A 144,179-nucleotide genomic window follows, 5' to 3' on the forward strand; every position below is an offset into this window, starting at 1 on the left:
GAACCCAACGGATGTTCGAACATGAAAACAAGAAGCGCAATGATTCACTTTAATTCTCCTAGTCGCCAATAGTTCCGAATCAACTGTTTAGAGTCCAATAAAGAACTTCAAAGTTAACCTATATAATTACGCGATATTTTTTCATCGGTTTCCAGACAGGAACTAACCATTCCTTTGCATTTGCATTTCGTATTATTCCAAGACAATTATTTTTCGTAAAGTCGTTATCTAGAAGCAAAATAGTGGTGCGATGTTATATCAATATATATTTAACATATAATAATATGTGTTTGTTAATATAGATATATGAGTAAAATAAGCCAAAATTAATTGATATTTTATATATCATTTAAAATTGACTGAAACTTATAATAATTTCGATTTGACAATAACTTGATGATGTTTCAATACGATTCTTTCCCGTTGCAATAAATATTCGTTAAATTTACAAACCGATATGCACAGTTTTTTTGTTGCAAATTGCATATGATGTTATCTAAATTGTCCATTGCAAATCTACAATTCACCATCACGCATAAAAACTGGAGTTTGTAAGTATATGAAACTATTCAAACGTTTATCGGTCTCAAGTATTCGTTTAATATCATACCTACGCACATCGCCACTGAGCTTTGTTTTGCAAACCTTTTACACCTTCCAGTAACACCAACCTTTCAATGCTTTTGAATCTTTGTTTGCAACACTTTCCTCGATATCATTATTTCATATTTCATGTTAAAATGAATACCTCAGCATGCATTTAAAGAACTTACTAAATTATGGGAATGTGACAAATAATCACGTAATACTCCACAAATCATAATCAGCAGCTGCACGAATTGATGTAAATTAGTCTGAATGGTCCTACAACACAGTACATGGAATTGTAGAAAAAATAACAATATAAGCAGACCCTCCTCCCAACAAATAAATGAATTTAAATGGAAAACAAACCCGCTTCACATATGTGTTTAACCTTAAATGTTGTAGGATAGATAAAGAAATCGTTATCAACATGAATATTCTAAATAGGAGAAAACGTTTTGTCTTTGCCGTACCTGTTTTTATACGAAATCAAACAAGTATATTTTTATTCTTATTCCTCTCTCACGATCATATTATTTTAACAATGTTCAGATTTTTGAGGAACAAATTTTTGATAACACCTTAAGCAAATAAGGTCAAAATATGTAACATGTCTATTGTACATGTTCTATCGTTTGATAAATTCATGTCGGCATATGTTATAAACAATTAGGTTGTGAATGATAAATGATTGCAGCTACAATCTTGAACATTAAGATATAAGAGATGCAGTAGAATAGATATAGTCATGCGTACATACCAAACATACAAAACATGCAATGGTGTTCGTGAAAGTCTAATACATTTGTAAGGTGCCTTTAAAAATACACAATAAAAATATAGATTGTGTAAATTGTCTAGATAAACGTTATATATATTAATTTATGATAATATAAATAGGTTACTTTTTCAAATTATACTCCCGTGTGTTGCTTTATTCCTTTACCAGAAATAAAAATAAAAACAAAACAATTAATGTTTTTCAGTCACGCATGCGTCCACGGAAAATTAGGCGTAAGCTCCTACACAACTGTCCTTTCTGCCCTCTCTCCGTATCATATAACATTTAAATGGTATCTTTGTTACAGAGGCTAGTCACGTACGTGTTTAGCCGATAACTCACTTACTGTTTATTCGCTCTCATTATGATACATCGTTTATTATATTCCAGCCTCGTATGTATAAATTTTATGACATTATCTGATTATCATGAATATATTTAAGAATTGAGAATACTGTTTAAATACGTCTGTACTTTTGATATGTTACTTACTTTACCAACCTTTATAATATGCACTAGCGAATTTCATGATCATTTTCTGCTTCTCTGCCATAAAAAGGAAGAGGTAACTGATCTGTTGTTTCCTTTGTATGGCTTTTTGATATTGAGAAATCAAGAAAGCGTTACCCTATAAGCTTTTGTTATGACATTTTGTTATAAATGTATTAAAATGTAGCATTGCATGCCGAACTTTTCACTGTTCATCTTAATAATAAATTCAACAAATAGAACAAGTTATTACCAGATACATAAGGGATCGAGTATTCCCTATTTAAAGCTTCTTTATATGAGCTTTTACGAGTAATTAATAGACGTTTTGTACAAAAACATGTTTTGTGGAGTGCAATTGAGGTATGAGTACAACTTTGTTTTGTTAGAAAATGCCGAGGTTTTCATGAGTTTATTAGCATTTCAGCAAAACATTGTAAAATTTATAAAAAAAAGTTTTTTTGGCTTTGATATTAATAAATGTTGTTCTTGAATATTTATCAGTGACAGATCTCCTCTAAATGGTATTCACATTGTTCTGCATGTGAACTCAACGCACAAAATGTAATTCAAAATGGCTATCGATTCTCTGCTATAGAGGCCATCTTTATTACAAAAAGCTCTTTAACTGAGCAAGACTCATTTTTGTTGATAAAGTCTCGGTTATGAATAATAACATCTTATTTCACTTTCACCATGTTCTAGAATAGATTCTGCAAACTATGATTGAACAATATTTATTTTTCTATGACTTAAATTTTGGTGCCGATGTTGCAATAGGAAATCCGTTTCGGGCGGTCATTGAAAAACTGTGATATAGCTGATGCTTTCAGAAACATGGACTTCAAAGCATACTTGGTTGTTGAAGATGCATTAATAACATTTCGTGATAATGCCAATCACCAAATAACGCAACAACAACGCATGAACATTGTGGCCCTAAAAGACGATATTTGATTAAGTGTTCCAACTTTTTGTATCTTTTGTTATTTTAACCCACCTAATAACTTGCCACACTTAATTTCGGCATACACAAAACGTGCATTTTATAAAAAATGAGCGAGTACTTATCTGTCATTTTCACTGAAGATTATTGATTCTATGCCCCGCGTTCTTATCTGCATCATTAGCATATATAAAGAGTCAGTGGATCAACGTGAACTTGGCCCATAATAGGACTCCCCTTACACGTAAATCATCACTACAGTCTATTGTTATCATTGTTTCAATGTATGTAAAAACTGTTAAAAAAGAAAATTAATCGAATTGTGCATATTTAGTATTCATGACAAGCAAAAGCTGCAATTACACTATACAGACTAATGTAACTGTCCTTTGTTCATAAGAAACTACAACTCGCATTGCAATAAAAAGCTTTCAAATGCTGCCTTGTTGTCGAAGCAATTGCAAGATAAGAAAGAAAATCCATATATATATATAATGACAATTTGTGATTCGAAGTTCGACGTCAACCTGCTAGTTTTATTTGATCTTCTGCTAAATAGTTGCTCAGGGTTGGTACCATTGCTATTCCACAATGACAAGCACACTAATGTTATTCCAATAACTTTGTTGTATGAACACACACAACTTTACCAAGACAATATTCGACTATAGACCTAATTTATTCCTGATACACAATATCATTAGCCAGCGAGGTGTAATACCAGATCTCTACAACGTTATCAAAAATATGACCTGTTAGAATAGCTTACGTTTAACAAAGACACCTCGTCTCGTCCACCAAAATCAACCAGGGAAAGAAAACTCAATAGACGTGCCAACAACTATCACAAACAATTATAGCTTATCAACAACGATACTTAACCCGTTAAAAATGGTTCAATTCTTTGTACACAAATCTGCTACATGGGCCCAATCCCCTATCGAATCCTCCGTCCAAGTATACAACGCCACAAAACTGTTGTACTATTACTGATGGAACCACTTTCCAAGGCTTGAACTGTTATGTAGACATTGTGAAACACTATCAGACAATGTTAATATTTACTCAATTGACGTTTGTTCCACTTCCAGAAAAAAAGCTATACCCAAATACTCTAGTTACAACGCATGGTTTTGTAATGCATCTATTATGAAAATATAAAGTAGTAACATTGGGCAAGAACACCATATATATATCAACATTACATTTTGATTGCATTCATTAATTTTTGTACATAGCATCTCATTATTTCTTTTCTTTGACGTACACATTGTACAATTCGGATTGCGCACAGTTTAAAGATAAAATATATATAAATGACAACCAAGCCCAATGGAGAAGGAGTAACCAGCTTTAAATGTTACCAATACGAATTTGTACTGTTTATTTAAACAATGATGTTAAACTAAAAGCTATAATTGGCATTCGAATATTATATTCCCCCGCCAAATCGAAGGTTTCGCGATGAGGATATTGTGTTGGCGTTGTCCGTCCGTCCTTTATTCCGTCCGTTCGTCCGTCCGCCCTTCCCTCCGTCCGTCCGGTACCATATCTTGGTAGGTATAAATCAGAAAATGTCCAAACTCGGTTAAAATGTTCCCCTCGATCAAATCTCGACCACTTGTAAAAGTGGTTCATATAGGTCAAAAACTGGGTCACTAGGTCAAATCTTAAAAAATCTTTGGAACACACTACACGCATTATACATTGTCAAATATTCATGAACTTAACCAGAATATTTTCCTTGATGAACTCTTGGTCGTTAATTACCTGGGTCACATATGATCAAAAATTATGTCACTAGGTCAAATCTTAGAAAAATCTTGTCCGGAACCATATCATGATAATGATTAGTCAAGTTATGTTCAAAATTGGTCATGATGTAGGCCTTGATAAAATATAAACCACTTAAAAATGTGGGTCACATGGGGTCCAAAACTAGGTCGAATCTTAGAAAAATCTTTGGAACATACTGGATCCTCTAGTAGAGGCATCATACATTGTCAAATATTCATACAACTTTATCAACTTGTTTTCCTTGATGAAATCTTGGACATATTGAAAACTGGGTCGCATATGATCGAAAATTTGGTCACTAGGTCAAATCATATAAGTGTTTAATAATAATAATAATTATAATAGTAATTATGATAATAATAATAAAATTAATATTAAAGATGATAATAACAACAATAATAATGAAAATGATAATAATAATAATAAGATGACTACGGGCGCGAAATCTTGAGTCTCTCTCACCACGATCACCACCGGATAGACGAATAAATCGTCTAGCTATCGTCTAGCAGACAGAGCTTAGAATGTAAAAGATTGTCCGAAGACGCGCCTGGTTAACAGAAGTAATTTATCGAAAGCCACTAAAGAAGTAAAATGTGCGTCCGATTGTTACAGACTAAATCAGCTCATTTTCGGCGAACTGACTAGTGATATCCAAGCTGTTTTCGCCGGCATTGCTATCAATTACACTATCGTACTTGACTCGGAACCGGACGTGCTGGCAATGATAGTAAATCTACATGCAGAAGTTTCATACATTTCATAATGATTTATAGCTGTGCAAAATTTACTAACAAACTTGTCGACAAACTACCGACTTATGAATGCTACAATTAAAATCATATTAGCCAGACTGTCGTAGAATACGGCCGACTCTGATTTAAAGAAGTTACAGAACGAAACATATAAATAAGGAGTATTGATAGCCACCATAAACCTAATAGATCGTCAAAAGGGAGACGGAAATTCGATCAATTCCAAAGAAAGTGGAACAGAAAGAAACTACGCGGAAGTAGTTAAATACACACAATGAAACAACTACAGTGATAGGTCAGTTACTAAGCATGACAGTAAAACGAAGGAGGTCAGGAAACACGGAATAACTCAGAAACATGACTGTTTTGAAATTGACAATAAACAATTGTGCATAAAATTGTCTTTCACATATTATTCAATATCGCAGTATAATGATATGATGAGCGCAATGTCAAAATCAATACGTATACCCAGGACGGGCTTCGAGCGGTGGCTGCCTGCACGGTGTTAAAACGCCGAATTAGGCTGTTATCCCTGTCTCTTTCTCCACCAAACACTGCTAGACCTGCCCACACTTTTTCTTGTCCAACCTGGTAGGTATAAAAAAATAGGCAAGTTAAGTATATTAGTACTTGCTAAGTATATGGCAAGTATATAATTTCAATTATTTAGAAAGTCATGGCAATTATTTCAGGCATTTTGATGATTTCAAACACGAATAATTACCTTGCGAACAAGTCCCTGAAATACCAGGTCCAAAGAATGTCAACACCGTTCTCCAGCTCGGTGATTTTGGTTTCAGGTACCTGTTGCCTTTTTGCTTTGTTCCTGTACTGTGTCTTTTGTGAGTTAGTACGATTTCGCGGGACCAATTCACAATACTTACTTCCACTGCCCGTTCCATGAACCTGCAGTCCTTTCTCTGCTTCTGTCCCTCTTTGCATGGTTTGATCGTCCTTGTTTGGGTATTCAGGGTCTAAAGGGGGTGTCAGTCCGTGTCACATTGTGTGTCACACCGCAGATTGGCTCTTCCTCGTGGCATTCTTCTTCATCCTCGAAAATTGCCAGAGAAAGAGGCATTGCTTGTTTTAACTTGAATCACTTGCAACTCTCATCTACTAGTATCCATAGCAGTAGTGGCATCAGCCCTCCTCACACGTTTTTTTCCTCTTGGTAGCATGATGGTATCTGTTTGATATCTGAAAGAACACCTGAAGCTGCTATGGCGTTAAATACCGGTTAAACATTAAACCCACACGCCAGCAACACGATAAGTTGCCGTTAGTCACAGGTTAGTCACATGCTCAACACGCTCGCCCTACATTGACTAATCGTTCCAATGACACCTCTTCACATGCATATGATTTTCATGGGTGTCTAACTAGGTCGCGGGTTCACGCTCCTCATGCCTTAGTCACACGCTAGTCACACCTTAGTCAGACGCCAGATGTGTCAAAATTACCCTATAACGCTCATATATTGATATATTAAACTTTTCTAGAACTCTTATTGAACGCTGATCTGAACGGTGTGGTGTGACGCCCCAAAAAAATCATTTTTTTTTCCACCATTTTCATATCTTAAGGATAATAAAGAACAGGGAAACGTTTTATTATCTACGTGACCAAGTCTTTATTCAAGACAATTTGACATCTCTTCGAGGGAAACTCAGTTTCGAAACTTGATAGCTGAGCAGGGGCAGGAACTTTTGACAAACCTTATGTCAGGATGAAGTGTGCTTGTTTTGTTTGAGAGCAATTCCTGGGGCAAAGTAATAAGCTACGTCGAGCATGTAAAGGCAATTAACATGGATGACCCAAATCAATTAACCCTCTTCCCCGCATAGACGCCCCTATAGTAGTATAGAATTGTCCATTCAGAAGGGCTGTGATTTCTAAATCCACTGACACGTGCTACACCTCTTACATTTTTAATTTCTGAATATATTTACTGATCAGTCATTTCCTATCAGATTGTTAAACACGTTAACGTCCCTTAGCTACAATATACCAATTTACTTTCGATAGGGGCAGTTACTTTTATGACTGAAATCATTCAAATTTTAGCAGTCGCCTCCCTTTCACCTTAAAAAAAATATCGTTCAGTTTTAAATAATAGTGTGATTTAACAGCGCAAAACATGCATGATATTAACACAATTTAGTAATTATTTCTTTACAAAATACTGTGCGTTCATATCTTGACAGGTTTTGATACATGATAAGCAATGGTCGGACTACAACATCATAACTGCAATTTTATTGTAAGGAAACTTGTGTTACACAATTATTGAGTCTTGATTGTAACAAAGGTCGAAATATACGTAGATATATGAACTTATTTATTAATTGTTACACAACCATAAGGTTTCTTTATATTTCAGATATGTGTTACACTTGTAAACATATGGTCGTAATTATGATATCAACAATTCCGACTACATTGTCGAGAAAATGTGTGCGGTAAATAACTGTTCAGTACAAAGTATATACAGACAATACTTGTGTATACATGCAAGACAGAAATGACGTGAAACAGAGTGTTGACATACATTTATTTTGCTCAAAACCTGCAATCGCGCTGTTCAAATAAACATGATCTATAATGTTGAAAAATTATGATGTCACAGCTGCCGACTAGAAAATATATTACTTTGTCATAACTATTATTTTCGAGTCACCGATAACATTGTTTGCCACATCATTGGATACGCGGCAACAACTGTATTGCGGACCTCATTGTGTGCGATATATCTTGCTTAGCTCTGAGTTTGTGCCCAAAGTACTTGAAATGGACGAACCAATGCTAACTATGATGTTGTTTGATGTTATTGAACCACTCTGCAACTGCCTTTTTGTCATGTGTGAACTGATTTACACACTGGAGACTACATATAAAAGTATGATGATGATATCGAAATAAGTGTATGCATATCTCCTATATCAAATATTTAAATACTTCACATATACTATTGCCGATTCGATTAGGTTTCATTTTCTTATTCTTTCATTTTCATATTGTTTTTCCTTGTGTTTAGTTTATCTCATCTACTTCCATGGGAATCAAAATCGTGTATTTAGGTGATTCGATTTTGAAATAACGTTAAGGGTTAGGGCTAGCTAGGGTGAGTGTAAGACTTTAACAATGCTATAACATGTTTCATATAACTCGGGTTTAGTTTGTATATTACTTAGTAGCATATTTCTCCTGATATTTATGTTGTTTTTCTGGAATAAATAAAATTTTGAACTTAAAATCATAATTCTGTGTTTTCTAAGGTGGTATATATATAAAAGCCTCATCAGCGCATGCATCAAAACGAGGAAAAATTACGCAAAAAATATCTTGCAATTTTTTTATGCAATGCAATAACGAGTTTGCAAATTTACTAAATACTGGAAAAATCAGTTTGCTATGTGCAGTATTAATGTCATGATACAGGCAATCATCGGTGATATTTATTAAGACGGTTTAACTTTCTTGGGAAGTTTGCGCACATGTAAGATTTTCCTCAAAAAGATTTTCATTGCATCGTGTACTTAAGACATTTGATTATGATACAGAGTAAGAACGTCTTATACACCGATATACAGCAAGACTAACACATTAAATAGTTTTTTTATCCTACCCATCACTACTATCGGCTTAACACATTTATATAAACAGAGGCATTTTGTCAAATGGAGGCCTTTGCAGAGTCGACATGACGTAAATGTTTCATTTGTTTTCAGTGATATCGGATTGAAATTGTTTAACCATGATTATAATCATATGCAATAAGTAGGTAAAAGATATTCACATAATTCCTAGTACGAATGTGGCAGCGATAACATAAGATACTATTATGAAAGCTATTTAACACATTTTTCTCAAAACTATTAATTAACTTAAATGAAATATGAAATTTGTTTATATAGCTTATTTGACAACAGTTAACTTATCATATTACGAATGGAAAGATTCGAAACCCATGTTGAACACTCGTTGCCAAATCCCGTTCCGTGTCCTTTTCATATAATAGCGTGTTAATGTAAAATTTTACGCTTCTAAAACATCCTAAGACGACTGTCAATTTGGCTTAATAAACAAAGAACAGATCGTTAAATACGGAATATGTATATAAACAATATTGATTTAAGGAAATCATATACACTACATTAAAGCAATGTTTACTTCGAAAGCACAAATACAAAAGAATTTCTATAAAAGTTAGTTGATATTGCAGAACCATTTAAAAACTAAGTATACACTTGCTTACCTGAAAGACTATACATTGAGCACAATATTAATCTATTAAAAAGGGTGCGTATATTTCACTTTTAGTTCTATGATCATTGTAAGTATTTAAATTTAAAATCAAAGTTTTGGCAACTAGTCAGTGAATCGAAAATCGGTTAGAAAAGGGGTTCAAATGCATTACAATTTGTCTTAAGAGTCGGCCACAGTGCTAAAGTGTGTGAGGAAGGGCAAAAAAACACATTTTAAAAGGTCATGTTTTATTCAGTATTAAAGAAACAATACTTTCTTTGTGACATGATTTTGGTGTAGTATGGAGTTCATTTTCTGGTTATAAAAATGCATATATATTCCTTTCTTAAATTGCTGCAATCACAACACAGCCTCACGACATTGTTGATTAGACGTCCGATATTTTTGACACATAAACATATTTCGTATTAAGACATTTCAGGGAAAACGTAAATGCTTTTTGAGCGGTGTTGCAATGGAAATGATCCAAAATGACTAGCACAGGGTCTGGTTGGTGGGTTTTACTTGGAATGACCCCTCTTGAGGTGTAACATTGCAACCAAACCGGGATGAAGCGCATAGAGCATGTTCAGATTTTTTTTAATTGCAGTTGTCCTCTCGTGTTCATTACATCGCGGTATTATGGTCGATACATAATCCAGCCATCTAACGGATAGACCTTAAAGTCACTGCTCCACCCAAACCCAAATGACGCCAACTTTCCTTTGAAACCAAAAGTATAAAATCATTGTAAGGGCGATAAATTTTAAGAAATCTTTTAAATGCTAAATGCATTACATTACATAAGATGTTTAACCGTAAACAAATGTCTGCCTTAAAGGAAAATGTAGCGTGAATTGGAAAACCATATTTTTAGGCATGAAATATAAATGAAATTGTCCTGTTACCAAATACTTCATTAACTGGAATTCATATAGAAATCTTAACCAACATTCATTTCTTTCAAATTTCAGCTTTGTGGTTTTGCTTAAAATGTAGCGTGAATCGGAAAACCCCTTATGGGGCATGTTCTAAATATGAAATCGTCCTTTTACCAAATTTCAGCGTATTCTAATACACAAAATATTCCAGTTTTCAATTCATCTATGCTGGAAAATGTCCCCTATAATTTAAAGTCATATGGTGCTGCATTGCTAAAGGGAAAAACGGACATTTATAAAAATTATATATATATATATATATATAATTTTACTTACAATTCCTTTTCCAAATACGACTAGAGCATTGTTTAAATAAATATTTTATGACACGTCTGTTAACACCATAGTTCCTCTAAATTAATATTTACATATTCAGCCAACCATAACCACAAAGCCATGTACTTTTCGTTAGATCTTTATTATATTAAACATAAAAAACAATATAACTAAATTTAAAAGTTGACAAGACAAATAGCATACCTTTCCTCGTAGTTTCCGGTAAAATCAGCCATCAATCAATGCTACCAAAGGGACAGTAAGCATGAGTGTTTCATTGTGCAAAGCTCAAGTTTGCTCAATCGAAAGAATATGTTTCTACAAAAGATTTTAAATACATCTCATTGAATGAACTAGAAGATGAATTATGACAGTGGCAATACCATTATACTAAACGCCCCTTTCAGAAGTTATTGAAGCGTTACGTTTTCCTCTAAAACTATCGTCGTGCAAGTGAAAAAGATGCCCAAATAAGGTTATATACACTTTACTGTTTTGTCAACGAACAAATACAGTAATATATTATTTCGTATCCGTGTCCGTCATATGCATATACATTGACAATGAGAGAGAGTTAGGGAGGGAAGGAGGGAGGGAGGGAGGAGGGGAGGGAGGGAGGGAATTAGGGAGGGAGGGAGGGAGGGAGGGACGGAGGGAGGGAGGGAGGGAGAGAGAGAGAGAGAGAGAGAGAGGGAGGGAGGGAGGGAGGGAGGGAGGTAGGGAGGGAGGGAGGGAGGGAGGGACGGACGGAGGGAGGGAGGTAGGGAGAGAGAGAGAGAGAGAGAGAGAGAGAGAGAGAGAGGGAGGGAGGGAGGGAGGGAGAGAGAGAGAGAGAGAGACATAGACAACGAGAGAATTTCATAATTTGTATATCAAAAGCTACATTTAAAAAATAGAAGATACGTTCGCTCTTTACAATACAGTTCAAAGAGTACAGAATAACGACCTAAACCGCCTTTTATTGAAAAACGTTTAAAATAATTTATTTCATCTCATATAGCCATCGCTTAAAGCACTAATTTCTACTATCGTTTCACAAATCCGAACAAGAAGGTTCTTCTCAGACACTGTTTTTATCACTTTAAATTGTCACTGGATTTAACTATAATTTGTTGGATAAATTAAACATTCGGAATTTGAAATATGAAGCTTAACTGATATTCACCCCAACTGTCTGCTCCCTAACTATGCTGGAAACCAAACATTGCAAAGATAATTTACTATTGCAAGAAATGATGTTAAAATAATTGCGGCTTTATTTCCCCTGCATTGCATGGGAATCCGATGATCACCTTTAAAAAGCAAATCATAGAGGGATTTTTTTTTCCAAGAAGCTATATTTGATTCTCTCTGATGAGTTTACTAATACTTGGAGTAGTTTCGAAAACACTCGAAGTGAAGTTCATCCATTATCACTCAGCACGCTTAGTTATGTCACAAGGCTTGTGTTATATAACTTGTATCATACAGTGAAGTATTCAATCGCGAAGACATGCTAAAAATAAACTATTTATAATATATACTATTATATATTGTTGAATGTTCCCCTGGACCGTTAACCCAAAATAGTTTATGTACATAGTTGATAGTTTAAAATGAAAAAAATGTTAGTTAAAAATCCTTTTTCAACATATTAACTTACCAAAGGAACATTTTCCAAATCGATATCATTTTCATTTGAAACTCCCAACACAATTTGATTATCTGGCATGTATGTCCGGTCCGAATTGGAAAATCCGACCCTCGAGCACGTTGCGTAGCCGGTAACTCTCGCAACGAAAGTATCCTCGGGTCGGAAATTTCCATCCGGACCGGACACACATGCCAGATAATTTAATCTTGATTATTCACTCAGCTTTTCTAACAAAACACAAAGTACATATTCCAGAAGTGTTTTTTTTTCTTTCTCTTCAGCACTAAACATATTTAAGTCACTCTTTTCTGCGGTATTTTGTTATTAAAATAATGATGACCTAAAAGTTATTAATTTTTGCTCACGATTCATTGTTTGACTCAACTTTAAAAAAATATACATGTTTATAAATATTCAAATATAACAAATATATGTATGTTAATTAATTTGAAATATTTGCTTGAGGCAAAAAAAAATCATAACGTCCTAGCGCAACAATGTACATAACTGCAACATACTGAGGTGAAAATCAGCTATTTTAGGGCACTCGTATTGATCATATCTGTGTACGATATAAATAAGGTGTTGATTATAAACAACGTGGCCGAGATAAATATTTTTAAGTATGCGAGCGTAAAATAGTGTTCACAATCAATAACTCTATTACAAGATCGCCGCTCTCCTTGGCTTTCCTCTAGAGTATCTCAAAGACAGAGGACACCGACTGGGAACGGGTAGGTTGCCGTTCTTAGTCGGGGTCGGAGTAAGCCAATTCCTAAACATCAATCATTATGTGAAAAACTACAAAACAAGCTCAGTACCCAAAGATTTAAACATAAATTTATGACACAGTGTAAAAGTTAAAGACATTGAACACAAAAAAATAAATATCACAAACAAGAAATAAGAAACATGGAACAACAGAACAAAACTCAACAGCACACAAACAGCACAGTGCATAAATAGTATATATCAACCCTCTCCTCCGTCGCTGCCCGCCCGGTGCATTCATGTTTCACTAAGTTTGGGCAATGATCGCCCTCAACAAGAAATACACGGAAAAACTCAGGTTAACACATGTTTTGACATGTTAGTCGAAAATACAATATCGTAGTATAATAATATGATTAGGGCAATATCCAAATCAATACGTATACTCAGGACGAGCTTCGAGCGCAGGCTGCCAGCACGTTGTTTGAACGCGTAATTTGGCTTGTATCCCTATCTCCTTCTCCATCAATTACTGCTAGCCCTCCCAACTCTTTTTTGTGCAACCGGTTAGGTAAAAAGCATGAGGCATGTATGCATGTTAAGTATATGAGTATATGCTAAGTATATGGTAAGTATATCATTATAATTATTAAGAAAGTCATGGCAAATATTACAGGCTTAATGATAATTTTCATTCACGAATAATTACATTGTAAACACAATTTATACGAAAAGCAACAGAAACAAGCTCAGTAGCAAAAAAGTTTGAACATAAACCCGATTTAATGGCACTGGGTAAACGCCAAATACATAGAACATACAATCACAATCAAGAAAAATGGAAGAACAGCACAAAACTCCATAAGCAGCACAGTGCATACATAATATATATAAAAAACTGGGTATGTTTATCAAGGATTGTTAGGTACCGCCTTGGACCGGTTAGTAAATGTAACTTTACTGGGGTTTTAAACCAATTTAAGTGCACACACCTCACTCTTATCCCAACAATCCTAAATAAAGATAAAACGCAAAAGGTAAATAGTATCAAAGTATGCATTAACTTGAGGAAACATAACAATAAAACAAAAATTAATAAACTTATAGGTTAACCCCAAGCACTTCTATGATTAGAGATCCCAACTCCATGAAATAATTATACCAGGTCCAAAAAATGTCAACACCGTTCTCCAGCTCGGTGGCCTTAGTTTCAGGTATCTGTTGCCTCTTCGCTTTGTTCCGGTACTCTTTCTTTTTTGAGTTTACGCGAGAACAATTCACAATACTTTTTTACACCGCCCGTTCCAGGAACCTGCAGTCCTTACTCTGCTTCTTGCCCTCTTTGCATGGTTGTTCGTCCTTATTGGGGTATTCAGGGTTTGAAAGTATGTAACATTGTTGGTCACACCGCAGATTGGCTCTTTTTGTGGTATTCCTCTTCGTCCTAGAAAATTGCCAGAGGAAGAGGCCCTGCATTATTTTTACAAGAATCACTTTCAGCACCTCTACTACTACTATAACTAGCAGTAGTAGCAATAGGCCCACCGACACTCTTTTCCTCTTGGTGCCATGATATTATCTGTTTAATATCTAGAAGAACTACTAAAACCGCTATGACTTTACCAACTTTATATGCCAACACGATAATCTGCCGTTAGTCGCATGCCCAACACGCACGTCTTACGTTGACTTATCGCTCGTCGCGCTCGAGTGACACATTTTCACATGCATATAACCTTCATCAGTATCTTACTTGGTCGCTGATTAACGCTCCTCGTGTCTTAGTCACACGCTAGTCATACATAAGTCAAACGCCAGAAGTGTTAACTTTGCCAAAACTCTTAAGAATTGAACGAATGAATTTCTTAGAACGCTCATTGAACGGTGTGGTGTGACGCCCCCATAAATTCAAAATGTATTCACTATTTTCCTATCTTAAGAGTAAATACAGAACAGGAAAAAGTTTCATTAACTACGTTACCAAGTCTTTTTTCAAGACAATTTTACATCCCTAAGTTTCAAAGCTTGATAGCTGAACAGGGGCAGGAACTAATGACAAATCTTATGTCATGATGCAGTGTGCTTGTTTTGTAGAGGAGCGAATCCCGGGGCAAAGTAATCAGCTGCGTCGTGGCATGGATGACCAAATTCTAATACCCCTCCCCCCCGCTAATGCGCCCCTATCGCCCGGATGCATTATTGACCAACGTGCTCATATGGTTTTGTTGTACATTTCTGCACCCATTTATGTAACTATACTACACTTCTACTAGGTTAATGTAACTATATCTCGAAACAGTAACCTAGTAGAAGTGTAGTATGGTCCATCCGGTGGTATCGGTAGGACTGTGATTTCTAAATCCACTCATCGATTATACTCATTATACATCTTTAATGCCTGAATATATTTAATGATCAGTCATTTCATATCAGATTGTATAAGACAACCAATGTTTTAACTGAAATTGTTCACGTCCCTTAACTAAAATATAACAAATCAATTTGAATAGGGACGGCTACTTTCAGGACTCAATTATTCAAATTTCAGAAGTCAATTCCCTTTAACCTCAATACAATATCAATTCGATAGCTCGTTGTAGCATTGAATTATAATGTTACTGAACTGCGCATAAAATGCAAGTTATTGACACCATTCAGCATTTGTAAATACGTGCTTATATAGCTGTAACTTGCATTTTGATAGTGGTCGTCGCTTAATTAGGTATCATAACATAGCAACAAACAGAATTGCCAAAGGATTGAAGAACGAACTATTTGATCATTGTGCTCCATGTATTTTTCATATATGATCTGTCAAGTAATTTTCCATTTCTTATATTTTATGTTACTATGTTCTAAACTTATTTTACACAATTTTAAATGAATGCTTGTTGAAATGAGTAGCATGATTGAAATTGTGCGAATGTTAATGACTAGCACAAATGATTAGAATATATACGTGCTAAGTTTAATCTTTACTTTGTAAGTGTTATATGGGAATTTAAATCATGTGTTTAGGTGTTAGGGTTAGGGCTAGCTAAGGTAAGGCTCAGACTTTAATAATGCTTTAACATGTTCAATATAACTCGGGCAACATGGCTTCAAAGTGTTCACACAAAGGAGATTCGGTTTAAAGTAGTCTACATCAACGATGGCCTTATTCACTTTGAAAGTCTAGTTTGTGTATTACTAAGTCGCATATTTTTTCTGAGATTCATATTGTTTTTCTGGAAATAAATGTCTCCGAATTTTTTAACAAAAATCATAACTCTCATTTCGTATGGTTGATTAGATTATGGTTCTAGCGCTCCATATTATTTGTCCTTTAATAAAGAAGTGATACAAGACAATATAACACACACAGGTGATAGAAGTTGTAACGATTATATAAAATATATTAAAAAAAATCCATTGAAAAGTAAAAAAACTTAAAAGCTTGATTTATTCACATAGTGAACAATTAATAATTATTTCAGACCAAATAAATTATAACAATGATAGTATTAAAAATTTATTTATACAGATTCAGCAACGTTTATGTCTGTTGAAAAAAATTACAGTTAAAATGGCCAAGATTTCACACCTTAATAAAAAGCTGTGGTTTAATGCAGAATGCTATAATGCATGATCCAATTTCAAGAAGTCTAGAAATAAATTTGTTCGTAATAAAACTTGCACAATTTTACGTTATGATTTTTTTTGCAGCGAAGACAAACTACAATAAGATAAAACGCATTAATACAAACAAATATAACATAGCGGAAAAAAGACGTTATAGCAAACCTAAGCAAATCAAAACCAAAAGAGTTCCGCCAAAAAGAAAAGAATCAGTAAAAAACGTCCCCAAACTGCTATAAATTTAGAGGTCGAAGAATTTTATGAAACTTTCAAAATCTTGTACAGTACCACTAATGATGATGATAATCCCAACCTCCTGATTAATATTATTGACGAATACCTGAGCAATGAAATAACATAAACAGAGTTAAAAGAAGCAGTCTCTCATCGAACAATAATAAAAGTAGCGGTCTTGCCAATATAATCGCAAAAATGTATATAGATATAGTCACCTACATAGCACCGTTTCTTTCAAAACGATATAACAATATCTTTATAACTGGAGAGTATCCGAAATCCTTTGGAGAAGGAATTATCGACCAGAAACTTTTAAGACCCCAACACTTATAGAGGAATTACACTTATTAACACCCTTTCGTATATTCTTACAATATTTGCTTAATAGACTTACAAACTTGACCAGTAGTAGTGAAAAACTCATAGAAAATCAATTTGGTTTTTAAAAAGGAAACTAGACGATCGATTGTATATAAATAATCTATACTCAATTATTGCCAAAGCTCTCGCTGAAAAGTGTTATGATACAATTACTAGATCACATCTATTCCATACACTTATAACTGAAAATATAAGCACCCGGTTTGCAAAAGCCATACAAGTAATATATAGCTCTGTCAAAACATTTGTACGATGTAAAACAAACCTGTTCCCATTCATTACGTCAAGCATCGGAGTGAAACAGGGGGACCCCAGTTCCAGTCAGATGGTTCTATTGATCATAATATAGACGGTATTTGTAGTGTAAATGATGTAAAATTATACTTACTTTTATTTGCTGACGACGCAGTCATTTTTGCCCAGACACCCATTGCCTTATAAATGATGCTTAATGATCTTCAATTATAAAAAAAACAAATGATAAATTCACCTTTAATTATACAAATTTAGAAACAACTGAAAACTCCAAATATCTAGGTATAACTTAATTTAAGAATGGCAACTGGAATATAACACAGAAAATTGTATCAGAACACTCCATGTATGTCTTACATAATTTGTTTATTGTTTTTAATGAATTAAACCTTAATATTAAAGATAATTGTAAACATTTTGACAGTCTTATTGGCTCCATTCTAAACTATGGTGCATACATTTTAGAATACCACCCGTCATTTAATTAATTCATTGAAATTTATGAGGAAAATTCTGAATGTCAGAAAGAGTACCGATTTATCTGCATTATATTTAAAAAAAATGGCAGACATTCAATGGTGGTAGAACGTAAAACATTATCAAATACTGGATAAGAATATTGAATTCTGATAATGACTCTCTTTCCAAGCATACTTTTACAATGTTAAAGAATGAAATCGATAATAATAATAACTATAACGGATTATATTGGGCTCCCCATGAAAAATATATATTGCGAATGTCTAATATTTCGTACACTCAAGATATACAAATCTAAATAAACAATAGTGGAATACAGATAATAATGAATCCAGCAGATTAAAACCATACTGTTCGTATAAAAATGAATTTAAGCAAGAATTTTACATAGATGCAATACAAACAAATACATTTAAAACAGCACTTACAAAAGTTTGAGCTTCCTCTTTTTATAGATTTATTGATTGAAACGAGTGGACATCATAATATACCGAGGGCAGCTATAATCTGTACTTATTGCAACATGATTGTCATTGGAAACGAATATTATTTTCTTCTAGTTTATCCATATACTAATAATATAAGGAAATAATACTTTAAACCTTTTTTGTGCCATTGGCCTACAAAACAAAAGTTTATAAATTTGATGTCATCAGATTCAAGAAGGGCTTTACGAAATATTGGTAAATTTACGTACTTTGCATTTAGATAACGATCACGAAATTAACATAATGTGATAACTAAAACGGTTAATAATTAAACAATATTAAAGGGAATCGTCGTAGCTCTCCAAGTACAGCAGCATAAGACGTTTGAAGAATGTGTTTACAATATTTAAGGTGGAGTTCATCCACCTCGTTCATGTCATATATGCCCCAAACCTCACAACCATACATAAGGATAGGAGCATGCATAGAGTCGAACAATAAGAGTTTAGTCTTAACGTCGAGTTTAACTCCACCAAAAAATTGATACGGTGATTATATGCTTTTAAACTAACATTTGTAACATCCACTATTCATGATATACCTTTTTCATTATTTTTTTTTAAATTTCGTTTCATATCCATGAAATATCCTTCGGTTTTTGGTAGATAACGGGATTCTTGATCATAAGCTCCTCACATATACTTTTAATAGGATAAAACAGTTACTGTAATTCATTGCAAGAATTTGTGACATAAGTGATGCCTTTTTATTTAAAATCATTTTTGTATTTTAAGGTAAAGGAGGGATCCTTGATTTGCTGGATATGGATAAGACCCACTCCCTGCAGGCATTGAGCAGAAACGAGCAGTATTGAAAAACAAAATCAAAATTTTTCAATGAACGCAAAACAGTGATTGAAAGCAAAGTTATCAAGTTGGTCGGTCCTGCAGGCCTGGGAAAAGTGCAAAACGTTTGTGACGCAAACCAAACTACTTAGAATCAAGTTTTCAAGATACTGTCTTGGAACTTTAAACATATGTTCGGGCTGAAGTGAAGATGTATTTGACATATTTATGATAAAGCTCAGTCAAATATTTGTAAGATGGGGGAAAGGATTCTTTAAAATCTTGTGATTCAAACATTTAATTATTTTCACGAAAAACTAATTATCAATACTTTAAAGGGACTGTGCGCATGGTGGTTTTGAACTCGGCATTAAACGGCATATACAATTGAACCTCAAAAATGCCCATAATTATCAATACGAGAAAGTTTATAACCGAAATGACATCATTTTACATGATCATACCAATATATAACGATCATCGTGTCACCTCTCGGATCGTGAGGTGACCAATATAGACGAAATGGCTAGTTCAAGGAGGTCTAGTGGGCTGATCGTCTTAGACGACTTTCCCCGTTTAAATATAGCGCGGATTTTGATTGTCGAGCACCTGTGAATCACGTGATCGTTGTACTCAAATCAACAATCAAGATGGCGTCGTCAACTCCAAATAACGAGGAAGTAAGTGTTTTACGTGATGTTTTGGTTTCCGGACAATTCGGCTACAAACGAATTCGGCATACATACCTTTTCGGCACTAAGTTAATTCGGCACCGCCAATTCGGCACCATCCGACTGGATACAAAGATAATTGGGCACCGTTTTATTTTATTTTTTTGTTCATGTATTTAAGCAATAAGGGTTGACATGTTTTTTTCAAAAACAAAAATTATTCCCCGAAATATTTTTAGAGCTACTTTATTTTTTTGTTTGTTTTCAATTCTTATATCTGTATTCATTGTCATAGACATACTTTACCGTATTGTAAATTTTAAGTCCTTGTACACATAGTTTAAAAGCATTTGAATTTTTGTTATACTGAATTCAAAAGGAATGAACGAGATAATAAACAATATATGTGACATAACAACAATGTTAATATTAAAACTTTATGCTGAAACTTTCATTGTTAAAAAACAATAGAAAAAAAACATATGAAAGTATTTTGCAAAAATAAAATAAAGATGCTATGGTATAATACCCAATTTAATGTGATTCTTTTAAAAATGAACTCGTAAAAGTTGATTTTAAACATAAATAAAAAGTTGAGTTAAATAATAACTTGAATTATGTGCCGAATTGACTATGCTTTATGGTGCCGAGTCAACTGGGTGCCGAATGTGTTGGTGCCAAATTGACTATGCCGAATTCGTTTGGTGCCGAATTGTCCAGTTACCGATGTTTTCTTCTGTGTCTTTATTGCATATGTGCTTTTTTCACAAATGCAGATAATAACAAAATGTTTCAATCCTTTCTTGTTGACATTTTGCTACCGTATGCATTTTGATGCTTTTTTAAAAAAATATAACGTTCTTGAAATGAAGGGGCCAAATCAAAACATTTAAAAAAAATGTACATGAAATTGGATAATTTTCAATACTGAATGCTGTAAATGTCAAACTACTCATTCCCTTTAGTTCATAAATGGTTTGCTGTAGATTTGCCCAAACTATAATTTCAGACAAGTAAAGAATGGACATCATCCATATTGATCAATATTACTAAGATTCTAAAGAACAGGAACTAGTTATTTCGTACCCTGACCATTTCGTACCCTCCGATGTTTGGTCATTTCCTAACCGACCTATAGTCATTTCCTTTTGTTTTAGCCCTGAAATACAATGCTTAAATGAACAAAGACGAATTGTGTTAACACATATATGAATCGTATATTTAAATAAATTATAATGTATCTGAGCTATTTGTTATAATTGTCACTTTGAAACAAGTGACATCACTTACAAGAAATACACAAAGAACTTAACATGTCATGATTATTTAAAACCTGTCAAATTAAAGTTGTTTAGCACCTCAATTAGCACCTCATTAAAGCATTTACTTATGAAATCAGAAGTGTTAAGGCTCGTACAAGATTCATATTTTTTATAACATATGTTTTCTAATAGAGTCTATATTTACTCCATTATTGTTCGTCATATGAAATAATAACATGAAATAGAAACAAAATATACACCACGTGTTATGAAATCGGGTGGTCAGTGTATACAAACACAATTCAATTTTTTATACTTTAATAACGATATACATCTATACATCTCATGATAGTAAACACAACTCTCCTCTGTACAAAAGCCTGCAGCAGTAATAAGAAAAAACATTAGACAGTAGGCGGATGAGTAATCATGGTAACATTTTATATGAATGGAATACCAAACATCTCCCTCCATAAATTGTTAACCTACGGTTCACATATTAGAGACTGCGCTGATAACGTTTGTGAAGTTATAATCTAAACATAAACGAAACTGTCAGTTAATACATTTCTTTTTAATCCAACACTGACAATTCTTTATCACTTACCAAAAAAGAATGAACCTGCAACTGCCTTTTTGTGTATATGAATGGCAGATTTATTTATGTTTATTTATAACAAATGATTAGATGATAAAAAAATCAACCACATGACATCAACCGTAACAAATATGATTATGGCTAAATTGCAAATAAGGGAAATAACTATTGTGATCGATATTCCGAATACTCGTATATTTTCGGTAATTTCCGTATGGTTCCGTACATGTTTCCGAACTTGCGCCCTCTCTCGTAAAAAAGAGTTTAGTTTGCAACCTGCCTTGTTGTATTTCACAAAGTGCGTGCTTCCATGTATTATTTATACATGTATAATCGATTAACATAGGTTTCCTATTTTTGTACACATTAAATGTAGACAGTTTACGATCATTATAATTAAACTGAACTGATTTCAGCATCAAACATATAACTTTAACGTAGACAAATTTGTAGATAGTCAAATAACGAACGATTCATGCAATTTAAGGCAAAATGTGCAAGTCATAATGCAAGATGTGCAAGCCAGAATGCACTGTGTGCATGTCATAATGCAAAATGTCAAAGTAAGATTCCAAGATGTACAAGTCAGAAAGCACGATGTAACGTAAGAAGGCAAGATGTATTTTTTGCATTAATACCCTTCCATACATTTCCCCCCAAATCGACAAAGAAGCTGATCAACTGTGCTGTGTGATGGCACCAGAACACTGCAACAGACCGATAAATTTGCTAGGTATTGTTTTCTTTAATCCTGACTATATCAAATACAAAGTCTATGCAGTCTTTTAATAATATCCATCATTTATGCCATGAGTAATATGTCTCATTTTGTATAACCAGTTTCATAATTCAGTTACTAATCATTCACTTATAGCAGTTCAATACTTCTGATAATCTGGAGATAAGTTGATTTTAACATATATTATTTAAATCTCTTCCTAAGGAAATAGGATTGATACCGGTGACCGATCAATTGGCCCTTTGCACAACAGAGCTTTCTGCAATGCAGCTTACCGGCAGTATGTCCTGTTGGTGTTTTGTTAGAGTGCAAAAATATGATATGTGGACGGAAGATGAATGTTGTGTAAATCTAATTAGAAATACTTCCCCAGCTCAACAGAAGAGAACACTGGATTCGTGCTAGCCAGACAAGGTCTCGGCTTGTAATTTTGTACTAACATAAGTATTGAGTGCTTAGAATTGTCAGCACTTTGTATTAGTATCATGGAATATTAAATATTTATACTGTTTTATACTAAAGTTTTGATTTATATCTTGTTCTTGTTTACGAAATAAATGCATGTTGCAATAAGAAATTTCTTGTAACACAAGCAATGTATTTCATTTATTGTGTTCATGAAGTAACCACTGTATACCATTTAACATTTTGTATATATTCAATCGTACCCCTTATATTTATGGTTTTTGGCCATAAGTCTGTTGACAACCTGATTCTGCAATGTGTTATTACCTTTGAAGTGTTTTTGCATAATTACCAATATATACCAATATAGGTGTAAACAGTAAAAATACTACATCCATCATAATGATTTTCAACTTAATAACAACTAAGGAGAGAAGTCTTAAAGTTGCTCTATGCTATATTTCTTCAATCGTTTTCCTGTATAAATTATTCTGATGCATAAACATAATATCTTTACTTAAAAAACAATTATTATTTTCATGTCTTCCTTTTTTATTAATACTTTTACACATTCGGTTGCTTTGCCTAAGGATTAAATTCAGTATAATCCTTAACTGTCAGATCACAGTGTCCCATTCATAAATTAAATTCTTAATCAGTAGAAAGGAGCCTGTGATCATCATGCTTATTTTGTTACTATTCACTTTTACCAAACATTGAGGCATTACAATAACAGATATATGTTTTGCTGTGTAGAGTTTTTATATTTGTTTCGTTTATTGAATATATCATCATGCGTGTTGATTATATATATATTTTTTCATAATCATGCCTTTTTGTAAAATGATGTGCTATGTTATGCTTTCTATTGTTCCAAAGTAAAGCTAAAACTCATATAAATAATGAAATGACTCTTGTTTATAGCACAATTTTTTTTTATTTTTTTTTATCACAAAACATAACGCCTGCATGACTTCTTTAATCTAAAATATCTGAAAAATATGTTTCACTATCAATGTTCTGATTTGTTGATAATTTGATCATCGATGCAATAAGGATAAGTGTTGTTGATATAAACTGATTTATACAGTAAAAGATGAACATGTAGCATTTTTTTCTGTTAGTTATATATGTTACCATTGAAGAATGACTCCTTTGTGTCACATATCCTAAATGAGTATTGCTTTACTTGAATAAACCTGTAATTATACTGAAATATGTAATGTAGTTTTTGGCAAGAGTCTTTAGTTTTTGGTGTTCATGTTGACATCAATGTTTAAATAAACATGTTTCAAGTTTCTGTGTCTGTATTGAATTAAAATAAGTATATTGGACATTGATAGCTCAACTGAACTAAATTGTCCTACTCGTTTAAGTTTTGACTTGATAAATTAACAAAAGACAATAAAGTCCATATACATCCAATATGATCCTTAATATTATATCACTGCCCTCCCTTATAATGGCTGATTTGTTTTTATTTACATGCAGCCACAATTCAATAAATCAAAATGAATGTTAATGATTTTGTTGACACTGCTCTTGTAATAAATGACAAACAAATCATTTAATTGTCACTGTGTCCTGGGCATTCCTAACATCAGGAACCGTTATTGGTGCACAATTCATGGTATATGGCATACCCAATAGCCTTAGTCAATGGATGTTAAATAAGAACTCTTCACCAGGTCAGGTCACTGTGACCTTTGACCTTAAAGACAATACATGGCAACTTTTAGCCTGCACAGGAATTTTTCAAAATCCTATAGCTTTACAATTCCATTGTAATTGATCGGACTCTTTGTGTGGCCAATGTAACTGCGACCTTGATCTTCAACATTGATAGGGGTCATTTTCTTTATAGGCCCAAACATTCGTAAGTCAAACCCCGTTGCTCTAACTCGTTTGGCTCGAATAACTCGTTGGCTCGAACTAGATGTGAAGAACCCATTTCTTTATACTGAAGGCAGATTCCCGCTTGGCTCAAATATTCTGTGGCTCGAGGTATTTTCACTGGTCCCTGGGAGTTCAAACCTAAGGTGTTTGACTGTTATGCTGATCAATATCACAAAATGCTTTCAAAAGTTGAAGTTATATGTTTGGAAAATAATCAGTTTATATAAACGTTTTAACATTTGGCCAAATGAGATGAAAGACCACAATGAATTTAATCATCCAACTATGTGCATGTCAAGGAATTAGAATACTCTACCTTTACTACATTGAGAGAAAATGATTAAAGTGCTTAGAGCGTGGAATGGCTTTCGGACTGCAACGTTTTGTGAGAAAAGTCATGTAATTGTAAAACATAATTATTAATACACAGTATATGCTCGCTCATAATTCCCTTCGCGAAATTATTTGGACTTTAATGTTGATTCTCAATGGGATTATGAAGTATAGGTCACTTCAAATGTGGAATACGCCATATAGTTACTTATAAGGAATGGACTAATTCTCAATATCATATAAAAACCTTATCTTGAGCTTTGGTTTTCTAAACAAGGCACTGCCACGGATATCGCATAAAACATTTTTTAGTAAAATCTACTTTACTCTACACTTCAAACGTGACTTAGACGTCTTTAATTTACTACCAGGGTATTTCAGCTAAACCGAATGCATCCCAACAAAACGCATTAGACATATTAATTAGGTTTATGTTTAAGGCTTCTTTCCACAACGCCAAATACCTCTGGAGCCAATGACCCACATACTACTTATTCATTTTATGTTTGATGTGCATGTATCTTTATAATGCCCTCAAGATATGTTACTCGTGGACTTAATGAACTTATCTATATCAGTTGTTTTCTAAACATGCATATGCATTATGCTACATGCTCGAGATATTGGACTGAAATTACTGAGACAAACAGAGAAATATTCACACACGTTCCGTTTCATTCAGCATACCATGACTATGGCACAAATTGTAGCAGGCAGGTTGATAGCCTGTCAACGCTTTACGCGATTTGATTTGAATGGTAAAAGTGTATAATATTCATTTAGTAATGATTTAAAGGTTGTTAGTTTATAAAAAGTTATCACTAATTACACAAATAAAATGGTTTTATGCGACACGCATTTTACAAACACAAGTAAAATCTAACAATCTCAATTAAAAGTGTAAAGTAATAGCCGATTTAGGCAATTTAAAACTTAGAAAATATACTTATGATAGAACATCAATCACCAAAAAACTGATTGTAGGATAAAATGAAGCATTACAATTTCATTTAAAACATTATGAATTGTTATTTCACGCCTAATAAGCATTTAATTGCATCATAATACGATCCATATTTTAATGACTTCTCAGAGTTTATTTCCGGAGGATAAACCTGTCAGAATGCAACAACCCACATTCTATTCTAAATTACAATGTACATGTAGATATTATCGGTCCTCCATCGAAACAAAATCTAAACACAGGTATATAATACATGCATTTATTTGATTCAGTACGCGTTCATTTTGAAAGTATTTGCGGATTATGCTTTTTATATTGCGTTATGTAGCGCGCCGATATCAAATAATTGCTTTTTCTATGCAATTTCAAATGCGTTATATTACACAAAACGCAGTTTATTCGAACTATATTAACCGCATAACATAGAGTGAAAACTCATTTCAGCGCTATTTATAGCAAGCTAATAAATATGCAAAACGCAGTCCGTAGCTATAAATGCATATTGCTTACTAGGTATTTTCTATGTTAATGTTAATGCTAATTAGGTCGGTGACAAGCGCAGTCCTAGCCGCGGTGGGGTTTATACGCCCGTGCGCGTATTAATTCGCCAAAAGTTAAAAATATTATGTCGGTCTGTTGATGCGATTCCCGCCTACAAATTGTTTAAATTTTCTTGAGTATCCCCATGCAAACACTGTATGCCAAATACTTTTGGTTCAGAGGGAGGGGTGCACGTCAAAAAGTTTGCCCCCCTAAGTGTCAAAAGAAAGATTATAAGTATCTTCCATGGCCGAGAGTGTAATATAGGTTCATTCCGACCCGAGCGTAGGGTGTTTTGCGGAAACGAGGTTTACCGAGTTTCCGCAAAACACACTGCGCGAGGGTCTGGATGAACCTATCTTATACGAGCGGCTATGGTAGATGCTTTTTCTCCCACCTCAGTTAAATAAAATCGGCTTAGTGAAAATAATTGCGTACGGATATGCGATAATTCGTGGTTGTCATGGATATTCGCGCAGTGATTCAGAGTATGTAAAATTCTGATCGGTCTTTAATAAGTTCTAAGAAGAGTGAAGCATTATTTCTTGAAAGGTGCGTGAAATCTGTTTTCTGGTGACATTTGAAGCGAGAAATTATTAACTAGCGTTCTAAATATTGCCACAAGACAAGATTTCCATGATGCGCTACAGACGACAGTCTTCAACAAGGGAGGTAATTACACTGTGGTGACCATTAAAAGAAGTTCCATCCGGGCATATTATCTTCGCCCGTGGGCAAGATAAGAATTTCTAGCATGGTTAAATGAATGGATCTACTTATCTGAGGTGGGAGAAATATATATATATATATATATATATATATATATATATATATATATATATATATATATATATATATATATATATATATATACCTTCATCCGTAAACTAAAATATGACAAAGACAAATGTGTGGTTTCGGTGCAGGAAATCGAACTCGGTCCGACTGCATGAATACCAGAAATTGTGTGTATTGTAGCTCGTTTATTCAATATTCATACAGGTCTTTGTGTATATAAAAGGAGAACAAACACCGTTCTGAAATTAACTATAAACAATTGTAAGGCAAACAATCAAAGGCAAACAGTCAAACAATAAAACAAAATCAATCCTCTTAGAAAGTATAAATATGATACATCATATACACATATATAAGTCTTAATCTCGACATTATAAAAATATTAAATAATACATATTTGTATGATACATTATATTAACACACAAATATACAAACATGCTTGCCCATTCGCTTGGCCACAACAATTAGATTCAGCATTACATAATTCAACATTACATAATTCAACATTACATATTTCAGCACTACATTATCAAAAACAGTCGTTTTCTTCAATTTAATCTCATAAGAACACACAAATATATTTTAAATGAAAATGGTATGGTTCCAACACAAAGTTTATGAAATAATAACAACACTTAAGAATATTTGGTATTCTATACACGTCTCTCCAGCATTTCTCTCAGCGACTCTGACACACCCATTCGAAGTGTTGCGTTAACCTGATAGAACAAATAACAGTGTTATAAACAATGAACCTTGAAAGATGCATTAAATATTATATAAGCCCTTTGGAATTTTTATAATAATGTGCCGAAAATGAAAGAAAAAGTACGAAATAAGAATGTGTCACGGTAAACGAATATTGCAAACGAAAGATGAAAGTCTAACGTATCATCCTACCTAACACCTAACATCTTTCCTAACCGTATCGACCTCGATTCCTCTGGATTTATCAACGACAAAATTATATATAAAGGAAATAACAATACTCGTCAAGGGCATAACTCTGATCGTATGCCTACTTACTAATTCCTGACAAGAAACGGTTGCATTACACTATCACTTGTCACTACGTTACACAAGTAACATTCTCTGCTCAGCCTTTAGAAGTAAAGTCGGGTGATAAATACTAACTGACTTCACGGCAGTTTGTTTATCTGATAAATGAAAAGGTTATAAATAGATTGCTGTTTAGATAATGATTACATATCATTTATTCAATTGAAATAACGGAGTTGCAGTGAATGTTATCGTGTATTAAACATTTCAATTATTAAATCCGTAAATTATTTCATAAGGAAACTCAGACCATAACCAAAATGGGAGCGTCTTCTTCAAAGCCATGGAGAAAATTGGTGAAGGACACTTTTGAAGAGGTAAACCTACTTCTAATCGATATCAAGTGTTTTTATTAACTAGTATAATGTTTAAATAGGGTGAATTTAGTTTAGTTTTTATCGAGGAAAGCTGTATTGGCCAGAGTCCGAAGGGCGAAGGCCAATACTGGTGAGCGATTAAATTACTCGGCAAAAGGAATCACTTTAATACTGTTTTAATAATTTTTGCGTATGCTACGACGATTTGTTTTACATATTATAATTCCGAACTATAAGTTATTACTGAAGCTTATCGTTGATTTTGCTTTTAAAGGCTAGACTGTTATGGTTTTTACATGTATCATTTATGGTGGCGTTGCACGGTTTTATAAATAAAGCCGTTTGAGCTGTAACATATGAGGAAGCATATCTTTTCGTAATTATTACGTAAATCGTTTTCAAAAAGGTCAAACTGTTTTTGCGAATGCCCTCATCTACCTTGTCCAAAAAGAAATTGTCATAAAAACCACAAACAGGTTAAATACAATTGTAATATCAAATTGTACAAAGCGGTTGAAGTATTTTGTTGGCTAGTCCTTTAAATTGGTTTTAAAAAATATACATATATATTTTTAAAACAGTCGGTAAAATGGAAAAAAAACTCGCTGTAATTTGAATTTACAGCATCTCATACAACGGCGAGCTTCGACAGTCAAAGAAAATTGTCCTGTTTTCGAACCCCACATTTTGCGGATTTAGAAGGCATTCAAAACGGCAGAAACTAGTTTTTGCCAACGTTGGTCGATAGTGGGCGATTATTTGCATATTATGTCGTCATATGTCGTCGGTATTTTGTAAAATACATGATTGTCAATTAATAATGTGGTATACTAGTTGTGTGTTTAATATTTTATCGTCATGTGACGTGCTGCGTTTTTCGTATAAAAAATGAAACTTAATCCCTATTGTACCTATTAAAAAAATCATGATATATAATTTGTTTTGTACACTAGGCTTTTGATTATGTACTTCATTTAGCAAAATATATATCATAAAACTAAATAATTTCATAAATATCTGTATGAAAAACTATAAATATCTGGATAACACCTGTACACTATATATATATGATCAACCTATACACTTAATTTTATATTAGACTTCATACTACAACAAACTGGTATTTGTTTTCGAAGACTTGACGTATGTGCTAACTAAGTAAGATGTCAATGTCGAATGAAACGCGAGTTTCGAGCGACAAACCTCACAATAATTCAGCCCAAAATGAAATATATACTCATAGCTTTACGAGAATATCATCCCATTAAGCACAATCAAATTTTATTACGCTTTTACTATTTTGGTTAAGAATGCTGTTGCGCCCCGTTTAAACTATTACTCGATTGATAAAGATTTTCTGCCACATGAATGCTTTTATGACCGTTGGCAATCGATTGCAACTTCTCGATAATAGTTGTTACAAATAATGTTCGCTAGATAAGAACGTCGCAAGAACTTTTATTTTGGGACAACAGTTAATCATGCAATACGATGGATATTAATTATTGGCTATAACACGGCATTTTCTTTCATGATTTTAAATGAAAATAACATGTGCTAAATCGAAGAACTATGTTTAATCAATTGTAATTGCGTTCCTTTAAAAAACTACTAAATACGTCAAGATTATGGTGCTCATTTGCCATTTTGACTGTTTCCTTGGTACAGTATACTAACAACAACTTTAAAAGCGTAATATTATTTGGTTGTTGGGATTCTTCATTGTCTAATTCTGCATTTGGTGAAATAAGTTGTATTTGATACTTTGTTTGTTTTTTGGTTTCCGTAGTATTTCATGTGTCTTATGCGTTTGGTTAAATACTAGTTTAAGGTAACAGTGATTTTCTTTTCTTTATTTTGCACACGTTAACTTATAATAATCTGTTGATATCCAGCTAAACAGAACACTGACGGTTATATGGTGAGTTTAGGGAAGATCGATTGGTTTCTGGTTCCAAACTCTTGAAAGTGTTCATTGTGTTATGCTAAGATCATATTTTACTATTGTAGGGTTTAAACTATTGTAACGGTCACTCGACACATACTTACTTCAGAATGATGTGTGTACCTGATTAACTGAAGAAACATGTTTAATAGTCAATTTACTAACTTGCTACGTATTACTAAATAAACCCCAACACGCGTCGTATCAACAAAGAAGCGTTGTCTTCTCCCCATCTTTGTAGAATCTGTCCTATTGTGGAAAAGAATGGGTCGATATTCACTTATGTCCTGAGCCTGAGTTTGAGAATAAAGCTCAGAATAGCGAAACATACATTTCGTTGTTAAAAAAAACTATTTTAGGACCAAATATTGTTTAATTTACTTTGTCTGTTAAAAATAATCAGGTCAACAATCCGATACACCTCATTTTGTTTAATAGATATTTTGAACACTTAAGAATTCAGATTTTCAAGCCTGAGTCTTAAACTCAGAATCAAGACATTGATGAATACGGCCCAAGTTACTTAATATCCATGTTTCATATAACCTTGTATCATAAACAATTTAGGCAAACTGATTTTAATCAAATGTTGATCCACATTTCTTTCGTTAACAGTATAAACGTTCTCAAATATTCATTCAGTTACTGGCGACAATTTGGTTCACACCTTGTTAAATTTAAAAATAGTAAGTGCATTAATTGTTATAATATGGAATACTTATACATTCATCTAAATGCATTGATGAATGTTTAAAAAAGGCTTGCACTCAAACACAGGGAGGTTATAAACCAATATAGATAACAATTCCTAGGCGATCCCGCATAGGAATGACAGTCTACTTTATAAGCGATAAAAGAGGGGCGTTCCACTTTGTCTTCGAATTGCACAAAAAACATTGTTCAAGGAATATAAGTTTAACGCCATAGTACTTACGATGTTATTTTCGAAGCAAGTGTATCAAAACAGCAGATCCGGAATCAATGAAATGTAAGTATTTAGGTGTAAGACCAGTAATTTCAGGAGCAAGGCTTCTACGAACCAACACCTCCCAAAACTAAACGAAGTCCTTGTTGTGTACACGCCAACGAAATGGTTTTCAGCATTATTGCTTATAAATTTGTGATGATTCGTTTACTATTTTCAGTGTGAAGAATACTACAAAAAGAAAATAAAAGAATTGAGTGTTCTAAAAAATGAATATAATGTCGTGATAATCGGACCAACAGGAGCTGGTAAATCATCATACATCAACTCGATGTTTACAATATTAGACGAAGATTATGCAAACGTTGCTCAGATAAGAGCCAATGGTATAAAGTGCACGCTCAAGGTATGATATAAGTTAATTATTCATCTTATACATTAGTTATACTTTTTAACAGTAGCCATATTAAAAAGGCCATTTTTTAATGCGCATTTAACGCTGTGGACATATTCAATTAATGTATTATTGATATTGAAACATCTCTGCAATGTATTTGTGATATTCTTGTTTTAAGTGTACTGCATATTCAACGGAGAAAACAGAGGGTCTCATGTGCAATGTTAAAATTATTGACACCATGGGCATCCAAACGGACGGGAAAGGTATACAAGAAGACAATTTGATTGCTGTCCTTGACGGCAAAATTAAAATAGGCAATGTAAGTTCTTTTTATTTGAATATATATAGTAATAAGTAATAAGTAATCAAACACACTTGCTATGAAAATGATAACACCTTTTGATGTTATTCTTAAATTTGTACACGTTACTTATTTAGTACTGTACAGTTCAGTTGATTCTCTAAGTCCCTACGGCTCTAGTTATATGATTTATTGAGCAAGGGAAACTATATATCAAGGGTTGATGTCAAGGGTTGTTGCAATTTATGAATCAACCGTTTTAGTGTTATTGTATCTGTTTATTTCTGGCCCCTAGTATTACTTCAAATCCTAGAATACATGATACAATTATTTAATCTAAATAACATTATATGAGGTATCTGGAGGCCGATATTTGAACAAATAAAACGTTTTACATATATAAATCACACACAAATTTAAAGCAAAACAATCACAGGTGCATGTCCACAACAGAATCTGACCGTTGTGGGTTTAACTCATGCTTTAAGGCTTGCACCACTATCACCCGTCTCTGTGCTGCTACTGATACTGCAAAGTTAATAATGGTGGAAAAGATAGAGGTTGTCACTCTATAAAACACGCAATACATTTTTCTTCAGAAATATGCCACCATTATGAATTATACTATTCCTTCATTAAACATCCAGATTTGTTCATCCGCCTCCTTCAACAATTAGTAACAAGTGTGTCTCGTCACGAATGGCGGGGAACTACTCGAGTCTGTCCAGGAGTAATTTGTTAAGTTAACTGTCTACGGAAAAAAATTATACCACTTTTGTCAAACCGAATTACAAGACAAACGTCATATCCATGTTTAAAAACAGAACTTTTTTCTTAATCATATTAACATCATCCATGTTTAACAAATATGTTCATATTATACACATATATCTTCTAATCCATTAATAACTTTCAACCCAAAGTTTCAAACTTTGATAAAAAAGAAAAGTTATTAAAGTTAACACATCGACTGCCCAAAGCAGAATTACAGTCACACCTAATTTCTCGTGCACGAACACTTCTATTATCCGCCACCTAGCGGATATTACGTCTGTAACAAATGCAATGTTTGAAACGGCAATCCCAAGTCATCATGATCTACAAGTATTAAATAATAATCAGCAATCTCGTTTTGAGATCGGGAAACCAACTCAATCCTGAGTAAAATGAGGCATTCCATACATACTTTGGAAATCTCATAAGTAATACCCTGTAGCTTGGGTTTCATAGAACCTTTGACGACTATTGAACTTACAGTCTGATTGTCAATTAATCATTTAACCGTTTGGTTTTTACGAATGTGCATAATTGAAAGTAGTACTCTATACACTGCCATGTAGAGGACTCGTTCGCAGACAACATACCATGCGAAATACTGTTACCGAGTTTATCTCGTAACATTCGTAGCCTATAGACCTATCACCTGAATAAACGATATTTGAACATTTGTGTGAATCAAACATATTTTTAATATTGACTAGATTCATGTTATCTTGCCAAAACTTCAACTGCTAAATGCCTTCAGTCGACAATTTACGACTCCCAGTAAAGAGCTTTAAGAACGTCTACACTAAAATTACGGGTCATGATTTGGAAAATGTGACCTACGATAACGGACATAGTTATTTTTTTGCCAACCTAACTGGCCATATTTCTGACTTGCACACTTTTATGTCGTTAGACAGCAAATAACATATTTATCGCTTCTTTTGTCTTACTTAAACGGCGATAAGGAATATACAAAAAACAAGCATTGAGTTAAATAAGACGCCTATAAACTATAATTCTTGAACTGGAACCCAAACACATTATGTAGTATTTAAATCAAACCCAAACCTCAACAAATCACCTTTAATTTGTTGTCCCATTCTCAATGTTTTATCAAAATTATAGGAACATCCAAATCCGTCATCCAGAAACATGGACACCAGTTTTTCTTCCCCCTCCATTTGCTTCCTAACGGGTGTGTTTTTTTAGAAAAATTTAAAATGCGATTGACAATCCAAACGGAAGAACTTAACACTTACATTAAAACTATGCACAATTTTTGTTAGTCCAAGAGAAACCCGGAAATTCTTGAGTGGTCTAAATATCTCTACAAAATTATACGCGTTAGCCAAATCAAATTTAATCATGTTATTACCTTTGCATATAAATCAGAGATCCACCTTGACATCGTCGTTCTGAACCGACTGCTTCCAAAGATGTTTATTGACAACTCTTAAATCAAGTAATATTCTCTTTTTACCTGAATTGTGTACAGGACCTGTCAGAGGATTAACAATTTAAGGTGCACTAACACACATTTCGAACAAATGTCTGTTTAAAAGATCCTGAATCGCATCAGTTATAAAATCAGTCTCCAAAATAGCAGATCTGATATTCTTATTGAATGATTGGAAAGGTGTCGAATAAAAAGGAATATATACCCCTTCTCTAATACATATAATATGAGAAATTAACAACCAATATCTCGCCAAATTGAACATGCTTTCTTAACTTCCCTAACAAAAATGTTTTTTTGACCTTGTTCATTAAAAAAAATATAGCTCAAAGTCATAATGATACTCATCTTTCAAAACAAAATAATTAGCGGAGCCGGAACACGCATTTTCGGATGGCTGACTTGTCTGCGGACATATCTATGGTGGATAGTGTGGTTCTAGCAGTGAAAGGACAGTTTCTGCGGAAATGACTTAATTCGCGAAAGGCAAAACAGGGTCCCTTGGTCCGGAAGACGAACCGGTAGCGAATCTTGATCACAATGAAGCTCCGTAGGGGTCTCAAGAAAGTCAGCTAACTAACTGGTGTCCGGATGGCCTGACGACGGAAGCAGATGCTCCCATGACTTTTTAGTAAAAGCAGGAACGTAGTCAGAACTACGGAAGCGGGAAGATGACATTTTCCTATTGAGAGCACGACACTCCGCCTTGTGAATGTTTGCCTCGTCATCCAATCACTGGCTACTGGATTATTTTTATCATGCCGGGCTCTTTCCAAGACCCTGGAAGAACAGTCAGCAAAGGAAATAAGTTTGATACGCTTATGCAATTTGTCAAGAAGTTCCTTGAGCTACTACTGACAATATTCTGGCTTGAACTACTCTGACGCCCAGAGTGACTGATTTCATAGTGAAGATATACAACACTTGTTCAAGCGCATTTTTGTCCGAACGGTTTTCGTCACTAGGCATAACAGGTACATGTACAATCGAAGGAAATGTTATTGAAGAAAAACTTTTATTGTCCTCTACATAGCGGATATTACGCTACATTTAAACGAAAGTTAAAATTCGACTAATAATTATACATTCAAATTTATAATAAACACAACTCAGCAAACACAACCAACAGACATATCATAAGAAGAGAAATGTTTGGGTTGGTAATTAAAACACAAACGTACATGTTTGTACTCAACCACCATCTTGAATGAATAAAATAAAAATAAAACACTTAATTTTCTAAAAAATGTTCTTGCAAGATATATTTAATATATTCGCATTTTTTTAGAAATAAATCATTAAAACTATTTCATTGAAAAGAACCAAATAATAGTTTTAAATTCCAAGATTTAAAATCGCTATATGATAACAAAAGGGCAATTAGAATACATTTTTCGTTAAAATAATCGAAACATAATGCTTAATACAAGACCGAATAACTTTAGTTTCGCAGTATGAAAGCCCGCAGTTCATTAGTTTATTAAAATGATATATAAACTTTACTTGTAGGTTGACGAGGAAGAGGAAGTTACTGAAGGAAATAATAAGTATCGACCTCATGCCGTCATTATTGTTGTAAGCGCTCTCAACATAGACAGCTTGTCACCTGACTCGGTATGGCTGACAGAATACGAACAGATATTCAACCGTATTCCAAATGGTAACAAACCGGTACTTCATAATTATATACAAGTAATAAAATGTTAACCTCAGGGTCTAGCGCACACGAACGACAAATATAAATGGCCTTGTTTAAAATCCAAAAGGTACACAAAGACTCGCACAGTCACAATACACGAACACATATTATATGCAGACAAAGCGTTAATGGAACACGCTCCTGTTATGGCATCAAAAAGTTAGTTTTGCCGGTAATGCATCTGAAAACAATTAAATAATAATAGTTTCACTCTTTGTGGGGTATAGTTATTTAAAAGTGTATACAAATGTAGTTGGGAGCGAATCTATGCCGAAACAGTCAAGAAAAAAGCTGACAAATATTTAAAACCTTATTGAATACATTCGTAGCGTGAATAGATCATTCGATCAATCATGACTTTTGTGAATTGCAAATCTTTCGCTTTTGAAAATAGTGGACAACAAAGTCAAAATTAGAGCAGATATATACATTTGTTAAACGGAATTAGTTGTCAAAATGTCAGCTTCAGTTTGTAATAACAAACGTTAATAAAGTTCATTTTTAACCCACAAAACAATAGAATACCAACACACCTGTTGTATTTGCTTGTAAAAACTACCACATTCAATGCATGGCTATTGTATTGTTTGTACAAAGTAATATGAATTAAGTTCTTCTCCAATGAATTGCGCATGTTTATGTTAAAAAATGATAGATACTGTTAAATAATACACTTTTAAAAATGTATGTTTACAGATGTGAAACCGCTGGTAGTCATCACGCATTGTGATCAACTCGGGGATGTGAATGGTGATTTGAAAAAAATCTACTTTTCGTCAAAATTAGTGAGTGTTATTGAAACGATAAAGGAAAAGATAGGCGTCACACAAGAAAACATCTTTCCAGTGGCCAACTACGTTGGCGAATCCGCCCGTCATATAACCACCATGCAAAGTGTGTATATATGGGAATCCATTTACAATGCTATGCGTGCCGCTAAAAATAAAGAAAAATCGATTCACCGAAAATAAAAACAAAAGCGAATTAAATTACAGTTGTAAATTATAAACTGACATCACCTTTAGCTGATTACAAATTAGATGCAATGTCATCTTGTCACAGTTATGAAATCAATGTACACCTTTTATCACTTCTATTTAATATTGAAACATTATATGTAAAACAATATCGTTAATTTGTAAACACAATTAAACTTTGACACAAAATACTGTTTTGTTTTTGGCATACATTTCTACAAATTTCGCTCAAATCACTTTTGGTACTCTGGAACTGGTATAGCAACATGTGTAATCTAGTTTTGTTGTCTATGTTTTAGTGAGTTTTATTTCACGGTATTCAGCAAGAACATATTACATATCAAGTCGGTGAACTTATTCTGTTGTACAAAATGTTTTTGATTTGAATCACGGAAGATTTAAGAAGCATGTAAATTAGTGGTCTGCTGCAGGGACAACCATGAGGTTCACGGGAGGGATGGGATGGCCTGCATACAATTTTTATTCTAGTCGAACTCATGATTTTCAATGCTCTGCAAGGCCTGATCAATGTTTGTTTTGTGTAAAAGAATAAAAATGTTCCTGAAAGTCTTGTTCGGGCAATCCTTTCACTAATTTCTCTTTCACTTATTCATGTCGTAAGGTAAACTTAATTTCACATTTTAGACAAGTGTGTACTTTGTACATAGAAAACATACCAAGAGGCTGCTAAAACAAAGCTTGTAAGTGCTCAGGAGCCTTGGTTACTTCACAACACCTAACGGCTGCCGGATATCGATCGCACTGCTAATCTGCACTCTTCGAAACCGCACCGCATTACTTTCCTGCTCTGTATTTTCTTAAGAAACCAATTTACTAACTACGAGCTCAACCCGCTCAACCCGCTCAACTTCCCCTGTCCCTAATCCTATTTGTCGCAGAATGGGTCAGGTATTCTAATATTGAATGTCATACAGCTGCTGATGTCAAAATGAGATTTTGCTTAGACTTAGGTCAGGCGGATCTCCGTCACCGACAATGTCATTACAAAAAGCGCCTCGTTTTCTATCTCCGCCATTCGAACTCTTTCTCGGTAACAATAATACCCTAAACGTTCCTTTACCTCACTCCCGAATATGAGCCCCGTCCCCCGCTAATAAGAGTAGAACCCTTCAGCAACCGGTCGTTCTTGGTAATTTATCTGGATCTACAACCGATGCAATACAATTGTTCTCGTCACCCCACTGTCTGCACTGATCTTTAATGGAGCATTGTTCACCTCGCAATTGGTGTATATACCAAAGTAGCAATTCGTCTCCCCTCTCTTTTGGCCTCCGCCTGCATGCTGGCATCGCCCACATTTATATGTTTCTGATTTTGAATTTTGATAAAATCGAAGCATATTAATTGGACCAAAAGAGACGGTCCCCGATTGTTTAAAGCCCTGCGTTATTGTTTCTCAATTAACACACCAATATTTTCCTGTTTCACCACTACTTTGTATATTAACTCGCGTAATGGCCTCATTCATAACATTGTGGCTGCTCCTCTGTAGTCGATTTGTAGTTAGATTTGCTCTCGTGCTACAGTCATCGTTCTTGAGAAGGTAATGTCTTCGTCGCTTTCATAGTCTGCCATGGTATACGTAGATGCATATCACGGGATACGTATAAAATAACAAATCCCACTTATTGTATAAATGTGTTGGCTTACCATTGTTTCACGCTTGAGGTGACCGACACAACTCTGATTAAAACCAGACAATCATGTAGTTTGTACCAATGCCAAACACGTATTGAAAACAGCTTGTAAGTTTGATGGTTTGGTTATTTAAGGCGAAACAACAATCGCACTGTGTACAATTTATCATACAGGAATAATATGTTTACAATCATAACATGTTTTAAGACTGCTAAACAATACGCCCTTTGCTGTGGCGCACGTTCCGTGTATATGCAAATGTTTTATATACACATATGTTATATATAATACAATATAATATATTAGTTTTATTAACCATTGACATCGCGTCGTCATGCAGTTTAACGCGATTTGTTTTTATTTTATTCTGTAATTGCAATCTAATTAAGCAATACACACACGTTACTCTAATTGCCCAATTCAGTTATTTGATATCTTCATTGCATGTATGTTTATGTGATAGGCCCAATTATATCAAATTTAAACGTTTGTTTAGATTCGAATAAATGTAATATTTAAACAAGGCCACCTTGGTTATATGCTTACTGCGTATTTATAATATCAATCGTTATTGTTTCGAGTTAAGCTCCATTATTAACTTTAAAACGCTTTATTGCTTATCGAACGTAACGTGATTCTGCTCTAAACCAATGCTTTACCAACACTAAATCCCAACAAAAAAGTGGCACAGCACAGCAAAAATAGCTTGGCGGAAAGTTACTGCCATATAATGATGGCAATGCCAATCAATGTTGGCATTGCTAACCAAAATGAAGGCAGTGGCAATAAATTAAATGGCAGTCATGTGAAGGCCACAAAAATAAAGCTTAAAGAAATAATGGCAGCCATCTTGAAAATTATACTACTGATTCAAAGAAAGGCCCTGAAAATAGATATTTGTTTTGATTGTAAACATAAACAATTCAAAAGGTAGAATCACGCATGATTGGCCTTAAACAACGGAATTTGCGTATAATAAAAGAATGGCTAATAGTGTGCTAGTTTAGGCAGAAAAATCAATTAATGCAAGAAAAATGGAAAAAAACCAGATCAGCGGTGACGAAAACAAATGCATTTTAACACAAACATTTCAAAGAAAATGATTGATCAACGTTTAAAATCTAACAGCATATTAAAGTTAAATTTGTTCATTACATATGTTTGTTTTAACCGACTGAAGTCGAATTGAATTGCACTTTTGACAAATACAAATCCAGAGTCAGTTTATATAAATTTCACACCTCCGATTGACAATATGCTTTCAATGGAAAAGGATAAGCATTGTAGTGAATAACTTAATGATGAAATTAATAATTACAATTTTCAGGTAGGTAAACATAGTGTAAAAACAAAAATAACTTGAAATAAGGTCTCTTCCGAAAACTATTTCATGGAATGTCAAAAGGTCCCGGCACAACACTGCCCCGCCCCTTTCAATTAAGGCGATGCTCATACATACTTTTTTATGATTACGCTATGACTTCCTCGCGTCTGGACTTTTCCTTTTTCCATTATTCTTTGGTAAAGATGATTTCGTTTCCATAACTGCCATAACATCACACAGGGTTTTCCTTTGCGGGCTTGTCTGCTTGCTTTGCGGATTCCGTCTTTTCATTGCAATTTTAGTGGAGGGGGTGTGGGGGGTATAAGCGAAATCGGGTTATAAAGATTATGTAGGGTACGTACATTATTACGTTTTTTTGAGCTCCTCATAAAGGCAATCAGTGGGTGCTCGGTCGGGTTTCGCTGATTTCTTAGATCAATAAAATGTTAAGCCTTGGATGGCGGTTTGAAAGGCCAGCCATGACATTCTAATCTCTGTCTGTACCACAGGTGACGGAACTCTGACTCTTGATTAGTGTCTATTTGCAAGAGAAGTTTCCCTTTAAAGCAACATTTAGATTTGTGCGGGATTTCTCGTCTCACCTTAACCAGTAAACATCAGTCAATGCATGTTGCCGGAAGAGTGTTAGCCATCAGCCTTTGCCACACTGAACGCAGAGATTGAACTTTAATTTTGCCTGAAACTGGAATGTCGGCCTGAAATGGATCACCGTGCCAAATACCCACTGAGTTTGACAACCAAGTTTGGAACATTCGTATCTGGCTGCAGTGGAGGTCTGAACGCAGTCAATGATAACACCGTCATCGGTTGTAGTCCTTTTGGGCTTATAATCTTTGGTAGTCCTTTTGAATATGTTTTATGCCATTAAACGGGGTTTATGTTTAAATGTTTTACTAAGCTTGCTTCTGCAGCTGTTCATATAAACATTGATACGACTGCATCCAACACTTGGATTAAACGGTCACCGTTGAAGTTGAATCACGGGTCATTTTGTTACTGTGGTCAGATCCTTGGTAGTAACGGAATGGATCCTCGAAACAACTTTCATTCGTCAAGTGGCGAAATAACTTATATATTAGGCATGGTCATGACCTTGTCAGTTACAAACCAAAGAATTGTTGACGCATTTAAGTCCCCGATTGGTCTATTCTTTATTCCATCGTGTATGTGCCCTATGTACCTTTTAGTATAACCCCATAAGGTTTCCCGGCCATTGCACATGAAGAAGCATCGCGTGCAAAAAGGCACGCTCACTATTGGGACATATTTTCAGAAAATTTACCGCAATCTGACAGATGCGCTCAGATTCCTCGCACCTCCGGCACCTGTATTAGACTCTTCCAAAAGTTTACATAATCGTCTTGATCTGTAAATTCAAAATATTGTATACGCATACATATGTTAGAGTCTTGCTTGATTTCCCTTACTAGTCTGACACTACTGAGCCTCTGCATTGTAAGCAACATCGTTGACAATAACGGTATATATGTACAATAAATAAACCGTAAAAGGATGAAATCAGACAAGCTTTCAGCACCCGCAGGCAATCTTCTTCGTTATACATATATTATTTTCCATGTTTTTATAAGACCTTTTAAAAAATTGGTTGATTATAGTTTCACCTGCGACGATGTTGTTCGATCAATAACTGTTTATCCAAATAGGTGGAGCGATATAGGGCCATCTTGACCCTCTTGTTTTGAAAAGGATGTTTTTACGTCGTAACCTGTGGAACGCCCTTCACGCAAATTCTATACATAAAAAAGGAGTTGTCGAAAATATCAATTGATACTTTCACTATTGTTATTTCACTGATAAAACTCCAAATTTCATCGAAAAACATGAAAGAAATGCATTTCTTTTATCACCCTGTGGGTTAAACTATATTGAGAGGGTTAAGAGAAGTCGTTTGTAAATAATAACGCCTTGATAAGGTTGAAGTAGTAATATAGACTCGACATTAAGAAAGTCCAGTGATATGGAAATTTCTTATTGACTTTTTTTCCAGTTTTAAATTCAAAATATACTTTGAGTGGTGTTGCATGGTTGTAATTACGATTAATCCAAGTATTGTTTCCATACTGGGGGTATAAATGTCAAAATGTTAAGAGAAGTCATTTCCAAAACATATTAGCCTTTAAAACGTTTAAAATTTAAACATGAACTTATTCATACAATTTTGTTCCCACCATATAGAAAAAATAAACCTGTTTTATTGACAGGCATGACAAAAACGTAACTGTGGATGCCCTTAATATGTAAGAATATTTGTATTTGACTGCAAAAGTCTAAAAAAAGTTATCTTTGCGTAGTATATACCTGAAGTTAGCAAGGTTGTGTCAAAGAAACGATGAAATGAATTTATTAACCATGACTGAAGAGTTAAATCAGTTCGAGGAATTATTTGTTCAATGATATATTTTTAAGAAAGCATTTACAAGGAAATAGGATTAACAGTATAAACTTTGTCATCTACTGATAATTTAATTAATTGGAAATTCGAAATTAGGCTGTACTTATCTGTTAAATTTCTTAATCGAATAAGGTTTCGAAGCATTATATGAATTAAATGTACAGCAAGTATTTGGACTTTATAATTAATTTTCTATCGAAGCCCTGTCGGTGTCCTTAGACATGACACCACACCGACGGAATGTCTTGGAGAGCGGCGAGTTGATGATTGTGTGATTCATTGTGATTTCTAATAAAAACAACATTTATATAATCAAATATATATATACACATCAGCGTATAAATGTTAAAAGCTCGCACAATCTTGTCAAGCGTCATTTTGCTCAAAATATACATAAGAAGATTAAGACAAATAAGCAATATTTAACGGGCTTGCGTCTAAACAGCGTAAAAGTATCTAATTGAATTTGCTTTTACTACCCCTACCATACTGTTACGACATAAACTACGAGTTGCACCAAGTTCATTAGATGTATTTGCTGATGCAAAGTTAAGAGGTATGAATTTAAGCTAATGTAGTAACTCGTATAGGTTACAAATAGTCAAAATATGCCTACGATAATTTAACCAGTTTATAATTTACGAAAGCTTCAGTACATATCATCCACCTAACATATTGTCGACCAATGTCGTATTTCTCGGCTATTCCCGGCATCAAAATCGTCCATTGAGTATTTGCGATTAAGTACTACACAGTATGGCACATGTTAGATCAAATTAAGCCTAGTGAACTACCGTGCAGATTGATGATGGGTTCACTTCACTTCGAGTGTTATCGGAACGATTACTACTCGGATTCAAGTGGGGGTTGGGCGGCGGGGTATGTGTGTGTGTGTGTGTGGGGGGGGGGGGTAAGTCAAGATCTTTTAGATGAGATCATTCAATTTTAAGTATTCATGAACTGCGTTTGTTGGACGAAGTTGAAGCAAGGGGCGACCGAAAAATAAAACTGAAAAAAATGTGAAGAAATTAAATAGACGAAAGCACAATAACTTCTACTTTTATCATTATTATCAACCACGAAAAACTGGTTGAGAATCGCATATTGTATAAAACTGTTTCATGTCGCCTAATAGACCTGATGTGATAACTAATCAGCGATCTTGAAACGTTCATGAAGCCCTAGCTTTTCAATTGACGAATGCCAATCGTTTGACTTTGATATGAATATTTGTATAAGTCACAACTACATATTGTTATCATGTCTAACATAAACCTAAGATACATATAGCAACAGAAGTTTCGAAATACTATTTACACCGTCTTCCATCTACTAAAGCAGTACACTGGTTGAATAAAAATGCTAAGAATGTATGTATGTATGTTCTCACAATATATACAACTAATGGTTTGCACATATATTACAAGATATTAATTTTCGCTGAGTAGAGATAGCACAATATAAATTTATTGTGAATATGATTTGTCATTTGCATCTCGTATACGATAGCAGGTGTAAACACTCATTCGACAGAATCACGTGTAGTTTCTCATCTAGGCTTTTATTATCAAAGTCTTCAAATACTAAGGTCAGTATTTAAAGATATACTAGTTTTTAATGTCTTGCATCTTGTACAATGGCAGTATGGCCATGTACTTATTCAATATTTTAGGGAAGCATTAATTTACTATCAAATCGCTATCCGTTGATGAACTGACCCACTACTCAATGTAAATAATTACAGTCCAGAATGTATTTGAAAGGCTTTATGATTATAGCTTTCAGTGTAAATTTCTTGCTAAAACCTGCTTAATAAAACTGAACTTTTGAAAAACTTTATTTAAGACTTATATTGAAATACAAAAAATGACTTAGCTTTTGCAAGTAAACGAACAACGTATTCTGCCGACTGAAACGGCAACTCATTTAGCATTTACTGAATCATCAAGATAAAACTGTATAAATAGTTGGAGGGGACCTTTCGTCGCAATAATTTATTTTTACGGCGATGATTTGGTTTTTGGAAGTGATTATCGGATCTCCATGATTAACGTAGACAAATCATATGCTTGTGTTTATCAATTCAAAAATAATAATTATGGCTTAAACTAATAAATGTTTTGTTAATTGTTTTACAAAATGTGTATTACAGAGACTTACTCGCTGATTTTATTTTGGCATTTATCTACTTTAATTTGTTCAATTGAATTGTTTCTAAATTCATTACGAAAAAAACATCAACTGCTTTAAATAAATTAATTTCTAATATAAGTATAACAATTATTTTGCAAAATATACCCACTTTAGTCTCTTTCTAAAATAATGCAACTTAACATTTGGTGATATTTAATTATAGAAATAATAATTTTGTGTTCGCACATCATTTTAGTTTTGTTTTTAGGTATGCAGAACTTTATTAGAACTAGTTTTCATTGTATTTTTCATCGGACTTTCACTCACAAGCATACGAGAAAGTTAAATTGTGTTTTTGCATCTAAATTTTGTGTTACTCATTATACAAAATATAGATTAAATTACATAAATAGAAATTATATTTATTTAGAACGCAATTTTTTTTTTGCACTAATGACATTTTCATTGTTAACTCATAGTCATCAGAAACAGTTTCTATGCAGTTGTTTAATCGTATGCAAAAACTGCTATTTTCACGAAACTTCTCAAATAAAACCTTAAATATCAGTGACTCTAATGTCTGTTTATATTGCTAAAATAATGTGATTTGTTTCTGTTTTTATTTGTAAATACCACGCATCTTCCATATTTCAAAATTACTTTCATGTACGTACACAGAAAATATGTTATGGTACTCTTATGACACAGAGTGAAATGCCTTATATAACCTTGAAATCAAACCATTCCGAACAACATACACACATTAACTTATGTGTACCACCATGTATTGATCACAAGTTAAAGGGAAGCTATCATGTTTCATCAATTTGATATGCTTGTATGGAATCATTACCGTGACACAACTTCACATTTATTTATGTTTCACGAAATATGTACTTTGGCCGCTGGCCTTTTATTACTAATTAAAAAAAAATGATTTGACTCGACCTAGAAGTGTCGCTGTGATATATTACCATACATTTTAGATATACCAATTTCTACGGAACAAGTATCAGATGTCAAGAATATGCAAAAAAAGTTTATTTTCACCTCATTAGTAAAGCAGAATATTTATTTTCCATGTCCTTGTAGATGTCGCAGTGACTTCAAACAATATTTTGGCTATTGTGTAATCCTATGGAAACATCCACATCGTTCTCCTTTACTTGAAACACATTCTGGTGTGATTATTTAATACGGTTTCTGAACTATTAAACGTGTAGTTTGAAGAGGATTGTTCGATTACTGAAGAAAGAACTTGCTATAAATTCTATTGCAAACAAATTGAAATTCGGAATGAGTTGAGCAACATTTACAACAATGTCTCAAGAGATAAGCCACAAGTGCTTTGTAATAACTTCTGATCTATAGACAACTTACTGATTTACTCAAAGACAAACATACAGACAGCCAAAATAATCGATACACAAATACAGACATACAAAAGCATGATCGAAATTCGCAGATATATATATCCACACTAATAGTGGTTTATAGTGTGGTTTATGGGCACTATGTCCTGTTGGTGGTTGATGAGACCCTCCATTTCTAAACATGCCACCATAACCAAATTAATAATCTTCCAATAGTTTTATTTGTTTATAATAAATATTAACTTTTTTTTGATGATATCACTTATCTGAAAAAAATTCTATATTTGGGATTGTGGGATACTGCACTGTGGGACATTTTATATAATGACCCACATACCAGGTCGTGTGTATCGTAAGTATCCCACAATTCTATAGGCATATATACCGTTAATAGATCATTTTAACACTCATGCAACATGAGAATATTAAGTCCAGACATTAAAATGACAAACACAGCCATTTTTGGTATGAAACAATGACAACAAAGAACTTACTAAAACCTATTTCCAAGGCAACAGTGTTGCGTTTAAGAACAAGAACTGTGACAGTAAGGAAATACCCCCATACGTCCACTGGATGTAAACTATTTCCATTTTTTATGGTGAAACCAGTCCACCAAACAGCTTTAACTCTGCTGACATTTTCTTAAGTAACCATAAGGACACCATTTTTTGCAACAAAAGCCAAACTCAACAAAGGTCGCACTCACACAAAAACTAAGCCCAGCATCAAGTTAAGTGCACAGTTTTGGCCTAAAAACGTTTTAATCAATAAAATTAATGGCTACTAAGACATGAAACCACCAACGTTCATCAATTGATCAGGACTAATAAACACACAAAAAACTTCTGTAGGTCGAACCCATTTCTTAATGTTTGAAAATTGGTATCTTATTGAATTGTATCCTAAACCTTTGAACAAGAAATCACCTTTTGGCCACTCCAACTCAGTTTTAGTGATCATAAACCCAACTCTTGTTCAGTTATAAATTTGTAACCATTGCTCAATTCAAGAACACCATTACCTTTGACCAGCAACCCCAAAACTTATTAGTGTCAGATCATAATCATAACCAATAGTCATACCAAGTTTGGTGATCACAGACAAAGCCTCTGTAGAATCACTTCACCCAAGACTGATTGTGAGCATTCTTTGAATTATGTTCACAGCAGTTCATTTTAGTCATACGTTACATGTACAACTAACTACATAATGGTGACAAACTTTGTAAGGCAGTTTCTTGTTTTTCTGTCTCAATTTCATATAGGAAACTTCAATATTAATCAAAATTTATATTGGATTTTTCAAAAAGTGTGCATTACAACTCCCAAGAGCTAATAGGTAATGCATTCATATGTCATAATTACTTGAAAATGTTTGATTATCCAGCAGCCGGAGACCTACATATATCCAACAGCTTCTCTGTTATATTTGGAAGCAAAATGTTACAGACAGACAGCTAAAGAAACCTCTGCACAATACCAGAATTCTTTAAAACAAAAATAACGCTTATTCTTTTTCCTAATTTTTGTTTGTCTTAATAAAATGTTGGACTTTGCTTTTTATTTGAGTATGCTCCTTTGCCCAAAACATGTAAACTTGTCTATCATTTTGTGAGCATTATTGTTTTACAGAATGGTAACTTTTTTAATGTTCCCTTAAAATTCACTATGAATGATAGCTTCTTCTTGCTTGGTCTCAGCTGTGTAATCAGCATCCTTGGCACTGTCACCGTCCTTATCTGGTGCTGTAGAGTTAAATCCATAAATTTTAACACTTATGAAAAAAGCTAATCTTCATGATGAGTACTAAATACTGTATTTAACAAACATTTAACTTTGGAAATGTCACAATGAATATTGGCATGCTTATAAAAACATTTTTCATCCTGATCAATTTTGATGTTTTCATTTTTATTTGTATTAAAACTATCCAAATACAATGATCATAAGTCCATCGCAAAAAAGTTACAATAGTTTGTAAACTTGTCCTTACTTCAACTGAAAAAGGACGTTTAATGACATTATTGCAAATTCCAAAAACAGCAACCTTAAAATACTTTTTTCGCTCAAAAAAAAAACCCCTGTTTATTTTTTCAACACAAACCCTTTCAATCAATACCAGAATAATATGGTGTCACCAAGCATCAAAAATTAACATATTTGTGGGTCTAAATCCTTTAACCCGGTTTCTTTTATAAAATTTAAATCAGTATTAATAAAAGATTTAAACAAGCTACTAAAGCCTGTATGATGAAAAGTTTTGAGAAATTTCTGCCTGTGCATTCCTCTGTTTCACTTCAAGTGACCGACAGCTTTCCAATCATAATCATAAAATGGAGGCGTAATTGACCTCAGACAATTACTTTGATCAAGTCACCTCAGAAACTCTAGCGGCCCAGACCAGGAACTTTCAGACTGGTAGTCTAGCTCACTACACACTGTAAAAACCAAGCCGGTCAAAGTAAATTCAACTTATGAAGTTTCAAGACTAAACTGCACAATTTTCAGATATCATTTTAGAACTCACATTTGTTTTTAAATTAGATTTTGTAAGGCTGAAAAGTATGAAAAAATATGATGTACCCTACCATCATAATCATCATCCTCATCATCATCCTCATCATCCTCATCATCCTCATCATCATCATCATCTCGAGTTAAGGACTATATAAAAAAACAATTGGCAGGGTATTTGCAGGGTATCAGGTTTGAAGAGTTATTTAAATTCAATTCACACAACCGGGTTGTCTCAGGGAGTAATTTTAATTCAATTCACAAAACAGGCTTGTCTTCTACAATAAAAGATATGGCTTAACTTCAGTTGAACTGGTATTTTTTACTCAATGTTTCAAATCTTGCAATTCTTTTTATACTTAGTGGTTTTTAGTACCTTTATTGCTAGATTGCCTTTATTGAAATATTTCATTGTTGATCACAAGACATTGAAACAAATTCCCTTCCCTGCCTGGACGCATGTCAGTTTGGTTAGTGGTCACCAAGGTTTACACCACAACACAAAAACCATACTCACGCAAAACATCGTGCCAACAACAGTGAGTTAGTGTAAGCTATTTTAGCTTTCTTCACAATCGTTGTTAAAAATATAACGTTTAAACTAAAATTATGGCTGACATCTGAATTGACAGCGATATATATTTGGCACATAAAATAGCAACTTACTTCTGAACACGAAAGGAAGGCTTCTCATGTTTGTGCAGCTGCTGACAGCCATCTGGAAATTCAATGCATAGGTTTTTAAAAAAAAAAAAACACACAAAAAGGTTTAAAAAACTTAAAAACTCATGTTTTGAGTTCTCTCATTTATTAAATATTTTAAAGAAATACATTTGCTTGATCTCAGATAGCAATTGTTTGATCTCAAAACTAATATTGGTATAGAATTATCTTTTAGTGTTATCATTCTTTCACTGCATGTTATCTCTGTACTGTTTACAATATCATTGTTTAGTTAATAAGTGAATATAATGTGAGCAAAAGTGAGTTAAATGACTTGATATATTTGTTCGCTCTATGCTCGCTCCTCATTTTCGCTAAATGCAAAACAAAATTTTTTATTATTATTTCGCCCGCTCGCCCCATTATTCTTTGGAATGAACAAGTTATCAATTTGGTGTGGCCTAATGGAAACATGTATATATTCATACACGAGGAAATGAAATAAGGAAAAGATTGAAACGTAGTGGGTCTCGAAATAGTCATGAGCTTCTCTCTGGAATGTTTATACGGAATGTTATCCCGAATAAACAGTCGAAAAATATCGCCAAGACCATGCTTAATCGTTTACCAGAATCTAGTGCGGCTTTGATCGGCTAAGAGTTACAAACAATGAACAATGCCAGAAAGTGCAAGTTTGATATGCGAATGTATTTGATAATAAGGATAACACAAAACCTTGAAAGATTGCGAAATCAAGGCAGAAAAGGCCGATATAAACTTACAAAAAGTCATGAAGCCTCTTCTGATGGTAGTACACTTCATCCAAACCTAGAGGACGCAACAAAACCGTCTGCTGGATTTCCGTTTTACCGGAGATGACCCCTTATGGTGGTGATACATAGCCACCAGAAAAGATGAAAGATTAGTAACATAATCATATCGAACCGAACAGCTGAACAGAATAGCCTTGAATTTTGACTGAACATATACAAAATGTATAATCATCTTTACATTATGAACTTAATATAAACAATACCCCCGTAACGCAATCGTTCCTCTAAGTGAATTCATTTGACGACTCGTGCTATTCTTTTCAGAACGTTTGCTTTCTAAATAGGATAGTAAACTATCAGAAGTATGACACTCATGTACGCCGGCTGTGAGAAATTTGTTCAAATTAAAACCCCGTCAACAAACAAAACAAAACAATATGTCACAATTGCGAGTAGCGACATGTTCTAGCGTACTCCTTTCACACCTTTAAGGGGGACTTAGCACGAAATGAAATGAAATGATAGTTATATATTTCCTCACCGAAAACGAAATCCTTGCATATGTTGGAGGCCGTAGTCCACATGTACGCATAAAGACTCATATGGGGATGAGGGGTAAACAGCATAGACAGAGAAAACCAAATAAATACCTTAATAGCGAAAGGCAACAAATATATTGTAAACGCTCGATAGTAACCTGAGCAACTCATCACCGGTATCCATTTACCATTCTTTTATAAAGGTACATTACAAGGAACGAGAGCACGGGGTTCGGATGGAGCAAATGACTGCTTTGATACGACAGGCAAAGCTAGTAAACGGACATAAAACCACGATGGAAATACTGGCGCTCAGGAAGGTCGCTAAGGAAAAGGCTGAACAAAACCAAAACAAAATGTCAAAGTTTTGCGAACAATGAATGCACCGTGACTGTTTGAACTGTGTTTGCCTTTATAACCATATTCACTTGCATGAACATTGTTTTTGGATACATATCTTAAAATTGAAATCTAACTCTCAAAAAAGATTTACCACGATTAATATAGTTGTTTTAATACACCAAAACAGATGAATAAATGTAAAAAAAAACAATGTTTTTTATTTAGGATACCGAGTTGATGCAGAAAACAATGTATTTTTATCTTATGAGACGATATTATATCGCAGTAAATATTTTTGCATTTATCAATCATCAATATATTTTGCGTTTTTAGCAATTAAAACACGGTTACAATCTTGTTATCAGTAATAATATTGCTTATTCATATTTTCAATGATTCCATTAATTTAAGGTTTTTCACTCAACATTTAGGTTTGTTATACGAATGTATGTATTAATTTTGAAAAAGAATATCACTTTAAGCTAAAAGATCCAAAGCTTGCCTTGAGGCAAACCTGTTTCATCTCATGTTTGTGAAAGTATTTTAAAGAAGTACTTAGAGGACAAAAGCAACACGAGAATGAACATAACATTTAAAATATAGACACTGTATTGTTCTTAAAAATGTGGAACCTCATTTTTAAAATGTATTTTCCGCTAAATTTGAAGCCGTGTTTTTGAAAAGAGTGCTTGCTTGGTCAGTTGCCCGCCATGCATAAAGCAGTTACGGCAATTATAGAGTACCACTGACAAAGTAAAATACCATAATATGTCAAAAACAGCAGTCGCAGCGTGACAGGAATACTATAAGGATAACGTGATAAGAATCGGGTTTATGTCACTCAAAGCGTGATATGGACGCTATACGAAACAGGGTAAATATAGTTATAGCCCAATGGCAAAGATAAACCAAGTACCCGTATGGAACTCCTTTTTAATGGTTATCATATGTTAATAACCTCTCTTGTTGAAGACTGTCGTCTGTAGCATCATGGAAACCTTGTCTTGTGGCAATATTTAGAATGATAATTCATTATTTTTTTGCTTCAAATGTCACCATAAAAACAGTTTTCACGAACCTTTCAATAAATAATTCTTCAATCTCATCAGAACTTTTTAAAGACTTATTTGACTATTAACATTATCTGAATCACTGCGCGCATATCCATGACGACCACGAATTATCGCATATACATACGCATTTATTTCAGCCCCAGCACCTGTTTGAATAAAACAACAGTGTTTTAGTACTGATATCGTTTAATAAGTAATGGTTTTCTCCATTTTCCAAAGAAATAAATCTGTCAATTTACCCCATTTTATAACTCGCCGAACATGTAGAAAATCCCGACAGGGTTGAATTAATAATGACTCGTGCTTTAAACGTTCAGACCGTTTATTTTGATTAACAATTTTCAATGATTCAATGAAATTCGAGCCTTTATTTGTCTGTAGTTATTTTATTTTTTTGAAGGTTTTATCTTTATTCATGTTTGTTCTGCTTTCAAAGAGTCTTTGGCTGTGGTATGATAACAGAGAGTGAAGAGGCTATATCAAGCCCAACACACACTTGAATAAGTGACTCACAACTTCACAAGTCAGTCATTTCACAAATATTATGATATCGTTATCATTGCTTAATAGAGTAATACCGTTTAAACATAATAATTATTTTAATGTTTAATTTTTGGCCTTTGATTTATTATATTTTTTAATAATTTATGCTGACCGGTGGGTTATAGATATTAAATATTTTATATTGTTGTTGTTTTCAAATTCAAGCCCGCTCTCATCCAAAAAATATGTCAGCATATACAGTGCTAGAACACACTTTTGACGACAGTAATTTATATTTTTTTCTGAAAAAAACCCCAACAACAACAACATTTTCCTGACATAAATTGATATGATTACTCATGTCCGCTTTCCCTATTATCACTTATTCTATTTCATCTGTTCGATGCCTCATTGACGGGTATGATATATCTTCTCTAACTCGACCAATGCGATAAAATATCTGCTTTCAGACATTAAGGCAATATCAAAAGCGTTTATCAAAAACAAGTATTTTAGGAGTTGTTATAATAGTAAAATGATGATAAACACTGCAGTTGTATACACAAATTATAAACATATTGCAAATGATGATTATCATAATCAGTTATCAGGCCCACTATATTTCGATGTTATTAAGTTTGTGTGAAAATAAAATTATATACCTTCTTGAGATGTATTATCGGTAAATGAATTAGGGGTGTTATCGCTCCCGCAAAAATAGCAATCAAGTGCAAAACATGGCGGTTTAATTATTAACAGCCGCGCCTTCATCTTAATATTGTAATATGGTTTGACTTTGTGTATTTCATTATACAGATTATCTGTGAATCAAAAGAAAATTGACGTCATTATATATGACATTGGCAGGGCAGTATGGCATGTCAAGTAATACATGTCAAAAGTGCCCAAAGTGCAAACCACGTGTCATTGCCTATAGTGTCCATGGTCCCCAGAGAAAGCGTTCCTCCATAGTGGTCTTTAAAAATGTTCGAAACAAATGAGGAGCAGACGAGGACCGAACAAGATGCAGTCAACACCTAGTTAAAGTGGGTAAACTTGCAGAAACATGTATATTTACATGATGAACGCAGTATAAACGTAATTGCAACTCTTCTCAATCTGCACAGAATTTGCAAATACTTAATGGGGACCTACCTCTGTCGCATGCATTAAGCGTATGCGCAAAGATAACGCAATGGGTAGTACACTTACGCACCATGCACGTAGCAAATGACCGGCGGGGACATAACATTCACGTGGCGATTTCAAAGTCTTTGATGTTCTCTAAGAAAACTGTATAATCTCGGAGAACTTACAGTTTTAGCAAATCGAAGGTCACAGTGGGAACTTTGTTAGGTGTAATGGGGTTAAAACTATTTAATTAATTTGCATGATTAACGTATGCAAAAAGATCCAACCCGACTAATTAGGTGAATTATGTGTCCATGTGCGGTCTCATGACAATACTGCTGACCTCAGACAAATAACTCAGCCAATATGAACTCTTTTTATTGATAACATTATATCAAAACACCATTCGTTATGGATGATTCATTTACCCCTTTATCACGGGATAATCAAACTCAATATGACTTGCGAACAGTATTGATAACTTTTATCAGCACACAGATAGAGTGTATACAGGCTCCTGGTACTAGTCAGATAATGATACAGATATTACAATATTATCAGATGGTATCTGTTATCTGACTGTTAGACAAATAGTTTGATAAAAATCAGAAGAGCACTGGTTAAACCAAATCAAAATTAATCAAGATAACGGTCAATTTTCGAAAATGGTTATTTTCCAAGACTCTTTTTTATAGATGCACTCCGATGTAGGGATTAGATAAGATGTCCTTTTGGGTGCTGGACTGTTTACATGTAAAGCACGCCACTTTGAAATAATATTCTTGCACGTTCACTTTACGCGTCAGTTTGGACGAAATAAAAGTAGAATAATATAAACCATACAACTTCGACATCAAAATAAGGTATCAGGCACCTCTTCACAATTTCAGACCACGTTTGATTAGAAATAACACCGAAATAAACGTATACAAATCTTATTATGAACATATTTTCACGAAATCCGTTCTATCGATCGCTTCCTTTATAAACTGACAGTGTAAAATTTGACCTTAACATTTTGATTGCAATTAGTAACACATATAAATTAATTATACGCATGTTTATTCGTTGAATCACATAAACATTTACATTACACACCATTTTATACCGTGTGCTTAATTAAAATTTAAACTAAAACATAATATATACGACGTTCAATCCCTATTCATCGCTCCTAACTAATATAAGTTGATGGAAACTATTTATTGGAGACATATATCAACGTATAAACATAATTCGAGATTTTCTTTAATAGTCGAGACTCAATATTTTGTGTATAAACACAAGTTTCCTTACAATCACGTCGCAATTGTGCTGTTTCGGTTCGACCATTGCTACTCATGTATCAGACCCTGTCAAAGTATGAAAGAACAGTGTTTTGTTAAGTAGGAAATGCTGAATTGTGTCAATAAAATCACAGTATATTTTATTAACATTACGAGATATCGGCTTGATATTTTATTGCGGTTAAAGGGAGGCGAATGACAAAATATGAATAAGTCATGCGAGTAGCCGCCCCCTATCAAATGTTAATCTATATGTAGTATATAAGGGAAGACAGCGCGTTAAACAATTCAATTAAAAAGTGAAAAAAGGGTTACCTAAACCATAAATATTTGACATACGAAAGTTTTGTATTGAGGGGCAGTGATTGTCATATACAACCTGGTATGAAATGGCTGATCAGAAAAATATAAAATAATGTACAAGGTGTAGCACGGGTGATTGGATTTAGAAATCACAGGCCTACCGATACTGCTGAATATAAAAAAACTGTTCAAAAACAAGGTTAATTGTTGTTGTTTTCGAATAGTTTACATTGATACGTGCATAAAATCACATCTAAACAGTATGAGTACGTTGGTCACTAATAAAGGAGTGTGGGTTATAGGGTCGTCTTAGCGGTGGAAGGGGGCACCGGAAGTGGGTAATCCTTGCCAATGGCCTAAACTTGCTAAATGCAGCTGATTTCTATGCCCCGGGAATCACTCGTCAAAAAACAAACAACCACACTGCATCCAGACATGAGGTTTAGTCAATATTTTATGCACGGCTCAGCTAGCAAGCCTCGAAACTGAGTTTCCCTTTTACGCGTCGAACGACAAGTCATCGTATGACGAACTTTTTGAACGTTTGACTAACAACAGACTATCATGTTGCTTGAGAGTGGGTTTTATATGCAAACGAGTATAAAACACAGTATAGACATAGCGGCTGCATCTTTTCTTCTAGATATTACAGTTCATATCATGCCGCCAAGAGAAAAAGAGGGTGTGATAGAGGCTAAGGCTTCGGAAACTATTGGTAGAAGAGCTGCAAGAGATTCAATAAGAAAGATGGCAAAACCTCTTTCTCTGGCAATGTCCTAGAACAAAAACTCCACGAGAAAGAGCCATCCGATGTGTGCCACACAATGGGGAATCCACTTAAGACCCTTAAAACCCACATGAGGATGTTTCGACCATGGCAAAGAGAGAGAAAAGAAGCAGAGTAAGGACTGCCGGATCCAGGACTGGGCGGTGGAAGTCTGGTGAACTTTTCCCTTGAAAACGAACTGCTGTGGAACACATAAAAGACTGAGTACTGGAACAAGGCGAAGAGGCAACGGAAATCCGAGCTAAAGGCCACAGAGTTTAAGGATGGGATGGACTTATATACTTACAATTTATTAACCTTATGCTTATATACCTAGCACGTTGGAAAAAAAGAAGAGCAGGGAGGACTATCAGCAATTGATGGAGAAAATGGATTAAATTTGCACCGTGCTTTCAACTATCGCTCTAAGCGCGACCAGAGGGTAAGTAATAATTAGGACACAGACCCAATCATATAATACTCTACGATATTGAGTATCAATAAGTCAACGTCAAATGTATGTCTAATTGTCAATTTCAAAACATGTTGTGTTTACTTGTGTAATTTCATGTCTTTTCAATGGAAGGCGATCATAGCTAAAACTCAGGGTAACCTAGATTAGGCCGAGCGGGGAGCGGCGGATGGAGGGTTGATGTTAACGGGGTTGCTGACCCCATCCATTTCTTAGAACGTCAACCCAACACAGCTATGTCGGTGTCCTCCGACGTGGAAACCCTACAGAGGAAGACCAAGCCGAGAGGCTAGATGATGATTGTGTGTTTGATTGTGAAGATTAGTTCAAAATTAATATCTCAACCCGCGCTGTTTATAATCAGGACTTTTTTTATTTATTTAATCATACACAGGTATGAACAATGCGAATGCCCTTAAATAACTGACAATTCTTTTATTTGACCTCTGTAATTTAGTTACGTACGTTGTTGCGCTAGGTCGTTATGACTTTTATCTGCATTGAGCAGATTGTATTACAAATTTGATATGCATTCATTTATTCTTTATGAATATGTATAAACATGTATATTTGTTTAAAATTTAGTCGAACAATGGATCGTGAGCAAAAATAATCAATTGAAATTCATTATTATTTGAACAACAAACTACAGCAATACAAAGTGACCGTGAATATGTTAAGTCCTCAAAAGAAAAAAAATATTCCGGAATATGTACTTTGTATCTTATTAGAAAAGCTTGCTGAATAATTGAGATAGCTATTTCCCATCAAGGAGCCTCATAATCAATTTGCTTTCAAAAGAACAACTTTGACGATTGACGGAAGAGACCTTACAATATTATGAATTTATTAAAATGTAGTTAATTTTTATTTCAATAAACATGTTAAACGTTCAGTTTTAAAGAGACCTTAGTGTATTTATTTTATCAACCCAGTTTCCGAAAATGATAACATTTGATTTATCTAAACCTTTTAACTTTAGATCACTGTTTAAATATTTGTCTCATCGGTTAGTAGGATATCACACGTTAATATTGCAATAGTTCATTTATTATCTGTCTAGTACAAGGAGCCTTTTAATACATTAGTTGGCTGCTGATAATATTTATCAGTGATATTTGCATGACATATGAATAGTTGATAGTTTAAAATGAAAATCTGTACAATTTAAAGTCTTTGTTCAACATATTAACTTACCAAGCGAATATTTTCAAAATGCCATTTACATTTAAAAACTCCCAACACTACCCAGTTAAAACTGATGAACAAACATCATCGCTGGACCAACAGTCAAGGTGTAAAATCATGAGTATTACTCAATCGCTCCCCTTCTTTTGCAAATAGTATTTTCTCCATCTGTATCTAACACATTCACAAACATAGATACGAATTTCGCATAACGCTGAATAACATTTTGTTTAAAACATTAAAGGTATTGCATTGCGGAATTCAACTCAACCATTATTTTTTTAGGTTCAACGTGTCTTAAATTAAATTGAAAAGAAAAAAAAATACTTGTCGCGGATAACAACAAATCAAGGTCCAGAGAAACAATCAAACATATATTCCTTACTACTTTTAAGGTTATCAAAGTAAACATTTCTTTCAAATCAAGAATTACGCGTATTATCGGGAACGCTTCTTCATTTTCTGGTAAAAAATCACCATGACCTCGGCTATCAACTTAATGACATAAAAATTAGTAGGGTGTTATTTACTGACCATGAACATAGAGGTAAATCAGTTTAAAGAATAATTTGTTCAATTATATATTTCAATAAAGTATTAACAAGGACATGGGAGTACCTGTACCCACCGATTTGTGGAGATATGACGTATACACTTAGTCATCTACTGAGAGTGTAATTATTTGGAATTCAAAATTTGCTGAAATTAACTGTTAAACTCATAACAGAAATGAGCAAACTTAGCTTTCGAAAGATAATATTGAATTAATGTACATCAAATTTTTGGGCTTTATGTCATAAACACACAATCAATGTAATTGAATATAAATATCAGCCAATAAATGTTTAAAGCTCAAATAAACTTATTAGGCCCCCTTTCGCTCATAATACTCCTCCGAACCTTCAGTCAAATACGCAAATTTCAACGGTCTTGCAACTAAACAGCGATGTACATACCAATATACTTATTTAAATTGCTTCTACTACCCCTACCATTCTGTAACAGCTTAAACTACGATTTGCACGAAAGTCATAACGCACATCCTTAGATGTATATGCAATGCCGAGTTTAGTGTTATGAACTAAAACCTAATGTCGTATCTCACATATGTTGGAAACTGTCGAAAAATGCCTACGATAATTTAAACAGTTTAGAATATACGAAAGCTTTCAGTACAATGTCATATCAACCGCCGTACATATTGTCGACCAATGTCGTTTCATCTCGCGTCACAATCATCCATTGAGTCTTTGAGATTGTCTGTACTACACAGTAGATAACATAATCATTGTGACTTAGTGTGCTGAGCGAAGATCGATCCACTTCAATTCGAGTGTTATCGAAACTACTCGAGTGTTGTACGATTACCACACGAGTTCAAGTATGGCGGTAATGTGAGGACCATTTAAATGAGATCAATCGTATTGAAGTATTCATGAACAATGTCTGTAGGACCAATTTAAAGGAAGGGACGAACTAGAAATAAAAAAATACTAACATTTGTGAAAAAATTGATTGATCTTACTTATATCATTATTGTCAACAATTGTAATCTGGTTGAGAATCGCATGTTGTAACACGAAGTATGGATGTGTCCTCAAGGATAGGATGCATTTACCATTCAGTGATTTTTAAATTGTCATGAAGCCCTAGTTTTTAAATGGACGAATGTAATAAATAGTTTTATTTTGATGTGATTATTTGTTGAAGCCACATCTACATTTGTTTATCATAAAGATCTAACCAAAATTTAAGACAGGAGTTTCAAAATACTTTTAATGCAGTCTAATTATTAAAGCAGTACATCATTTGAATAAATATTGTAAGACTGTACGTGTTTTCACACTATTTACTACTAATGGTATGCACATTTATTACAAGATATTGCACACCACAAAGTAGAGATTGAACAATATGACTTTTTTGTACATGAATTTAAATTTGTTTCTCGCATAAGATAACAGGTGTAAACACTTAGATTACCTATACACTCATCCGACAGAGTCGTATATAGCTTCTAATCTAGGCTTTTAATATCAATGTCCTCAAAATACTGAGGTCAACATATAAAGATATACTAGTTATTCATGTCTTTATCTTCTACAATTAAAATATGGCCATGGCCATGTACATTCATCTTCTAGAGGAACATTCATAAATATACTTATCCGTATGTGAGGTGTCCCATTACTAAATGTGAAAACTCATACTCTAGAAATCTATTTGAATTGCTTAATAGATATAGCTTTCAGAACACATTTCTTGCTAAAACTGCTTTATAAAATGAATCTTATTTCTTCTTAAAAACAATAAACTTCCTGTAACGGTATACTCACGTAGAATTTACAACATAATACATTTAAATCAATACAACTTTAATAGTTTGGATTTATATCAAGGAAAAGTCATGTAATTCATATTTAAGAAATGAAAATGATATTTATATTTCTATATTTTACCAAATTGTCTACGTCTTAGGACCGAGATAAATATTTTATTGTTAAGACTCTCTTTAGAATTTATCTGAACTGTTGTCGTACAACTGCTTTATTAAGAAGACAATATAATTTTGACTAATCAATATTCTTCCTCAATGACGTAGGCCTGGTATATTATCATTTTGTCATAATAGACATACATTATAGTAGAGCTATGTTGTACAGCAGATAAACTGGTAATCACGCCATAAACTGCCAACATTAATCCAAATTGAAACAATTGGACTTTTGAAAAACTTTGTTTAAGAATGGTATTGAACTACAACCACTGACTAAGCTTTTGCAAGTAACAGACAAAGTGATCTGCCGACTGAAACGGCAACACATTTAGCATTTACCGAATCATTAAGATTAATAATAACAAATGTTGAGGAAGGGACATTTTCCTCTATGATTTGCTTTTTAAAAGTGATCAACTGATCTCCATGCAATGCAGGGGAAATAAAGCCTCAATTATTTATGTTATTTATTGCAAGAGTTAAATATCTTAGAACGTTTGGTTACCAGCATAGTAAGGGAACAGACAACTAGATAGTCGTGGTGAATATCAGTTAGACTTCAAAATAAAAAAAAATTCCGAAAACTAAACTTACCCAACAAGTGGTAATAACATTCAGCTCCATAGGGTACATTTTTCAGCAAGGATGAATTGAAAACTTGTGTATCCTTCCAGGTATAGGAAAACGCTTTTATTTGAAATAAATGAATGCTGGTTAACATGCATTTATAAATGCCAATAAATTGCATAATATAGTTTGTGTTTTATTATCTACCAAAAGAAAGGTTTATCAGATTCACGCTACGTTAATTTCAAAACCACAAAACTAACGTTTTCTTTCCGTTTTCCTCTAAGGTAGACTTCTGTCTACGGTTAAAACTCTTATGTAAATTGCATTCCGTTTTTAATGATGCCTTGATGCTTGCGACAAATCTTTAAGTTCAATGCTTACTTTTGATTTGTATTAAGAAAAGTTTATGTTCACATAGTTTTAACAATCACAACCTAACTTTTAAATAACTTAAACTATCATCAATGATACAAAGGCCGATCATACATAAGTATAAAATATGTATTTTTCTATCATGATACCTAGACTGTGTGCTATCGGACTTCAAATAACAGAATTATAACAAACGAGGTTCAAAGTGACCTTAGTCTTACCCTGTGCCATTAAACGGTGTTTATGTTTAAATGTTTGGCTACTGAGCTTGTTTCTGTAGTTTTTCACATAAGTATTTATACACAAATTTAAATTAAACTTTTAATAATATATTTAGCAGTTTAGAATGAATTGCCAGAAATAACACCACACAACTTTGTTTGATTTCATTGTCTTACTCGACGTTTTATTGTTTCAAGTTAATGTAAGACAGCGTATTCTGAATGGGTTTATTCAATTTTGCTGGCTATGTAGAATCTGATTATTAACTCACATTGGAACAAATACTTATATATATCGTCATAAAAATGATTCAGTAATTAAGGTTTTAATGGGAAGTTGTGTTGATTGGGGTGGGGGTAAAAAAGATGTTTTAATGATGGCTGGATTACGTATTGACCCCAACACAATCCCCGTGCGGTTTAAAAAAGGAATTCATAAGTCGTAAGGGGGGCTATTACCCTCTGCATTTAATGAAGTAAAGAGCAAACAAGAATAATCTGGACGCTATAGTTCAATGTTTAACAACCTGGAATGACGACTTAAAACGTTACACAACCGATTTAAGAGAAAACTGAGAGGACAACTGCATTGGAATAACATCCGAACATGCCCATGCCAATGAGAGGTCATACCAAGTGAAATGGCAACCAACCAGGCCCTGTGTGAGTCAGTTTCCCGTGATTTTAATGTTTAAGCCATACGATGTCTAAGCCCAGGTGAAATAGGAATCAGCTAAACCTTGTGCGAGTAATCATGGTTTGGTTGCAATGCTTCACCTCAGATATGGGACATCCTCGGTTAAGTGGAAACCTACCAGGTTCTGTTCGCGCTATCTTGGTTCGATTGCAATGTATAAACTAGAAGGTTCAGCCAAAGCTGAATGAGAACCAAACTTTATTAAATGGCGTCATATTCATTCGGTTGAGTAGTCACTGCTTGTTAAATGGTACCCCGGTGGTTCTGTTCGCTTGGTTTGGTTATAGCGTGTTATTCCAATGGGGGTCCTTTCCGGTTAAATGGGAACCAACACTTTTGTATAATATCTTTCTCAGTTGTCAGTGCTTTTATCGTGACCTCAGAGTGACGCATTTACCTTATTTGTATCATAGTTATTAATATAACTATTTTTCTTAATATAATATTAATATTGATTATTATATTGATAGTGATTATTATATGAATATTGATTATTATTATTAAGAGAGATAACTCTAGTAACCATAACTTAAGACAAAAAAAAAAAAAAATGTTGAACCTTTTTATTTTCAGTATCAATGTTTATCGATAATATATTGACTTCAGACTTGAATGCAATGAAAAGAATGTGCTGCAAACCTATATTTGAAAGCATCAAAACCTTCAACGAAGACATAATGGGTATCGAATAAAACTACCCTAATTTCCAAAGTGTATTGTGTTGTTGTTTTTCAATTTAATTTCAACATAGTTTGAAAGAAAGGCAATTCTAGTAGGCATGTAATAGTAAGCACAACGTTAGTAACACTTGCTCCCCTTTAATAATCAGTATCAATGTTGCAGGTAATGTAAACAGATGTTCATACATAACAAAAAAAGATAAGAAGTTGAACGAAAAACGCTAGTAGTGGACTTCGCGCGATATAGTGAAGACAGAACTATGTATTCAACATTACAAAAGACACCTTAATGAACTTTACGCAAATGAAATATACCATGTTCGGACTGTAAACATCATGACGTATTTCTGTGATAATATAAATAAGATATCACTAAGTGCGCTTGTGATTAACGATATTGATATTATTGTGAATCAGGTTGTCTAACGTCAACTAAAAATTGAGGGTATGTTAAAAGTTTACTGTGCTGATTAAAATCATGCACTTACCAATTAGGTGTCATTTAGTACACTACAACAGAACATACACCACATGTTTGATGTCAAACATACATTTTAATTACTAATGTGATTAAGTTTTCCTTTGCTCTGTGTCTATATCATACACATAAATTGATTCAAACGATTTTAGTGCAACTTTGAATATCTTGTGAAATATTCCCAAATAAGTTGTCAATACTCTTCAGATGAAAAACATTTCAGGAGAACAAGTGATCAATTTGATACACATTACCTTTTCATAAAATTGATTATTGTTGATGATTACGTTCATTTTTTTCTCCCTAACGAAATGATCCCTGCAATAGTTATGGATCAAATATATTGTTTTAATTTTAACAGAACACGCATTATAAATTGTATAGGTTATACATATATTTCGGATGAAACCAAGATTGACTCAGTATCTTCAATCGTGATATCGTAACCGTTTTTATATGGTGTTTCAAAAACTAATTTTATTCAAGTATATACATCATTAATAACGTTCATACAGCTAAGCTGCAATTCTGAGAGTATGTACATTTGTGATGTTTTCATTAAACCATGATAAACGATGTGTAAAGAATGTGTCAGCGATGATGATTTCAAATTAGTATTAGCTAAGTAATGAAAACTTTTACAGTATAATTTGGGGTTGAATACGTGTGTTCGATGAATTGTATACTTATATACGTATAAATAATTGAAACCTGTAAAACTTGTACTTAACGGTTGCAATTAAATGAACAATAACAGAATTGACGAGTGTACGAAGAATTAAAGATGGGTAACAAACATAAGGTGAAGAGGAGGTATTTTATCCAATAATGGTAATGATAATTGTTATAACAATTATCAACCAAACTGATTTGTTTTAAAAATTATTTAAATCAGAAAAAAGGACATGTTTTGTTCATATACACACTTAATGGTACACATATGAATAAATGTATACATCAAGCATACTTATTACAATCTAAAATAAAACAGGGACTATGGAAATGTGTGGAACGTGCACTACCTATTCCAAAAATAAAAGAAACGTAAAACATCAAATGAAATGTTGTGTTGATATTTCCGGTTGTGAGAATGTTTCAACAGTCAGCATCGACTTAAGTTGGGTAGCGGAAAGTTCTGATTGTGAGGATGTTTCAACAGTCACCATCGACTGAAGTTTGGTAGCAGAAAGTTCTGGTTGTGAGGATGTTGCTAAAGTCAGCATCGACTGAAGTTTGGTAGCAGCAAGTTCTGGTTGTGTGGGTGTTGCTACAGTCAGCATCCCCTGCAGTTGGGTAGCAGAAAGTTCTGGTTGTGAGGATGTTTCTACAGTCAGCATCGACTGAAGTTAGGTAGCAGATAGTTCTGGTTGTGAGGATGTTGCTACAGTCAGCATCGACTGAAGTTGTGTAGCAGAAAGTTCTGGTTGTGAGGATGTTGCTACAGTCAGCATCGACTGAGGTTGGGTAGCAGAAAGTTCTGGTTGTGTGGGTGTTGGTACAGTCAGCATCCCCTGAAGTTAGGTAGCAGAAAGTCCTGGTTGTGGGGATGTTGCTACAGTCAGCATCGACTGAAGTTAGGTAGAAGATAGTTCTGGTTGTGTGGGTGTTGCTACAGGCAGCATCGACTTAAGTTGGGTAGCAGAAAGGTATGGTTGTGTGGATGTTGCTACAGTCAGCATCGACTGAGGTTGGGTAGCAGCAAGTTCTGGTTGTGTGGATGTTGCTACAGTCAGAATCGACTGTAGTTAAGTAGAAGAAAGATCTGGTTGTGATGATGTTGCTACAGTCAGCATCGACTGAAGTTGGGTAGCAGCAAGTTCTGGTTGTGAGGATGTTGCTAAAGTCAGCATCGACTGAAGTTGGGTAGCAGCAAGTTCTGGATGTGTGGATGTTGCTAAAGTCAGCATCGACTGAAAGTGGGTAGCAGAAAGTTATGATTGTGAGGATTTTTCTATAATCGGCATCGATTGAAGTTGCTTAGCAGAATGTTCTGGTTGTGAGGATGTTGCTACAGTCAGCATCGACTGAAGTTGGGTAGCAGAAAGTTCTGGCTGTGTGGATGTTGCTACAGTCGGCATCGACTGTAGTTGGGTAGACAAAGTTCTGGTTGTGATGATGTTGCTACAGTCAGCATCGACTGAAGTTGGGTAGTAGAAAGTTCTGGTTATGACGATATTGCTACAGTCAGCATCGACTGAAGTTGGATAGCAACAAGTTTTGGTTTTGTGGATGTTGCTACAGTCAGCATCGACTGGAGTTTGGGTAGCAGAAAGTTCTGGTTGTGTTGGTTTTGCTACAGACGGAATCGACTGAAGTACGGAAACAGACAGTTCTGGTTGTGTGGGTGTTGTTACGGTCACCATCGACTGAAGTTGGGTAGCTGAAAATTCTGGTTGCGAGGATGTTGTTACAGTCAGCATCGACTGAAGTTTGGTAGTAGAAAGATCTGGGTGTGACAATGTTGTAACAGTCAGCATCAGCTTAAGTTGGTAAGCAGAAAGTTCTGGTTGTGTGGGTGTTGCAACTGTCGGCATCGACCCGAGTTGGGTTACAGAAAACTCTGGTTGTGAGGATGTTGCTACAGTCAGCATCGACTGATGTTGGGTAGCTGATAGTTCTGGTTGTTAGGATGTTGTTACAGTAAGCATCAACTGAAGTTGGTTAGCAAATATTTCTGGTTGTGAGGATGTTGCTACAGTCAGCATCGACTGAAATTGGGTAGCAGAAAGTTCTGGTTGTAAGCATGTTTCTACAGTCAGCATAGACTGAAGTTGGGTAGCAGATAGTTCTGGTTGTAAGCATGTTGCTACAGTCAGCATAGACTGAAGTTGGGTAGCAGATAGTTCTGGTTGTAAGCATGTTTCTACAGTCAGCATAGACTGAAATTGGGTAGCAGAAAGTTCTGGTTGTAAGCATGTTGCTACAGTCAGCATAGACTGAAATTGGGTAGCAGAAAGTTCTGGTTGTAAGCATGTTGCTACAGTCAGCATAGACTGAAGTTGGGTAGCAGATAGTTCTGGTTGTGCGTATGTTTCTACAGTCAACATCGGCTATAATTGGGTAGCAGAAAGTTCTGGTTGTGAGGATGTTGCTACAATCAGCATCGACTGAAGTTGGGTAGCAGAAAGGTCTGGTTGTGAGGATGTTGCTACAGTCAGCATCGACTGAAGTTGGGTAGCAGATAATTCTGTATGTGAGAATTTTTCTACAGTCGGCATCGACTGAAGTTAGGTAGCAGATAGTTCTGGTTGTGGGGATGTTGCTACAGTCAGCATCGACTGAAGTTGGGTAGCAGAAAGTTCTGGTTGTGAGGATGTTTCTACAGTCGGCATCGACTGAAGTTGGGTAGCAGATAGTTCTGGTTGTGGGGATGTTGCTACAGTCAACATCGACTGAAGTTGGGTAGAAGAAAGTTCTGGTTGTTTGGATGTTGCTACAGTCAGCATCGACTGAAGTTAGGTAGCAGAATGTTCTGGTTGGGTGAATGTTGTTACAGTCAGCATCGACTGAATGTGGGTAGCAGAAAGTTCTGGTTGTTTGGATGTTGCTACAGTCAGCATCGACTGAAGTTAGGTAGCAGAATGTTCTGGTTGGGTGAATGTTGTTACAGTCAGCATCGACTGAATGTGGGTAGCAGAAAGTTCTGGTTGTTTGGATGTTGCTACAGTCAGCATCGACTGAATTTGGGTAGCAGATAGTTCTGGTTGTGTGGATGTTGCTAACGTCAGCATCGACCGAAGTTAGGTAGCAGAATGTTCTGGTTGTGAGGATGTTGTTACAGTCAGCATCGACTGAAGATGGGTAGCAGAAGGTTCTGGTTGCGAGGATGTTGCTACAGTCAGCATCGACTGAAGTTGGGTAGCAGATAGTTCTGTATGTGAGGATGTTGCTACAGTCAGCATCGACTGAAGTTGGGTAGCATATAGTTCTGGTTGTGTGGATGTTGCTACAGTAAGCATCGACTGAAGTTGTGTAGCAGAATGTTCTGGTTGTGAGGATGTTGTTACAGTCAGCATCGACTGAGGTTGGGTAGCAGAATGTTCTGGTTGTGTGGATGTTGTTAACGTCAGCATCGTCTGAAGTTGTGTAGCAGAAATTTCTGGTTGTGTGGATGTTGCTACAGTCAGCAGAGACTAAAACTGTGTAGCAGAATGTTCTGGTTGTGTGGTTCTTGCTACATTTAGTATCGACTGAAGTTGGGTTGGTGATAGTTCCTGTTGCGAGGATGATATTACAGTCCGCATCGACCCGAGTTGGGTTGGTGATAGCTCCGCTTGCGAGGATGTTACTACAGTCAACATCGACCCGAGTTGGGTTGGTGATTTCTCCGGTTGTGAGGATGTTGCTACAGTCAGCATTGACTAAAGTGGAGTAGCAGAAAGTTCCGGTTGTGAGGATGTTGCTATAGTAAGCATCGACCCGAGTTGGGTTGGTGATAGCTCCGGTTGTAAGGATGTTGCTACAGTCAGCATCGACCCGAGTTGGGTCGGTGATAGCTTCTGTTGTGAGGATGTTGCTACAGTCAGCATCGGCTGACGCGGGGTAGACGATAGTTCTGCTTGCAATGATGTCTTTACAGTCAGCATCGACTGAGGTCGTGTAGGCGATAGTTCCTGTTGCAAGGGTTTTGCTACAGTCAGCAGCGAATGCCTTATTGGAGCCGATAGTTCCAGTTGTAGGGATGTCTTTACATTTAGCATCGGATCGGAATGGAAGCCGATAGTTCAAGTTGCAACGATGTCGGTTCAGTCAGCATTGACTGCAGTACTTGAGCCGATGGCTTGAGGTGCAATAATATAGCTTCAGCCAGCCTCGACTGCAATATAAGAGCCGATAGCTCAAGCTGACCGCGGTATTGGAGCCGATAGGTTGAGTTGCAATGATGTGCTACAATCAGTATCGACCGCGGTATTGGAGCCGGTAGTTCAACTTGCAAGGATGTCGCTACAATCAACATCGACCGTGGTATTGGAGCCGATGGTTCAAGCTGACCGTGGTATTGGAGCCGATGGTTCAAGGTGACCGCGGTATTGGAGCCGATAGTTCAAGCTGACCGCGGTATTGGAGCCGATAATTCAAGCTGACCGCAGTATTTGAGCCGATTGTTCAAGCTGACCGCGGTATTAAAGCCGATAGTTCAAGCTGACCGCGGTATTGGAACCGATAGTTCAAGTTGCAAGGATGTCGCTACAGTCAGCATCGAATGCTGAATGGAGGACGATAGATACGGATGTAAGAGTGATGTTAGAGATCGCGTTTTTTTTGTGTTTACTCCAGATGATACTTTAGCTATTATCTGCGTGACAACCTTCGAAATTACTCGAGTCTGTATGACTTTATAAGTATGAATTAAGATGAAATTGAAGGAGACTCTTTAAAGAAGCAAAACATATATTTATGTCTTTCTTTGGTCTTTTTATTTAAATGCACTATGATGTTAATCTCATATGACCAAAATTATAAAAACAAGTCAAAAGTAATATTATTTGTGTACAGATAAAAATATAAGCGATATTTTGGCGCATTTTGAATGTTGAAGTGTCGTCACGTAGCTATAAATTGATGAAGAAAACAACATTTATCAAGCTAAATATGTTCGTATCTGTACACAAATCAAAGACTGAAATAAATAAATTTCCAATAAAATTATAACAATTATATTATATATAGATACTATTAAATCGATAACCGTTCACAATTGACCTTACGACAGCGGCTTCTAAGCCACGCCCCCTGATATCAAGGGAGCGAACTCTGTCTATGTCCGTCAAACAAACGAGGAAGTAATGGCGTCTCGCGTCGTTTCGCTTTCCGATATTCCTGACAAATTATCATAAATGTGACATTACAATGCGAAAAAAATAGAAGTCAAAGGAATTTGTAACTGGCTGCTACATCGGAAGGCTCGATATATCTTTAGAAAATGACGATATCTAACATTTACGGGGTGAAATCTATCCAAGTCAGAGAAAATCGGATAGCCGCCATGTTGTCAACATTGACATCGATACAAAGGAAAAGCGTGTGTGTGACGCATACTGTAAATGCAAACAAGGGTAAGTTTAACTTTTAATAACACCGGTCCTTCTTACAGTATTGTTGAAACAAAGAATAAATCATCGCACAATATGAGTAAATCATAAATGGCCCGAATGGGGAACCCGGAAGTGACATTAAATAACAGTTACTTGCCAGCTATACAGTATAACCTTGTATTCTATAGTATGAGCAGAAATGGTTTATTGGGGTTATGCATAAAAAGTTTCAGTTCTAAGCGATTGAACACTTCCCCTTATGAATAATAATGTAATAGTTGACAAGTGACAATCGTGGGTGATACCAATATGTAACTTTTGCATTGCTCAAACATTCACATGCTTTGATTTTTGTTCTTACAGAAATTGTGGAATATGTTCACACACTCTGGCTGTAAAAGTAGACCTGGGAGGAAAAGTGCCCCCGGTGTGGGGCTCGAACTCACAACCACCAGAACACTAGCCCGGCGCTCTAACCAACTAAGCTGACCGGGCAGCTGGTTCTAACCCACACACACTACCCTCCCCCCCATTTACCGGTTAAGGCTGGTGGAGGGTCTCCTGCTATTTACCGTTGACACCATTAAAGTATTCTGATTGATGGAGATAAGGAAGTCCCCTTATTATTGTCTTCAACAAGCCTACCGCCACAGGGGACCTAGCATAAGACCGGAAACCGCCCCCCCCCCACACACACACATGATATTTGCCAGTCCAGGCAATGTCAACCGCAAGAGAAAACCAGTGATGACAAGTTTTACAAATAATCGGTAGGACCTATTTTAAAGCTTTTTATAACATTTAGTTTTACTTTGCTGTACAAAAGTAATGGACTATTTGTCCAGAGAAAAACAACAACCACAAAACATTAGCTAGTATCTTGTCAATATTTCATTATGATATACATGTAGAAAGCAAACATCAAAGGCAGTAGCATTTACAGCTAGTATTAAAATATTTAACAATACATGTAACTGATTTATTTTAATATTGGCATCTTTTATTTATTTCAGGAAAGTGTGGTCTTTTGAAGAGAGTTCTTGAAGTTGTTCAGCATGTTGTTTTGATGGATTCTTGGAAGGATGTACCTCTATGATGTTAGCTTCAGTTCTGGAGTATAACACCAGTTGTTGCATATTTAATATCAGATTTATTAAATACATTGTTGTTTTGCAAACATTACTTAAACTTTGATATTTCTTTGATGTTTATGTATGATATTGTAGGTGAATATCTCTTTATTGCAATGGCAAATATATTTTAAAATATATAGCATTAGCAGAAGTTATTTTTCACTGTTAAAGCTGCACTTTCACAGATTGATCACTTTGACAACTTACACAGGATTCGATTGCATTTATCATGTTTTGGCTCGGAGAAGTTTGCTTTGTGATTTATATATTAGGTCTTAATTTAAAGAATGCCAAAATAAGCCGATTCTGAGACAAAAAGTGTCAAACTAGAATTCTGTGAGAGTGCAACTTTAAGAATACTGTTAATCGAGTGTGCATGTGATCTGGACTCTGAACATTGGATGAACTATCATTAAATAGTGTAGATTTACGTAAATGGCCCAAAATATAAAAATAACAATGAAAATACATGCATGTTTGACTTGTTCTTTATTCATAATAAGTCTAAGTCTTTACAGCACATGTTTGGCAGAATCAAGTTCTAATGAACATAATAATTGATTTAAATGTACAGTGAAATAAATTGTTTTATACAGAAAATAAAACCTTAACGATTCAGACCGATCTGTTCTCGTTTTGTTTTGGTGGCTCAAATATTTATCTGAGTTTTGGAGGAGGCCTAGCTGGTGTGAGCAGGTCAAATACAGTAGCTGCTTGAGGGTCAGTGTTTTCTTGATTGGATTTCCCGTCGACAAAGTGCTGATATGAAAATAAGAAATCTATGAAATGTGTCGGAATGACAGCTACAAAAGCCATTGTTTACATAGGAACCATACTAGTATATGAGATTCGGAAGCATGCGATGGTTCGGACAAAAATTTAGTTGTACGATATTTCCTGATTTACTTTGAAAGCAAAGCAGTTTATAAAAACTACATAACGGTATCAACAAAAATACCTCTATCTTGAATGAAATCAATCGTGTCCATGTTGAAACTGATATTAAATGGCCATTAATGCCGATTTGACAACACAAGCCAAAGCATAAATGTACGATGTTTATAGTTTAAAAATAGTAACACTTATTTAGGTCATGCACGGACAATTTCAGTATTAAATAAATTTTGAGCGGATTGAAATAAGTAGTTTTGTTCAAAAAAATACTTTTGTACAGACGTATAGATGTTTCGCCTTTGAACGATCTTTCAAAATTTCCAAGTTCAGCTGTTGATGAGGTCTTCCACAGAGTCTGATACAGCACTTGCATTTTTCTAAATAACTCACTGGTTTCGAATACAGAACGAATTGTAAGCCATCTTTAGTCGGCCTGGCTACCTTGTATCCGAATTACAAGTGCCATGACAACACCTTTTTACCATAATACTTAAAAAGGCGAGGAATTGCCAGCGCATGTATATGACGGACTCTGGTCAGTTTGACGGACAAAATGGCGGATAGCAACACGGCTTATCAGCCCTACATTCTGATTGGCTGATAGGACCTGTCAATCAAATCCTGTCGTAAGGTCAATTGCAACTTAATAAATTCAATACATCCAATTTAAAAGCATCCTATTTAGATCTACAACTCGAAGAAAAGAAAGATATAATATATATTAAGTATCAATATTTATGATAAACGTGATGATTTTAATTTTAACATTATAAACATTCTCAAAGTGTATTGATGGTCATTATAATCTTATATCAAAGTACAATAGTAGTCTTAAATCGCTGATTGCTAATAATATTCCTCATCCCGATTTTTATGGTGATGTTTTAAAGAAAATTCGTAAAATAAAAATGTTTCCAGCAGGTATTTGGGCAGAAGGACTCAATGAATTACTTGGATTTTATTTAAACCGTGGATATAAAGGCAATACTTTGAAAGAGTACCTGCCTTCTAGTTTTTGAAGATGAATTCCTAAAATAAAATATAGTGTTGGATATAGCATCCGTACATAACTAAGCTTTCAGTCCTTTGATTTGATAAAACGTTTACAAATTCATGTTATCTTTAAACCGACTTTGGCTGGCTCGGAATATTTTGGCATGTGACGTCATTTTCTTTAAATATTTAACATAGGTAATCATTTGGAAAAAAATATTAGCTAATATATAATAATGTTTTGTTTTTTGTTCCCAGTTTTAGTACAATGATGCTTTTTTTAATGAAATTCTATGAACACAAATTTTTAAACCTTTTATTTTATAAGGCAGACTGTGGGTGATGCTCATGGTTTTAAATGCAACTATTGCATACTTTGGTAAGATTGACCTTTTACGTTTTTTCTTTATTCAGGATTGTTCGTATAAAAGTGAGGTTTGTGCACGTAAACTGGTTTGAATCCCCAGTAAATTTACATTCTTGATAATCTCACCTAGTTTTTATATAGTATATATGCACTGTGTTGTTTGTGGAGTTTTTTGCTGTTCTTCCATGTTTCTTAACCTGTTTGTAATTTTTTGCTCTTGTGTTTCATGTCTTTGGCCTTTACCCAGTGCAATTATACGGTATGCTTAAATTTTTTTCACATATGTATTGTTTTGGATTCTATAGAGTTTAATTAGAACAAGTGCTCATTTTTCATCGGACTTCCGCTTTAACTCACAAGCATAAAAGAAAGTGAAGTTGTGTTTTTATATCTACATTTTTTGTTACTCATTATACAAAACATAGATTGAATTACATAAATAGAAATTATTGTTATCAAGAATGCTAAAAACAGTTTGCACTAATGGACAGATTCATTGTTAAACACATTGTTATCAGGAACAGTTACATTTGTTGCAAGACTTATTCTTTTTGACACAATTGTTGTTGATCAATGCAGTTGGTCGATCGTTTGTAAGAACTGCTATTTTCACGGAAATTCACAAATAAACACTTGTGATATTGTGAGTGTATACTGCTTATAAAGTGAGAATATTTACTTTACACTCTGTGAATAGCATCTTCCATTTTTACAAATACTGTCAAGTACGAAAACAGTTAATATTGTATGGTACTCTTATTACTCAAATGGAAATGCCTTTCATACTAAATTGAAATCAAACCATTCCGAAAAGCATACACAAATAAGATTAAGTGTGCCATCATGATCACTAGATAAAGGGAAGCTATCATATTTCATCAATATGATATGCTTTTATGGATGCATTCCCGTGAGATGAATTCACATGATCACTAGTTAAACGGAAGTTATCATACTTCATATTTATGATATGCTTTTATGGATGCATCCCCGTGACCCAACTTCACATGTGTTTTTGTTGACTGTCAACAAAAATACATGTACAGTTGGGTCACGGGAATTCTTCCATAAAAGCATATCATAATTATGAAGTTTAATAAATGTACGATATAGGTATTTTTGCCGCTCGCCTTATATTACTAATTAAAAAAAAATGATTTGACTTGACTTAGAAGTGTCGTTGTGATATATATTACCATTTAAGATATAAAATTATCTTCGAAACAAGTACCAGATATCAAGACAACACACAAAAAAGTTTATCTTAAGATCATTTAGTGAAGCAGAATTTTTACTTTGCATGTCTTTGAGATGTCGCAGTGATTTCACACATTATTTTGGCTATTGTGTTTCCAATACTAACGAAACTTTACCATTGAACTCCTTGAATTAAAACATATTCTTGTGTGCTTATTTAATACGGTACCTTTACTATTGAAATTGTTATTTGATTAGGATTGGCCAATTACTGAATAAAGAAGTTGCTATAGACCCCATGAAATCCTTCATATGGTGAGCGTAGAAAGCATGAATGCTGTTGCAAACAATAGGAACTCGGAACAGAGCTAAACAACATTTACAAAACTTTCTCAAGATATGCAAATATTCCGACCATTTCGGCTCTAGGCATGTACTAAGGATAACTTCAAAGGACATTGATCTAGATTTTGGCATGTAGCCTCTAAAACGTCTAAAACGAAAGAAAAAAACAACATTTTAATTCAGTTTTGACATCTTGCGTTTACAGTCCAAGACAAATAATATAATACAAATTTACATATTAACTGAAATAATCTGAGAGTAAGTTACAAATTTCTTGAGCCATATTTCTCATTCGTCTTAATGAAAATTAACCATCTTTGAAATCTTAGTTATTTGATCATAACAAAAGAAATAGTTCATGTAGAAGACTGCAAATTGTCATGAATATACATGAATGTGCATTGAATAGTTTTATAGCTTTTTTATGTGGTTTTACATTGTGGTTTTATTTTAAATTAAGTTTTACAAACGATATAGATATTTAATTGGATTCTCATCACAGTGTATTTTGCCTCCAGCAATGCAGGGTGAACACGTATCAAGGATTACACAGTATGATAGATGTAATCCCCACATTATTCGAAAATTAACAATTTTTAGACCTAATCCTCCCGTTTTGTCACGACTGAAACAGTTAGGTATTTAAGATATAGAGGCACCCGAGGGGGACTGGATAAAGTCCGACGTGCTTTAGACACTAATCAGGGAGTCAATGTAAATAACCTAAAAACTCTGCCTAAAGCAATTTCCACTGTTTTACACACTCGTACTATGAAAACTTTACTAACCACTATAACTGAAAATAAGGGCCGGATAATAAAATCGGACATTATTAAGGTAACATTTGAACATGGCAATGCAACGAAGACTTATATGTCGATATGCTGTATCAATCCAAGATCAGTTAAAAACAAGACAGTGTCTATCTGTGATTATATTTTGTCAAATAACTTTGACATTGTTGCTGTGACTGAAACGTGGCTAGGTACGTCGGTTGATAAAGCGTGCATCAGTGAACTTGTACCAAGTGGCTATTAAATCAAACACGTCCCTCGTTGCGGAAGTAGGACAGTTTATGATGTGTGTACACTTAATTTTACTCGGCCCGTGTCTTTTAAGTACTTTTTTAGTATCGCTTCTTCATCTTTGATACTTTTTAATACCTTCTGATGAGTTTTAAAGATTGGTTGTATGTAGCCGTAGTGTTTATTTTTATCATGTGTATCTGCCTTTTTCTTTCTATATATGTTTTGTATATATATTGTGATTGAAAGATGAATGGGCGTTGGCAAGCCGATGGTGTTTCTGTGGGCCACTTTGCGTGAAATATTGTAACAAAATGGTCTGTACAGGGTGTGGGAGAGGCGATCCATCCCGCCAAACACCATCATCGCTGAGTGAGAGTTGCGACTAAACCCATTGATGGGAAGGCCACACGGGCTGTATCCTTTCCATGAAAAACATGGCTTGGTTAGAGAATGTTACTAAAATCGGCTGATTTACGTACAGGTGCACCAGTATCTTATTAAGATGTGCACCCCTATATGCATACGTGCTTTTCTAAATATAGAGTCGCACCTTTCTTGTAAAACTTTAAAATGGAGGTGCACCTCTTTCATACATACAACTGCACCTCCATGTTGTAAATGAAGATGCACCTCTATATTTAGACCGGCATGCCTTTTCGTAGACCTGCACCTTAAAAAATTAGGTGTAATTCTATTTTTTTCAACTTAAATCGCCATTAAGCGATTTTTCACCAAAATGGTAAGTCAAACTGTACTGGCTTGCTCAGACTCAATCTCATGGTTAAATTTGTTAAAAATAACCATTATGTCAAAATTCCTGCTTTTTCATTAAGAAAAACAAGTCTAAATGAGATGACTCAGACACCATTTCCGAATGAAAGAAGGTAAATGTTATTCAAATTATGTAATCTGATGTTTTCGTACATCTTTTCTTAAAAGGTTCACATTGGCAAGTGCAGGGAGAGAATGGTGTGATTGGTGGTGTGGTTGCGTCGTTTACTGTTAAGACCCTCTGCCATTCACTAAAATTTGCGTGCAATAAGGTCCCAGTTTCTCGATAAAACTTAAGCGTAACCGGCTTGAAAGTATGAGTTCAAATAACTAAATTGTATTCTGAAACTTAATTTAACAAGAAAAGAAATAGTTTATATTGATAGTGTTAAACATAATTTCATTGCATAGTCTAGAAACTCATTAAGTCTTAATGAAGGAAGTTACATAATTTACATTAAAATGAAACTAGTGTGCTTAGCTTGAACCTGTTATAAAATATTTCCATCAATTGGGGAAAAGATAAATGACATACATGTACATACAGTGATACTAATGCTTAGCCACATGTTTGGTTATAAAGAAGTTGTCTTACTATAGGTCAATAAGATTTCTGTGTAAATTACTGGTAAACGGGGTATGTCCGATTATAATAAATTAACTTTTTTCTGTATTTCAGAACGCATCCATGCCACCTGGTTTTTGACATAACAACTGTAGACTGATGTTCAGCAAAACAGGTATTGCCAGGTTATGTTAAACTGTTAAATTTGTGCAACGATTGGATATGCGTGACATCGTTTCACCAATAATGTACGAGGTTAGAAATATCAGCAATAGATAACGTTTGTTATCTGTTACATTTTTTAAGAACAAATACTGAATTGTAAAGATACGGTCATTTTGAAATCGTAATGAATAATCATTTAAGATTTAAATATAAGTATTGTTTGCAATTATTACTGCATTTATGATGTAGGAACGCAATTCTTCAAGCGAGCAAACTACCAAGAAGCTTTAGCGCGCTTCATTGGAATTCATGCTCGCTTGCCCTACTGCTTTCATACAGCATACACGTAAGCAAAAAAGCGATCAATCCTTAAATAAAACTATGCGTAACAAAAAGGAGTAGCCTAATGTTTCAATCTTGCAGAGACATTCAATGATAATCCTCAACCTTACACCGATATTCAACAAATACCCTCTATATATGGCTCAAGACCACAGTTATCTGCCGGATGTTAATATAGAAAAAAGAGTGCTTGTGTTCAAGTATGAATATTTTATTAAAGTTGAATGCAAGAGAATAAACGGGTGGTCTTTTTGCATAAAGCTTAACTTACTAGTAATTGGACACTATTGTGCAAGAAAATGATTGTTTTCAGTGAAAAAATAGAAAAAAATAATTGCCTGTGGAACTATATCAATTGGTTGTTTGTAGCCTTATTTCGTCTTGACCTCAGGGTCACGTATTACTACCCAGTTTTGCGAGACATCGCATTGGTCAACCCTATGTTTTCTTGTGATTAATTTTTAGACTATCTGCGCATGCTCCAAGACCGCAAACTCCAAAGCACTACTTCTATTCATGTCGTTTAAACCCATTTTTGGTCTCAATGCGCTCTATGTTTAGCAGAATGACGTCGAAACCATAAAAATAGATTGGTTGTTATGCAGTCCGATTATGAGTTTTGCTTGTTCGGCTATTTCCGCGCTGTAATTTTGTATCCCAGCGGTTTATTTTTAGCAGGATATAACTATTTTTAGATCGCTATTTTTATCAGATTAATGTGGATCAAAATAATGGAGGCTCTGGAAGAAAGGTAATGAAATTCACTCTGAGTTTAGCCCATGCTGTTCCAGAAATTCTAACCAACGCAAGTGTCCCATCGCCTGCAGGGTTTGTTATTATAACCTGACGTGACCCTGAAGCACGCTTATTGGTGCATTTTTTATTTGACTTTTATGAGATAAGAAACAGAAATAATTGTCTGAGTGTCAAAATAGTTGTATCTCAGGTTTCGCGTCGCTAATGCTTCAAATACTACAATTTACCTGCTACACAATAACACAATACTATTCATTCTATGATTTAAGGCGTTTATACTTCTAATGAGATGTTTTCATTTTTGTGCATAAAAGCTTCGTTCCGGTGTTCGTTCTTTGCATAGTTTTAGACATAAGGCTTTCAATTGATATAAGCACACATGCCCTGATACGACAGTGAGTAATGCATACGTTTAGTGAAGCAAAGTAGTTCGGATTAAACCTGTAAAACATCCAAAGAGTACGAAGCATTCATATTAGCACTAGTACTATTTCTACAAAGGTACTTACATAAAACATAAATAGCATTAAGTTTATCATTAAACTTTTAAAAGCACAATCATATTCTTATTCATGGAACAGACAAGTTCCGATAATCTAAAAATAGTTTCAACTACATAAACTGACCGATATTCTGAACAAAGTTTCTACATACATTAACTGGCCACATGTTTGTGCTCACCGCGGGAAAACGACCATCTGATAAGCCCTGCATTTTGAAAGGAATTATTGCTAAATTTGTTCGTAAAATAATAACATTTTCCTAAAACAATTAAAACGTGTATATTTATAAAACTTGCCAAACGTATGATATCTAATCAAAGCACCGAAATACCTTTAAAAACAATTGAAAGGGGCATGCGTTATAACTTCAAATACATGGGGACAGGGGATACGTCGACTGAAGTGATAAGTTGTGCATTTGGAAGGGAATTATATCTGAAGTTCGTTTTTAACAAATGATTTTCCTTAAACCAAACGTGTATGCTAAAAAAGGAAATGATATATATAATGTATTATACTTTCCTATCTTTCGATATCTAATCAAAGCAACGAAAACCCTTTAGAAACGATTGAAAGGGGCATACACGTTTAACAAGTTTACATATACAAAATGACATCAGACGCCATAAAATAGATACCGTATACACGTAGATATGTTTGTTTCCTCGCCCAATCTGGGCACAAGCTCTCTTGACCCTCGGCACGGTTTTCACTTTTATCTATGTGCCCTTCACCCATTCCCATTGTTCAAATAAAATTTGCAACCCTCACATATTTGCCTGCTGATAGTTTTAGCGCATTGCGCTTTGAATGTTTCTTGGATTGTTCTACAGCAGCCAGTGACTTGTTTTTCAATTAGGATTGATTTCAAGAGAAAAGCCAGGTCATTGTCTATATAAAACAGTGTCTGATATAGAAGAAAATTTTGGAGGGGTAGCCTACTGTAAATTGTTATAAATTCTTAATTTATACAGATATCTGGTTGAAATTTGGCCAGTTGACATTGCTTAACCATGGACTATTGTTGTTTGAGTTTGCAATTAAAAAAATCTAATATTACATAATATAAATCATTAATATATAATTTTTCTTATATATTTTTGACAAACCCCATTTTTAAAAAAAAACAACAACACTTACTTTCATTTTCAAATTAATGTTTGGAAGTAGTTCCAAAGGCTTTTACCTAATAAAAGAAAGCCTCATTTTCAATTCCAAATTATAAATGGAAGGATTTTTAAAATATCAACAACATCAATTTGCTCAATGAAAACGCACGGCCAAATGCCAACAGGCAAATGGCCGCGGCATTGGTTAGTACTCTCACGCACAGTCCAATATGGTATGGGGTTGTCAATTGCAGGTTTCCTGATAGCACGTGACATAGGAAACATGTTCACAGGTTCCGATACTGGGTTTATCGGCAAATGTTGGGTTAATCGCACCTGTCTTGAGCCACTTTGGGTCGCGGTGAAATGTTGAACCCATCAATTTAAACTGGTATGCCAGATATGTGTTAATCAAGTATGTTGTATAGGCTATAAATGCATCAATGATTGTACGTTTGGGTAGGTGTGCAGTTATTATTTTCCTTTCTTATTATTTTAAACAGGCCCGGGAGGAAATGATGAAGAACCGGCCAGCCCGCCAAGCTACCGGATGTTAATATAGAAAAATGAGTGATTATGTTAAAGTATTAATATTTGATTAAAGTTGAATGGAAGAGAATAAACGGGTGGTCTTTTTGCAAAGAGCTGAGCTGTACTTGGAACACCAACACAATGAGATACCTATTAAAAAATAATGCTACTTTTCATTAATTCATTAATTTATAATATGAATTATATAATATATATTCATCAATAAATTCATCTATTTAGTTAAAACATTGAAAAACTTGAAGAAATAACAAGTGAGCCGGTTTCATTACGATTAAAGCCATTTCCCTTCATGACTTAAAGAAAAAACCCTAAATACACTCAAAATACCTAAAAAAAACACTAATTCATTGTTTATTTCTATAGACAACCTGGTTGCTGAAGCCACGGAGGTATTTTCAAGGACAAGAACCAATGATGGTCAAAACGTGCTCTTGTGATGGAATTCCATACCGGTTCTCGGCAAGGATTTCCGAGAAAGGAATACTGTCTCCGAGTAAGAAGGAATTACATAAACTCACACGAGAACCCCTCATCCCATCAAATCGCAGGAATTTCAGTTATGATTCTTCCTATGGAGGTGCTAAAACCTTTTACCGATTTTGGGAAAAGCCGGTTTCACAGTATATGGTACCGGACTACGTTGATATCTGATTTTTCGTCACGCTCGGTACCGGGTTATATAATATTCTCTTAATATACCCCCAGCACAGCTATTGAAAAAAGTGTTTTGTTAAGGTCGTATGCGGACCGTGCATTAGGAGTTCGAGTTATCCAAGTAGCGGATACATTGTAATTAGTGTAAAGGTACGCTGTAGGCGGCGTTCATAATAATATTCCATATAAAACGGAAGTACGTTCGTAGTACGTATGTGAACTGGGTAATATGCAAATTGGAAAGGCCCGGGATCTGTGCGAATAGAGAAGTTAGTGTATATAAGGACCAGTAAACCCCTTTAGGGTCGAGCATGCTTTTCTCTGAAGGGATCTGTTGGTGTTTGTTTGAAGCCGGCAGGTTACAAAATTTGGCGCCCAACGAGGCACTACATTAAATATGGATCGAACTTCATCACAGCCAGACCTGTATGACGAGTAAGAGATGATGGCCAGAGAAATCACATAACATTTAAAGCGGGAGGTGCATATTCTACAACAAGAGAAAGAAAGAGCGATGTCACATCGGGACTTGGATTTGTCCAGTAGCAGGTTTGTGGTTCACACGCGATGTGATGTAGGCATGCAAACATCTGCTAGGACAAATTTTGTAACGTGCCGGCTGTATGTTCAATCGGTGACGTACAGCCTATTTGGATCGCTCTTATATAAATTTTCCTCAGGCTACTTAGCCTTATGATTAAAACAAATGATTCGAAAAATGAGTGGTGAGTTAAAACATAATCAACCAAATAATCAGGGTTCAAAGATTATGCATTGGTTTATATAAAGTTCAGTTACTTTAATGATGAATGGCTTTCTCTTACAGGAGCTTGTTTATTGGCGATGCAAAATACCTTAACCTTTGTCAGCGCGCAGATCGCAATGCTCTGTGGCCAACGCAGATGTCAGGTATGAGGTTTACTAATGTTTCTAGCCACCAGCTCCGTTTAACAGACTAGATCGCAATTCTGTATGTTTCAGGCTACTTGAACTGGGACGCTAGATAACCCTATAGATGTCAAGTTTCTGGTGCCTTTTTATCCCACAGATCGCAATGCTCTGTATTCAAAAGTCAACAGCCAGAAGGTCAAGACTCTAATTATTTGCCTTCAACATACTATTTTTGGTTTACTTTTTGATGTAACTTAGACGGCGGTCAAACACAGAATGACTATTTCAGCTGAGCGACGCGCTTATATACTCACCGGGCGGACGAGTTCATTATTAAGATGGGTAACACGGGTATATTCCACTTTGCGAAAACATGAAGGGAGATAGCTTTATTTTTACTAATACGGTTTATAAAAACAACTCCCGATTAATAAATAACGTTTAACATAATTTCTTTAATTATTAATGTCGCTAATTAAAAATTTGTATGGAATAAATAAGTCTAAAATATAAGACTAAACTTTGAAAAACACCGTGAGACATTTAACTTTGTTAACTCAAATGGCCAATTTAGAACAAAGGGCGGTAATCGTGCAAATATGCGGTTACGCTACATTAACCACGCCTCCGAGTTCATGCGTCCCTGCATGACTTATAAAAAAAGACCAAACAATGCATTTTTTTATAATACAAGTTTGTAACCACAAAAACATGATAAAATATGCAATTTCAAAAATGTCAATAAAGTTTAACAATTTCTCCTCTTAAAAATGTTTTGTAAATGTTAATGCCACAAACTCACAGTAATTTCAACACTCAAAAGATACAAACATTTTCACAACTTAACTATCTCATTTAAACAAATGTTATTCTGGTTCAGTTTCTACTTGTTCGCAAGTCAGATGAACATAGAAGGATTGACTGTCCTTCTGATCCTGCCCACAAATGTTGCATCTCAAAGGTGCATTCATATTGTGACAACCAGCATGAGCGCAATACATGACGTAGTCCCTATACTGTATTCCACAATATTTGCAAACAAATGGTTTAAGCTGATCTACGGGTTTCTCTGACTTGTCATTTTCCGTCTGCATCTCCTGATCTCTTGATTTTCTATTGACCATAACACGATCTGTTTGTACTTTAGTCACAGACGTTCTCGGCTGAAAGCAGAACTTCTTTAGTGTAGAGTTGGCAGGTACATCGTTGCACTTCCCTCTTTGTAGCAAATACTGGCACAGGGAACGCTAGTTTTCGGAAGAGTCTGCCCGTGAAGATACTGTTTGCCTTCTCTTTTTTCTGAATATTCGCACACTTGCCTTCTGCTTCTCAATACCGACTACTGTCTCTTCCTTCGTGCTCTTTGGCTCTATTTTGTCATCCATGAAAATATCTGGTTTACTTTATTGCGACCGATCTGTTTCCCATTGAACTTCACTGTCCTTACTACGATGTACTTTCCGCACGTGTTTTAGCACGTATGCTCTCTCTTGAACACTTTTGTACAAATCTCACAGGTGAGACTTCCGACCCTTTTTATCCATCCCATGTTCCTATACATTTTCTCAGTTGTCTTAGTGTTCGCCAATGGCCAACTGAATATCGACAGAACATTATCTTTTTTCCATAAAGGTTATTTTCTCTTACGCTCATCCGTTCTCGCATGGGATTGATAACCATTAAGTTTGGAACAATTCCATTTCAAATTTCAAATGGTACTTTGACCCACATTCAAAACATCTTTTCCCGCTGTACTTGTTAGGACCCCAGTTTCGGTAATGAACGTTTCCACTACAGCCGTAATTCATCTGTGAATGTGACGATCTACGCATTTTTTTTTTGGATAACTTTTCAATAGTGCATTGCGTTTCCTGCATTTTCATCATAAGTTCCTCATACCCCATTGTCGGACTTTCGTTTGCGGCAAGGTACACAATACCCGTGCTCTTTCTTTCAGCTCTGTAGAAAACATCCAGCTCTACAGCATGACTCGCTACGTCATTTAAATGCACAGGTCTAGCCTGTTTTATTTTCAATCACATATCCGAATTCACCAGAGCATCCACAAATTGCTCTTTTGCCAATGTCTCCCGCACGTCTACGGGTGCGCTTGGATATGCATGGTTTGTCAGGCGACGAATATCTTGCCCTAGCTCAGTCATCGGCTCTGCAGCTCTCTGTCGATTGTCCTTTAACTGAACTCTATATAGTTCAGTCTGGCTCGGAGGAGCGAACCTCTCCTCAAGAGCTTGGACTAATTCCGTGAAATTAGTTGTTTTCGTAGCCAAATTTCCATAAACACCTTGTGCCTGTCCTCGCAATGACACTGACAAATAAAGACCCTTTAGGGTCTCATCCAGGCCATTCAACATAGCACAAGCTTCAAAATGTGCCTTATAATCAGTCCAGGAACCGTTTCCGTCAAACGTAGCCGGCTTCATGACGGTACGTTTGCTACTACCCATTTAGCCTCCAGCCCTTAATGGCTTACTTGTCTGACCCTGACAAGTCTCAATTGCTTGTGTCTTTCTATTAAGATTTGCAACTAGAAGTAAATGAAGATATTTTGAGCATCAATCTTTATGATAAACGTGATGATTTTAATTTTAAAATAATTAATTACCCTTCTGTAGATGGTGATGTTCCTATTTCACCATCATATGGTGTTTTTATTGCACAGTTAATACGATTTGCTAGAATATGTTCAGATGTAAAAAAAATCAGCTCTCGTAGTAAACTTATGACGCAAAAACTTCTAAAACAGGGTTTCCGATATTTTAAATTAAGGAGAACTTTCTCAAAATTTGTTAATGTTCATTATAATCTCATATCGAAGTACAATAGTAGTCTTAAATCGCTCATTGCTGATAGTATTGCTCATCCCGATTTTTATGGTGATGTTTTAAAGAAAATTCGTAAAATTAGAATGTTTCCAGCAGGTAGTTGGGCAGATAGACTTAATGAATTTCTTGGATTTTATTTAAACAGTGGATAAAAAGGCAATATTTTGAAGAGCACTTGCCTTCTTGATTTTGAAGATGAATACATGAATCTTTAAAACCTTTTTTGGTGGACACGTGTTGACTGACTCCGAGTGTTTTTGCTGTGACTTATTTTTCTTCAAATATTTTACGTTTTCAAATCATTTGGAAGAAGAGAATAGCATATACAAGTCGCTTTTATTTCAATAATGTTTTTCTTTATTCGTTCCCAGTTTTAGTACAATGATGCTTTTTATTATGAAACTCTATGATCACACAGTTTTAAACCTTTTTTTATAGGCAGACCGTGTGTGATGTTTTTGGTTTCTAACGATGACTGCATCGTATCTTTGAAAAGTATTTGCATTAGGTGCTCTGAATTGTTTCCCTCCGTCTGCAGATAGAGATGGGATCTCTAATCATTGAAGTACTTGGGGTTTACCTTTTCGTTTTTTATTATTATTTGCGTTATTGGTAAGTTTCTTAAGTTAATAAGATTACTTGATAAGATTTACCTTTTGCGTTAAATCTTTATTAAGAATTGTTGGGATAAGAGTGAGGTTTGTGCACATAAACTGGTTTTAATCCCCAGTAAATTTACATTTTACTGACAGTTCCAAGGCGGTACCTCACAATTCTTGATAAATATACCAATCATATATATATATATATATATATATGTTTTACGTAAATTGGCATCATTAATATAAACTAGCGGATTGAAGGGGGGGGGGGGGAGGGGAGGGGCGCACCCGGTGAACTCGCACCCCCGCCCTTAAATCGTCCAAGTTTACTTTTATTTCAATGTAGAAGAAGAAATGTAATAAAATATGCCCAAATTGCACCATTTCGGAATAGAAATTGTTAAAATATTGTCATGGGAGAATCCCCCCTGCCAAAAACTTTAACCAAATAGATTCCGTTTCTGGGGGAGAGGTGCAAGTAAAAAGGTTACGCCCCTAAGTTATGCCCCCTCTAACTTCATATCCTGGATCCGCCCTTGATATAAACTGTTACCTTCCTGTGTTGTTTTTTTTGGCTGTCATTAATTCAAGTTATTGACTTGTTGCTAGTAACTGCGAGATTAATGTTACTTTCTGCACAGCATATCAGTTCATGTGAAATTCGATTGAAAATACCTGTTAATTATAAATAAATACCTTCATGGCATCCCACTTTCGATACAGCTCGTCACGGTCCCTACGTTTCCCATCGAATTAACTCTGTTGTAAATAATAAATACATTTTATTTACTATGCATTACTAATTAAGTTACAAATGTTTCATTTGTAGCAGGGAATTTCCAGTAATAAAACGGTTAATAATCTCAGTGAATTACCAATAAACGAGCAGGGTAGATTTTAATGAAATATTCAGTGATATATATACTGTACGTAGGCCTATTCAACTAAAATAAACATAAATCATGTTTATCATACTCATGGCTTATCTTAATACAGATATAACCCATTATACAGAGGTGGCAATTTCATTTCAAGTTATAATAATAGATTGTCATGGAATTTTTCAGTGGGGAAATCGAATAACTACTGTATGTACATTTCTGTCACCGATTGCCAAATCGAATTTTCGAAAGCTTCATTTTTTTTCGTTGCTGCTGTCGAACGATCCAAATAAAGTTGTGTAATTATCGCACACGTGATCTGCAACTGCAGACATCTCCTCCGCAGTCCACTTTTTTTTCTTCGCCGTTTCCGTTCAATTCCATATTCTAGCAAAGTTGTGTACATGCAATGTTTACAAACAAACGCCCACTGGAACGCACAAAATACTACGTGATGCAAATTTTAGGACACGCCCATTTGCCAGTTTTTATTGTTTTTTTTTACTATTTGAAACGCGTATTTGTGAGGTAAACTAATACATTTTAATAATGAATACATAATTATGAAACCACAAAGTCTTGATATACACTACGGGCCATCATTGTTTGGGAAAACACTGTTTTACTTACCATGTTTAAGTAAACAAGTGCGCGTACCATCTGTCACTTGGTTAAGACTGTGTCACTCGGATTCAGTGTTTTACAATATTGTACCATGCCGTTTAATTGAAGGCAACTTTGGTTGCCTAACCCTAACTTTATGCGTACCCTCATTGTACAAAGTTTCAATGAGATTGGCAGTTCGACAAGATGGGTCAGTTGCTAGTGATTTTAGCTCAGTGGTACAATGCAGGTTGATGCAAACACTTTTTTTTAAATTTGAATGCATTGTTATGTTTAACTTATTGAACAGTAAAATTATTAGCGTTTGTTGATGTTTTTCCTAATAATAACTACATGGACACGAATTCCGCAGTTAGAAGGGCACCAAGATGACGCTAATATTTTATCAGTTTGCATCTTTCAAGTGATATTCTTAGTCTGTCCCTGGAATCCGAAACCCGGCGTATTTTAATTAAACGGCAGTGGAAGTGAATTATACAGCTTTTTAAATACACTTGTACACGCATATCTCTCAAGGTTTATAGAATATCATAAAATCTATTAACGTATACCGAGAACTATACTTCGAGTGTTATTCTTCTTCGAAAACGAAAACTGATATATAATGCATTTGTTTGTAAAAGATAAGCGTAAAATTGTTCCTATTAGCCTATTCAATTGTATATTCAAATAGACCTTTAACCAAATACTGACAAAATGACGATTTTTAAGGGCAAAAACATGAAAACCCTAATTAAAATGAAGCACTTACATTATTTTGCTTGTCGAAGATGGATCAAATAGGCACTGTCTATTGTTTATCAACAACATGTTTTAATCATGTAAGCACAAACAAGTCTATTCATAAATTTTGGGGTATCGCCTTAGAACGGTAAATGGATTATCTCAGAAATTCGCTGGGAATTATAATTTATAATGCTTTTAAAGAAAAACTATTTAGAGTATAAAGGATAACCTTTTTTGAAAGATTCAAAATGCCAGTAAATATATCTGCACGATAACTAAAAACTCACATAGCTATAACATATCTACCATAACAAATACATCGAAGCGTTTTATTTGGCTATTCAGTAAGCGACATCCTGCAGTTCAATGAATCAGTTGAGCTATTGTGCAGACGACAAACTGAATATAGCTGTTTACCTGTAATTATTTACTTGTCGCTGTTAAAGTTTCATTATAAGAATGAATCATTTTTAAAAATGTAAACATATTCTATCAAATTGACGTCTATTTTATACCAAAGATGTTTTTATTTCTGTAAATTTCCTGCAGCGGAGCGTCCATGCTAGTGTTTATTGAGCCTAATTGGGATTTTCAAAACATCGTGATGACATACTGTTAACGTACAACACAATTTCAAAGTCTTTACGATGTTAACTATTGAAATCAGCAGAACATGTAGTTAAGTGGCTAGTAGTATTTTAGCTGGGGGATTTGTGTGACCCTATTTACAAGCTAAATTATTTAGACGAGAAGAGTAATACTCATATTTGAGTAGAATCTGTCATGTTAAAGTCACGGCGTTCAAATCAATAAAAAACACAAACTAATAAAAAAAGTAATCCAATGTTTATCATTATTTATTTCTGATGATTTTCTAACAAATAAACTTCGATTTAAACAGATAAATACTTCAAGGGCAAACAATTTGGGAACAAAAACGGCCAAATAGCTGAGATCCTCTATGAAAAGTCGCTAAACACATATTTCTATGGCCGACCGTGACCTGCCATGCTATTAAGGAGTTCAAGAAAATATTTCACTTATGGATGTTATGTTTATTGAAATTGCTTTAAATGAAATTGGCTTAGCCTTTTTTATTAGTGCAGTATCCGGTGGGCGATATACGAAGTTGATCAAGAATGGGTTGGAAATCGTATAACATGTTGCGATCCATAAACATTCAAGATTGGAATTACCTTGTGTATGTTTTTCAAATGGCAGCCTATCCTTAGTATATATGAGAATTCTGCAAACTTGTTTAGTCGCGTATATTATCGAGTGAAAGTACTGTTTGCGGGCCCTTTTACAATCCAAGGCTAAGCCATCGCCAACTAGAAACTAGAAATCTGACACTGAACGCACATCTCCTAAAACTAAGCAGGCATATATGTCCAGTGATATTGTCGACGATAAGTGTTTTAACTCCATGATGGCGTCATTAATAGATATAACATCGCAGTCTTTTTGTGGACTTAGTGTTGGGAATCGGATAGAAAAAATACTATCAATACTCAGTTTATGAAACTGATCACTGATAGATTATTTATCGATTTAATCCTTATTTAATTCTATTTGGTCAGGATATTTAAGGCATACAGATACAGTACATGCACCATTTTTAGCACCAATGTTCCCTTACAATTTTGTTTGTACATTTCTTTGTATAAACTACACATTATTTATTCAAAACGTAACTATCTTTCAGCTTTTACTATTGATGAGACCACAGGCTCTATTTTTTGCATTACATTTAGCATTGTATACATGTGTAAAAAACGCAAAGGGAGATATCAATTTCTTTTTAATAATAGGTCAGTAACAAGTACAACAAGCAGTAGAATAGTTCACATGTTTTACAAAAACTTATCCTTTCAGAAAAGTGAGAAAACTTTATTCTTACATGGTAAGAAGTAAACGGTAAAATTTTAAAACCACTTTTAAACCACAAACATGAGAAGTTGAAAACTAATCCTTTAGCAGTTAAATTACAAAGAAATTTTGTAAAAAGGTACCCGATTGACATACTGACTTGATATGAATATGACTAGATAACTTAACGTAGCAACACCTTAACAGTTCACCAGAAAAAGAATATATGTCGGCAGCGTTAGGTCCCTTGTTTCTATAATCGATTGTCGCCGACGTAGGCCTTTCCGATCAATTGTCGATTATAATCTATCATCGGCACAACACTATGTGGAGCTACATCACAATTTTACATTTATATTTCTGTAGTAGCGTGATAAAGACCTTGAATTCCCAATACTTATATTGTTGGCTTAAGAACAACTTTTCGCAGTTTTCAATTTTACCGACAAGTACATTTGTATTGTAAATGTTGAATGTACAGGCAGCTCACTACAAAACGATTTGCAATTAAGTGTTCTTCGTATTTTAGCACAGTTCATGGAAAATCCGGCTTCAGATTTTTTGTCAAGAAAAGTAAACATTTTTCGTCCGGTTTAACAGCTTTGTTTATTACGTTCTTGGCGTGACGGTACACTTCCGAGACATAAACACACAAAAAATCATCACCGTTTAGGCTTAAAATAAAAGTTTATAAAGTTTATATATTTTGATTTTCTTTATGCTGTAAAGGGGGTTTTAATGGATTTTATTTTTTTGTAAATGTCAAGCAACGATTGGTTTATGGTTAAACGGAACAATATGGACCAGTGTATAAATTAAAACTACATCATTTTTTGAAACCAAAGTTTTTCATTTACAACGTTGAAAGTTGACAGAACATAACGTATGTGAATTCTAATTACAATGAATAACCTGAATAATGTCTAGTGAATTATGAAAGGATATCAAGCAGCTTGTGATCAATATATACATTGTTATTCAATTTGTTTGATTAATTATTTTAGAAGAAATGTATCCAGGGAACAATTTTTTTGTCAGCTTCTGCACTAGTTAATTTGTAGCTCGTATTTGTGTGAACTTATCAGTAGTTTGGTTTGTGTGTGAATCTAAACTAATAGTTGTAATACCTTTATATTTAGATGAGATGAGAATATAATGAGTGCACTTTATCCATATCATTTTGCATTCTTATTTTCGTCTTTATTCGGTTAGTTAACAAAGCTGTTTTTTCTTTCATATTCTGTCTTACTTTTTTACAATATCATAATTCCGTACAGCTTACAGCAACTATCCAAAAGTCAGACAAATAACAAACTTTTTCATTTATATTCCAAATTTAGCGGAATATATATGTCGAACTTTGACGCAACCACTTGACATCAAATCAAAATACTAGTATTATAAAATTCAAGTTATGTGTATTAAGTTGTTTAATGTTTTGTATCTCAAAACGATAAATGAAAACGAACACCACCAGGGCGTGTGAAATTTCAATTTAAACAGTAATTCCAATTTAAATGCAAAAAGCTACAGAAACATGCTCAGTAGCAAAAAGTTTAAACATAAACCCGGTTTAGTGGCAATAGGCAAACGCCAAAGACTTGACCAAGATAAGGATGTTAACTGTATAGTTTGTACGATGTCAAATGAGCATGCGTGTTTCTTATCTAAATGGAATATTTTATTTATAACATTAAACAAACAACAGCATAATGGTTTAACGGAATCTTCTTTATGTAAACTTAACAAGCGCATCAAATTACAGAAGAGCGCCGACAATTCATCTAAAAAATTAAAGCACATGACAAACAATTACATACTGTTATCGAAACGATGTGAACTTGAACGAAACTAAACAAAGCGTGCAAGAAAGTCAGTTTAATAGCATATTGTAAGTAATGCAAAGAAGTAAGAGAAAGAAAAAAAAGTATGCATAAACTGAATTGCATCTGATGATAAAATAAAAATCAATTGTCATTACCAGCATCATCATTTCAGTTTTATGAAGTGTCATTCTTAATATTGTAATTACCAGTCGACCACCTTCCTCGATGGAAGTAGAAATCATAATGGAGCGCAGCGATTAATGCTAGCTAAAAATAGCTGAATGTCAAAGGCCAACCCAATGACTAAACATCAAATTCTAATACATGTATATTAATATGCATATGGAAAAGAAAACATGAATCCAAATTGAACGATAAGCAAAAGCATGTAGTTACAACATCAAAAGCTCTTATTTTTCTGATGAAATCAGTCTAAGTGCCTAAATGTTAGTTTCAATAGATAATGCGTAGTTGGGCCAATCTAGAAGAAGCACGGAAGCAATTTTGTTATCATGTTGTTGTTTAGTACTAACGAAATTTGTTTCTTTGGTACCGATATTGTTTTTTAAATATTTGTCCTTCTGCTCGTTCTCGCCGCGTTTAGTATCGCCTATGCCGGCGTTTGCGACGTGCCCCGGATGTAGATGGATGTAGTATTCCAGGGAACCTGCCATATCCCTACAAGAACACCTTCAGACCTGACTGCAATAAACACGACATTTGTTATTCCTGTGTAAGTCGAGTTTGATCGCATTTGGTATGATGTCATAACAGAGAGTATGTTCTGTTCTTGAGTTTACAATCTTTTTAGTGTGCGGACCAATGAAACTGTCCTCAAATGTATTGCTAGTACTATTGCTAAAGCCATGCACATGTTTATGTGTCAGGCATGTTTGCATTCCTTGCAGAAGCAATATCTGTGTTAATGTGTCAGAGATACAAGTATTTTTGATTTTACAATTTGCCTGTTTATATTTATGGAGTACTAATACTCAAGCAATTCAGGTGATTATGGTCAGAGGCTAGTTTTCCTTGTTTGAGTATTGCATGTGTTTATGTTTCAGGGAAATCATTATGGAATACGTCGAAGTACCTGCGACATACGTTTTTACCGAAATCTTAAAAGCACATGCAACACTATTTCCAAAGTAAGAAACCGCAGCGTGTGTAAGGCGGCTGCCGCTGACTACTACAGTAAGGTGATGCTTGCCGGCTGGATCTTTTTTGTGAAGAAATCTCCGAACTGGTGCAGCGAAGCGTACGTGAAAAGATGCATACGTTAAGCGTATCCAATTGATCCATGAACAAAATACACGTAAACATATTTTATGTATTACAGATCTATGACTGATTTACAATACCATCATACTATTAAAATGTAATACAGCTCACTCTGATTTTAGATTAGATTTGTGAAAGATTAACTCTTTTGAGCTTTATGCTTTAAATCGGTTCACTAGGGCTCGATTTTGTGATGATCGAGCTGATTGTGTTACTACACAACGGCTAAGACCAAAGGGGCGCAGTCCGTGGATCGAACACCAAATAAATTAGTGTTTATTTTGGCGATCTACATAACGATGAAATGTTTTGTAGGATTAAAGTGTATTGCCATCGTACGTACTCGTACATTATACAGAATTTGTCTTGTTAAATAACAAGTCAAACGTACTGTCAGGCTGCAATTGGGCCTTGTACCATCTTGTAGATGATGAAAGTATTATCATTAAACTGGCACCGTCGTCACTTAAACTTGCCATCGTAATGCCATGATCAGATGATGTATAAACAACAACACATCCTCCATTCGAAACAATCTGTCATGACCTTATACATATTGTGAATGCTCCCTTCACCTTACATGATATGTTTTATCAGGAGTCGCATACTTAAGGTATATAAATATATGTTTATGTGTTTATGTTCAAATGTTAATTAATTTCTCTTAGCTGTTTTCCCGTTTTCCTCGAACTGTTCGAAGAAATTACTGTCTAGTTAAGAGAGCATCAACGGAATACACACTATTCAGATATAAAGTTGGCTCATCATTAATATTACTGTGTCAAAAACTATTAGGCCCTGTATATATTCCCGCCATTTAAGACTCCAAATTATCCTTGATTGTTTGATAACTGAAAACAAATTCTCAACGTAAATTATTCTCTTCATTAAAGTCACAAAACTTATTTCAAAGACGTTAAACCCATCTCGAGTAACAGCTTACAAATCGCGAAAATAATTAAGAAATGATTATCCTGATATATGCTCGGTAATAAGTGGCGGTATAATGGCAATTAGGTCTTTGCTTTATGTTTTATAAATGATCAATTGAAAGAAAAATAATACACACCTAATTAAAAAAGATACAAATAGAGGAATCTAAGAAAAAACGTATTAATATTTTCCGTCACAAAAGAAATCAAATGCATTTCAAAGGCATTTAAAACAACTAGAGCGTTCGCTTACGGATTTTTCATCTCAGCATAAGCTCGGAAAGGCTTGAAAATAGTGGCAGTATAATGTTAATACGGTCTTTTATACATGTTAAGCACTGATCAATTGAAATAAAATGATCAATATAATGAAGGACGATAGTTGGTGTTTTATTCTGGGACAGAAAGCAAACTTTTGACCTTTAATCTATACTTTGATCCGCAATGGCTACCTATGTAGCAACTTTGCGAGCATTGTCCTCCAGGGTCTAAGTTTTGTAACAGTTAACTAAAGCTATTTAGAAATCATTGCTTTCGAATTGAAGTATGATCCTTTGTGTTGCACATTTTTGCGTCGGCGGCACTGAACTATAGCGTGGAAGAGCTGTTGTTGGACATGCTAGCGTATAATCTAAAAGTTAAAGAATGGACGCAGCAACGTATTTCACATAACGATTCAGCTACCTGTAATCAATAACCAGTTAAAATTATATTTTTCAATTAAATATTTGAATTTCAATTTATTTTCAATTTCTGGCTTTTTTTGAAAACCCGCATCACGCACATTTATTGTTCCAACGTCATTTAGATGTATGATGCGGGAAAGTATTTATAAATTGTCTCTAAATGTCTTTAAAGAAAAAGGTTTTTAACAATTTTTTTTCTTTACAATATAAGCTCAAAAATCAAATCAAATGAAGGAAATAATTGACTTGACGTCAATGGACAACAAACGTAAGCATAGTATAAATACTAAATAGCAGTATCACGGCATTATTTTGCACGATACAAGTTTTCTGGAGATTGATTCTAACTCTCAGTGACATTTCATTTTTAGTATTTATAATATTAATTTACTTTTTCAACATTAAAACACTGGCTTAAATATTGTATTTCCTAAGTCTCCTCACCATTTTTGACAGGCGCATTTGAGTACGCGTATGGTTATCATGTAGTTGCAGTGCTATATTTAAGAACATGATGAAGTGCAATGTCGATTTAACCGCCTGGTTTGTACAACAATACAATCATTATTAGATTCTATGAACACACAGTTTTAACCTTTAATTTCATTTTTGGTGAACTATGTAGCTGTTTTTGTATGGTACATTTGAAAAACTTGCGATGTTGCTCAAGCTTAATACATTCGGTTGCATGTAGTGTCTGTTTGTGGTCGTTGAGCACTTAAAGCTAGTTTGGCTTTTTCCAGATGTAGAGTATTCTTTTGTTATTTTTAAACAAGGCAAATTACACGCATACTAACTTCATAAACATAACGATTTTGTTATTTCCCTTGTATACATACTACACAAATTGATAAAATTCTTGCGGGGTTTTGTTATTACCAATATAAAAATGCATTCATGCCATGGATTTGACGGCGTCTGTCGTGCGAAGGAAGGGAATTAAAGAGGCGTCACTGCAATTTGGAGTGCCTAAACGAACGCTCCGGGACCATGTTATGGCAAAAGCTGACAGTATGTTACGCTGAAAAGGGAGGGAAACGTAGTGATGGCGACAAAAAGTATTTCCAACTCTCTGATATAGATGTTCAACCTTTCGTCTAATCATGAAGGCGAATTTTATTGAACTCCTAAACGAGTCTGGTAATATATGTGGGTGGTAATATATGCACAAGATATCACTAAACTGCTGAAATACTTTTATTTTTATGACATCTTCAGCAATTTCGGAGGTGTTGGCGTCACTGTGCATCCACCCCTTAAACCAATGCTGGTTATAGAGTCTCAAACATTTTCTACCGAATGGGGGTTATCATAAAACTGGGAGCGTGATATTTTTGTATCCATTTCGTGCGTTTCCTCTAATATCAAATCCTCGCCAGTCCCTGGTCGTGTAATAAATAGGATGTAATATGTTTACATAAACTATAAGGATTTTAATGAGTATCACCATGATACTGTTTTGTTGCTGCTAAGCTGCTAATGGTGATACTATACATCATGGGTGGTCAATCTGAAAGTAATACCGCGTTATACACTGAAATGTATGAATGACGACCTGACTTACCAGTTAATAGTTTAAATGCTTCTTGAACTGTTATGGTCTCAGCGACAGGATTGCCGAAAGCATGAACGTCGCCCGAGCATCAATGTCCACCGAGACTGTTTTGAATGAATTCCTTGAATTGTATGTGTCATTGATGCACAAATATAACATCAGGAAAATTCCGAGCAGGTTCTATCGTAAAGCCATTATAAAATATATAGGCACTGATGTATATATGAACAACTCGTATTCTTTATCGATAAATTATAATACAATAGTGCATATCGGCATTCAGTCACTGATGTTTATATGGACAACCTATATTCTGTATTGAAAAATTATTATAAATTATGCATTTTGGCATGTTTTAGACATGATTTATCATTTCAATACATCCGGATTTTTCACCAGGGGTGCGTTTCGGATAGATTTTTCGATCTGCCATTATCGTAAAATTACGATCGTTATAACGACCAACTTAACGATAATCATAAAGGCGTTTCAGAAACGTATCGTAAACCGCCCGGTCGTTCGTTATATTTTACGATCGAAGTCCACGATTGAATGACACCGTCTATTTTAACCACGTGACCTATGGTACGCGCACTTGTTTACTTAAACATGGTAAGCAAAACAGTGTTTTCCCAAAAACAGATGGTCCGTAGTGTATAACAAAATTTTGTGATTTTATAATTATATATTTATTATTAAATATTTTATTGTATCTCACAAAACGTGTTTTAAATAAAAAGAATAATAAAAACTGGCAAATGGGCGTGTCCTAACATTTGCATCACGTGTTTCTTGGGGCGTTCCCGTGGGCGTTCCTTCAGCGTTTGTTTATAAACATTGCATGTGCACAACATTGCTAGAACATGGAATTGAATGGAAAACAGCGAAGAAACAAAAAGTGGAATGCGCAGGAGATGTCTGCAGTTGCAGACCATGTGTGCGACAATTATGCAACTTTATTTGGATCGTTCGACAGCAGCAACGAAATTACGAAGACAGAGAAAAATTCCATTTGGCAATCGGTGACAGAAATGTACATATAGTTATTTGAATTTCCCACTGAAAAAAATCCATGACAATCTATTATTATAACTTGAAAAGAAATTGTCACCTCTGTATAATGGGTTATATCTGTATTAAGATATGCCATGAGTATGATATACATAATTTATGTTTTATTTAAGTTGATTAGGCCTACGTATATCACTGAATATTTCATTAAAATCTACCCTGCTCGTTTTTGTGGTAATTTACTGAGATTATTAACCATTTTCTTACTGGGAATTTCCTGATTAGAAATAAACATTTGTAACTTAGTAATGCATAGTAAAAAAAGTTGATTCATTATCTACTACAGAGTTAATTCGATGGGAAACTGTAGGGACCGTGACGAGGTGTATCGAAAGTGGGTTGACATGAAGGTATTTAATAATTTATAATTAACAGGTATTTTCAATCAAATTTCACATGAGCTGATTTGCTTTGCAGAAAGTAACATTAATTTCGCAGTAACTAGCAACAAGTCAATAACTTAAAACATAGACAGGCAAGAAAACAACACTAAAGGTAACAGTTTATATCAGGGGCGGCTCCAGGATTCGAAGTAAGAAGGGGCATTACTTAGGGGCGTACCCTTTTTATTTGCGCCCCTCCCCCAGAAACGGAATTGATTTGATTAATATTGTTGACAGGGGGTACGGGGGTTCTCCCATTAGAAAACTCTATAACACGTTCTAGTCCGAAATGGTGCATAAATAAAAAGTAAACTTGGACGATTTTAGGGGGGGGGGTTCAACGGGTGCGCCCCCCCCACTCTTGAATCCGCTTGTGTATATGAATGATGCCAATTGATCTAAAACGTTCATGATATATATATATATATATATATATATATATATATATATATATATATATATATATATATATATATATATATATATATATATATTAATATATATATATCATGAACGTTATATATATATATATATATATATATATATATATATATATATATATATATATATATATATATATATATATATATATCATGAACGTTATATATATATATATATATATATATATATATATATATATATATATATATATATATATATATATATTGAGATAATAATCAAAATAAACTGTTTTAGCTAAAATAAAATGTAGAATATACACTATGGACATTTTCATTGTCAAAAAAACAATCAGTCAGCTATTGCTCATTAGAATAGGAGTTTGGCTGTGAAATTATTATACAATGTTTGTAAATCGATATAATTAAGTATACAATACTTAATCATTTTGCTACGAACCAGTGAAAATTGATGCTTCTCTGTTTTTTAATTGTATGTTGTTGTATGAAAATGTATACAAATTGTCAAATGTTAAAATAAGCTCTAAATTTAAATTTGTTAAGACATTGAGTTGAACATAGGTTATTCCCATATGTAGCAGAATGTTATTGTTGTGCAAGTATCACAATTTGATGGAGTGCACAAACTGTTACTTTTACGATACATTCCAAAAAGTACATTTTAACAGTGTTTTCCCACATGTTCTCAAGGCCCAGTATAATAATTTATGACTCATCAGTTTTCATCCAATACAACACAACAGCTTAAAACCGTTTGAAGAGGTGCTACCGTTTTGCCTTATTTCATGTTAATATCTCTACGCATACTTATACAACTTCGGTAAATCTTAACATTCAAAGTCTTTTGATTTTAGAACACGAAGACGATAGGGTCAGTTTTTACAATTTTGATTCTGGGAGCATTTGGTGCGATGTACCATTTGTGGATCAATAGGAATCCTGAATAGTGTTGCTTCAAGGAATTGACCTTAGATGGAGATGGACGAAATAATTGAGATATAAATGTTAAGACATTGCTATTTAGATATAGCTTTGGATATATAGATATTTCAAAAACGTTGGTCGTGAAAATATATTTCTTTTAATTATTTAATAAAGACGTATAGACGGTTTCAATCATAATTGAGGTTAATATAAACACAAATCAAGTTGATACCTTTATCAGAGACATTTTAAAACACCAGGGAATAAACACAAATTTTATCCACAGTGAGCAAATCAAATGTGTTTATAGGAAACAATTCGTTTTTAAAAAAAAATCTTTGACACAATCGGAACATATGTCCTTTTCGACTTGTGCGAACCATTTGGGGATTCATGTAGCAAAGCGTTTCATTCCATTCCACAGTCAGAATATCATAGATTACTATTTCCTAAAGATCTAACAATGTACTCCAGTGCTACCTTTGAAAGTATGATTGTAACATTCGACATTAAATGCATCCGATTTCGTCACTGTGGCGAAACAGAAAATCCTTATGTGCAATTCTAACTACTGTTTGCTGAAATGTAAGGGCGCGAAAACATTAAATGATTCTTTTGCAACGAAAGGAGACACTCTCACATACAGTGCCCCGGACAATTTTCCGGCGTTAATACGGTAAAAATAATCGAGGGATGAAAACTGAATACAATATAGTCGGACTATAAATCGTAAGCGCCCGACGGCTCCTTTCTGTCGGTCTGTTAGTACAAGAACCCTTTGTACATCTGAGATGCTGACCCTCTGGTTAAAACATTAACTTGTATGTTGCTTATAGAATCACCGAAAATTAGGTACCATAACTGATTTTACGGAAGGTTGTTATTGTGTTGGCACTTCCACGGGCTCTTATTTACCAGAAGCGCCAGGTTAACAAGATATGATCATCGCCTACATCCATTCGCCGTACATAATTAAACCCATCGTCTGCAACAGATCCGCCGAAAGTAATAATTGGTGAGCCCAACACTTGTAGAGTGAAAGTTTGTGAATAAAGCAATCTTCCTTCAGCCCTCCTTTTTAACCAAGCAGCTGATTGACAATGTCGTTTCAAAACGACAGGCATCACCCTGGAGTACAAAATAGGCGTTGTGACAGTAGCATTGAGTCTTCAAAAAGTTTTGGCGGGAAATATATATGGAATAATGCTTGCATTAGAACCAGTTTTGATAAGAACATTGATTTCGATGATCATAAAATGGTATATATGTACGACTATGGAAAATGATATCAGTTAAACATATGGATAAACAACACGTTTTCGGTTGAAATCAGATGAAAGAATAATCTCTGGCATAAACTTCCATGGAATAAAAAAGAATTAGTTTAGAAGAATCGCAGGCTTCACGAAAAGCAAAAGAATTTTTTTTCAAATATTTGCATGATCTATTTCTTGGTAAACATAAACTAAACTTACTCGGTGTAATAAACGACAGTTTGTATAATTTTTGAAAAGGAATGAGAAAAGCCCACACACTTAGTTTAAAAATGTTATTATCAAACTCCATTTTAAATGTCAATATTGTTTAAGACAGATCTGCGTAGCACGGAATCTGCTGTATCCTTTGCTCTTCTGAACAATCATGAACAATCCATCAACACAATAACTATTGAAATACAATGGCACATTTGCAAAAGTAAGAACTTAGTTCAACCCGAAAACGTGTAAACAAACATAGAGTATCACTTCTTTACATTGGAAAGTCAATCATTGGTCCCAAAAATATGTTCCAAATATATGTCGGTGTTAACTGTTTTAAAGATTTCCCTTTCTTTTTGAAAATTTCACACATATTAAGGGGTCTAGAAATTCCATTGACTTTAACAAAAGAAAAATAATAAAATCGCAGTCAACTTGGCAGGAAGTGGGTTCCTTTAAACTAGTCACTAGTTTGATTTTAAATGAAATATGAAAATATTTCCTTTGTAGGCTATGAAGTGATGTTAATATTAAAGGGACACTCTTTTTCAAAATCAATACATACACAAGTATTACAAACATAAATTTATCTACATACTAAAAAATACATTTATTGAAAATATTGATTACTGATAACAAGACCGTAACCGTGTATTTAAGAGCTGAAAACGCAAAACTATTGAACAATTGGTGAGTGCTAAAAAAATACTGCGATCTTCTATAGTCTCATACTATAGAAATACCGTGTATCTGCATTTTCTTATAAATTTAACTCAGCATTCTTCGTCAGAACCATTGTTTTGGACATTTATCCATTATGTTTGGTAAATCAAAACAATTGTACATATTTTGGTAAATCTTAATTGGGAGTAGGAGTGCAACTTTAATCATATTTTTAGAAGCATAACACAACTTAAGTGTTCCACGGCATCACCTGAAATTATACATTGGCAATCATATTTCAATATAAAATTATTGATCAGCATAAGATTTAACCCGGGGTTATTTTAATTCCAGATCGAAAAAAGAATCTAACACGTAGACCACTTTACGCCCGACCCCCTACAATTTTGATTCGAAGGGAGGCATAGATATCTAAAGAAAAAAATACACATTCTTTAATTAAAGCATTAAGACATACAAGGAAACTTATTCAATATCGTTTTTAAATGCAGGTTACTGTTTTTTTAGAATTCGCCGTTTTATATCCAGAAATCGTTTAAGTTAAGATATGCACTAGAATCAAAGCAATAACACAAAAGTAAAAACCAATTGTTGATTTTAGTACAATTGGCCGCCATCCCGAAGATCTTGATTTACCGAAGGATGGCACGAGGCCATTAAATGGATTCCTTATCTCGGGGGTCTAAACTTCTTTAAAAAGCTAAAAACATTTTGTATTTACTCCGATGCAACGTTCAGCCCCAAAAAAGCCATTTGATTGTTGGACAAATAGATCTCTAAAGAAAAATAACACCTTCTTCAATCTAAGCAGTAAGACATGAACGGAAACTGAATGCAGGTGACTGTTTTCTCTTTGCTTATACATAATCTTTATAAGTAGGCTCTACTTATATCTTTGAGAAAATAAAATATAAATACCATAACACAAAATGTGTAAATGAGTCCCTTTAAATTAAATATATTTCAAACCTTATTATATTGAATGAGTTGTCATTGCACAGATACTGGGTGTTGTTGTTTTTTTATAAAGTTATTTTACGGCGACATTGCATCACAGAGTTACCTAAAGGCAATAGGAAATCGAAACGTTGAAATGTAAACCTTAGTTTTAAACTATTCATGATGCTTGATAACAAACCTTAATGTAACAACTGATAAGATATTAACATCGGACTGTTTAGTTCATAAACAAGTAGTGAGTAAACATGAAACTTTACAAAGTATTAAATTCAACTTTTATTTCAAACTGTAATTATACCGTCAATTCAACGTTCAATTCAATTTACAATTTAATTTTGGACACATTATGTAATGCCTCGAGTTCAACTTTTAAGTGGCAATCGTTCTATGATGATCCAAATTTTTATTTAGGATTATTTACTGGGATAATTCTTTGCTGGTTGTATTTCAAGCTGCATTTCTCCAAGTGCTGCTTCAAGTGTCGTGTGTGTTTTTTCTTCACTTCTCTATATTAATAGCTCTATTGTGAAGATAGCTATATCTTTTTTTATTACTCTTATTCTGTTGTGAAATGTTAAGTCATAAATATATAATATGATTGCCACACTGCAACAATATTTTAAACGAACAAAACACACTATTTTTGAAAAAGTAATTCCAGTAACTAAGAGAAGATGTTCAGTCATATATATTTTTAAAAGACGTGTTTATTTGGCTTGATCAAGAATTTGCTGACTGGATATTTATTCTTTTACAGTTTGCACAATTGTGGCGCTTCAAATTTTGTGTAAGTTTGTTTTTCTCTTCTCTGTATGAGCTTTATTGTGAGGATAGCTATTTCACCTTTACCACTCTCAACCTGTTTTTCATATATATGAAATTATGATAATCCTTTTGTATGATTGCAACATTGCAATATTAGGTTTAATGAACAAAACGCAATATGTTTTAGTAAGTAATTCCAGTAACAAAGAGGTGTCAATTTCAGTCATACTACATATTTCTTGTTAACAAAAGACGTTCTTATTTGAATTGCCATAATCAATACCTTGCTAACTAGGCATTTATGTCTGCCTTACAGCCTAGAGAGTGTGAACGTAAACACAAACTTCAGTTGTCTGAGCAGAATAATCGTAAACTAGAGAAACTAATAAAGGAAGAGGTGAGTCTATTTTATTGTGTTATCTTGCTATGTTTTTGTTCTAGCTATGTTGTTATGTTTTTGTTGTAGAAATTAAACAATACAACAAGCTGTGAACCAAATTTGAAAAGCATTATATAATTTTCATATATTTCCCGGGGTAATATAAGTTAAATTATATCGGCGGAACATGCAATGTATTGCATCAACAAGCAGCTTGTATCCAAACTATGAACTATTCATCAATTATCTTTGTTTCTTCTTTTGTTAACGTTACATTTATTACTGTAAGCACAAACATCCAAACGTATGTCTAGAAGTGTTATTAATGTAGAGCATACCAATTTAGAATAACACACACAACAAATACAGCACATCAAGACATTTAAACATTACAGTGGAAATGAACGGTTAAACCCAACAACTCCGCATTTACATCCGCCTATCGTGATATCACGTTTAAACGTGTCAATTACTGCACAATAGGTATCTGTTATCTTGATAACAACTTTTCAAGTTGATGATGAACTATATATCTGCTTTACAAACATTGCCACGGAGTCATCTCCGGTTCATAACATGTATAGTGTTGACATTTTTAACCAGTTAGAACAAGATATTTTATTGTTTTGTCAACTTGGGATATGTTATCGGGCAACTTAAATAGTAGGTATAGTAGTAAATCTGATTACATTCAATGTGATCGTAGTATAAATGTTAATGACGTTATTGCCATAGAATCACCTACGCCTCGCGTCTCACGCGATTTCACTTCCAATCGCTTTAGTGAATAAATTATTGACCTGTGCAAGGCAACCAATTAGCGTTCAGTTAACCGTTCCTTGGCCAAGAGACCGCTGGAATATGACCTGCATGACCTTTAACGGGTCAGTGTAGTTGATTATTTGTTGATATATCATGATAACTTTGATCTGCTTGATCACAGTTGGCGATTTTAATAGGTTTTCTTACCACATTTTATAAATTTTATACGAAATACAAGGATTCTTTTGTTAGAGATATAACACAACCTATTGATTGCCTGATACTTGATCTAAATAATGAGACTAGCGAGGAGGGAAATGTTTTACAACCTTTTTATGTGATCACGGACACAAGTAGAAACAACAACGTCGGATTAAAGGATGGAAATAGTAAACAGAATTGGTTTAACGATTTGTGTAAACATAAATATGAAATTTATTAAAATGCAGTGCGTCATTCAATCTAACTCATTCTGATATTGATAGAGCATCTTTGTATTAAGAAAGATTACAAGTATCAGTGCCTGAAGTCTAAAAAATGTAATTAACTATGAACGTTGTCAAAATATGAATGTCAATATATTCAGGTGTTTTACTACACTCACACGAGTTTAATTATATATAAGTTTTAATGCAAATTAATAACCGAACCATCCAGGAAGTTAGCGCTTTACTGTGATAAGTCCATTCAAACTACGTGATTCTTTAATATCGTATAACTATTTGCTATGTTTTTTCCTTCTTTGTTTGGTTGATTGTATCATAAACTGTGGTGATCAAACTTAAATTTGTAGATCCTAAGGACATACACATATTCTTGTGGTTGTTATTTGATTTTTTAATGGAAAAGTATATATATAGAGAGAGAAATACATATCTATATATCACCGGAATCATTACCTTTATATAGTATACCTTAATATCGATAATATTCTCGTCATTGTTATACACACTATCACAATGTTTATATTAAACATATAATTAGTTTATTAATAGAACATTTGTTATAATGGTCACACGCCATGTCTTTTGTTCCTATACATACTGTTGTGACGATGCGATTTCTATGCTTAAGTCGAATAAAATTTCTGTTTTGTTCTGTATATCTCGACCAGTATTCATAAAACATATTTAAGTCGTTTCCGAACTTACGAACATTTTAGGAACTTGACTTAAGCTAAGAAAATACTTAAGGTGTTTCATTAATACCACCGCAGTTGAGCATAGGTGTACATTATTTTATTGTGTCGGTATAAAGAAAGTTTGATATACTATATACATTAGGTCAGCTAGAGTTTTATATTCGGAATATCCCTGTGGATTTGTTTAATCATTCCATGTCAAAATGATGTTCGCCGATTCTTTTTTTCCTTTTCTTTAGGTCATCCACGTTCAACAATATGAGGGAGACAAAGATGTATTTGATGAGTTTCAGGAAAGGATTGGAAACAGATTTGCCGAGAAAGACAAGGCATCGTGTGTAATAGTTCTGCACAAGTTCGACAAAACGAGACGAGCATATAACTTTAATAAATGTTTGAACTTTATCAAAAGAGGTTAAGTATTTTGTCATTTACTGCTTCGTCACTTTTAAGTGATGCTTAATATCGTTTTAAAAATGCAGGTGACGGATAACTATTTTTGTATTCAATGATTCAAAGTATTCTGATATGCATTTGTTTTAATTTTTAAAAATACAATAATTTACGGTTAAGCAAAAGCGAGTAAAACGAGATTGTTCTGTCTAATTGAGCACTAAAACACACATCGTCAAATCGATTGCTTATAGTTTTATTGTTAATTAAATGTCAAAATCGGCAAAGGAAAATGAGTGAATGTTCTTCATTGGTCTACACATTTATATATGTTATATTTATGACATATACTTGAGGATATTGAATTGATACAACAGAATATAAAACCTAAATCTGAAATAAAATGAATTACTCATACAACAAAAACAAATGAATGAGCAATATATAAGTATATAAGTTGATCAATATAACCATTATTCAAGAATCAATATATTTTAACTGTATATATTTAAAGCCAGCTTAAGTTGCTTGAAAAATGCTGAAGATGTTAATCAAAATGATAACGCATATTAGCGCTCATGTCATCTTTAGCGGATCGTAGATTATATCACTAAGTGGACAGATGCAATAACATATTTGCAATCAGAGTAAGGCAATATCAAAGGCGTGCATCAAACACAAACATGTTTTGAGTTTTCCGAAATCATGATATCAAAATGATGATAAAACACTGCAGATGTAAATATACATGTTACAAACGATGTTATTTATTTTGTGTGAAGATATTGTTTGTTTAAATGGTTTTCTTAGGATATTGATCGTAGCCGGCAGAAATGCTATTCCCCGTTGTACTTTGTGTAATCAGCATAGTTTTTTTATGCGAAATAGCGTCGTTATATTAAATTGTGGGCGTTATCGCTTCAACAAAAACTGACATCCATTGCTAAAAGTCCGATATATTGATTATTGATCCAACATATTCAATTGCACACAATACGAGAACAAAATAAAGCACATATTTCTTTTCAGTAAAACTAATAATTGTATTTTACAACTATTTTGATTTGAATGGTAAATATTGAAATTAAAATTTCTCTCAATATTGTAATATAATTTGTCTTAATGTATTTTTTCAGATGGGATGACAGTGAAACAAAAGAAGATTTACGTCATTATCTATGGCAACGATAAGACAGATGAGGAGAAACATGACGAAGTCACGGCAATATGGTATGCCATACGCTTATGAACAGAAATGTGATACTTTGAATATGCTGGACAAATATTTCGTTGGCAACCAATTATTATGGCATTGGACACACTGATCAGAGTATAATTGCAATCTGATCGGAACGTTATTAGTTCTCAAAGTACAACGATCAAAAACTATAAGAAAGGAAAACTCTTGAGCAATGAATCGTCGTTTTATTAAGAAGTGATAAAGAAGAAAATCAATAAATTCAACCCAACTTGTACTGATTGTATGGACCTGTAATAAATTCATACTATATCTGACCTTCATAGAATAGTTACTGTTAGACGAACACTGTATAAATTAGGCTGCAATATGAATATGATTTACTATGATTTACTTTTTGTCTTCGTTTTGCCTCTGTCTTTTTGAATGTTATGTTTGATTTACGGTCAGCAATGAGTTGGGCGTGTGCGTAATTGATTGACTACACTCCATGATGTGTGCTGAATTACATATATCAAAATATAATTAATTTTGATATGATCATGCAATTGATTATAACCTTTGATGACCTTTCGTTGTAACCTTTAATATATCCGCCGTGGATACGAAAACGCTTCTACGCCCAACTCTCCGGGAAATCAAGCTCCTGGACAAAACTAGAACCTAGAAGCATTTCATTTTCTCAAGCCGTTTGCACTTAGTATGCCGACGACAGGCATGTTAATGCACTTCTATAACCAACATGAGTCTACTTGACAATGGAATACACTTTTAAATGATGGAACACACCGGCATATTATATGTAAACGCATGTTGGTCAAAAAGTGTTACAATAATATGTTACTTCTTAGAGCAATTAAGACTGATATAAAATCATTTGTTTATTTCTGCTGCTACACATAAGCCTGGTTCAAACTGCCACGATTTTCCAATATTTATTTGTAGGGGCTTTTTGGTGCTGAATCCAGAACATATGGTCAATTCTAATAATTGTGTAGACGGTCACCCTAGGTATCGAAGCGATCAATGTGGATAATAAAACAAGGGAAATATCAATAGGAACGTTTAGTTAAGGATTCAAAAAGATCACCCACAATTGCTCAAATGCCTGTTATTATCCGTTATTGTATAACGAATTGTACTCACCCATTGTTTATTGGTACCGAGTACAATAAAGATCTAGTGTTTATCATAAAAACACACAGAGGTCAACATATATGTGTGATGATTAGTCAGACCCAAAGTGTTAAAGTAATTTTTATTTACGTGTTATAATCTCCATGCTTTTCAGAAATCATATTTCAGATAAGTGGACTTTTGGCCCGAACAGGACCCGGTACAATCCTGCTTAACGTAGACAAATTACTTAGCCAATATAAACTCACCTTTTTGATAATATTATATTAAAACAATATAAGTTATGGATGATTAAATACCCTCTTTATAAACATCATTAAATTTGAATGTTTAAATTTCCACTTTATAAACAATATTGCATATGGCTGGCTCAATCCTTTAGTCAGTTATTAAGTTGAACAAGGGCATAAACTGTAAATAATCAAACTTTATATGACTGGCGAGAATTATTGATAACTTTTGTCAGCAGGCAGATAAAGTATAGACAGGCTCAAGTACTCGTAAGATAATGATAAAGATAGTGCAATAATATCGGATGGTATCTTACAGACTGTTAGACAAGTAGTTTAATAAAGGTCAGTAGAGCAGCCGTAAAAATAAAATTAAAGTAAATCAAGTTCAACTACATATTTTCAGCGATTTAGTAATGAACTAAATTACATCAGTTTGATCAAATTAATTTTATTTTAAAGGAGCCGTGACCCCAGACAGCGTATTAATAATACCTATGTAATTCAAGAACAGTCGAAAATCGATAATTAACTTCAGACGTTTATAAGATCGGTGAAAAAGCTTCAATATCAAACAAACTGATGTGTGTTAAATAGACGTTGATACACAAAATATGCGTAGAGGATTACTATTTGATTCAGATAACATTCGTTAAATATCGTAAGCACCGTGTAAAATATTCACATTTTTATGTTAAAGGCCGTCCATGTACAACGTCGTTTGAGGACCCATATTTAAAATGTCTACACAAATCAATATGCATTTAGTTTTGAGATTCAATATTTAGCAAGCATAATTCCTGTATATCCGTTGTAACATGTAAAACTGTAATAAGGAGTTGATTAATTTTAACGAAAACATATTTGATCAGTTTTCCAATCAAAAACAATTTACTTTTTACCGGAAATGTCGTTTTACGAAATGAATATTTTTATGTGTCAAAATGATCGATACAACCGAATCGACAATGTCATGAGACTTCTGGTGCTTGCAGCTATTTAAAAAAAAGATGTCTGCATGTATGTAACCAGAAAATGCATTTTATCCACTATTTTCAATCATTGTTTGAATAACTTTTTCATTTAAAAATATAATTGAGAACTGTTAAGATATTTACACAAAAACAAAATAATAACGTCGACAAACTTTCCCGAAAGAATGTGAAAGCCTTTTGATCCAAAATCTCATAAGATTTTCTTTTGTATTTTTTGTTCAACTCCTTACTACCCCAAAACATGTCACACAGAACGTATGTTTTAATCCCAGAAAAGATCGTTCCTCAAAACTAAATAAAACATGGCCTTTTAAATCGTTTTCATTTTTTACTTCCCCACCCACTTTGTACTCTGGCCAGCCCAAAAGATTCATTGTTATGCATTTGAAAACTATTCTAATCGATTTTCGATTCACTTACTAGTTGTCCAGTTTGGTTTATTTCATTTGTCAATAGTCAAATTAAAACAAAACTTCGATTTGAAAATTTGAATACTAACAATGATCATAATACTTTAGAATGAAAAATATGCATCCTCGGTTTTTATTATATATATATATATATATATATATATATATATATATATATATATATATATATATATATATATATATATATATATATATATATATATATATATATGTATCGTAAGTATCCCACAATTCTATAGGCATATATACCGTTATATAGATCATTTATGAGGCTATTTGTAGGATTCTTTTAATTCAAATGTAATCTTTTCGCTCAGTTGCGTATATGCGTTAGTCATTTGTTACCACGCCCAAACCCCAATGCCAGGGGGTATATCGGGGATAGCGATGGCCGTGTTTTTACCTTCCATGTAGTTCCGCATTGCCGAGTGAATGTGGTTGTAAATGTGTTGGTTTTGTTTCCGCGCCGAATATAGCGGGGATTTTGGCCATACCAAGGATGTCCGCGGTGTGCGGGGGCATTTGGAGGGAATTATACCAGCAGCTTATTCCCGCAGGGCGCGGATTTTACCTGGGATTGGCTTGACCGAAAGTCAAAAATCCCGCTATTCCCCGGAACTAGGGGACGTGTTACAATTAACTGGTACATAACACAAATTAATGCGATGAAAGCGTTGAATAGCTTTCAGCCTGTACCGTGCTGTGGGTTACAAAACATAATTCGTAAAATAAACATCTAACGATAGTATAATGTTGATTCTCAATGAAATCTTGAAGTATAAGTCACTTCAAATATGGAATACGCCAAATAGTTAATTATAAGGTATGGAGTAGTTCTCAGTACCATATAAAACCTGATCTGGAGCACTGACACGGATAAAGCATCAAGGATGTTTTAGTAAAATCTACTCACTTCAAACTTGACCTAGCCGTACATGTATTCAATTTACTACCATGTAATGCCAGCTAAACCAAATGCATTCCAACAAGTATGTCTCTCGTGGACAAAATGATTAGATTTATATCAGTTTCAAGGAGACAAGATATTGGATTGAAATAGCTGAGACAAACTGAGAAATATTCTCATACTTTCTGTTTCATTCGGCATTAACTGACTATGACACAAATTGTTGCAGGTTGATAGCCTGTCAACGCTATACTCGATTTGATTTGAATGGTAAAGTGTAAAACATTCATGTATTAATGGTTAAAAGGTTGTTAGTATGTACTTACACATGATAATGGTTTTATGCGACACACAATTTACAAACACAAGTTTAAACTAACAATCTCAATAAAAAATGTCAAATAATAGCCGCGTTAGGCAATTAAAAACATAGAAAATATACTTATGAATGAGCTTCAATCACCAAAAAAAACTGATTGTAGGATAAAAAGAAGTATTATATTTTCATTTAAAACATTAGGAATTGATATTTTATGGCTAATAAGCATTTAATTGCATTATAATACGTTCATATTTTTCCGGGTTTAAACAACTTCTCAGAGTTGCATTTGGGCGCATGGTTGGCGCAATGTTTATCCCTACTAGGTTCGATTCTATGGGCAGAAACGGGTGTAGTGTTTCCACCAAGCTGGATAAGAGCTTCCCCTTAAACTAAATGACAATATCACAAAAACTTATATCAGTTAATAGAAAACAAAAATGTCAAGCTCAAACTGATTCCAAATCAGTAAATCATTTACGTTCACATTATCACAAATATTGTCATCATCGTTATCATCATCGCCGCCGTCACCAGCACTATTTTCATCAAAAGCCTCTTTGAAACACAGATGTTATGCAGTAATGCATATGCAAAAATAATGTTGATACCGTTGTATAAATCAAATGACCACTCCAAACAAGGCGTTTGTAAACATGTTATTGGCAACACATATTTACCCTCAGACAAAGCCCTCGGGTTATTATAATTCTTACTGGGGCAATTATCGACCAAAAGCCATGGTCAACCGTTTATTATCCTGTATACATGGTATTTGGTGGTCATTGTTGTTTCCTATCTTATTTGATAGAATAGAAACTCATATTTTGTTGGTTGTAATTTTCCTTATGTTTTGTTATTTTTCTAAATGTTTGCATCATTTTCCTTGTCTTTACGGTTTTATCTAATGCACCTTTATTACCCATTATACTCAGTCAAACATATATAGAGTTATTTCAGTAGGGGTTGTACATACATGGACATGAAAGTAAAAAAATGTATCGTAAATAACACAATACATGCATAATAGTATCAATAGCCATGACAGGCACACCGAACAAAGGATGACACGAGAAAAGAAAAAAAACTCTTATTTCTATTGTTTGTTTTGGTGGCATGGCATAAGAAGGCATTGCATATTTAAATAATAATATGCCTGTAATCGAAAATGCACAAGTAATTGTATATTAAAACTGATTCTCTATGAATTAAAATAAATATTGCCGTAGTTTTATCACAGTCACTTTACACAATAAGTTATATAAGTTGAGAAAGTAATATATTATTATCACATTATAATATGAATATGAAAGTATTTAGTAAATGCGAGGTTATGTTAAAATAGTTCCTTTACTAAAAATCTTAAATAAATGAAAAGAAACAACTTTATTTAAACTCTAGCCTTTTGATACCATAAATAATAATTCCAATTTATCCAAACAAATATTTCTTTACTAGCAATTTGAATACAGGTAATTTCTTAGTCTGTGCTATACTAGATGGCAATTTGTTCCATAAGGAAATACTGGAGAAGAAGGACTTAAACTCAAAACCTTTGACATCTTGAACAGCATAGGCCCCTTTCTGAAATTGCCTTGTCGATTGTGTGTGCACAGTTTCTTGGGATATGTCTCCTATGTAGTCCGGGGCTATGCAAAATTTTATTCTAAAGAGTGCAAAAGAGTGACATAACAAATTGGTTTTGAATGACATTCGCTGTAAAAAAACTGATGACTTGAAATTAAAATAGCAAACCATTTCTCACATATTTTCGGAATAAGACGGCAATATTTCCATTCTTCAAATATTTCCTTTTGATATTAAACATCGGCTGATTTTGACGTTTATTTCAATAATTGAGCACATTTAGGGTCGATCAAGCCTATGAGCAGATTCACGAGAATCTCGGCTTGAATAAACCTAGCCGATATGCTGGAACAATTTTTTTTCTAGGCAACTGAAATAAAACAAAACGTTTCGACAAAGAATGTAAACATTCGGTATAATTCCAGGTAGTACTCGTTACTGAAACACGGAAGGTGCCATTAGTGGTGAAACTAGTTCCACATTCCTTTTAAATTTAAATTTATAAAGCTATGCTTGTGTACATTATTTGCTTACTACATTCATGTTTAGGTATTCGTCGTCTATTCTCCTTTTCTTGAAATTGAAATAATGCAATAATCGCCCTGACGTGCCGTGATTAACTCAATGGTTGTTTAAAGCGATAATCATTCTTGCGTAAACGGATTCCTATTAAATTGGGGAAGCTTAAAAAATAGTGTTGTGTGTGTTTATAAGGCACGCTATGCGAGAAAACGTGCTACGGTGATAATGCTCCAGGACACCGAATTACGTCCAACCCAGTGACTGTCCGCCATGAAAGACTTAAAGGTTCCTTCAGCGAAATCTTCAAAGTTTAGGTTATTTGAAATAAAACTGAAAAAGCATAAGACTGACCTCACTCCTAGACTGCGTATAGTTCATCACATAATTCAAAAACTTTCGGTCCAAATCAGTAATGCTATCCATTTGGTTCCAGTTAGATTGTTGAATCAAGCACAATAATTTTTCTAGTTCTGGTTAGATATAGACTTTTGGTACTGATTAATGTCATTTTAGTGACTTTATTGTAGGTCAATTAGTAAATATTACGTGCCACAATAGTTTTATACGTCCGATTAATCAAAAGGCCACACCCACTTGCAATGCAGATACATTAACAAATAAATGACTTGTATTTTGGTAAAGCTGATTTGTACGGAAGCGTATATCGTATATACTGATGATGTGATACTCTAGGTGAATTACCCTTGGTGTAACTGTGAACATATAAACGGGGACATTTTAGCAGTATTTAAGTAAATAATAAACAAAACGTTCAAAAAAGCAAATTGCTATATATGCAACTTCATTTCTTCAAAGCTACTAAATGCCAGCTTGACCACTTATTATTAAACGAACCTATTTTAAAAATCGGAGAATGTGAAATCGTGTTAGTACACATTTACTGCGCATTGGCTATAATTTCGTTTCAGTTATGTTCGCACTGTTGTCCCATGTGTGTTTCTCACGAATCGGACTTGTTCAATTATTGAGATATGCAAGCATTTCAAGTACTCTTCGTTAGACGCCGTATGAACAATATGGCGCATGCAAATATAACTGAATGTATAATAGTACTTACGCTGGCACACGACACAACTAACAAGCAATTCCTAAAACGGAAATATTCTTATATTTATAAAAGTAGGGATGCTTATTTTAATAAATGTTTTCTGATATACATTCCTTTATTAATTTTCTTATTTCTGCATCATTATATAGCTGAGGAAACTAAATTTATCAGTGGCGTAGCTACATTTATATAAGCCTTGTAGGCCTGGGCCTACAACTCTTTTGAAAAATGACAAAATTTAAATAACCCAAATATTCATAAAACCTAATAGCTGCTCAAACACTTTGAAAAAATCAAGAGTTTGTTTTATCTTATCTCAAGGTTGATGTTTATTGAAACTACGTACAGGGTGTGTTGCTTGATTTAATGGTAATCATTGCAAATAAAAATAAGTGTGTGTTGTGCACATATAAAAGACCCCAAACTCAGAAAGAACCATCGGGCCTACAAGTTTTTAGACATAGCTACTTCCCTGGACTGGCCGATGGTGGCTTTATATAAACAAACGCGCGCACGCACACGTTTAACAATAATTTATCACGCTTTGGGGACGGTGGGTTCTAGTTTGAGTGCCGACTGTACAGTTGGCATTATCCTGGACCTAATTTCACTTATACGAACTTTGTTTTTCGAACAGCCATTTTACAACGAATGAAAGCAAATACGAACTTAAAGTAAATCTCATTTTAAGAAGAACAAACAGGACGAGGCTTTCAGAAGATAACATGGGGCCCATTAGTCTATTGAACGTCAATTATTTGGCTAAACGTTCATCATTTACGCTTAAAGTGTCACTAATGTTCCGGCCTGTATGTTCTATAACTTCTCCTAGGGTTGGCAATATTTAAGTATATGTATGGATCTTGTTTAGTATGTTTGAATCCACTGATATGTGGGCGTGGGCTTTTCGTCCCGGTCTCCATCCTGTCGGAGCTCTGAGTGTTGTTTTTATAGAGCAAATGTTTTGAAAAAACACGTTTTTTACATCCATTATCTGGCCAATCTTGATGCTAAGCATAAATATGTTTCGAACGGATATGGACTCATAAAAAACAAGAGCTGTCACAGAGACAGCGCGCTCAACTATTCCGACGCTTTTCGGTGTATGGATTAAAAAGTTTTGGCAAAACCAGCATTAATCACTGTTATATTAGATTTCAATGCAATACATGATGTGCTGAGATATATATTGAATATGAAGTTTCAAGACTAAACTGCACAATTTTCAGATATCATTTTAGAACTCACATTTGTTTTTAAATTAGATTTTGTAAGGCTGATAAGTATGCAAAAATATGATGTACCCTACCATCATAATCCTCATCATCATCCTCATCCTCATCCTCATCATCATCATCCATTCCGGTGACAAATTGCTCCTGTTTGGTCCTGTTAAATAGGAAAGGAATAATTTAAAAGTTAAGAAACACTTTTCCACTTAACTACCCTTGATTTAAGACTAATTCAGCTTCAACTATCTTTATCTAGATCTTCGGTGAATGATGCAAACTAAACTGAATCCATATTACTTAAAATACAAGAGTTTCATTAAAAAAAGCTTGTTTTTAATACAACTTCTTGTACAAAAGTTGTGTTAATACTTCCAGTGTTATATATATATATATATATATATATATATATATATATATATATATATACATATATACAGAATAATACTTATGTATTGGGGTTTTAAATGTTGCATTCAAGAAGAGAATAATGTCACCATCTTCCCCTAACCTCGAGTTAAGGACTATATAAAAATAACAATTTGCAGAGTATTTGCAGGGTATCAGGTTTGAAGAGTTATTAAAATTCAATTCATAAAACCGGGTTGTCTCAGGGAGTAATTTTAATTCAATTTACAAAACAGGCTTGTCTTCTACAATGAAAGATATGGCCTTACTTCAGTTGAACTGGTATTTTTTACTCATTTAGCAAATTATAACTATGTTGTCTCCGACATAAAGTATTTCTTTTGTTGGTTTATTATACATTATGCAGAGGATAGAATCCATTAACACGTCTCATAAACCACGATATATTTGCGCATATATCAACAATATATTTTAAAAGGAATATTCAATAAACCACCATATATCTGCACATATATCAGCAATATATTTCATATGGAATATCCCCTAAACCACCATAAATCTGCATATATTTCAGCAATATATTGGATATAGAATATCCCATTAACATCCATATATCTGCATATATACATGTATCATCAATAAATTTGATATGAAATGTCCCATTAACCACCATATATCTACACATATATATCATCAATATATTTGATATTGAATGTCCCATAAACCACCATATATCTGCACATATATCAGCAATAAACTTGATAAGGAATATCCCATAAACCACCATATATATATATTCGATAAGGAATGTTCCATAAACCACCATATATCTACACATATACATCAGCAATATGTTTTATATGGTAAGTCCAATAGCAAAAATATACCTGCACATAAATCTGCACTATGTTTTAAAAAGATTGAATGTCAGGAGCCAACATATATCTGCATTATTTAAATTAAAAGAATATGTCATTAATCTTATATCAACGTGGGTGAAGCACTTAAGATTTGTATGTGACAATATGCTGACATTAATTCATTCATCATGTCAATTTACCAAATCAAATTAACTATAATGTGAACTACTTAAATGCTGTTATGATATTCCTTGAAATTTCAAAAGTAATTTTAAGTTTTAGTAGGATAAATCTGATAACTATGTATTTAATTTTAATACTTTTTATTCGAGATTATTAGAAAATTATTTAGACAAGCTGTCAAATCTGTGATTTACCCGCAAGATTAAACTCAGTGTGGGTTAAAGGTTATAAAAGAATAGTAAATAAGGTGTGATAGAACTTGACAATTGTCATATAAAATGGTAAATAAAAGCTATGGAGCAAAGGGTAGTGGGTTCGATCCCTGGCTGCGTCAGACCAAATAAAAAGTTTGCACCAATACCTCGCTTGCCTGGCACTAGGCATATAAGAAAAGTGGTGAAATCAATACTGGTTACACTCAGGAAAGATGTGTCCTGTGAATCAGTTCCTCATCATAACATCATTCTTATGCTGATACAGCATTCTTTAATTATGAGGTGGAGACCTAAAAAATTGCCAACACTCTTCATAGACGGCCAGCAATAACAAAACATGAGTCTTTGGACATAAAAGCATTTTAACGATAGACAGACGAAAACCAGCTTTCACATGACTTTGACATATGTGAAAAGCCTAAATACATTTACAGCTTTAGTTTTAATTAGAGCTGTCAATAACACAGCGCGCTTGACTATTCCGCCGCTTTTCAGTGTAAGGATTGAAAAGTTTTGGTGAAACATGTATGGATCACTGTATTAAGTCTCAATTCAATAAATCAAGTAGTTGGAGAGATATTTACTTATATGTGCTTACACGCAAAACCTTGACCAGAATTTCTAAGTCTAATTATAAAAGTCAATTATTTGCATCAAATGCAAACAAGTGTTATCTAACTTGGTTAATAAAGAAGGTTGGATGGTTGAGTACCATTGTATGAAGTCTCAATGCACTACATCAAATATTTGCTGAGAAATTAACTCGTGTGTTTACAAGCAAAACATGCAGTATTTCTAAGTCAAATAATAAAGGTAAATTATTTGCATTATATTCAAATAAGTGTTATTTAACTTCATTTATTTAGTAGGTAAGATAGTTGCGAGTACAATGATTCACAATAAAAGTTTCAAAGCAAGACATAATGTATTTATTGACTTGAAGGTGCTTCCTTGTAAAACCTAACCCAAGGTGTGATTCTGGTATTAACGCAAAAAGAATCTTATTCCAAGAAAAAAAAGTTTAAAAACAGTAAATCTGTGAGAGTGCAGCTTTAAGATGCAAAACATAGGTTGACATGTTCTTTTAATTATAATTCATTCTCAAGTTTAACTCATTTGACTTTAACAATCAAAACAAAAATACACATGTTCGTTGTGAACAGATTAAAAAACAGCATTTATTTATGATTTTTTTTTAATTAATAGCTTTGTGGCGACATATTCACAAAATATATGTAAACAAATGCCAAAATATAGCTAATCTTTAGTCAAAAGTGTACACTGACGAAAAAGAAAAATAACTCTCTACATATTGTGGTAAATGGTTAAATTGACAGTCATCAAAATTTGAGATTTTAATGAACCAGCCCAAATAATTGTGCTAATGCTTGGCATCAATTTTTTTAAATAGCCCTGCTATCAGTGTGTATACGGTATTATCCCGTGATAAATCACTTCATATATGCCAACTCGGAAGGCAACATTTTGCTTGAATGACCTAAAACAAATATAATATCTATTTTACAACACCATCTTAAATGAAACAAAGTGCAGTCTATGCTGCTTTAAGAGCATCCCTACCTTTTATTACTGGAGTTTGATCAGTCACAACAAGTTTATCGAAGTGTTTATTTTAATTAAACTAATCACCAGGATAAACCTGTTTCCAAATTTTTTGTCAGTGCCCGTATTATGAAATGAGTTTGTCAAAATGTCTTAAGAAACTATACTCTCAATCAAATTCTGGTAAAAGACCGAAGGCAGGGCTTAGTTAGCCGCGTAGACTGTGCCTTTTTTAATTATAAATGGTGAATAAATTGTGAAGTTATCTTTGTTTTCCTTAAACGGCAGCAATGTTGAGATCTCCAAACGTCGTAATTCTCAAACGCAGCATCATGTTGACAGTTATGTAACTTATGGGTACTGCGGTTGTGAGCCAATGTCTTGACAGCCATTAAATCGTATGGTCATCCAAGACCTGAGCTGACATGTATTTTTTGTAACCAACTGGATGTTATCAAATTTGGCTGACTGCATCCTGCTATAAAGGCTCACTTTTTGTATACCACAGATCCTGATAGCTTTTACCCTCTGGTTTTGTATCAGAATTGCCACATGGTCCTCAGTTGCTCCAAAGACTGTACCATTCGGGTGTCCAGAGGATTTTGTATTTGTTTCCCAATGTTTCTACAAGCTTAATGTCTGAAACAAGCAAATGAATGGTTCAGAGGAACTATTTCTTAACCGTTATACATTTTCTTGGCATAATTACCGCTAATGAAGGTAATGCCGCTAGGCTGCTAACTTCAAGTATATTAAGCTGCCTATTCTTGCAGCCATCGATGAATTGCAACCATCACGTTTACTGGGCGTTCAAGATCAGCATGAAAAAAAAACAAATATGTGATTGGCGCATCCTTTTGAAAATTTGAAAGTCCACGTTATTTAAATACATGCACTTCAATGGATTATCCCGGTCTCTTAAATATTGTCAAGGAATGAGGATGTCACTTATTTGTTCCATATATCTGATATATTCACTTGTCATGTACATTTATTACTCACACTCTTTCAATTCGTATTCACAACCAATCCTCGAGGGTGGTTCAAGTGGCCTAGCCGAGCACTTACAAATGTCCCACTCACGCAAAACATTTGAGTCTCACCCACACCTCTGAATACGGATATACTTTTCACTCGAAAATATCTGGACCGTTATGTGATTACACAGGATTAACTCATTGAGTGTGAGTGAGAGTGGTTATTCTAAATTCGGCCCCGAGTATCAATCTTTATGATAAAGTGATGATTTTAATTTTAAAATAATAAATTACCCTTCTCTAGATGGTGATAATCCAAGTTCACCATCATATGGTGTTTTTATTGCACAGTTGATAAGATTTGCTAGAATATGTACAGATGTAAAACAATCAGCTCTCACAGTAAACTTATGACGCAAAAACTTCTAAAACAGGGTTTCAGATATTATAAATTAAGGAAAACTTTCTAAAGATTTTTTAATGGTCATTTTAATTTCAAAGTACAATAGTAGTCTTAAATCACTGACTGCTAATAGTATTGCTCATCCCGATCTTTATGGTAATGCTTTAAAGAAATTCCGTAAAATTAAAATGTTTCCAGCAGGAAGTTGGGCAGATGGACTTACTGATTTACTTGGATTTTATTTAAACTGTGGATATAAAGGCAATACTTTGAAGAGCACTTGCCTTCTAGATTGTGAAGATGAATACCTGAAACAAAATATAGGGGTTGAATATAGCATCCTTTCATAACTAAGCTTTCAGTCCTTTCATTTTATGAAGATTTTGCTAATTCATGTTCTCTTTTAAAACCGTTTTTGGCGAACACGTTTTTAGCTGACTCGGAGTGTTTTGGCATGTGACTTCATTTTCTTCAAATATTTTACATTTTCAAATCAATTGGAGGGAAAGATTAGCTTATAAATGTCGCTTTTATTTTTAATAATGTTTTCCTTAATTGTTCCCAGTTTTAGTACAATGATGCTTTTTATTTTTAAACTCTATGATCACACAGTTTTAAACCTTTCATTTTATAAGGCAAAATAGCCTATGTGTGATGTTATTAGTTTCAAACAAAAACTGCATCGTATCTTTCAAAAGTTTTTGCATTAGGTGCTCTCAATTGTATTCCTCCGTCTGCAGATAGAGTTGGGATGTCTTATCATAGAATTACTTAGGGTTTACCTATACGTTATTATTATTTGTTTTATTGATAGGTTTCTGCAAGTTTATGCATACTTTGATAAAATTTACCTTTTGCGTTTTATCTTTGTTAAGGATTGTTGGGATAAGAGTGAGGTTTGTGCACATAAACTGGTTTTAATCCCCAGTAAATTTACATTTTACTGACCGTTCCAAGGCGGTACCTAACAATTCTTAATAAACATACTTATTTTTGTATATATAGTATGTATGCACTGTGCTGTTTGTGGAGTTTTGTGCTGTTGTTCTATGTTTCTTGTGATTTTGTGTTCTATGTCTTTGGCGTTTGCCCAGTGCCACTTAACCGGGCTTATTTTTTTAAAAAGTTGCTACTGAGCTTGTTTCTGTAGCTTTTTGCTTAAATATTCACATTATCGCTATATTTGAACGGTAACAAGACGAATGGGCGTAACCTTTCCATGTCTGTAATGGTCCCTGATCGTTAAGTCCGTAGCCCGGGACATTTCTGTCTAAGTGAACGTGATAAAATATACTTGGCAAAAAAGTTATGCGACAACGTGTTCTCTTATGATGTTTTCAGGCACTTTAAATATTCATCAATAATGGTATTTATTCTGTAAAAGTTCTTTTCATTTCGAACTTCATGTATATAAAAGAATATTCATTGGTCATTTACTTTTAGATAATACCATTAGAAGTGAATGGGTTTATAGTCAAAAGTCACAATATGCACGTGTTTTTGAGATTTACGGAGAAATTGCATAACTTATTTCGCATAATTGCTTCTGTTTAACATAATGAGGAATTTAATTTGAATTAGGTACAAGTTGTTTTTATTGTGTTCGTCCAAATGGCATATTTGGTAGAAATGAATCGTTACCATTAATCCGACGACGGCTGGTTTCGTTCTATCGAATTTAAAGAATCGGGATGGAATGTTAAAACACTTGGCAAGGCGCTTCAACGATAATCGTGCACAGATTTATCGCTTTGGGCAACGGTTTCAAGCGACACGAACCGTTCGTAAAATGCCGCGGTCAGGTCGTGGCCAGGAAGACCATACACTGTTACTATTTTTCTATAGACTAATGAACCTGAGAGATCAACCCTTTAATGAAATTTATATATAATAAGTTAGTCCAAGAGGGTTCAACTTGTTAAAATGGATCATCCCGTTTAAGTAATGTAAGTATATAGACGCAGCGAAAGCCTTAGACAAGGTTGTGGCGGACCCGTGGTCTAATGGCAGCACACTTGACTATCAATCCAGGGATCGCAGGTTCCATTCCCCGTTGCATAACTAAAAATTAGTAATCATCTTCCGGGAGGGACGTTAAATGGGGGTCCCGTGTGACATTGCTGTACACAGTTGCACGTTAAAGAACCAGGGTGGCTCTAACCAGGGTTATATTTTGTCTGTGCACTATGCTCCAAAAACCTAAAATGACTAACAATCTTAACGGAGCACTCTCCGAAAGGACAAGGCCCGAGTGCGAGTATAAATAAGCTTACATACAAGGTTAGTAAGTGCCGATGACAGAACATCACGTTAATATGTAGGAACATTTTGTTTCTTTTTGTACTGTTTAGAGCGACAGGACATCACGTTAATATGTAGGGAAATTGTGTTTCTTTTTGTACTGTTTAGAGCGCGGAATCTGAATTAGTGTGGTACTAGGAGAATTAAAGTAAACGTTGCGCTACAACTTCCAGCTTTCCGGTTCGGACACCTTAGAAGTTTCTTATTTGCCTCTTAGTAAGCACGGATCATAGCGACACAGACGAGACAGGGTCAATGGTTTGTTTCCCGGTATGCAAGCTATACACTCAGGACTTTAGGTTCCTCAAACAATGCTATTAACTAGTACCCCTCACTTTTTATTCAATGCCGTCCTTAATAAATTAGTGCAAACAGTTATGAAACCTGCACCCTCAGAATTGCAATTGTTCAATCGCACTATCGCGCTCCAGTTTTATCTAATCACTTGTTTGTGTGCTTTTATTTGTACAGTTTATAAATTTGCACCCAAATAATAATCTTTTGTTTGAAAATACAAACACATTTTACTGTTCAACTGCTCAGTAAATCTTGTACTGAAACTACGGCAATATATCTGTCCCGAAGTAAACATGCAAGGAGGAAACAGGTGGCTTCGTGAATCCCACACTTCTGGGTCTTTTATTATTATACCCCCCAAAACAAAGTTTGGGGGGGGGGGGTATACTGGAATCGGGTTGTCCGTCTGTCTGTCCGTCTGTCCGTCCGTTTTTTTTGTCCGGGATTCATCTTTGTCGTTATTGAACAAATCTTTTTCAAACTTTCAGATATTAATGGCCATGATGTAAACTTGCGCCTCTGTGAAATTGGTACGGGTCACATGACCCTGACCAGAGTTATCTCCCCTTGATGTGTTAAAGTAGGCAAAATAAGCCCTGTCCGGGATTCATCTTTGTTATTATTCAACAAATCTTTATCAAACTTTCAGAAATTAATGGCCATGTTGTAAACTTTCGCCTCTGTGAATTTGGTACAGGTCACATGACCCTGACTGGAGTTATCTCCCCTTGATGTGTTAAAGTAGGCAAAATAAGCCCTGTCCGGGATTCATCTTTGTTATTATTCAACAAATCTTTATCAAACTTTCAAAAATTAATGGCCATGTTGTAAACTTTCGCCTCTGTGAATTTGGTACAGGTCACATGACCCTGACTGGAGTTATCTCCCCTTGTAGGCAAAATTAGCTTTGTCCGGCCTAACTCCAGGGCAAACAACCTAGACATGGAGGGGTGGGGGGTATTCGTTAGCCTATGGCTTACAGTTCTAGTTAAAATCATTTCCACCTTTGACCCGTATGCATATAAACTTTCAAAGATAGGCGAGTACAAATGTTATTAGTTTAGGTACACATTGTGAACTGGAATTGCAATCCCGATCTAGATAAGCAGAATTTCAGCAGCTGTCATAATTATGCTTTTATTAGAATCACAAATCGGGACTTGGTCACGTATGAGCTTGTAAATAGTTCTGCATTTACATTTGTATTTTCAACGCATTCACTTTTAAAAAGAATGGAATAATGTGCAATGCTTCCTGACATGGATTGGCAATAGCGATGAACAAAACCTTTAACCATTCTTACATAATTACCACGATATCTATAGATTTCTATGTGCCAAGTTTCTGACAGTTTTGACAGGTCGCGACAATATTTGACATTTGCATGTTAATAACCATTGAAGAAGATTTCATTCATATATCACTATAATATGTATTGTACCTTTTGATGGTGTATATCCTACACTATTCGTATCTCATTGGTAACGTCATAATTCCATTGGAAAATAAAATTCTTGTCACTAGTATATGTGGCGCCATCTTAACTTGTCTGTTCACAAAATATTTGTTCGTGAGATTTGCGAAGAAACTCAGCAAATTATGTCAGGTTAATTTACACTTTGCTAATATATTGAAGTATTAATACAGCAGAACAGTTAAAGTATACTAGATATCGAAAGTAGCAATATCTATTATGTTTGGTTTTTGCCGCGTCTTTTTGATTGGCTGAGAAGAGAGAAATTGGCGAATGCAGCGTTTTCATTTGTGGGATCTGAGGAAGTACTCTTGCAGTGGCTGCTGAAGATGTATCCAAGAGCGGGATATAAAAACGAACGAGCAGTGGAACAGGGTCTCTTTTTACATTTATTTAGGCCTGAGAACATCTAAATTTATACGTACTAACAAAACTAACACTTACAAACTAACACTAAGACTACTACGGAAGGCGTCGCAAATGTAACTATATTGTTCGTTTATTAAAACAAATACAATAAGTAACGTTTAAACGTATTTTCGTCTTTTCATTCCCGTACGCAATAATTTAACCTTCACAGACTAACGACTTAAAAGGGGTCGCTCTAGCAAAATGATATTTTAAATTTCATAAACGGGGTATAACGGAACACTCTTACAATATCATTGAACTCGGATAATAACTCATCGTTAATAAACAGATTATTGATTTCAATATGATATAATTTGATAAATAAATATTAATAAGATAAATGAATGAAACAAATAAAATTAACTGAATTGCAAAACGCTTCAAGTAATCATGTATTGGAAAGCTTTTGTTATTATTTTGTGTTATATATTACAAATGTTATTTTCGATCTTATTGTTGACTTATCTCAAATTAAAGTGAAAAATAAAATATATTGTAAATTTGAGTTACCGTAAGTGCTGTAAATTTGCAAACCTGTATATTTGCGACCTTTACCGGACATTATAATTATCGCACTTGATTGTTGAGTCATCTCTTTTTGCTTTATACTTATTTCGTAACCTGTCAATTTATACTCCATTTACATTTGTTAAAAGAAATATTTTAGTGTACTTTGGTCTTTTGACAACTAGTATTTTAATTAATTTAAAAAAATATTTTACACTTAAATTATTTCTTATAACTCCTATATAAATAAAAACACTTCAGTAAGGTTGTTTATTTGATAGACACACATTCTTGTTTACTTTAATTTGCGTAATTTAACATAGTGAGTAATGACTTGTGTAATGATATTGAACATTTTAAACATGTGTGGATGATAGTGAATGGTTACATAGACACTGATGAACACTTTATAGTGATATCGAGATTGAAAAGTGATTATGTGAATTTTAATTTTTAAGTGAAATTGACACTTTTATGATGAGGAATTGTGTATCGAAGTCAAGGTGAGTTTTGAAGTTGAAGGTGATGATAAGAAACCTCTGCACCTCATATGAAGCACAAAGACGAGGTCCCAGTCAAGTACATGTTCCTAGAATTTCAATATTCTATGGTGACCCAGACAAAGGGTGAGTTTCGTATGATACCTGGGCGTATAATGTGCAATGTCTTACAAAAGGAGATATGTATGGAAAAGAAAATATATTACCGGCCATTCGGAAGTCTTGTAGAGGGGAAGCAGCTGATATTCTGAGAAGATAAGATCCAGATGCAACATTAAATGATATACTGGAGAAATTTGAGAGTGCGTTCGGAGATGTAGAGACTCCAGAGACAATCATGAGTAAATTCTACACATGTAAACAATCTTCATAGGTAAAAGTCACTCGGTATTGCACCCGTCTTGAATATATTTTTGCTACAGCTGTTGAAATGAAAGCTGTATCACACAAGGGGTATGATGTCATTCTTAGAGTATTTTATCAAGGATTGAGTAGCCAGTTAAAACATCTTTCTGCATTCAAATACGAAGCCTCGGCTGATTGTGACCGCTTTAAGAAGGAAGAAAGGAAATTAGAAGCAGAAATGATTGAAGAAACTAAATCAGACACACGAATAAAGAAAGCACAGTGCATTGTGGCAAGCAAGAAGGATGAAACGAAAACTGAAAACCCTGCAAGAATTGAGCAAGATAAGAAACATACGGCTTACATGCAACAATAAATAATACAGCAAAATACACACATTGACTAGCATGCACAACAGACATGAATGCCGGACTAACTCGGTAAGAGCCACCATATGCTAGACCACATCAGCCACAGCAAGGGTATCGTTGACCCCACTCAGCCGCAGATGTATGAACAAGGTGCTTCATTCCAGCAACAGTCATACGATGGGAATGCTGAAAAACAAGGCAATAAAGGCGCTTATGCTTTACCAAGGGTGGGAGAAATATTCGACTGCTTGCATGGTTCAAAGTATTTTCATATATATATTGATATGAAATGTGGCTATCATCTAAATCCAGTTGAAAAACAACATAAGGAATGAACAGCATTTTATGTTGGCCCTTTAAGTAATTAGCCTCTAGCCTCAAGGAAATGGTCAGACTGTGAGATTCAATAGGACTTTGCTAAATATGCTTAGAACGCTTGAAAAAGATAAACAGCAAGACTGGAAGAAACAATTACCATCATTAATCTATGCGTGCAATGCCTGAAAGCATAAAAGTACTCGTTTTCACGTGTTTAGCTAATGTTTGGCCGAAAAGCAAAATTATCTGTAGATTCTTGCTTCGAAGCGGATTAGGAAAATAAAAGGTCTGTAGCTTATGTTAAAGGGTCGCAAGAGAGAATGAAATACTCAAGAGACAAAGCAAACTTATTTATGAAGAAAGCCAAGACAAAACAGAAATGCAATTGGAAAGATGAGCCAAAAAGAGCCAAAAGAGATACATATTGGCTATACAGTCCTGGTGAAAATACTTGCTTTCAAGGAAAATACAACATTTCATATTAATTTGAAGAACAAAGATATAGAGTGGTGGAACAGCCAAATGCAGAAAGACCGGTTTACATAGAAAGATCAGAAGATGGGGTGGACTGTAAGCTTCACAGGCATCACTTACTTCAAATTGAATTATAGATGGCAGTGAAGATACAAAAGAAGTTAAAAATAATATGAAGGCCAAGCCAAATCCCCCGAAACCTTAACCTTGGAATAAAGTAAGTATTAAAACGAAAGTGAAGGAACCAGAAAAGGATAAAGAGAAGAAACTTGAATACTATTATTCGGACTCATCTGAAGATAAATATGATACCACAAATTATATGAGAAAAAACCGGCCGGTCATGAAAATGTTCCATCTAATGCAACAGATGTTACAGAAAATGATGCGAATATTGACAAAACAGATGAGGTTCCTCAAAATCTAGCACTTGTATATGATGAGGACAAACATGAGGTTGAGCAATGAGAACATCTATACCAGTTAAAAAATCCAGCAGAGTGAAGAAAAAACCTGTCTGGTATGATTCTTATCAGATTGGACAGTTAGAAGAATCCGGAGTAAATAATTAGTTGACAGATCTGATTAAACTCCATACTGAATAAGCCGCTTTGACAAAAAAGTTGTTGAGTTGAGTTTATAATTCATTGGTAGCAATTATTTGTTAAGGGAAAAGAAGACCTAAATATCATTGGTGTTATTAATATATCCATATTTATGCAAAAAGCTGGAGAAACAAGCTCAGTAGCAAAAAGTTTAAGAGTCAATATTTTTTTGCAACATTTTCATTTGTCAATTTAAAGAAAAAATAAGTCCTCTGGAACCAATTCTTTGGTCTATTTACATGTTTATATGGGCAAATCTGATACAGTTAAACATAAATAGACCCTTAATTAACTCTGTGTAGTACTATATGTGGCAAAGTAATTAGCCACCCATTACTAGTTTCCTTGATGTAACAAATTTTTTAAATAGAGATTAATAAACTATTATTAAAGCAAAACTAGGATTTTATTACCTCTTAACATCAGAAATGTTCTTGTTTTTATATAAATGAAAACAAATCTGCAAAACCATCGCAGTGTTTGATATGTTACTTATGTACTCATTAGCATTTAAATTTTCACAATAAATAACATATAAAATTCATTCTTTTGAACTGCGAACAACATCTTTAGTTTCATTTTCATTCTCAGTCATTGTGTTTACATAGATCTTCTTCATTGAGCAGGAAAATTGACTGTTTTTGAAATATAACCAAAATAAATGTCCAAAAACATGGTATGTTATGTCAAGGAATCGACGTTACATAAGGGACTAGTATTGTTACTGAATGGAATTTTGAACAAACAATTTAAGTTTTAAATCTTTTATTTAACTTCATAACATCAAAAGTACAGCGTGAACATTTCAGTAACATCCGAAGAACAAGAAAATAAACTATTGACATAAGTTAACAAAACTTGGGTACATATTTTCCTTATTTCAGCAAATTTATCGTTACATGAAAGAAATAAACTGTTACATCAAAGAAATTTTATTCATGAATGTATGATTGATACTTTCACATTACAAAAGGGATCATACATAATGTTTTGTCAACATCAAAAGTACAGGGTAAACAATTCAGCAACATCCGGTGAACAAGAAAATATACTATTAACATAAGTTAACAAAACTTGGATATATGTTTTTCTTATTTCAATAAATGTATTGTTACATGAAAGAAATAAACTGTTACATCAAACAAATTCTGTACATCATGAATGTTGCATTACAATATGGATCATACAAAATGTTTTGTCAAGTAAAAGATGTTACAGTGTACTATCAGATGGCATTGCTACTGTTGAATGCTGCGATATTTATTCAACAATGAGATGAATACATTTGCCATGATTTTTCATCTAGTTGATACCTGTTTCTCTGTCCAGGAATATTGGAGCATTCAACAATAGCAATAACATCTGTAAGCCGATACCAATTTGTGTCTCTTATTTTTATTGGCCAGCAGAAACTGTTTTTATCTTTTTTACCATTTCGGCGCATACAGTCTACTAATACAGATGACAAGTTTGTCTCTTTCACAATACCAACATGTGCTTTTCCATTGAAATTCACAAGAACATGTTTCTCTTTATATTTACATGTGTCAAAATTTGTGTCAATGTCACTGATCTTGTTCCGATGTTTCTCTCCCATACTTACACCTTCATGGTCATTTAAATCGGTATTTACATGTTCTGTCTCATGTTGTTCCCGATCATCGTTTGCAACAGCATCTTTACTATAACTTTCTGTCCCACCATTTGAACCGTCTACCTTCACATCAGCATCTTTACTATCACTATTTGTCCCTTCTTTTGCCCCATCTATCTTTGGATCATCATCTGTTTTATCACTATCTGTCCCACCATTTGAACCATCTACCTTTGCATCATCATCTGTTTTATCACCACCTGTCCCACCATTTCCCCCATCTAATTTCTCATCAACATCTTTACTATCACTATCTGTCCCACCATTTGACCCATTTACCTTTGAACTGGTATCTTTACTATCACTTTCTGTCCCATTATTTGCCCCGTCTACCTTACCCATTCCTATATTTAAACTGTCAACACTGCTTTCCATGAATTCCTTGAATGTGCACTCCGTTCCATCAGCTTTTCTGATTTCATTGGCGTTCCCATCTCTGCAGTCAAATCACACACACATGAACTTTCGTAGCATTTGATATATCATGTGCAGAACTTTCAACTTCAATTGGTCTTTCCATACGTGATTGTTTTGTTTGGTAATTGTCAGATACGCCCAAATCATTATTATTTTCATCATCTATTTTATACCATTCCGGAAGTTTCAACAATGGCACAAAGTGATTTGGCACCCAGTGTAACGGAGTCATATCATCCCTGTTTGATGTCCACATTACAAAAACTGGGGGTTCTTTATTGGTTCCTGAAACAGGTTTGGTTCAGTTTGTGCATGTCTTTCCTCACATTTCTATTGCCTAGCTCAGGGTATACTGATTGAATAGGGGTTTTGAGAACTGATGACAGTGCATGAACTTGCCAAATACTCATAAATGATTTGTCTTTTGTGATACTGAGAATCTCTTTTCTGTAAATTGATTTTATGTTTTCATTTGTCATTTCCCTTTCATTTGGAATGAACATCTCTGAATACTGAGCATACTGCTTGGATGTTTTACTAGTAGTCCCGCCAGTTTGCAAGAAATCGTCATTCAGGTATAATAATTCATGTTTGACTCATGTGGGTAAATGGTAAGTTCACCAATTGTATCATTGATCTGCTTGCATTCAGTCTGCAGCTCACAAAATGTTCTACACTTTGCCAGTTTTTGCAGGTATGTTTTGAATTCTTTTTTCCTGTCATATGGATCCATTTGTTTATCATCGATCTGTCTTTTCTGTCTCTTTTCTGGTGTCACAGGTGAAGAAGGGGGTGTTAATATTCTTTCTTGTTCAGCCTTTCTTCTTTCTTTCAGTTTCCTTTTCTGCACTCGCCAAATCTTTCTTTGATGCCTTTTTTCTCTTTGTGTCATATCTGTAATTTGTTTTCTTTTCCCCAATGTTTTGTCCTTCTTTTCTTTAGAGTCCTGCAAATACTTTCTTCTTGTTTCATCCTCATCCCATCTGGAACGAAACTTCCTTTGACGCTCTGCGTTTGACATCCCCATTCTAAAATAAAATTAAGTGTTACTAGACAATAATGTCGTTACTCTACGCTTTTTCCATCATTTAAGTAATTGATCACCATTATTTTGACCAATGACACTTTTGACGAAGGTCATTAAGTGCGACCTTGATCCTAAGTGTATCATCCAGTCCAGCCTCTCGCACCACTATATACCAAAATCTTATACAAACTTTTGGAAAACCAATCTAATAAAACCTTTGGAAAACCTGGTTATTTGCATTTAGCACATACTCCATCACAAGTGTATTTTGTACCGTCAAAGGTGTATCACATGTATAACAACTGTGTAAACATATATTTTTCAATAGATATTTTAAAAGACACTAAAATGCCATCTCAACTTTTATGAAGACAGGTGGGACCTTTTTGCAAGTGTGGAAAACTGAAGTACATCTAAGACTTCAAAACTTAATTACCTGGTCCTTTTGTTTCTTCTTTCTCTATTTATTTATTTCTGATATGCAGGCAGTTACTTGTATGTTTCTAAGCAACTGAAATGTACAAATATATCAAATTAATACCAAATACAGCATGATCACATGATTCAGATAATAAAAATGTTTTAGTTATCTGCTGTACCACTTTTATTACTTGCTGTAACAGTTTTATCAACTTTATGCCACAGCGTGTTAACAATGTTATATCAATCTCGTCCTAATACAGGTAAGCATTTAACAGTAACAGAATATAGATATGTACTGCAATTAGCTGTATGTTAGAAATGCTTTATTGTATTTACTATATTAAGTTCCTTGACATATTCATAACAATTTACATTCCTTGCTGTAACATCAAAATTGAAATTACGATATTTTTACTAAAACTAATTAAATTATTGAGCTCGTTGTTTTTCTCAGCATGTTGAAAATGCTTGATGATGTCAATATTTACACATATAAATGTCATAAACCTTTATTTTATTTTTTAAATAGTTGTACACTTGCCATTGTTCTCTGATATAACAAAACTACTCCCTGATATAACGAAATACAGCGTTACATCATAGAATGTTACAGGATGGATATATTCAACCTTTACTTCACTTGCACCATCATGATATGTATGTGGGGTTCTAAACAGACTGTGCAATGTTTTCCTTTCAGTTCAAGAAAATACAAGTGCAATGAATTAACTACTTGGTCATTTGCATAAATGAGACTAAAGTGGTTACATCATAGAGAAAATTCAATTATATTTATTTACCTTAGCGCAGTGAAGGCTTAATTTTAATATTTTCATAAATCAGCTTCTTTTAGGCTCCGCCTTGGTCATCTGTATAAGGCTACTCTTCAAAAAGAGGTAATGGCGTATCCATATACAAGGGAAATAACTAATATATTGGCTGACTTTTCCACAATGTTACATCATTGAACTCCAGATGAGGTACACGCTTTACACATCAAGAAACACGTAAAATATAGTCATATTTAAGGGTTGTACATATTTAATCACTTAAACTAATGTGGTTTTACAAAATAATTACACAAATGACATTTGTCCTTATTTTATAATTCCTTTCTTTTGAATAATGTTTTAAATATACACTTTTGGGACAAAGAATTTATGGCATTTTTCATCAATCAATTATCGGTTTTACTAGTTTCTTTTCACTGCAGATAATTTCTTTTGTTTGACTATATACAAGGCAATGGTGTGTAATTCTTAAAACTTAATTTGTACTTTTATTCCAAAGTAGGACAATTTATTTTTGAAAGGACAAGAATTGTTGCCAAAATAAATATTGACTCTTAAACATTAACCCGGTTTAATGGCGCTGGGTAAACGCCAAAGACATAGAACATAAGATCACAAACAAAAAACATAGAAGAACAGTACAGAACTCCACAAACAGCACAGTGCATACATATAATATATTAAAAACTAGGTATGTTTATCACGAATTGTTAGGTTCCACTTTGGAACGGTCAGTAAAATGTAATTCATTTAGTCTGCCAAAGTCACATGCCAAAACACTCCAGGTCAGCCATAAACGTGTTCGCAAAAAAACGGATTTTAAGATAACATGAATTAGCAAAATCTTCATAAAAAAACAAAGGACTGAAAGCTTAGTTATGAAAGGATGCTATATTCAACCCTATATTTTGTTTCAGGTATTCATCTTCAAAACATAGAAGGCAAGTGCTCTTCAAATTATTGCCTTTATATCCACGGTTTAAATAAAATCCAAGTAATTCATTTAGTCTGCCCAACTACCTGCTGGAAACACGCCCATTCGTCTTGTTACCGTTCAAATATAGCGATAATGTGAATATTTAAGCAAAAAGCTACAGAAACAAGCTCAGTAGCAACTTTTTAAAAAAATAAGCCCGGTTAAGTGGCACTGGGCAAACGCCAAAGACATAGAACACAAAATCACAAGAAACATAGAACAACAGCACAAAACTCCACAAACAGCACAGTGCATACATACTATATATACAAAAATAAGTATGTTTATTAAGAATTGTTAGGTACCGCCTTGGAACGGTCAGTAAAATGTAAATTTACTGGGGATTAAAACCAGTTTATGTGCACAAACCTCACTCTTATCCCAACAATCCTTAACAAAGATAAAACGCAAAAGGTAAATTTTATCAAAGTATGCATAAACTTGCAGAAACCTATCAATAAAACAAATAATAATAACGTATAGGTAAACCCTAAAAGTAATTCTATGATAAGACATCCCAACTCTATCTGCAGACGGAGGAATACAATTGAGAGCACCTAATGCAAAAACTTTTGAAAGATACGATGCAGTTTTTGTTTGAAACTAATAACATCACACATAGGCTATTTTGCCTTATAAAATGAAAGGTTTAAAACTGTGTGATCATAGAGTTTAAAAATAAAAAGCATCATTGTACTAAAACTGGGAACAATTAAGGAAAACATTATTAAAAATAAAAGCGACATTTATAAGCTAATCTTTCCCTCCAATTGATTTGAAAATGTAAAATATTTGAAGAAAATGAAGTCACATGCCAAAACACTCCGAGTCAGCTAAAAACGTGTTCGCCAAAAACGGTTTTAAAGAGAACATGAATTAGCAAAATCTTCATAAAATGAAAGGACTGAAAGCTTAGTTATGAAAGGATGCTATATTCAACCCCTATATTTTGTTTCAGGTATTCATCTTCACAATCTAGAAGGCAAGTGCTCTTCAAAGTATTGCCTTTATATCCACAGTTTAAATAAAATCCAAGTAAATCAGTAAGTCCATCTGCCCAACTTCCTGCTGGAAACATTTTAATTTTACGGATTTTCTTTAAAACATCACCATAAAAATCGGGATGAGCAATACTATTAGCAATCAGCGAGTTAAGACTTCTACTATTGTACTTTGATATGAATACGAAAATAGAGGGAATTCTCCCAAACATAATACAATTTAAGTTGCAAAGACAATATGCACATTTAACATATATGCTATGTGTTGTTTCCAGTTTAATATAGCTACTACATATACTCCTTTGGCATTCGTCGGAAAAAAAATGTAAATGTCAACAACTTAGTTGAAAAAAAATGATTGCTTAACTGAAATTATTACATCGATCCATACACTTAAATTTCGATTTTAATGATACAAACTATTTAAATGAAGTACATGTAATTCATTTTCCATAATTTTAATAATAAAAAGGCTAACTTGATATTTCCAAACATTTTTTAAGATGTATAATCCTAAATGTGTTTAAACATACGCGTTTAAGTAAAGTGTGTATGTAATGGCACTAAATGGACATCATATTAGTATGCGTTCTACTTTTAGAATTCAACCTACATTTTCAGCTGGTGAAATGACAGGCAGTCATTAAGTACTAGGCTCAATCATTTAGAATTTCAACTTTCACGGGTGTTTAAAGGTCCGCCTACGCTACTCAATGCATGTATCATGTGTAATAGCATTGCCTCGAGGTAATAGCGTCATCAACAGCGTATGTAAAACAGTTGGTCTGTATGTGTTTTTTTCCGGCAAAAGCATACGATATTCATAATCTGACAACCGTTAGCATATTACATAAGGTTAGTGTTTTTCAAGAATTTTTAGTTGCACAATATCAGGTTATAGTATGTAATATACTATAGTTGTTTCACAGACAACAGATCCTCTTCTGATATTTTCTAAATATTTTACTCAATAAGAAAACATTACAGAGGTATTTTTCAAAGGTAAAAGCCAATTAGCTGCAGGTTTTATCAAATCATCATTTAGGTAAAATTGATAATCTGAAATGTTTAGCATTGTCGCCTATAATTCAGGACATACCCGTACCTTTTTGACGCCGCTAGGCTCAAGCAAACACGATTTTAATTCGCATTCCCATGATCATCACTCATAATTAACGTTAGGACCATATTGCACACACTTGAACATTGGAACAAATATCGACCACGAAAATGATGATGTACAAATGTTCTCAACAAATCTCAGTCCGATCGTCATTTTTAACAAAAAGGAATTCATACTCCCTCCGTTTAGTTTATGAGATTTGATCAATTCTATGTTGCAAAGTTCCTGTTTTTTTCGATGGATATGCGTTTCGGGTTTGGCAATTTAACAATTTAGCAGATCAAGAAATATTCTGTTCTACAACTGGTAACATAGTATTCTTGGTGTTCAAGGTAATGCTGTTTGGACTATTTTCGGCTCAAAATTAATATGCATTAATGTCGTTTCATTTTAAGGACATTCCGCATATTAACTAAAATTAAAGTTGAAGAAATTCAGTTCATGTAGAAAAAGACAACTTACTTAGGGTTTTTTATGGATCAAGGCATTTATCATGATGTGACGAAGGCAGTAGCAATAAGGAAACTCCCCAATAAATGTGTTCGAGATGTTCGGTCAGTTTTATAAGCCACAGGCTTTTACAGGCGGTTTTGTTATTTCAACCCTAAAACGGTTGAAGTATTGTTAAAGCTCACGGGTTGATAAGTTAAATACAAATGGTCAAATGAATGCGAAAAAGGTCTTCTGACAGTAAACACAGGTTGGCTAGTATTCCATATTTGTCGTATCCCGTTATAAACAAACACAACTTCTTATAAACAGATAAAGTTGTTATTGCTTTGTTAGAAATAGATGACAAGCATTTCAAATTAAAGACAAAAAAAGATAATACTAACATCAAACATGTCAATGTGACTTACTCTAACACGTTGAATAAAAATATATTGCCGAGAAAATTACCACCTCGTTCAATAGAATTTGAAGAAGTAAAATGCAAACATCGTAGAATTTAAACATGATCATCTTAGCAAAACAGGAGTAAAAAGATACATGGAGATATGATTGATTTTTATACCGATAACGAAACGAAATTTAAGACAACTAAAAATCAAACAATTTCATGACGATAATCATACCCTAGTTCTCAAGTACTATTTTTAAAACTTTACAGAACGCGTTTATGGACAAATCTTCCAAAGAATTACATTCTATAATATATGCTTTGGCATAGCAAAAATATAGCAAAAATAAAAGATCTCATGCCAGTTCAATTTAATAGGTAATTATACCCGTTATCCTTTGTTTTGGTCGATGTGATGGAATCGAATTTTATCCGATTTGGGTAGTTAGGTAACCAGTGAAGCATATTGTACCGGCGCAGTACACTCTGCAGTTAACATATGTGTAATTCAACTGTAATAATCTTCAAAACTTTTGCCTGAATAATAATGAAAACCCGGCAAAACGCCCTTTGAAGTGTTTGTGACGTCATATGCAAATATATATATGCGAAAATAAACAAGTATCATTTAATACTTCTGACAACGTTCACAGTATACAATACGGCATCAGATCAAACGGAAGCTCGGGAAGCTTTCAGTTATTTTCGAATGGTATTCTTTAATTCGTTCCCTTTAACGTTCATAATGTACTAGGGTTTCTTTGTATAATTTTACCCCATTATTTCATATTTTGTTCGTTTCTTCTGGCGTTCATTTAAATGAACACACCTTTTCAAACGTTTTCTTTTCAATTTACTCTGCACTTAATTTATTTTTATTTACTCGTTTGTTATGTTTTTAAATGATTTCTTTTTCTCTATTTTTTTCTTTTTTTTTCTTGTGAAATTATTCACGGATTTACAAGCAAACTTGCTTTTTCCATAACTTCCCAGAAAATCATAAAATATCTTCGTAAGTGAAGAACTCATATTGTTTAAATTATCTTCAATACTTAATTCCAGCTAATATTAACCAGTGTCTCCTTTTTCAGATGAAAATAAAATATTTATAGGTTTCAATTATTCTTTTTGTTCATTCTAGTCAAACGTTAGATTTTTACTCTCTTCAACAATTGTTAATGATTAAAATAAATTTTTTTTATATAATTTAGTCTAACATTTCGAAATCTTAAGTGTATATTTTTTTCTAAAGTTTTCACGTTTATTCCAACAATTCACTTTAAGTACTCAAAAACTAAAGACATGTTAAAAACCCTGAAAGAAATGTTGTTTTGAGTTTTGAGGAACTTCCTTAACTCCAAATGACACCTACACGTGTTAAAACAGACGTATGTATTGTGTTTATTTAAATTAAACCTCTTCCTAAATGAATACAAAATAAATTTATGAAACTTTTATGTTTTTGCCCATCACACAAACGTTTGCACTGTGGAAGATCTTTAGTTTTTTTTTCTGAGATGTGATGTTTAACATGTACTGTGAAGGTGTTGTTTTTGAATAAGTAGATTACGACATTTCGACTATAATTGTTGTTTACGTACGACCTCGATTATGCTTTATTTTGTGTAAGAACTAAACAGGTTTTAGACAAGGAGTATGCTTTTTCAATAACACATCTTTTGGAAAGACAGGGTTAATAGTGTAGCGTAATGGCATAATACAATTAATATTGGTACATGCGTTTATTATTATCAACAACATATCGAATATGTACGGTATAAAGTAATTCAGAATGCATATGTTTTGTGTAAAATTGAATATCCCGAGGCTAATATATATATCCACATTCCTTAAATCTCGCTAAGCCTGAATGTTCCAGAAATTGTCATATATCAACAGTTATAGAATAACGCTGTAAATATAAAACAGTGCTTATGAAACCAACTAATTTAAACAATATATTACGAAACAAGAACACTGTGGCGTGTGGAAACTGTATAATAGAGATGATTTTGACTTTACGAGGAGCTATCCAGGATGATGGCTGGATGAATGTTAGTTTGAGGTTTGAACATAGTAATGTTACGACAGTAATACTGTTATCTGTTTATCGTTTATAAACGTGGTGTATTAAAGAACGCTGTTTGACTTCAATTGGAGTCATTGACTCTGTTCCGCGTTCTTCTGTTATGCTACAATGCTCACCGATGTCATATGATATTATTCTGTACGATTGCCACTTCCAATTCATCTCTTTGCCACACACAGTAATATTTTACGGGATGTCCTACATATGTAGCCCTTTGTATATTTAGAGTTTGTTGTTTTAACTAGTTCCTGGAAGTATTTCGCTGTTTGGTATGTATTTAATTAATTCTAGAGTGTTATTCTTTTAATTACAATAATGTTGTATTGGCTGTGCATTCTGTATATTTGGAAGGTTTGGTAAATTCTGTTCTATCACAGTATTTCAAGATAACAGCCCCTTTTTAAGTAACCCTTTGCATGTATTTCACTGTGTTTATAATTGTTAACAGCAGTAACCACAGTAACCAGGTTATCACCATGGGTGAGAGGTGAGATACATACAGTAAGAACTCTCAGTTCCATAAACTTGTAAGTGTATCTATAATTGTTGATGTCATGTATGTTTTATTGTTGTTGCCATTACTGTATTATCTGTGTATGAAATGTTATTTACCTCATTAGTCGTTCATTTATACGGGTCACTAAGCACATGATTATATTATAATGTTATTAGTTAGGTGATTTCATATTGGCCTAGTGATTTGTCCGAGGTGACCTGTATTTGCCTGAGCCCGAAAGGCAAATACAGCTGACCGAGGACAAATAACTGAGCCAATATGAAATCGTCTAATTTATAAGTATTTTATTAGTTAACTATTACGATTTGGGTTAAAAACATTCTTATAACTTACCTTCAGTTCAAATTGAAGCCGTATTTTACTATTTATCCCTTATTCATTCATGGTGCCTGTTTTTCTAGACTTGACTTTGCTGATTTTGACATACATCCTTAAAGTGACATTGCACAATCTTATGAATAAAGCACTGTACATAGTAAGGAAGCATGTCATTTCGTCTTTATTTCGTAAATCGTTTGCCAAAACGTCAAATGTTTTACCTTCGTTTTCCATTTTGTCGGTGTACAAAATCGTAATAGTCGTAAAATCCACACATGGGTTAAATACAATTGTAATTTCAAACCGTTCAAAGTGTTTCAATCATCCAATAGGTTCAAGTATCACAAATATGTTTATTCGAAGCACAAACTTTTCAAAACAGTCGGAAACGGAAAACAAAATGGCTACCTTAAAAAAAATCAAAATGTTTCTCATATTAGGCGAGTTTCGACAGCCAATGAAAAAAGCCAGGCAATCAAAACCGAAGAAACTCAAATAAGGCAAGTTTTGTTGATATTGGCCGTGTTTAAGCGAGCGAGCTCTGGCATATATTGTCTTCAATTGTCTGGTATTGGTACCGCAATTGTCTCTGTATCTCGTTAAATACGTAAAAGTTGATTAATAATGTATGACATTAACCTTTCCTTTAACAATTGTGTAATAACTAAATGTGATTTTGTATTCTACTTAGTGTCGGTTATTTTATATTTCAGTGTATTGATTCCGAAAGAGACGAAACGAAGAGAATTAACTATAGAAAACAGCTTGTGTTACTTGTGCACACAAGGACATAATACGAACTTCGACCGGCTTGGTCTTATACTCTTATATACTATATAATAACTATTATACGACCTTGTAAAAGGTCAGGGTAAATGCCAGACCATTATGCATGTAGTTTACTTCAATCTCAACCGGCAGTTTATTCTCCGTCACCAAGGAAACGAACCAACAAGCATTCAGCGAGTGTCTAGTATACGAGAGACATGCACTATAAAATGCAACTTTTAGTCTAAAATAATATCGATGTATATGTGCATTTAAACTTATTTTGATACGTTGACAGTGACCAAGATCCTTAAAAATCTTTTAATAATAATTTAATTTTGTACACTCTTACCATACACAATACAAAGATAAACTATCCAAATATATTAAGGGAATATATGCACGAGAAATTGCAAAACCGAAAGGGGTCCAAATATGCTGTTGTTAAGGCACACCGTTTACCACTAACTCAATTCAATTTAAATAGCTTGTGGTACAAACTCTTAAAAGGTTTAGAATTGCAAATATTATAAAATGACTAATTGAAATAGATAAATTTTATAGGCTACACTGTCACTGCAAGCAAATCATATCCACTAACAATACTAAGTTGATATTGCGCTATTGCACGATGTAACGGAATTAACTTGAGGTTATACTGCGATATTGAGTTTAAATCATATCATTCGCGTTATGGGTTGCAAAGATGGATGTGTGTGCATATTGAAATGTATTTGTACCCCCTTTTATAGATGTTTGAAATGGATAAAAAGGAGTGTCAGTAGGTTATGGAAATGTATAAAAAAAACTGCACAATCATTTGTACAAAAGTAAGTTTCATGATGTCAAATGTATGCTATTTTGTATGTAGAGTAAGTTTAAACGTTATTTATTTTACAACGATTGTAAAGAAAGCTTTGGTAGCTAACACTAAGTCACTCTCGTTGGCACGATTTTGCGCGAGAGTGTGGTCTTGTGTTGTGGTGAAAATCGGAGTATCCGGAGAAAACCCACTTGTCCGGCTTGCTGACCATTAACCAAACTCACAGGCACCCAGGCCGGGACTCAAACTGGGGTCGCCTTGGTGAGAAGCGAGAGCTCTAACCACTGCGCTAACCGGACATCAGATGTTATGTTAACTTCATGCTCCTATACTCCGCACTTATACTCGTATCTCATGCGGATAGTACGTGATTAAAAGTATATAAGTAAACATTAATTTGGCGCGTATTATGGACACATATCAGCCGGACAAGATCGATTTGAACCTTTTTTTATAATCCCCGAAGCTGAGCAATGCAAAACAAATGTAGTCGATGACTGCATACCTATGTTGTTTACGTAAGCCCATTCATACTTTAACCTTTATTATATTGAAAACGTGATGTGCGATAAATGTGTATTTTATTTCTCTCTTGAGTAACTGAATATTTCTTATTATTTCACATTCAGTCATTCTGAGCCTGGTTTGCTTTATTGGTAGTGTTTTCGAAATAAATTTCCGCTTGAAAAATGTCTGAAATGCCCATTAACAATCTGTTAATAGATGATGCAAAATGTATATCATCGATTTACTCGTTTATCGATTTACCCTGCCAAAACCAATAGCAAATCAAAACACTCGACGCGTTGACCGGATGGAAGTCTTTTGAGTAAGCTTTACTGTATGTCTGTAAGAGAAATAAGAATGTTATGAAGTTTTTACTAGTGGAGTAACCATGCTGACTAACCAGCCAACAACGGCATAGCAACTGCAGTAACAAGTACTAAAACATTTACAAACAAACATTTACATTACAACAATTAATTATTTTAATGTAGAAAAGAGTATACATAAATTTATCCCACAACACACTTTAGATAATAAGTCTTGACCTTTTAAAGAAACTATTTTTCAAAAACACTTTTAATTATTCGTTGCGATGGAATCTTAGGCAATTTGTATCAATTGTTAAAAAACATAATCCGGATTAAGTTTGAAATCCGGAATTTTTGCAAACTTATTTTCTTTGTTTTTCACCCAATGTTGTTTTTTTTTTTTATTTTTGTATTTTTAAAATGTGTTAGGTATTACTAATAAGAGATATTTTTTGTTTCCTGAAATTTAATTTAGAAATATGTTTTTTCTGCATTTAAAGTAAATTTTTCCAATTGGATTCCCATTGGAAAAAGGCCTTCCCATTGGAAAATGTTTTTTTCCAATTGGAAAATCAGCCCAACATTTTTTGTTGGAAAATTCTCTCATAAATCTCTTAAAAGAATACCTATTTATTTATTTAGGAATATATTTGAAGTTTAGTTTTATTGTTTACCTGTGTCCTGACATTGTATCCATCCAATTCCAAGCTAATACTTCTGTGCCGATATCTTAGCGATAAGATTTAAGCATCTTTTAATGAATTTGAATGCAATAAATCATATCAAAAATTACCTGAAGTATTCTTACTCAACCAGTGACACAAATTCCAATTCTTAAATATCTTTACACTAGTTTCATCTCATCAGATGCCATTTTTAATCGATTAAGTTGTGGTTACAAACGACTAAGAACTTATTCATTTTGGTACCAAAGCTATTCTCAGTTTTTCGCTTAATTTTGTTTTATTTCGGTTGCCAGTACCTTTACGCAAAAAATGTACCATTTTCTTGATTTTAAATGAAGATGTAATTAATTGATAAAAATTCATATGAAATGTTTTACCTAAGATAATAGTTTATTTCACTTTACTACATACCCGGTAGTAGTATATAAGCCAGTCATCCTACAAGATAGCAGTGAAGCAAAAATACACATATGATGATTACTTGTAAATTATCTTGTATATATATGTGGTAAAAATTGAACTTGTTATCTAGCTGATTGTAAAAACACTTTGTCATTCTTAAAGGGACTCGAACCTCATTGGCACCAAATAATAATTTTCCAGGTAATGTGTCTGAAATAATTAGTTAACTCTTTGATACTGAAATTGCAGAACAAAATACAATGAAAGTATAAAAAATAAAGTCTTGTTTTAATCAGGGGTGAACCTACGCTTGTTATGTCAAGGACAAATAAATAGCATAATCACTCAGCAAAAGGGACTCATACATAATTTATGGATATTTTGATCATGCAAGCCATGGAAGCAACACCTTTATTTCGTATTTAAAACAAATCTGCTAAAGAACCACATTTTACATACTACGAGCTATAACTTATACAATAAACTCATACCTGGTTGAGCCTTTTTGAGGTAGAACATGCACCCAAAATGCCAAAAGTACATATGCATGCATACATATTGAAGCAATGGTTAACATCGTCGATTAAGTATATCCCTCACGCATCATTATTAATTTTGCAATTGCACTAGTGGCCAGAAGGAGGGGGGGGGGGGGGGTGACCCCCCCAACCACAACGTACCGATGTCGTCCAAGTTAACTTTTCGTTTCGAGGTAAGGGAAACAGGGTAATCCAGAAGAACTGGAAAGAACAGGACAACCTTTTGGGTTGTGAAATTGTGAAAATTTGTTTAATTATTTTTTTTTAGTGACACTGTTATTCAAAATCAATACAAACACATATATAACAACATCAATTGTGACTGATAAACCTTTAACTACATACTAAATAATGCATTTATTGAAAATATGTATTACTGATAACAAGATTGTAACCGTGTTGTTAATAGCAGAAAGAGCAAAAAATATGAAATGCTAAAAGATTTATTGTTGTCTACTATAGTCTCATAAGGTAGAAATACCGTGTGTAATGCTCATTTCTTTCAAATCTAACTCGATATCCTTCATAAGAACCATTTTTGTTCGACATTTATTCATCCTTTTAGGAATATTGAAACAATTTATTAATTGTGGTAAACCTTATCTGGGAGTACTTAAGAGTGCATCTTTATTTCACGAGTGAATGTACCTTCAAACCGGTTTAACACAAACATGTCACAGTAATCAATACCATCTGCGTTAAGATGTCGAGGATGTGTTAGACGAATGATTTTGTTTTATGGAGCTTTGAAGAGCGATGAATGGCACTAAAGTGGTGCCAAATTGATATCTCAAACACCCATTGGTAAGTCATTTATTTTTTCCATTTAATTTTTTGTCTTGATTTTTGAATATATCTAGACAGTCAAGAAGTAGGATATCTCGTAGCAACAATCAGTGATTTTTAAAAAAAAATCAATCCAGCTTAAACCTTACTGTTTCAGATAGATATAACCATACTTAATGTATACTTTTAATATGTTATGTCAAAGCACATAGAATTTAACAACTCCAGATTATGCAAAAAATCAACATTCGGAAAGTCACTTTTTTCACTTTTCACAAAAAGCTGACCCAAGTTTTTTATTCCACTCTAGAATGTTTTTCCAGTGCACAATTCACTCCTGACTGCTTCTATAACCATCACTGACCTATCCTGTATCTTGTATTGGACCAAGCAACTTCTTAGTATGCTGCTAAGATGAATCGAAGTGCGCCGCGCCAAGACAGAAATACCTGAAAATAGGCAAAACATACATATAAGACATTAATATGGGGGAAAATGTTTATCACATTATATATTATATTACTTTTATATAAATACATATTAAACTGACCTATCCCATATCTTGTATTGGACCAGGCAACTTCTTAGTATGCTGCTAAGATGAATCGAAGTGCGCCGCGCCAAGACAGAAATACCTGAAAATAGGTAAAACATTCATATAAGACATTTATATGGGAAAAAATGTTCATCACATTATATTTTACATTAGTTTTATAAAAATACATATTAAACAGGTGGTTAGTTTCTCAATTATGAAATGATAATGCACTGCAAGAATGATATAGTGTCGGGTTAGAAGCTATGAAGTTACCCCATAAACCAACTGTTAATATGATTCTGAACATAAACTGAAGGGTTGTTAGCATGTGTTATTATTTTACATTATCTACAGCAAATAAACCGAAATAGCAAGCATTATTAGCTTTAGAACCAAAGAATGGAATGTGATATTTGTCATTTAGTATGTAAAAAACTGCCTTATGTTTTATTCAAAAACAATTAACTTTTCTTAACTAAAACTCGGAAACTAATCTACTGTTCTAGGCAAGCAACATTTGTTAACATTATAAAGCATCTAAACTTAACAACATGCTACATGCTTTTAGTATTAACTTAACAATGAAACATGAATGCTTTTAGTATTAACTTAACAATGAAACATGAATGCTTTTAGTATTAACTTAACAATGAAACATGAGTGCCTTTTAATAGTATTAACTTAACAATGAAACATGATTGATGAGAGATGAGATGATGAAACATGATTGATGAGAGATGAGATGAGAGTGTTAAACTGGCACCTGAAAATAATAAATGTTAATGAAAAGTTAACACTCTCCCTCAGACACAGAGGATTTCAACCTGAACATGTGCACTGTTAAATGTGTCTTACATGTAAATAATATGGATTATGCCAACGCCAGTTTCTATGTCAATATCTGAAAAGCTCAAATAATCTTCATTGAACTT

General features: G+C 34.0%; 2 protein-coding genes and 2 long non-coding RNA genes across 5 annotated transcripts; 2 read left to right on the forward strand and 2 right to left on the reverse strand.

Moving 5' to 3' along the window:
- Positions 1-28,931: 28,931 nt before the first annotated feature.
- On the forward strand, positions 28,932-56,271 carry LOC128241203 (interferon-induced protein 44-like). The gene is made up of 6 exons (XM_052958160.1): positions 28,932-28,988; positions 32,079-32,264; positions 32,434-32,577; positions 36,293-36,443; positions 37,179-37,376; positions 56,135-56,271. Exons 1-6 carry the CDS (start codon positions 28,932-28,934, stop codon positions 56,269-56,271), a joined length of 873 nt encoding a protein of 290 aa, XP_052814120.1.
- A 12,883-nt stretch (positions 56,272-69,154) lies between these two features.
- LOC128241554 (uncharacterized) lies at positions 69,155-70,994 on the forward strand. The gene is made up of 3 exons (XR_008262390.1): positions 69,155-69,488; positions 69,831-70,237; positions 70,481-70,994. It is a non-coding gene; the product is annotated as an uncharacterized LOC128241554 (long non-coding RNA).
- Positions 70,247-72,052, reverse strand: LOC128241553 (uncharacterized). Of its 2 annotated transcripts, none has more exons than XR_008262389.1 (3): positions 71,765-72,052; positions 71,207-71,359; positions 70,247-70,577 (listed from the first exon to the last, which is right to left on the reverse strand). XR_008262389.1 is itself a non-coding variant. In XM_052958561.1 (3 exons), exons 1-3 carry the CDS (start codon positions 71,865-71,867, stop codon positions 70,472-70,474), a joined length of 354 nt encoding a protein of 117 aa, XP_052814521.1. In that variant the 5' UTR covers positions 71,868-72,052; the 3' UTR covers positions 70,247-70,471. The 2 variants fall into 2 exon arrangements, 1 of the variants encoding a protein (XP_052814521.1); XM_052958561.1 differs by having other exon boundaries at positions 71,773-72,052.
- Positions 72,053-129,715: 57,663 nt separating this feature from the next.
- Positions 129,716-131,087, reverse strand: LOC128240270 (uncharacterized). The gene is made up of 3 exons (XR_008262106.1): positions 131,035-131,087; positions 130,248-130,322; positions 129,716-129,812 (listed from the first exon to the last, which is right to left on the reverse strand). It is a non-coding gene; the product is annotated as an uncharacterized LOC128240270 (long non-coding RNA).
- Between the last annotated feature and the right edge of the window lie 13,092 nt (positions 131,088-144,179).

The sequence above is a fragment of the Mya arenaria genome, chromosome 7 (assembly GCF_026914265.1).
Source record: "Mya arenaria isolate MELC-2E11 chromosome 7, ASM2691426v1".
Taxonomy (NCBI): domain Eukaryota; kingdom Metazoa; phylum Mollusca; class Bivalvia; order Myida; family Myidae; genus Mya; species Mya arenaria.

Excerpts from the sequence above, each read along its gene's own strand:
- LOC128241203 (XM_052958160.1), top strand. The coding sequence starts at position 28,932 with ATGGGAGCGTCTTCTTCAAAGCCATGGAGAAAATTGGTGAAGGACACT. Across the intron at positions 28,989-32,078 it reads TGAAGGACACTTTTGAAGAG|TGTGAAGAATACTACAAAAA; the intron begins GTAAACCTACTT and ends TACTATTTTCAG. Across the intron at positions 36,444-37,178 it reads ATTCAACCGTATTCCAAATG|ATGTGAAACCGCTGGTAGTC; the intron begins GTAACAAACCGG and ends GTATGTTTACAG.
- LOC128241553 (XM_052958561.1), bottom strand. The coding sequence starts at position 71,867 with ATGCAAGTGCTGTATCAGACTCTGTGGAAGACCTCATCAACAGCTGAA. Across the intron at positions 71,360-71,772 it reads GGCGAAACATCTATACGTCT|CACTTTGTCGACGGGAAATC; the intron begins GTACAAAAGTAT and ends TTTTCATATCAG. Across the intron at positions 70,578-71,206 it reads GATCGGTCTGAATCGTTAAG|AACTGAAGCTAACATCATAG; the intron begins GTTTTATTTTCT and ends GTTATACTCCAG.